Raw genomic sequence first — 121,896 nt, 5'->3', positions numbered from 1 at the left:
GCAGGAGTGGGGATACAATTGCACAGTGCTTTGTCAACAACGAAAAAAGAAAAAAAAAAGCCTGCAGGCAGGCAGCAAAATTTCCGTGAACAACTCAAATAATGGACGAGTAACAAACACTCTACCTGGCATGAACACTGTATAGCACTCCGCCTCCATCACAATGCGGATGCCGAGGCCGGGGCTGAATACCACGACCTTGGGTGCAGCAACCGAACGCCAAAGTCACTGAGCCACCGCGATGGTGAGACAAAGGATGGAATAACAGCGAAAGAGGAAATATGTTCGTCGCAAGGCATTGATCGAATGGTAACGGAAGGTCAATTGGCATGGATCGCCATTCTCCAGCAGCGGCCGCCAGTGCTCGCATCGTAATGTCCGCCTTTGAAGGCCTCATCGCTTTAACGATGACAAGGGACTCGTCGCGAGCAGTCGCATGCGCGAAGGAGGAGGCCGAGAGAGAGAGAGAGAGAGAGCGGAAATCGTCAAGTGGCGAGCCCACCGAGGGCGTCCCGTAGTCGCGTGGCTCGCATTGTGCGCCCCTTCGCCATAGATGCAACCACGCTCCGCAAGTCACGCGCCGACCGCCGCTAATCAGCTGGCGCTGGCTCCCGCACACACTGACGCGCTATCTCTTCGATTGTGAGCCGATGCGTGTGGCAGCGGATAAGGAACACTCCTTCAGATGTGCGCTATGCCTGGTGCCGGGCTCACGGCCGCCCTGTGGGCTCTCCTTACCCAGCTGTGGGCGAAGGGACTAACTCTATGGCTCGACCACGGTAGGTGCAATACCCCATCCGACCGACCCCTTCTTTCCTCGTACTTCTTTTTGTTTTTTCGGTACACCTAAACAAAAAAAAGCGACTGGAGTAAATGGATAACAGTAATTTTCTGACTATTCAGTAACGATTTACCTGGATGGATATCACCGCCCATTAACTGCCATCAAGTTAAGTGACGGTTGCCCATGGTTAGAAGGCGTTAAAACAAGACCCTTTCTTTGGCGTGTGAGTGATTATATGGAAGGTTTGTATGAAACTATTTTGAATGGAGATTGCTTCCTACGATGCAAACTGGGCGCAGTGGTCACTTAAAAAAGCATAAAATTTGTCCAGTGTATGTACAATTGAAGCGCAGGACCTGTGCGCATGTAATGAGTATGGTCATCGTCGTAACGCTTCCTGCCCATGGATGACCTCTCAGAAAGGTCGCAATAGGGGCCAGCATGATTTACTGTGCCCCGGCAAAAAAATGCGAGGCGAATTCGCATGCCTTTCAACGCGCGGTAAAACACTTATGAACACTTATTAGCACTCGTAACATGAAGTGCAGGTAGCACATTTAAGTACACATTAGAAGTTCATTTCTCGCTGTGCTTCGAAAGTATTTCCGACATTTCGCAGCACATAGACAAAAGTTCTAAAGGCGCGAAATATGTCATTTTTTTTAACCTAAATGATCGTGATGAGAACGTTGGAAGAAAAAAAAATCGCTGACGAATTATACACTCCGCATCTTATTAAGGGGCCTTTGACCAGGGCTGGAAATTTCAAATAACCAAGTCCAGTGCGTACATCAGATCGTTGTGGTGGTCGCTGTAAAATATTAGTCACGCCTGCCTTGTAAAGCGGGAGAATTCAAATCGACAAACCAGACCACCACAAACTCCGCGCTGGCATCCTCTCCGCTGCTGGGATGCCGCAGCGAAGTGAATTTCAGTGATCCAACTTTCGGTTTCACGTTTGAATGACAGGCGATGTTTGTTAGTTGCTATCAATCTATTTGTTGCACGGATGGTTTTGGCAAGAAAGAAGACATACATTTTCACTCCTTTCTTTGTTACCTTCATGCCTCTTCGTAGTAAGGGTGCTACTGTGCTCTTCATTTATTGTTCTCGTTCTTTTTTTCCCTCTTTTACCTCAAGTGAACGGGGAGAGGGGGGGGGGGGGGGGGGGATGGCGCCATCTCGTCAGGAATCTGCTCGCGCGTTACCGCGCTTTTCTCCAACTCTAATAATGGCTATCATGTTTTACGCATACCGCGACGCCGGGCAACGAAAAGCAAGAAAAAAATACATACCTAGTGAGGCGGGATCAGTCGTTAACACCTGACAGCAGAGAGAAGCGTGGCGAAATTCCCTGTTTGTGACGGCTGTAACTTTGTTGTAGACGAGCATATTTAAGAAAATTCTTGCGCTGTGTGCTCTAGGAAGGATGCCTGGAAACAACCGGAGGGGAGTAAATTTTGGGCAAGAGAGTGGTAATTGACCTTTTAAGAAATTGCGCCAGCCTTCGAGCTTAATTAAAGAACATCAAGTAAGGAAACCGGCTGGAACGGCTTCCAATCTGGCCAACTGATTAAGGCCGCGGAATTGAGAGGAGAAAAATGTAGTGGTGACAGTTACCGTGTCTGCAAATTTTGCACTATAATTTTCTAACTAATTCTCTTTTTACTGTTGCACTAAGTACTCTAATATTAGGATCTCACTTAACGAAAATGGGCGCATCAGCTTCCCGCCAACCTGCTCCGTATAATCTTGTTTTGGGGTAACAGTTTTCAAAGCTGCCAGCAGCCGCATGGGATACTGCGCGGAAACTGCAAGATTTTGTTGTTTCTGAAAAGGTGACAAAATGGTTTGCATTTGAACCGCTCTTTGCGGATGTGCTGACGGTAGCAAGCATGCCTGCGGTAATGATGACATTTTTTCCGCTACTAGGATGTCCGAATTCTTGGTTGTGGACTAACCAAATTACTTAGTGTAGTGGGCGACAGAATGTGCTAAGCGAAGTGCACGAGTCCTTCTCAATACAATGTTGTTCACTGTGGCAACCAGCTCTCCAGCTGAGCGTTTATCTTACGTGTCGACTGGACGTACATGGCGGAATTCTTGTGTCGTACTTATCCACGTTGGTGCGTTCGAAGTTTTCACAAACGAAAAACAACTTTTTTCTCGGAGTTGTACGGAGTGTACCCAAGGCGGCTTTCATTCATACTGAACAACCGTTGATTTTTAGCGCAAAATGCTGCCCAGCTGTAACTTTTTGTGGACTGCTTGAAAGTACCGCTGACAGCCTACTGTGAGAGCTTGTCCAGAACGCTCATGAACGTTCTCTGCGAGATAAAAAAAACAGTGTCTTAAACATTGTTCTGCGTGAATATTCGCTCCGCCAGCCGCCATGTTTTTTGTGTCTTGTGTCGTGCTACTGAGAGCTATAAGGCGCTAAAAGCAAAGCAACTAAATGTCAAAAATGAAAAAAAAAAAAACTAGGCATGTGCGAACAGTATTTTTTTTTTTTGGTTCGAAGCGAATTCGAAGCGAGCAGTAATTTTTTTCGAATAATTTCGAAGCGAATGTTCCAAATACTTCGGCCACACAAAAAGGTTGAATGGCACAAGGCACATTTTCAGAATCACGTTTTTTGAGCACACAATGCCTTTCAATGAAAGAAAAGCGTGCACTGAATCTTCGTGCACAGTCTGTCAAGCTGCGTCGAATTTCCGCAATAATGGCGATCAGAAATTGGGGGAGGCGACCTCTAAGCAGTGGTGACGTATGTACGAGGTGTCACCTATATATGGGGCCTCCAACTGCTACTCTTAATTGCTAATGCAAATGGAGTTCTTTTCAAGAAAGTAACTCCTCCGGCGCCACACATGTGCGCGGTAAACCTCCCCCCGCGGTCTTACCCGTGCAGAGGAGGTTGCGCTTAGGAGGATCCGGGTCGGGGTTGCCCTCACACCTGCCGTCACTCGAAGTGGCCTCAGTACCAAGATTTGTTTCCTCGGCCAGGGTGTCCGATATGTAAACACGAGGACATTGAGGCCGACATTCATCACTTACAGTGGGCCTGCCCAGCTCTCCAGCTTACAAGGATCCGGCACCTGAAGGTAGCCGGTCTTTCACCAAGCAACCCTGCTTCATACATTGTCTGGACGCAGGGACCGTACCATCGTTATCTACTGGACTTCATCAAATCAGCTAGCCTTTTTCCATTCATTTAATCACTACTACACCTTTCATCACACCTTCGCCCGTCATTGATGCCCTGGGGCAATACATTTCGCTTAAAAAAATTGCTAATGCGTCGTCGCGCAGGTGTTGCGTTTAAGTGACGATTCCATGATACGTGCTAGACGTGCGCACCACGCGCCCTGCGCATACCGCCATCCCGCGTTAGGCGTCGGAAAGGGGAACCAAGGAACATGTGTCAGTGAACATCCGCCATTCTACCAAGCCAAGGATAAGGCGTGGCGGACTCTGTCGTTTTGTTTATTCATTAGTCCTATGTTTTGTTGCAGTGAGAACAAAGACATTTCCCGTCTGAGTGAAGTGGCAGGGTCATCGTGTCGGCGTTCTACGCAGCCTTTCACTGTCCGAACACGAGCGGCAGTAACGACGCTCTTTTTCCCTGCGGCCTGCGAGAGATGCTTGAAGCGTAGTTGGTCGCGCCTACGAAGGGGGCGATTTGAAGCCCCTGCAAAGAGCAGTCCAAAGCTGAGGTATCTTAGGTGACGCTTATACCATCAGATATTTTCGATTAGGCTTGCGCTGAGTTGTCATTGGAACCACCAAAGGTAAAGCCCGGCGCAATACCATGAATCACTGTTTGTTGAAAAAAAAAACTGCTTTTCACCGCCACTCGGAGCAGCTTGAGCGAATATTACACGAAGTCTCGTTCCGCGGAAGCTTTTAATTTCGCTGGCATCGAAATGCGGCCGCCGAGGCCGTCATCGAGCTTATGAACTCAAGCTGAGCAGCAGAATGCCACGGCCGCTGAGCTATGGCGGCGGTTCATATTGTCACGGAGAAGAAGACGAAGCGGGCAGTGGCGCGGTCCGAGCGCTCGCTCTACGCCCGGAGCCTCTGAAAATCTCTCTGTGCTCCCCAATTCTTGGCCAATTCCGCCTTGTGGGCATGCGTCATTGTGTGAGGGTAAGAACAACAACAACTAATTATGCCATCGCCATCCGTAATGTCGTTCTGTCTTAATAAGCTTGCTATCACGTAAAATTTTGTGGAGGTTGCTAGCGTGCCTTATCATCCTGGTCCTGGACCTTCGCGCCCTTCGTCTGCCTTCGACGTCGGCCACGTGTTCCCGGTCCGCGCCGCTCGGCTGTGACCCTGTCTCCTAGATCAGAACCCCCCCCCCCCCCCCCAACCCCTCCCCCGACCAAAATACACGACGGACTGAAGAGGATGCAGCGACCAGACCTTATTACCCCACTGGCCCGAGAAGCCGCCCACACGTGAGCACACAGCCCCCCTGTCCATGGCATTGACTGCGTCTATGGGCTTCGGCTGTCGGTTCCTGGTGACCTATGGCCCGCAAGTTTCGTGGAACAGCGCTCATTTCACCATCCTCTCATCCACCTTGGCGGCAAGCCTATCACCTTCTTTGCTCCGTGCAACCATTTTCTCACGCCCATCGTCAAATCCTGCTTCACATCGTCAGCGCCTTTCTAGTTCACGATCAGAACGATAGCTGTGTGGCCCTGGGTCATGTCACAGATATTTTTCCGCGACTATCATGAACTGTTCCTCAAACATTTCGTCTAGACACTTACAGTCTCAAGTGTGAAGCGAGTATAAATGATGAGAAGTTGTTTCTGACTCTCACCAAAGCTTTATTGCCAATGCTAATAATTTGCAGACAAAAATTGCATCTACTACCAAGCTCCTTATTTGGTTCCATTTTCGTGTTTCTCCAATTTTATCATCATGTGATTTTTCCCACAATCACCAATGTGTGAAGTTCCTCATGTGTTTTGTCAAGGTTGCATCGATATAATCAGAGCCATCTTATGGTGCGGCTTGTGTGCTGTTCAGGAAACATGCAGAGGTGTGGTGGGAAACATGCAGAGGTGTGGTGGTGACCACCTTGAGAGCCGGTGGTTTGGTCGAATCCAGCTGTAGTGTATCCGGGACGGCTGTACTTCCCAGGCGGCGTAGCAGCACCTGTATATACGTTCGAACCAGAAGATGGCTTGCATAAAACGAGCCTGACGCTTTGCATGGGCAGAATTCCGACTGCTGTGGCGCGATACTATGCGAGAGGGTAGACATTTTGTTGCCCGAAATGACTATGTGCTTCCATGGGGAGCACTTGGCGCTGCTGGCGGTATGCCAGCGGGTCAAGGCCAAGGTGACAGTGTGTGTCCGGCGGCCAGCTTCTGTGCAAGAAGTATGCTTTCGTTCGCATGACCGAGAAACGAAAAGCGTCGCAGGTCACGACATGGAACATTTTCTGCGCAACATATCGCATGGTATATGGAGCACTAACGTGGTACTTCCGCAGGATACCCGTGTCGTGTGACAGATAGTGCATAAGCCAGAGAGAAGGCTGTTAAGGCGTTCATGTGCGTGTGTGCTAGAATTCCTTGTAGTGAGTGCTCACATGCCCTCATTTATCGGACCGCTCTCGTGAGTGCGACAGCCTACTTTTGTTCGATCTCCCGAGTGCTTCCTTCAAGCGCACATATCGGCGCATTCAAGCGGTCGAGGAAGCCTTTCATGCCGGAAAGGGTGAAAGCAAGAGTTGATTACAGCCTATATAGTCGTACTGAGCAAAAGTGAAGTCTTCTTTCAGAGCAAGACATGAGTAATCTTTCAAAGCGATAGCTCTTGTGCGCTCTTTCGTGTTGATAGCGGTGTGATGGAAAGGCAGTAACGCGACGGTATAGGTCGTGGCAGAAAAGGAATGCCAGCATCCCTGTAGAATGATGAGACCACCTTTGGACCCATTGGGCGCAGAACTGCTGGGTTTAGTTGATCGCAAAATAGAAGGCGCCAACTGTGGTTAGAAATAGAAGACGCCATGACAAGGCGAACGAAGAAAGAATAGTGGGGACGCTAAGGTCACCTCAAAAGTGAGATGCCCTAGCATTACATTTCACACTTGTCGAAGCTTCTGTTGCAACTCCTGTGTGCGTTTGCTTCAGTTTCTGTGCAAATGTCAGTCCATAAACCGCCATATTCGGACTGCTAGTACAGTAGCTGGGTTGGTTTTAGCTGGCTGTTGCCTCCAGAAGCGCTGCGTAAGTATGACGTCATCGCCATCGCTGTCGGAAGAGCTGTCCTTGCTACCGAAACAGCGGTGAGAGGACCACGGTTACGTCTCCTTCTGTGGTCGGCCGCCGAAGACAGCACGAGCTTTCAGCCGATTGTACCTTTCTTTAATGAGCAACATTACCCGCCTAGGGAGCTGTGGACTACAGATATCCTATAAAACCTGCCGCACGGCGTGTAGTTGTATGCCTTTTGGAACTGCGGTAAGTACGTAAAATGAACGCCTTTGAACAGTCGAAATGAACAGACTTCTTCGGCACAACAAGGGCACCTGGCATCTGGGTCACAACAAGAGCAGAGATGCGTGTAGGCCTCTTGGGGGCTGCAGGTCGTGGGAAGGCTTCTTTGGTTGTAAGGAGTGGAGAATTCTCACGGGTGGCGGCTTCAGGCGGGTGGAGGTGAGTGCTGGCTAGTGCTTTTTGATGGTGGGCGATATGAGATAAAGGCTTTGCTCTGTTGGATTGAGGCTTCTGGAGCGCGAAATTTGTGGTGCTTCTCTAGGGTGATGGACTCTTTTAATGGCTATTCTGGTGCGTGGAGATCTTCTGGCGGGAAGAGATCGGCAGTGATTCTGGAGGGTGCAGGAGGGGCGATTTCACTGGAAGGCACTGCTACTCCTGCGCAGTAAAACAGCACACTCACTTTACGGTGCCTCCAAACCTGGCTTTTTAAAGCCAGCTTTTTGAAGAAAGCAATGGTAGTGGCGTTGAAAACGTGTTCAGCCTGTTTCGACGCCGCATTTTTTCCTGTATAACTTGGCGAGCCTTCTCGCCAAGAAACTAAACAGTCATATGTGCCGGCAGTACTGTCTTCAATATGAGCTAATTCTTCAATTCTTCCTGCTGTTACCAGATCGCAGTGAACAGTTTGGCGACCTTCCATGTGCTGATGACGTTACCCTGCCAGGTAATTTGGAGAATGGATTACAGCGAATGGCAACGCATAAACCAGGATCTTAACAAGCGAACTATGGCTGTATATTGAAAAGATAATGAGAAACGAACATAGGTCTTATAGTCTGGCAAAGGAACGACAGTTTACTCTCAATAGGAAGAAACGAACTATTGACGGAGTAGATGTATCTACGCTAACCAGTGACCACAGGTCCCTTTGATCCGTTGGAAGGCTTAAGGCCTTTGCATTGCTAGGCTAGGCGTGCCATGCGTGAGTGCGGGTGCCTGTACGCATCCACTGTTGGCGCTCAGAGTCAAAATAGGCAGGGTATGCACAGTAGGGCAGTCCAAACCTGATGTTAAGCTGGTGATAGCGCATTAAACACTGCTACTTTTTGCGTTGTGGCTCTGCGGTGAGAGTTGGGGCGACGTCGTCGGTTGGTAAAACGCGTGTTGCCGATGGCCGCAGTGTGGGCTAGGATTTCGGCTCCCTAGTAAAGACTTAGGTGTCGAGGATCCGCTTAGAAGCGCTACAACGGCTCCACATGACGCAGCACTGACGAAGCTGCTTTGTTTGTTTGTTACTTCCTGTCGGCGCCATGTTTATAGAGTGACACCTTGATAGTTTTGACTGAAGGAGGAATCGACCTAAATTCTCTACGCTCGCAAGAGGCGTTCAAGTATTGGAACTGAATTTTGCCCATGAAATAATTCTCGTCCGCTTTGTCCTCGCGCGCACTCGAGGTTAAAGGATGGTGTAAAAGGCAATGGTGCGACTGCGCTTGCTTGCTCACAGTCATTCACCTTAAGCAGCGGTGACCTGAATGGTTGCTAAATTAACGCTGTGTGTCCTTTCATGAACATAAGAAAAGGCTGACCACAAAGACGATTCCTAAGAGCATGTCTGCATTGTCTTTTTGTTTTCCTCACTCGGTTGGGCATCCTGCACATATATTTATTGCCACTTAAAAAGAAAATGGCTCAAAATTGAGACAAACTACTAGAGTGAGGAGCTGTTTTCCTATTTTCCGCCGTAAAGTTCTGCTCAAGTGACGCCTCTGAAGCTTTTCGTGTTATGGTAGACAAATTAACAAAAATTGTAGAACACCTCGATTGTCACATTAAAGGTGGGCAGTGCCTCTCTTTTCTTTTTCCCTACAGTCGCTCCACGGTAGTCTGCATCACCGGCCTGTGTGTCGGCCAGTTTCCTCGTCTCTTTCCATTGCACGCCTACGCCAGTCGTGATTCCGTGAGGGATGACATTTTCTTTCGGAGTGGCTCCATTCCTAGCATAGAGATTGGTTTTGAGAACGACCTCCTGTATCTCAGGACGATGGATGGCCCACCATTCTTTGGTCTGTAATGATTCTCTTCCTGCCCGTTGAAAGTACTCCTGGGTCCTGGGAACCTTCGCTCGCCGTCATACCCTTGTTGGCGGTGTCGCTACGCAGGCTCCTACACTCTAAACACTAAAGGAGTAAAAAAGGGTGTAGGATATCCTCTAAGACACTCCCTTTTATAAAATGGTATGCGTCAGACGAGAGTTTTGCTCTCTTTTTACTCCAATATAGGCGTATTATTGTTTAGAGTGTACATGGGGACTTTCGTCCATGGAGTGCCATGGCGCTACTGTTGCCCGGTTTCTGCCCCGCCAAAACGCACAGGTCCTTCCCTTCCTTTGACTGGACTGCGAGCTATAATACGAATCGAAGCATCGAGATCATACGCAAGAACGAATTGTGTCGTTAGTCTTACACTAATGTTGAAAATGTCTCATAACCGCTAGTCATTGAGAGCAAAACTTTACAACGAAGGAAAAAGTTATCTTTTAATTTCTGCTTACGAAGCAATCATTAGTTGAATGTGTATAATGTGTTATTTTTCATATTGAATAAACTTGCACGAGTGCTATGCAAGCATCCGGCTTTCGAAACACTTTGTTACATTCCCTTAGTACAATTTAGCCGTCTACGAGGATCAAGTACAGGCAGCGTATTTTTTGTCGAGCTCGGTGACTGGTAGTTCTTCAGCAATAGCCAATGCCAAGAGCGTGTCACTTGTCACCCTGACCGACCCTTTGAAGAACCTCCTCCGAAAGATGGCCAGCTTCATCCCCCCATATGCTCGTTAGCGTATGACCTGTTCTGGATACGAGCAGAGGGAAGATTTCAAGTGGCGCTCGATCTTCGGCGTCATACTTTATTTATTCCCCTTTTATCTGAAAATGAGCATGGTGGAAAGTGCGCGCGCGTCTGTTATTCAAGGGGAATCCCACGTTGGCCTAGAACTTTCTTCGATGCGCATTTGCGTACTCTCGTATACTCCGACATTTTGACTCCTGTGCCAGTGAACGCGGCTGGCACCTTTCATGGAGCCCCTCTACTTTCCTGAGCATTACGCCGATTAAGTAAGCATCTCGAATGACGGTTTCGTGCTTTGGCTGTTCTACCTTGTTCTCTAATGACAGACTTTTCTTTCATCGACATCTCAAAGTAGAGGGACATTGAGGTTGCCGCCGAGAGGTTGCCGCCGAGAGGGGAAACAGGCTCGCTCCAACTGAAAGCACACTATCTCCTCGATATGTGCCAAAGAGCTCAGTGCTTAAGAGCAGGGCATAGGTCAGCTATCGATGTTTACCCCATTTCTAGGTTATTCAAAGAGCCTCGCAGAGCTTTTTCCTTTCGCATTATCATTTTTTTTTCGCCAAGTACTCTGCCATAGATATTTTGGCTTCGACAACGCCATATCCCATTTTCGTGTGTTCAAAACACTGCCGAAAGGCGGCATACTTATTGCAAGCGTGCGGCAGCAGCTACGAGCCTACTTCCGAACCAAAATGAGCATGCTAACTTGATCATACTCCCCTTGAATGCATTGGTTCGAAAAAGCGAATTTCCTGAAGTAAACTCAGTAAAGCTTACTGGTGAGTCGATCGTGAAGTGCTTGGTGTTCTCAGCTCGACATTTTGTTTTTATAGCAAACTCGGGCGAACATGATGGAACGTACGAAGCGAACACACGGGATCTAACGCCGGCGGCTGGGAAAAGAGGGCTGGGGAGGGAACACAAAGAGCGCAACTAAGGCGAAAGCGACCTCAGACCGTGTTCATGATTCTGACCTTAAGTTTTACCTTCTTATCTTTTCGTTTTTTAACTTTTACAGTTTCACTTTTGCTTTTTTTTAAAGAACCGGCGTTCTTCGCCCATGGGGCTTGTTCCGTCTTCATAGGTATTGGATTTTCAGTTCCGTTGTGATCCACTATATGTATACGCAATTGCCGACCGCCCCAACTAATCGCTACCAGTGCGCTGTTCTTTCTTACTACTCCGTGGGGCACCTTACTCCTCAGCGGAATGTGGTGCTTAACGCATCGAACCAGGGCGCGGGCTATTAGTAGCGCAGTAGTGTAGGGTTGCAGATATATTCCAACCACCTAGTGTTATTTTAATTGAACTGAGATGGCATAGCACACGGGCGGTTTTGCCCTTTGCATTCCCCAAAATACAGCGGCAGTGCCTCTGATTCGGTGCCGCCACCTTCAGGTCAGCAGCCGAACGCCATAGCCAGTGAGCTACTGCCAATTCGGCCCACGTGGTTTTCGATGACCCCCCCCCCCCCTCCCACTGCGCCAACTAAGGCGACCAGCTGAAATAAGCTAAGCTGTACGTAAGATTTCCTTTGCAGGTTCGAAAGAATCAGAATAGAGCTATGTTGATTTGTGATGTCTTCCACCATGTCCTTGCCGACTCATCCCGGTAGCGAAAGAGGCGACCGATAAGGTGCCTGCCATTGATTTTAAAGGTCACACGCTTGGAGACGCATGAAAATGTTTATGAATATTTTCAGAGATTTCTCAACTTGCTTCTTTCAATTGTACTCATGGGGTACGCTCGTGCTGTGCATCTTGCACAGGAAGATACCATGTAGTATCGGAGAATTTTGCCTTGGTCGCATTCAAGATGCTGCACGGAAAGTACTCTGTGAAAATGTTGCTTCAATTTTAGCTGCCCGCGGGAGCGCAGCACCTTCATATCTTTTCGCCGGATATCACAGTTCTAGAGTTGCTTGTGTCAACAGGCCAGTCTGGCTAAGAACCTATTCACTACCATTGTTTGCAGATAGCCCTTTCCTGGAAGTCCGAAGTTGTTCATTGATAAGCCAACAGGAGCAAAATACATGGCATATGACGGTATCATTCGAAGGAAAGCTCTCGACTCCTGTCCGGGTCGAGTGTTAATGTTATCCTGCTATCGGGCAGGGGAGACATCAAAACACTTTGCACACTTTTGTGGCGCCATTGTGGTTGTTGGTGACGTCAAAGGATACTTAATCTATTTCATCATCTTAAGATCGTCGGTGATAGAAAGGCGCAAGATCACGTGAGTCAAAACAAGCAGCAGTCTCCGCCAGACCTCTACAAATGAGTCGGACACAATGTAGCGAGAGTTCAGATCACAGCGCAAAAGCATCGGTTTTCTATCGACAGAATTCGTCAATAAACACAGAATAAGCACGCACCCTCCACAGGGTTTATTTTAACAATATTCTCACGCCGTTAATGCTCTGTAACTTTGTAAAGGTGTAAAGCAGCTTACTAGCGTGGACCACCTTACATTTTATGCAAGAGTAGAGCGGCCATAAATTCTTCCTATGAGTGCACCAGCACTACTCCAGAAGTACCAACCCCGAGCAAGAATTTGGTCATCTTGTCATGTCTGGTGCTTCCTCCAGTTGGCTGCAGCTTGCGCGACGCTCCTCTGAACTTACATTAGCTTCCTCCCATTGGCTTCCGCTTGCGCGACGCTCCTCCGAACTTACACTAGCTTCCTTCCATTGGCTGCAGCTTGCGCGAAGCTCCTCCGAACTTACCCGAGTAACTAACCCGAGCTTACTCTCGTTACTCGGGTAAGCTCGGGTGCCACTACGCTGATAGTAGCATGAGGAGTCGCCGCAAAGTATGAATGTTAAGTCGAGAATTAACAACTCTGCACATATGGTCATTAACCCACTAAAGCTATCGCGTCATACGCTTAAGGCGGAGCTTAATTGTCCCCTCCAATCGAAGAATGAACACCTGCTTTCGCACGTCTACTCGGTTTGAGTACGTTAAACATTTAAACCTCTACCATTTTTTTTCATGCTCATATAATTACTGATGTAGTGCTCGCTTCATTCGGATCGGAGTATCACCATCGGGCCGTGACGGATCCAGCTCTGATTTTCACCGGCAGTGTTTACTGGCCTCCGATGAAGTTCGTTTCTGCCTCCTCCTCCTCCTCCTCCTCCTCCTCCTCCTCCTCCTCCTCCTCCTCCTCCTCCTCCTCCTCCTCCTCCTCCTCCTCCTCCTCCTCCTCCTCCTCCTCCTCCTCCTCCTCCTCCTCCGTTTCCTAGTGTTACGTGTTTCAAGAAAGCCGGTAGGCAGCGCTACTCGGGGCTTACTTGACTGCCTGGGCCTCTTGTGCACTGCTAGACAAAGCCTCAACGAAACAAGAAGAGCTTCAATATTTTTCGCCGTCCCTAGGAGAGATGATAATTTTGGTGACATCACCTTGGGGCGGGGGAGCAAAAGCGGAAGATCTGTCTCTGCTGACGAAAGTGATCACCCCTTCAACAAACTTTGATCATGCGATAATAAGCGGCACCCTTCAGGCATGCTGAATAGAGCGTGTGAAAGTTTGAACCGAGCACTTAGGCGTACAATGTCACGGTCGTTTATGCTCTGCTCAAATTCGTAGCGTCAAGGTTCGTGAAGGAAGTTACTCCTAGCTACTTGGAACAAACAGCACCCAGTGACGTACAACACTAACTTTTTCAAAGTGTGCTCGTGTTGGTGTCACTGCAAAATAAGAAATAAAAGTGTGAGGAAAGTACCAGCAAAATGTTCGCTAACAGTTGTGGGTGGCCCTTCAAGAGGGTGACAGTAAGCTTACAGTGAAGGCTTTGGACAGACAGCGGAATTTTCCCCTAATGAGGGCTGTACTGCTAACGAAGTAACAACAATCATGTTGATACTGATTAAGAAACGTTACTGCATGGGTTCAGCGTCTTTCTGAGCATATATCTCGGCTTTCCGTGCCGGCGCGGTAGCCGCATAAAGCATACGCTTTTGCTCGGCATCACGCACATGTCCTTCGGCGGTCTTGCTATCGGTCGTGTGCACCGCGCTTCGATAACCGGCCGTTGTCTGTTTGACCGACATTCTCTCTGTAGCAGCACAGCTTGCCTGTAATAGGCTTGGCATACAGGTATGAAAAGTTGCTCCAGTTGCTTGAATATTCGACTACACCAACGGCGCATGCTACCACGCCCACTTGGTAGGAAAGCACTAGGTTCCGCTTATTGGGCGGTGGGGTCAGCATACCAGGAACGAGCTATACAACTTACTAATGAAAGCTAAAAATTGGGCGTGGTTTAGCTCTGGTTAACCCTAGCTGAATTGCGAAAGCTTCGTTTCCTCAGTACGTCGTCTTCGCAGCGTATCATTCCGACGCTCTCGAGAACTCAAACCAGTCTCTTCCGTATTTGAAGAGTCACTCCGGGACGTGGCACGACTTCTAGCCGCGTCTTCGTTACAACGCTTCTCGAGTCGTGCGGCGCGTTCTTCTGCCCTCTCTTGTTGCCTCTTCCTCGCTTCGTTCTTTCGTTGTTTCCTCTCTTTCGCGCTCTCCATAACGACGAGAATATATATATATATATATATATATATATATATATATATATATATATATATATATATATATATATATATATATATATATATATATATATATATATATATATATATATATATATATATATATATAGCGGAACACATCTGGTAGAGCGAGCGGCGACGGCAGCGGCGGCTCAAGGTCGTTCGTCGGCCACGGCATATGGCATACGGCTGAAGTGCGAGACGAGCCGAAATGGCTCGCTGGCTAGAGTAGTGTTGCTTTCGCAACAAAAATGCCAAACTCGTTCCTAGGCTAAATGATCTGGGAGCACAGCTTTAGTTTTTTATGCGCAGTGACACTGTGTGAGCTCCTCTTTGTTACAATGCCAGCAAAAGTGCTCACGCGTCTAAATGCGACTCGTTTGGACGTATCGGTTTGTTCACGTATCGTCGTATCGACGTATCGACACGATGTGGCGCTACCTGTGTGGGCTTATCGGGACTGCTATAGCGCGAATGGAAAGACCCCTCTCTTTCCATCCGCCATGCTTTCACGACGAGGGAAAATGGAGTCATTAAACTTTTTACACACGGCCTACCATATGGTACCACCTTTGTACTGTGTCCAACGGCGACTTGGACACCCGGTCGGGCGGCTTTGAGGCTAGCTCGAACCCGGGGTTCATTTTATTGCGTGTCTTAGTCTTCGGGTTGAGGAATGACTGAAGCTTTGAAATTGGAAAACTAAAGGTAGCAGGCTGAATGCGACTTTTATGAAAGTTTATTTACGTACTGAAGCGATTCCAGTGCATAAGTCGAACAGTTAAGCGTTCAAAGCAATGAGCTACTGGATGAGCATTTTTCACAAGGCCCAGAGCCCCTCCTCAGTCAGCACTGTCCTTAAAACACCTCCAGCCCCACCTGTCTCAGGACGGTAGCCAGTAAAGCAGTTGACACATCCCTCCAGGATGGCAGCCAGCCAAACACAGCACTGCAGCTGTAGAAGTGATACACGAGCTTGCAGAAAAATGTTCCATTAGGCGGAGCCGCTCGTTGCCTGTGTAGAGCGGTGTTTTGATTTCATATCAATTCATTTTGTTTTAATATGACAGATGTGGAGGACCGTGTACAAAAAGCCTCTGACTGGATTAGACGGGGTCCACGGCGCCTAAACATGGCAATGGCAACAAGCGAGCACACAAAAGCAACGAATAAGACATGGAAGGATCTAGTACAAAATCAACTAAGTTCAAGGATCTAGTAGAAAATCAAGACGAAATAAAGAAGTAAAGAAGGATATTTACAAAATAAACAAAGAGTTTAATAAAGTTTACGGTGAATGATGCTAAAATAGGCATAAAAGTGCAGGCCTTACCAGTACGATACATTTTAATAATAATAATAATAATAATAATAATAATAATAATAATAATAATAATAATAATAATAATAATAATAATTGGTTTTTGGGGAAAGGAAATGGCGCAGTATCTGTCTCGTATATCGTTGGACATCTGAACCGCGCCGTAAGGGAACGGATAAAGGAAGGAGTGAAGGAAGAAAAGAAGAAAGAGGTGCCGTAGCGGAGGGCTCCGGAATAATTTAGACCACCTGGGGATCTTTAACGTGCACTGACATCGGACAGCACACGGGCGCCTTAGCGTTTTCCTCCATAAAAACGCAGCCGCCGGGTTCGGGTTCGAACCCGGGAACTCCGGATCGGTAGCCGAGCGCAAAAACAGTATTGTGGATACGAAACATTTCCTTTGTTTAGAAACATTTCCCTTGCACGAATGCAACAAACAGGGCAGCGTACCGCATCGCATCAACTTTCTAGCGCATCGCATTCATGTAAGCACTGATAATGCGCTAGGAAACAGCGTCACATCAATGCGCCAGACGGGGGTAGGCCGAGAAGAACAAGTCGATTTTAGGCTGGTTCTCATGCAAGCGACTGAGCGATTGAGCGGCGCATCGCAGCGAGAATTTCTAACTTGGAACCTTTCCACTCACCGCCGCGACCACTCAAAACAGGTTTTTCTGCCGCAGCGGCAGGATTCGCTGGCATTCTCACTTGCATGTGAAACAGGTTTAACGCGGTGAATGCAAAGAGGTTTGGAGGTGCCCCTCCTCCTCCCTGTAGATGGCTAGTGGTACGGGCAGTGACACTTTATTTTTCATTATTTTTACTGTCCCACAATACTTTTTGTCCCTGCAGATTGTTTGCAACACTCCATCAGCCAAATAATAATGCGCTCCACATAAGAGCGGCTAGACCCCTCCGCAGCGTGTAATGGGCGGGTTGTCGTCGTACTGCCAGACGATCTCCAAGAATTGGTTGAGACAATAACCTTCACCTTAAGGGTATGACGCGATAGTGTTAGGAAGTTAATGCCTATGTTTGCGGAATTGGTCATTCTCTACTTTACATTCATAGATCCCTGGAAGTCCTCATACCACTCCTGGCGCAGTCGCGCAGCGCTTAAGCGATGTGTCACTACTTTGCGCTAGCAGGTGCGGCCACCGATGGGGTTCGTGCGACACAGGTTGCTCTTGGCGAGCAACCTCTCGCGACCAGTCATTAATTTAACTGCCACTTGCCACGCTGGGCAGTTTGCTCACAATCCGGTGGGCGGGTTGTGATGGTGCTACAAGTTGACGTATGTGCCACTAGATGGGCCGCTTAAACTGTTTATCTTGGGACTTTTTTAAAATTTTTCTCTCATGGTCTACGGTCAACGTTCATGCCCAACAATTCTGGACAAATGCATTTTTGAGCTGGAAACCGTTTATGAACGCAATTTTTCATATAAATTAAGGTTTGGCTGTAACAATCAATATATTTGCAGACCACCTGATGGCAGTGTTGTATTGTTTTTCTGTTAACGTTCTTGGTGTCGTCAAAAGCTTTCCCCATTGCTTTTATATGACAATCTTAACTGTTCCATGCGATCGATGAAAATACTCAAAAAAAGGTTTTGCTGCATATCAGAAGTATGGACCATTACCTTCAATGTTTTCATAACAGTATCTTAGAATTTTCTAATTTTCAAAATTTTTGTCTGAAAATGTTGGACATGAGTTAAAAGAACGGCGAACTGTCCTGTGTTGAACTAGGCTGCTAACAGACGCGTGCAATGGCTTTATGGCCCCGTCCCTTCCTTCATCCGAATAACCACTCGTTCTTCCCTTTTAGGGGAGTATTCTTCTCCCGCGAAGCGTAAGAATCCCTTTAAGCAACTTTCTCCTCGCGACCCGCACTGTTGTTAAATCTTCAGGCAGTGACACTGCGCGTCGCCAGCTATAAGGTCATAACAGCCTTCAGTACGAAAGGTGTCAGGCCTCCCCCGACATCAAGTACTCATATTGCTGCGTGTGTAGCAAAAGTGTCATTCCGGAAAATTCCGGGTTCGGCATGTGGCAGCAAATGAGTGAAGTTATACTCTAGTAGCACTACCCACTAATAAACACCTCCACCTCCAGAAAGCCTCGAATCGCCAGAAGCATATGAGAGGAGCCCACCTACCCTCCACGCACCCACTTTCACTCCCGACCCACTTCCATCCCCGACAAGCAGCATCCCCTTTCACCCTCCAGAAGTCGCCACCCCCCACAAATGAGGATTCAGTCCACCAACCTCCAGGAGCGCCTCCGAGCATCCATTCCCAGCTTCGAGGAGCCACAAGACACGAGAATCTCCTGAGAGGAGCTCAGCAGCCACGCACCCATCAAAACTCGCCACCCCCTCCACCCTCTTGAGGGCCTCCACCAGCTACATCTAGAAACCTCCATCCAGCAGGAGAACACGGAGAAGTGCAACGAGAATGTGACAGCAAAATTGAATTCAACGACGCTATTTGAAGATGACCAACGTAAAGCGAAAGGCAATCAATGGGGTTCCACTCGGGGATTTTTCCCTTTTCTAGAAATTTGAGGGCGAAAATGTGGTGAAATGGGAATTTTTAAGGGATGTCAGGAGATTTTGGAAACGAAATTGTCGCACTTTAACCTGGAGACGTCTCAAGCTACCGCACGAGAAACGGTCCTGAAATACGAAATTTTGGGTCTAATTGAGGGGAGTTCTCGGTTATAGCTTGGGACGTCAATCCAGTATTGGGCCTTTGTAGGTTTGGCCCGGGAGGCCGAAGAAAAAGACAGGAGGCCGCTGTGGTCCCGAAGGAACTACTTTTAACTAGAAATACACATATGACTTTATACACAGTTTCATTAGCGCCATGGTGAGGAGAAACTGAAACCACAGGCGAAGCTCAGACGATGCAACACTGACGGCGAACGCCACCTGGTGTTGGCAGCAGCGCCGCATCAGTTGTACCTCTGTCAAGCGAAAAAGTTAAGTGGACGTGTGGGGAGTGAGCTTCGGCATCCCGAGTGACACTTTAGGCTAGTGTACTCGTAGTAAAATAATAAAAAAAACAATGGCGACACGAAATGAGCGGAATTTTTGAACAGGTCGACGGAAAGAAAAAAAAAACTTAGAGATTGACTGTTTGATACGATAGCGCAGGTAAAACGAGCTTAAGCAGCTCCTAACAATGAAAAAAAAATGAAATAAGAGAAAAGTCAAGACAAGCCAAGACTATCCACAATTTTGACAACAAGATGGCGGCGTGCAGCATCTGCAGGACTTGCAGCGGACTTGCATATATATATATATATATATATATATATATATATATATATATATATATATATATATATATATATATATATATATATATATATATATATATATTAAAAACAGTGTTATAGCTAGTAAAATAAACTTGTTAGTACATTCTATGCACCATACACATTGTGCCTTTAAAGTGGCTGCTGTCGAGGTTACGCACTCGGCCCTCAAAGTGTGTTTCGTGAACACACTCCAACCGGAGTGCACTCGACCGCGAGTGGCACTCCACTTGCGACGTTCAGATTTGACAAAGTGCACTTATAGCGAGTGACATTTTCCGTAAGAGCAATTGCTTGTGCGCTTGACAGGGGTGTTAGTTTGATCGTTCGTCGTAATTTGAACCTTTGGTTTGCAGGGCATATATGACTCTCTACCTCCTCCAGGCAATTCAATTTCGTGCCGGATTATGTCCCTTTGCATTTGTCGCAGCGGCGATTTTCTTATCTTCGTTTCTTTTCTGGGACAGCTAGGGCGCTTTCCTTAGCAGCATGGAAAGACTTCCATGGCTAGTTAGTGGCACGCATCATCCGCGTCCTGCAACATGAGCCTTGGTGGCTTGACCAATAACTTCTTTAACCAAAGGCAACTAGCCGACAATAAGACCTCTGCTTGGACATGAACTTTTTTATAAACAGTTTTTCCTCACCTCGCCCTCCTTTCTCCTCTGGCTCTGTCTGAGTGGGATCTTTTTTCCCCGCGTGGACTCTTTAGTCACAGGCAGGAAGCATTCCTAAAAGGGATCAAAATCTCTGTGACCTGCCCGTCATTTTAATTCGTGAAGGCACGCCCAAATACTCCCACGGCGTAGTGCTTCCACAGCAATGATCTTATTTTTATTTTTTGCCAGACTTAAATGGGGTTGTTAATTTTTGAGTTGCGATAAAAGAAGCGAAAATTAAGAGGGAAAAATAGAATTAGAAGGGACAACACAGATAAGCCATATAAGTAACGGTCTGATAAGGTTAAAGTGGGTTCCAGCGGGAAGGAAAATGTAGCTAGGGCCGGCCGAGCGTCAGATGGGCAGTTGCGATAGACAAATTTGCTAGGATAGGGTGACCACATCTGCTACTAGACAGGGCTAATTGGAGATCATTACCTTAGGCTTTTGTCCTCCGCTGAATTAATCAACCTGATGATGAATGTGCACCCACTGGCATTTTAATAAAAACACTAAGCGAGGAGTGTCTAGACATGTCCAAAAATTTTGGTGGAAAACATTTTTGAACGGGGAAGAGTTTATGAGTGGAATTTTTTCACATATTGTAAGATTTCACTATAACAATCGATATATCTGCAGGTCTTCCGTCGACAGGTTTGCAGTTTTTTGCTATTAATATTTCTGCGACCATCAAAAGCGTTCTCCGCTGGTTTTTTATGGAAGTCTTGACTGCTTCATGCGATCGATGGAAAAACTTTAAAAGAAAAAGTTGCTGCACATCGGAAGAATGGGCCATTACCTTGAATATTTTTATAACCTGTATGGTGTGATTTCGAATGTAACAAGTTCAATAGATGTAGTGCCAGGGGAACCGTACTTGTCTAAATCTAGGAACTTTACAGGGCATCTCTGTTAAATCGAGCCAAGTTAATAACAAAAAAAGAGGATTTGTTGCAGGCGGTGGACATGTTACTCGAACTCAATTACTAGATTTCAACTGTATGAAGCTAGAGTGTTTGTAGTTCATTGTTTATTGATTTATTTAGCATTTCTATCTGAAACACTTCCCTGCGGTTTTCATATCTTCAATGTTGTTTTCTATGTGAAGCTGAATATCGGTTTGTTAAGTATTCTCTTCTTTCTCCTCATCCTTTTTCACGCTTTTGTGAATGGTAAGAAAATACCTATTAGCGTCTATGACCTCCTGCAACGAGGACCCACCCATCCATTCTATGCATGAAATGATCTTTTTCTCTCTCTTTCTTACGTTTAATGCTTTAGGATTCAGTATGAAGTCGTAGAGCATAATAATAATAAACCCTAAATGGCGGATTGTGTGAAAGCACTGTTTTACTCTGCGAACTTGTCGGAATTCTCGCGTTTTGCTGAGGGTGCAGGTGAACTGAACGCAGGAAAATTACCCGTGTGAAAAATACCGAATCTGAAAATTCTTTTAACTTTTCTGAGCCTTCTGTTTAAGTTTCCAGCACTACCTATTGATTAAACTTCAGTAGTCAATATAAACCCATAATTTTATTAGAATGGTTTAAATAATAACTATGCTTGACATAAACGTTCACAAACGATACTATAGATGTGTTGGTTCTGCAAGTCGTGTCAGTTTTGATAAAGCCCTGGCTAACGTTATGTGGAGCACCTTGTCTACGTACGCGAGCTTAGGCGGAAGTTATAAGGGGAAGTAATCTTGATTCTCTCACAGTTATTTTACTATAGGTTGCTTCGTTCTAATTTCTGCGGCAGGTCTGTCAAAAAGCTGAGATTGATCACTCCGTATTGACTGCTTCTTCGCGCAGGACTGGGCTACCTTCTACGGTATCTGTTGGCCGTGGCCCACCTCACTTACAGGGTGCGCAGAAAAGCTCTGCGGTTCGTGCACACGAACGCGGAAAAAAGCGATGACATTATCAGCAGCGGCGCTGTCTGCAGTCCTGTGGAATGGACCTGTGAATGTCCGCAGAAAAGGGAACTCCTGAACAAGGCAAGTAGTTCCCTGCCTCTCTAACGCGCGAGAAACGATAGTGGTAGTTACAGGAAGAAGCATCCATGACGCTATGCTAATGAGCCCTAAGCCACGGGTTCGATAGTTGCCGCGATGGCAAGGCTGCCCGATATAAAGATAGTTAAAAAGAGGAGGGAAAGGCAGGGATGCTAACCAGAAAGGCTTCCGATTGGCTTCCCTGCACTGGGGAAGAAAAGGAGGGGATTAAAAAGGCAAGCGAGAAGCAACGGGAAACACAGTCACAATCTGTCAATCAAGGCAGCCGTTCGTAAAAAAGGAAACAGTGCCTTGTAAGCCTTGATGGCAGTCGACTGTTGTGACCACAGACGGAGGAGCTTGTCCTCTGTGAAAGCGCGAGGATCAAGGCGGTCCGGAACACTACGCAGCCTGCGTCTTTCGTTCACAAAGAGAGGGCACTCACAGAGGAGATGACGGATTGTCTCTTCGCGGACACAGTTTACACAAGGAGGGCTGTCTGCCATCCCGATCCGGAACGCATGTAGATTTGTGAAGGCAACGCCGAGCCAAAGACAGCAGAGCAATGTAGCTTCGCGACACGCTATGTCACATGGAAGACGGAGGCGAAGTCCAGGGTCCAATGCCCTGAGGCGACGGTTGCAGAAAGCTCCCGATAGGCCATAGGCAAAACACTCGTGGTGATATTTCACTGGGATTCAAAGCGCCCAGATATTGAAGATTATTTTTGAATTTTCTACTGCAAATTCCTTACAGCCCTTATGTAGCTTTGGGATGCGAAAATACATTGTTAAAGGATGCGAAGTGTCCCGGCAGACTGAGCTCTTCAAGTAACAAATAACTAGTTTTGGCGACATTTGTTGCATGTTCAAAACAACTAGAAATAGCTGCAGTCATGCAACAGGCAACACGCGTGAGCTCAAATTGGGTTGAAATTGAAAGCTGTAAGCTATATTCAACTTTTACATAGTTTGTTTTCAGACGTAAGGTGCACATTTCTGCGTCGCGAACCGTACGTCGTATTCCGACGGTGTTCTTATGCCGTGGTCAGACGATTTGACTATAGAGTGCTGTGTTAAAAAGTTCGGTTATGAAAGGTGCGGATTTTTGCTACGTGGTTGCTTAGGCACTAATTACGAATCGCAATGTCGGAATATACCAAGAGAGAATTCCTCGAAAACGAGAGTTTGCGACCGGTTTTTTCCTGCTCAAGGGCTTCAACCCAGTATGGTACTTGAACCCAAGCAGCTGGGCTAGGGCAGTGAGCTCTCACACTCTCCGCACTCTCTCGGCACGAAGTGAAAACGGCGCGTTTACTGTGGGGGCATAGTGTAGCTATACGTAGCGGATCCGCATATTATACCACACAGATGCACTGACCTTTGATTCCTTTGTCAGGATACAGTCATCAAGTCGCGCTTATCAAGACTGTGGCTGCTAGAAGAAGAGATGCATAAACCAATATTGATATGCTTACTGCGCTAAGGTTTAGGGGAAATGTTGAACACTGCCTTATTGAAGCAGCTTTTCTTGAGTTTACAGTCTAATAAAACCTACCTGAAATGTTGCTCGAGCTCTTTTCTTTTTGACAGGAGGTAACGCTGTGGTAGCTGTCAGCCGGTGGTTTGTCGCCTCCCTAGCGTCGCGTTCTCTTTGCCAGTAGCGGCCGAAGAGTGACCAAAATGTCTTGCTTCTAAGTGTTTTCTACAAGAGTTTAGCTGCAGACAAATAGCGCGGTCAGCCGACTGGGAAATAGTGCGTTGTTTATCGCGCAGTCCGAGGACAGCGTGCTCTTCTACGGAGTGAACTCTGGCGGCGACAAACTCGTGGTCAGCGTGCGCCGCCTCCCCAACCAGCTGGCCGAGCTGTGGCTCGCCCTCTACGGCCCCGATGGGACGACGTTCACGCTGCCTGCCGCGCTCACGCTCGACCGCAGCGCAGGCAGCTGCTTCTCGGCTGCCGGCCTGCGACTGCACTGCCTGGCCCCCAACCGCAGGTGGCGCGTGGCGTACAACGGCCTGCTGAGGTGAGGGCGAGTGCAGAGGCTGTCGGTATTCCTACGTTAGAACATGAACGTGAAAAATGCATGCGGTAATCGAAGGTTGAGCTTAAGTGTCCTGTCTCAAGCTAACATGTCCCCGATGCTAAAATACTCCTTCATTGCACCAGACCGCAGACGGCGTGTATATGCATGCGCTGTTTTGCTCAGCAAATGTTTGTTCTGAACGAAAGAAGGGGTCGACCTTGCTGAGAGCCGAGGGCAGATCATCACGTGTGCGTTACGCAGTGCAAAGCATGAATTACGAGTTTGATTCTGTCGCGCTGCTCGAATGAATGCGCCTTAACAGATTGCAACGCTCATACTGCGCGGCAACTTTTTCTGGCAATGAAGTGGATGCTACGGAGCCGAAGCACGTCGTCTCATCCCGCGCAGCAAAATGTAATCCCGCCAACAGTTACTAGTGTTTTCTTAATGCGTGTATTTATTTATTTCTTTATTACATACCTCAGGCCATCAAGCCGAAGCAGGAGTAGGATACAAGGACAAAATATTTCAATGTTAAACTGCACATGAAAATGCAAGCAAAACAATATGCGAGAAGCAGGAAATGATTGGTAACACTATACAGCAGCAGGGTTCGTTGCTTAAGGCATATTTCTAGCACAAATGACGAATTTAAACTTTATGAAGTGAGGGAAAAAAACGGTTTACGCTGTTACAACGATTATGGTTGGCAAGTGTCTTTATAGCAAGCTTCGATGGAAGACGCTAGCTACACCAACACGTTGTTAATCGACCGCGGGGAGAGCAGTTCGTAAGGCGGCCAGGCGAACCATCGTGCGGCCGAAATATTCGGCGGGATGGTACAATTGCGACCGCTCCGGCCTTGTAGCCTTCCTTTTATTGCCAAGAAAGCTGCCGCCGAGTATAGTTGTCACTGTTGGCAAAAAATTCAGGATTATTCTTACGCACAAAAAAAAAATGTTTTGAAAACGCGCACTACATAAAGACTTATAATCGAAATTATAAAAGGACTCTGTCAACTACGATTGAAAGAGAGATAGTAGGTATGAAGGAAGCCAACACTCATTGAAACCAAGGAAAGCTGAAGAGACTGTTTTCTTCACTTTTTTTGTTTATCAATAGGAAATCAGTAGTGTAATCGCGTTTTACCTGAAATGATTACAAAGTTGGAGAAAAAGCAACCACAAGCCACTGGGGGCACCCGAGCCCATGGCTTTCGCACCAATTGAGCTACGCAGCGGTGGTGCTGCCACCCTCACAGTGTAATATGCTGCATGTTCCCTGACATCGTGAGTGGGGTTCATGTATGTTATTAGTTTAGTTGAGATTTGACAATGTGGATAACGGCTGATGTGGCCCCACATCGTTGGACGGATGAGGTCTAGTAATAAGAATAAGGAAGTAATTTAAGAGAACATTGTCCAGTTAAGTGTAGTTTAGCCGAGGTTCCAGGTTATGAGGATGACCATCGGCTGATTGGAAACATTCGTATATAAGAAGGTATTTACTCTAACGGGCGTATCTATGCTGCTCCCATGCAGTATGATGCAATATTCATGCAGTGTAGGACGGGATATTGTTTTAGTGGACATACCAAGTATTACTGCATGCAGTGAGTAATCACGTCAGTACTAATTTGTTGCAGTAACTGCCGCATTGACGGCATTTGATTATCTAGATATTAGCATCGAATTAGGCTCGTCCTGCGCAGTTGTGATAAATCATTCAACGTTCCAAGCATACTTAGGCTTCTAAGAAAATTTTTCTTGAGAAAAAATTATATATTTTTTGCGAAATAAGGTTGGAAACTCTCGAAGACCCCACTACTCTCATGTAAAGAAATTGATCTTTTTGGGCATAGGATATGTGTTTATGAGGACATAATTGGGAAAAGCTGGTTGGCACGCAGGCGGAAAAAAAAAATGTCTGATGAGCTTTCATGAACCATCCACACATTTCTAACAAATATCCCTGGAACTGTCATTTCCACCTAAACCATTTAAACAACAAACATAAAATCTGCGTTGCGTTTGCAGCTCCCTTTGAAGACAATGTCAATCCACATGTACCAGTAGCCCGTGGCAAGAAATCAGAAAAGGTTGCGAAATTAGCGGCTGTGTAATGAAGAAGCCAATCGCATTTCTATTTCATACTGACATCTTAGGTGCGCAATACGTTTACGTTTTACGACAAGGGATGAAAGTATTTCTTCGCGGTACGTGGCATCGACATGGCCATCTTAGTAGTTCATAACCTGCAACTTTCGATTTCATCCAGTGACCAAAGGTAGTCTTGCTCAAGTGAGTCTGATCTGTAAAAGACGATTGGGCAGCGAATCAGCCTAAGAGTGTGACACAAAATGCATATGAGTATAAGAGTTGGTGCACCGATTGAAAAGAAGGGTGGGGGTTGACTGTGTGACGTAGAGCTCTTACATAACCTTAGGAGGTGCCAAATAGTCTGGTAAATGGTCTTGTAGGAGTTGCTTCTTGGAGAAAAAAAGCAGCATGTGTCACGCAGGTGGATTTTGATTTTGCATTTTTACGCTAATATAACTAGGACTTGTGCTGTATGCAGAAAACTGCTTTAGTGTAAGTAGCAATAGCTGATTGTTCATTCAGGCGGCGCCCGCAATAAATGCCAATATTAAATTCCTGAAGTGGTGTGCTTCTTTTTTGCTGCCGTTCTCGGTCACTAGGAAGCATTCAGAGAGTGGAGCTGCAGAATCAGAAGAAAGCGAGGTTCACGTCAAGTTTGGCTTCATGTAAGTAACTGATGTTCCATATTGCACAACATTTATTTTGTACTAGACGGTACACGCCATTCAGTGGTGTTTGCTATTTTGCCCGTTTTCCATACCTGAAACTATTTTCATTAGTGATCGGCACGAAACAAAACTCACGCATTAGTAGCCTTGTCGAATACACGGAATCTACCGCGTCTTTGAGTTCACTGTTCCCTTCAAATTCCTGCCCTAGTTAGTCATGCTAAGTCCTGCTGCGTATAAACGAAACTTCTGCTTGAAGAAGTAACGCGGAGTCAAGTTTAACATAATAAGCAAGGACTACATCAAAGCTGCACTTACATAGTTTGGAAATGATAACCTATAGAAAGATAGACACTACTGACACTACTACACTGCAGGGATGCAGCAACAATATTTCCCAGATTCTAAATTTTAACTAGAAGAAAATGGAGAAGTGTTGTCTGAGTTCTTGTCTGCTATGAGAAAATTTTTGATTTCAGAAACAGTGGTGAAACTTGTTATCATCAGGGTACATCTACCGACTGTTGTTGTTTGCCTCTGTTGAAATAGCGCATACTCATGACGAGGGAATAGCGGAGATTATTCTGATGCTTTTTTTTCTTTTTTTCTTTCCGACGTCGATCAGTAGAGCAGTTCAGCCGGTGGTTCCTTCATAGATTTGATATGGTACATATAATTCTGCATTGCTCTACAAAGAGCATGAGGATTGTGCGAACGTACGTGGAACCGCGCTGAACGTTTTTACTGACCTCTGTCTTTCTGTTGTTCTGATTTCCAGTGTTACGGCAGCATTCCGCATATGCGCTATCCAAATAAAGCGATGCATCAGTGTCTCGTGCGTCAGTATTGATTTTGCGAGAGATTCTCTAAACAACAACGTTTTGAGACAAAGCGAGAAAACACCACATTGAAATAAAGAGTGCACAAAGCAGTCTTGAACAAGAAGAAAAAATAACAAATTTTATGTAGAATTCTGACCGCAACAAATAATAGCAATGAATTTCGTCTCCAGGTTTGCTTTTCTGTATCCTCCGATATTCTGTGCAATTGTATGCATGAAAGCAGTACTTCAAATGACGCGAAAATATGATGTGAATAATGCGCCTTTTTAAAATTGGAGATTGTGAAGCATGTCAGTATTAGCAAAAACAGTGAAAGTTGATGTTGTTTGATTCCTCGCGCTTTTTATGCGCATGCCTTACATTTGGTGCAAAAACTGGCTTTTATCGATTTTTCAGCGCGTGATGTAAGAGTGACTACTTACATTGCACCTAAGGTTTTTTATAACTGAATCCATCTTATTAACCGGCACTTGAGTACTTCGCTCTTTAGATGTCCTTGGTCTCGAAAAAAAATCCTCCTTTACTAAGCACGAAGCACTTAGCACGCTCTCATGGCGCTGACTCATCGAAGCTGTAGCCATCGCTACCACTGCTGATGGAGGACGTGGGCACGTAATATTATCTCAGACGTGCGCCCCATGTGACCACATTGGTGGAGCTCCTGTTTTGGAAACTAAGACATTCTATTTTTTGAGCGCAGCTGGTCGGCAGGGTCCCACACACTGGAGCAACCGGCCGAGCTGGTCCCGCAGCTGCTGGCAGAAAGCCTCGCAGAACTGCCATTCTGGGACATGGTCCGTGAAATTGACAAGTACGTCAACCTTCTTTACCTGCCGCTGGTCTCTACTTCACTTTTGCTATTTGCCTTGGCAAAAAATTTGTCAAACGAATGAGGGTTGCGTTATGCTGACATCTTATATTTTTCATTTCGTGCTTTTTCTTTCCGGTATCAGACTATTAGCAGAATTGGACACTTACGACCAGGCCGGTATCATGTCTGGTGAGCTGACGGTAGCCGGAAAAACTCGAGAGTTCAGCCTCTGGGGCTACAAAGTCAGGACGCAAGGTAGGCGTGCCTTTGCAACACCTGCATGCGATTGGTTTACCAGCCACACGCCTTATAACGTTTCCTACAAATTTGTGAAATAAGGCTAAATAAGGAGATAGCAGAAGCGGCACCTTTGCTTCTAAAACAAGACAATTTCTAGTTCCACGACTTTAAGCGGTGACCTTCGGGAACTGACGCTGTTGTAGTAAACTGCTCTAAGGTCGCTGAGCTAGTTTTCAAGCGCGTTTAAATGCCAGTTGCGAGGAAATAACACGTGGCGCTTTTCTTTCATTTTGAGAATTTTCAGCCTCCATCATCTTGCAGTGATATCGACAACACAAACACGACTACGGTAGCAACTTGCTGAACTTTATTCAACGGATAAAAGAGGAACGAAGACACGCACAAAAAGGCGATAATGTTCCCCACAGGTAGCGCTTGTGTCCCCTGTATAAAAAGAAAACTTACACCACCCATTAAAATCAGTTATCAGTTGAAGCTCTCTTGTGCTATGTCTTATTTTGTTTTTTTTTCCGTAAAAAATTTCTGTGCTTTGCTATCGCCATGAAAATATAACTAGGCCTAATTCTTGAAATTTTTACACAAATAGTTCAAGTGCCGTTGAAGATGACAGAGGAGAAGTGTTAGGGATGTACCCCGCACGTGTTAGGTATCATTGTTCTTCTCTGTATCTATGCGTTCGTGACGTTTAAAGTGGAGCCCAGTGTAATCAGGAAGTCACCAACTTACCCTTCATTTATATGGGCTTGTATTTTAATGGCGGCTTTTTTGACAATGTTTCGCGATAGTAGGAATTATTGACACCGCCGATGCGCAGTTTGCACAGATAGCGTTCGGTTTAGAGAAACTATTTCGTAGTAGCTCAGACCACTGTTTTTTGCACTGCCCAGTAGCCGCACAGTCACGTCGGCTTTCAGGCAAGGATGCCGAGATGAAGACTAAGACAGTAAAAGAATGCTAAGACTAGCTGGTTTACTTAATAGCCGGTGCGACCGTGTCACCAGTATCAACGCAGCTGCGTCATGCCCCCCCCATTGGCATTAAAATTCCGGACCCTTCATATTCTCGTATACTTCATGACCAGTACGCGTCATGCAGCGCTTGTCCAAGTCCGTGTTGTCAACTGCGCTTTTGGCTACCTTGTATACTTCCTAGCAGGACAGGTATACATCACGGTAAACACCTAATATTACGTTCACACTGCGGTATGCGGGGTCAAAAGCAATCGAAATCAGCCGCCGCGGCTCACTTTCCGGCAGAAGACCGGACTGCGATTGGTACGGAACCAAGTTCTTCCCCCTTGTTGCTAGCTTTGCCCTCATCACCCGTAAACATCTCATACAACTTCGTCGGCGCTGAATGCCGCTCCCTGTTGACGCCGTTGCCTCGGTCTGAACGTGTCGTAGTAGTGAAAGAAAAAAGTGCTAGTGGCGCCTTCTATTGGCCTTGCTGGCAACAACTATAGCAGGTCAGTTGCGCACGAGGATTACAGTACAGGACAAGCTGGTTATGCGCGCGCATACCTTAGAAGCGCAGAATATGCGACAAATTCTGGGAATCCCGTGCGCGTTTGTTTTGTGTAGTAGTGTATTATGCTAGAGCAGCTGCCACCGAATGATTTATGGGGGTTTAACGTCCCAAAGCGATTCAGGCTATGAGACGCCGTAGTGAAGGGCTCCGGAAATTTCGACCACCTGGGGCTCTTAAACGTGCACTGAAATCGCACAGTACACGGGCCTCTAGAATTTCGCCTCATGCCACCGAATGACTACCGGAACTAAAACGGCCGCTTAAGCAATACTGAGCCTTGCGTCGCCAAAATGCAAGCAGACGAGAGTTTAGCTGCTGATTACAGAATATGTCGCACAGCGTACTTCAGCACTGAAAAATTTATGAGCCTTACGCAAGTCCTCTACGTGAATTGGCGAGCTGTTTGTGCGTGGTGTGAACTAAAAAGTAACCTTTTTATTGTTTTCTAATTTTAATCTTTATATTCCCTTAAAAACGACTGATCCCTCGTTTATGGAATGTCTCGTTTTTGTGCAGTTTTTGTTATCGTTACCTTACCTATAACAGAAGCGGTCTGCTTTTACTCTTTGCATTTTTCCAGATATATGCTCTTCTGTTTAATGCTCCCCACTCAGTTGAGTAATATGTGAGCAAAATGTTCGTCACTTTTTTTGCATCTGAATCTATCGCGTTCGTTAGTACTTGCATTCACTGGGCCCTAATATGCAGTAGCCCCGCCCCCACCCGCGCAGTACAAGCGACCAGAAGAAATTGAGCACTCGTTTGTATGCGGGGGTGAAAGCCGGCCGGCACATGTATTTTTATACTAGCTCATTTCAATTGTTATTGTCCTTGTTATAGCGGCAGCTAGCGCACGAGTTCGTGGTTTTAAGCATCCGACATGTGATGTGCCATTATCAATATGTTAAATTCATTATCAATATCTCAAATTTGCAGTAACAAAACTTCCTCTCCCAGGTGCCAATCTTGATGGGACATATGAACAAGACCATCATTTCGGGTTTCTAGAGGTGACCATTTATTCTCATTGTGCCTCTGCCAATGCTGTTGATTTGCAGAGCTTTTTGGAGTAAATACATTTCAGTGCGTATAATAAGCGCAAATGTTTGGAAAGCGGCTCACAGTTTCAATATGAGCTGTCGAGTATAGAATCCACTGGAGACAAAACACTCTGAAAACAGTATTTTTCGCAGGCCGTTAGTGCAATAACTTAGTACCTGTTACATCTGTAGCTTTCACAAGAATCATTTTAAATATTTTTACCTTTATTTGTCGCCTACTCTCAAGACAGTTTCTTTTAATTGTGAGCTTCCAGGATATTTTCCTGCGATAATTAGGAACGTTACGTCGGTTTTTCGCCAATATAACCAGTCAGGAATTCATCGCTTCTGAAGAGACTAGTTAGAGATTTTATTCCAAAACACATTCTGCATGACGTCTACACTGCGTATCACAAAGCCAGGGCAGCAACAATTTTTATTCACTAAAAAGGTACAGTCTAAATTACTGTAAGCTAATCATATATCATTACTTAACGGTAGCAAGCCTGCAAAATCTGCTCAAAATTTTAAAGCTGTTACAAGCTTAAGTCAATGGTTGTTAGAAGAGAGACTAATTGTGAAATACATGCAATTTTAAAGCTGCTAAGAGCTGAAAACATTGCCCGTGTGAAGAGTGACGCTCCATCGGAGCATTAAACGTCTGTGTAATATCTTTCAGAATGGGGACATGTACCACTTGGTGCATTCAGACGAATATGGAAGGCCTAGCGGGTGAGATGCATTTAAATACTTGTAGACTTGAGTTATAGAACGCGGCACTTTATATTAACTTATTCATCACTTCTGCTTGCTGTAAATGTTGGCGTTTCTTAAAAGAGCTCCGTTTACGCCTGTCGCATGTAGTGCCCACAGCGTCGGTGACAGATGCTAATGGCGTAGCAGTCTGTGTTGAGGCTTTCTGCTCAAGTTCCTCAGATTGTTTTTGGAGCGAAAGCTTCGCTAGGCTTGGTAAAGCCGATTTCGCCGTGCGTTGACGGTTGACCTTCAAGTGAGAGAGAGGTCAAGTGTGGCTATAGGCCTTACCATATGTGGTCCACCATGGTGTCGCACCACTTCACCTTTGACCTTTCGATTCGCTGGTAGAGGGTGGTAGAATAGGCCGCAGCATTCATGGGGTGATCAACCTCTCGCGATCAACCATTAATTTAACAGCCACCTGCCAGGTCGGGCGCGCTGCCTATCCAGTGTGCGGAAACGCACTCAACGTTACAGACGCCAAGCCGCGTCTACTTGCCCGATACACCACAGCTTTCGCTATCTAAGCAGGTTCAGCAATAATTAAACCGCATTTAATTTTTTTTCTATGCGATAGATCGGAGAAAAGGAATAGCGGGAAAAATTATGCCTGGAAATAAATTCGCACACCGAAATTATTTAGAAAAAGTTCTGCATGCACAGTGACCGTGTCAAGGTGGATGGCGCTGTTCAGTGTCATTTAGAGGGTTGCGAAGAACAAGAGAACAAGTTACGTTCTCCACAAAAATGTCGAACATAAAAATAGATCGATGCATACGCTTTTAAGCAGATTTTTTCTTTGCAATTATTTAAGCATGCATATATATTGCCCACTACAAAATATTTTCTCTGATCCAAAATGCTTAGACAAGAATCTTGAGTAGTGAGTAACCGAAGAGCAATGTAGATTTTATTGATTTTTACGTTTTCTGGTAAAAATTGTGTTAACTGCCTTTTGTGTGTTTTGTAAGGAGTCACCTTTCAAGACGCATAAGTATGCGCGCACAAGAAAGGCCGCAGCCACGCTGAACCTAATGGAATTAAAATTCAGAGTGGTCCGCTCGCCACATGTTATAAAGCATGGAAAGAGGTGATTTTGACTCCAAGCATGCAAAAAGGTTTACTCGTGCCCTGCACCAACCGAGATCAGGCGAAGTGAGCCACTTAGTGTTGTCACCGAAAAAGATGTGTTATTTATATTTTGCACTCAGTATATAATCGGTAAGCTCGCATTTCGGTGCCACACAGCAAAGAAACCATACTTGAAGCAGCAAAAATACTTCAATCAAATAAGAAGAAAAAGCGATGACTGCTGCCTTATTATTCACAGGGTGTTGTACGGGTCTATTTATTTGCCTTCATCGAAAATGCTTCCCATCGACTACGGTCTGCTCAGAACGGGAGACTTGCCAGATGCTCTGTCTGGTCGACTGCATGTTGGATGCGGTGAGTTGGCTGGGCCTACGTTATTAATATCGATATAAAAACAGTTACTCTATGGTGCTGTCTTAGTGATGAACATTTATGGTAGCCTAGCTTGGGGATAGATATTTTGTGTTGCAATCTTGTAATGCCTAAGCAAGCGTGAAATAGCGCGCTGATAAATAAAGGACAAAGGTGTCATCGAAAAGTTAAAATCAAAGCAACATGCTGTGGTGCTTACATACTGTGCAGATATATGCCCAATTTCATTTAAGTGAATCAGGCGTTTCAGGTTTCTTGCACTTCGGTTTGGCCTAGAGCTTACGTTTAGCGGATCCATTCTCTTCAGCCTAAACAGTTTTTAAGACTCTTGGCTAAGTAAATGTCAGCAATTTCATTTCGTAATCTGCTTTGATTACTATCGTCAAACTCAAAGCGACTGCGAATGAATGACATTTTGTACAAAGTTTTTAGAATTAAAGCTCTAAATTACGACCAAAGCTGTAAAAGACGGGTTATCGCTGACTGCTTGATCTTCAATAAATGAATAAAATAAATATCTCCACGACTGGCATTCACTTCGCGGTGGTGTGAACCGATCAGCTTCGCTGGCCACTGCACGAGAGAACTATGCCATCGCCGCAGCCGATCAAACCTTGTGTTAAACGGCAACACATTCTGGCACTGGTTTTGCACATTGTTGCCTTCATTAACTTCTTTCTGTGGAGGGAACAGATCAGATCAGCTAAACCTCGGTCAGAGCTTAACCTGAGTACAATATCTTCGCTAGACGTACTGATGACCCATCAGAGCAAAACCATGAGCCAACCAGGCTAAACACAAGATTTCGATCGCCTAGTCGGTTTACCTAGGTTCAAATCCTTCCATTTTTTCCGCACTCAAAATTTCGATTTCTTTCCAGGTTCTGTTTGCTTACCAGTCTGCGTGAAATATGCAACCCCAACCTTAGTGTTCAAGAGCGAGGACAGTTTTTGTGAAGTTGATGTAGCAGCAGTTAACCTGAAGTGCGAAGACAACGCTGGATCTGGCTTCCGGATAACTGTGCGGAGGTGAGAAATTAAAGGGTTATGATTTTGTAAATTCCTGCAAAACTAGGAATAAATATTACTAGGAATGACAGGGAAACGTTAAGAAGGCATTATAACTGGTGCACTCGCGTATATTTGTGCATTTCTCCTGTACATGGTTGTTTCACTTAAGTTGCTCTGCAATCTTTAAGAACAGGCTTTTTCAGTTGAGTGCTTTTTTTCTGCACAGCATTGTCAGCGATGAGGAACATAAAAAATACAGCTAAACCTTGCTAACGAGTAGGCTGGTTAGCTAATGTTAAATAGCTAACTTTGTAGCTATTACTGTTAGCCTTCTTATTTATTGAAAGTAATATCTATATCAGTTTTTGGAATTCCAAAAACGTCGTTATACTCAGCGCTTTGGCCCAAGAAATTCTGCCTACATTACCAAAATACATTCGCTTTCGAAAAGCTTGCAGGCAAAGCAATTCCTCCAGTCCACGTAACTGGTCGAAATATCCGACACTTGTAGGGCCACAGCGCCGAGGGTAACTGCGTTTTCGGATTTCTAAATACTGATGTGGACATTACTTACGGTGGGCTACACCCCTTTCAGTTTGTTGATTTACCTATTGTCCATTGTCCAGTTTGATAATCCCCTCCGCGGTTCCACCGCAACCCAGCCTACCCGAGGAACAGGCTGTGCACAAAAGCAGCCGCTGGGGACGTCCACAATAAGTGACGCATATCGCACACAGTTTATCATAGATTATTAATGGCACTGTGGCATCAGAGGTTGTAACACCTCTAGAGGAAACAACTGCAGGTCATACACGCTTACCGGCTTGGGTGGTAGTTTGTGTGAGGATACGAACAATGCCTACGCTTTTGGGACATTGCCAAGTGCTGAATCTCCGCGTTAAAAAAAAAAGAAGGAACTCGCAAAGAGGATTACAGAGTTTTTATTGCTGTAAACATGCCGTGCTCGCGTACTGTGACTTGCCCCAGGGAAAAATAATTCATTTCATGGCACTGACGTAGCGATTATTATGCCTGCAGATTGTGTAGATTGTACAGGACTCAAAATGTGTAATGACTACGGAAACGATTGAATGTTGCCTTTTCCGGTTTATTATTGCTCCAGGCGAGGGCGGACCGTGTGCCATGTTGCTGACCATTTTAAGCACAAGATAATACAAGGTAAGTTTAATAAAAATGTTTCTGGGGCATGTTTGGCAATTGCAGAGTAAAGTTATTTGGTTACGTGTAAACAAAAAAGGCATATGAAGCACAACCAAAACTGGTAAGATTCCGATTAGTTATCTGGATCTTAATGAATTCCGTTTGCATGTGTCAAACAATTTAAACATTTAATATCAGGACACATGTACGGCAAGAAACAGGTAGCTGCGGAAAATTATTTGTGGTGAACAGTTGAACGTTTATGAATAAATTAAGAGGAGAACGATTAATTGCTTTCAAACAGCGTTTTAGAGAGTTTCAGCGGCCAGCAGGGAGATTTTTAGAAATAGTGTCCTCTATATTATATTGCACAGCAAGGAAGAAAAAATTGAAAGGCGATCAATTTGATTGATGCGAGGGAAATTACAGTCTTATTCCCTACCTTTTCTTTCTTTGTGCTATTGGTCTGCAAGCTGAAGCACGAACTGCACGTGCCACAAGGACCACTATCACTACTTGTAACTTCGCTAAGCCCCTGTCTTGTCATCACTAGAGCCCAATCAAGGCCACCTGTAACCGAAGTGTCCTTACCAAGTTGCTAGCGCTAGTGCTTTATTAGAGCCGGTGCTCACTATAGCCAATGTTTTATTATAGCCGGTGTTTTAATATAGCTGGTGTTTCGTTATAGTCGATGTTGTAGCGAGGGGGCACGCGGAGAGCGGGAGCTCCCCCTAAACGTCACGTGCCACATGGGGGCCACATGGGGGCAGATGGGGGCCTCACACAGACTCCGAGGCCGGACCCTCGTGGCCGTCCTAATGCTCTTGCTTTAAACGTATTATAACTGATGCGTTATCTCGCGATGAATCATGATTCTGGAGGGCAACTCTTCTCTCCGCTGCCTCTCTTAATTCGATTTCGCCGTTGCTGTTTTATTCCGCTGTGCGCAGGCTTCTAGTGGGTGGAGGCCTTATGGAGGGTGTAAGTAGGTGGGTTGGCGGGGGGAAGTTTTCTGGAGGATAGAGTTTGCAAATTAGCGGTGGGTGGCGCTTCTGAAGGGTGAGGGTAGGGCGGGAAGGTGGATCGTGGGTGTCGGTCCGTGTGTGCGCATTTCATTAGGTAGGGGCTGCAGTGAAAAGGTGGTAGTGGGGAAAGCGAGTGATTCTGGAGGGTCTAGGCTTCACTCACAGAGGTTTCACACAGATAACACTGGCATTTCCGCTAAGTGTCATTGTTACTGATATCGCAGTAAAAAAAAAAGCGGATAGAGCTCGCCATTACTGGCCTATAAGTTCAGGTATGTAACTGCTGTGCATTTTCAACCCTCACACATTAGAGTAAAAATGTAGTAAAGTCAGTTCTCATTTAGTAAGAGGAAGTGCTCTTTATTTCGTGTACTTAGGTCTGTACTGTTGTTGAATATTGTTACCATTATAAAACAAACATGATAAGAGCGATGCATGGGGCCGTATGTGCGAACCGGGAAAGGTGTAACTACCCACTGAATTAGCGCTGACCAGTGAGCATTGTACTGAATGTGCCAAATCTTGAATGGGAGCGAGAAACCCACTGACCAGTCACTAACTTCGAAAGCGTTAGAGAAGTGTCACAAATCTCACTTTCTTCTTAAACCGAACTCACTAGTTGACGTGTTTGCGTGGAAAAGACGTTCAGTGGGTAGTTGTCGTTAAAAGTGGAGTTATGTTTCTCTGTCATGTAACGATGCGAACCCATCTTTTTTTTATTCTTACTGCGTAGACCACGAGCTGCCGGCTGTAGCCCCACTCGTGTCAGACATCCAAGATGCGCACAGCAAAGTGCCCGACCTGACCGGCGGCAAGGGCTCATCCCTCGCTGTGCTGCACTCCATCGCCACACAGCTCAAGACGGTAGGCAGCAATACTTTACGGGTATTCGTTGGATCCGGTTTCTAATGGCGCCTGCACAACACTGCTTAAAACACCTGATCCGTATATAGTTATCATTGTCTAAAGGGTCTTTGAAAGGCAGATATGAAGAGCATGCCGGTTTGAAATGTTAACTTTTGCTTCTGATGCAGATGCGCACTGATTGCCTAAGCTAAGTGACCTTCTTTGAGAGAGAGACAAAAAATCTTTAAAGGAACACCGATTCTAGTGTTGATTGGCAGTAAGCCTTAACCACGCGTGCTTAACTACAGCTTTCTGGTACATATGCGCAGAGAAGCTGTGCTGTCAGAGGAAGCCAGATAATCCAGCATGAAATGCGGCTTTTTATAGTTGGAATTACCAACAGCTAGTGAATGAGAGACGACCACATGTGAGGGCAATCCCAGAATGTATGGGAGTGATCAGTGTCTACTTCGTTTTCGCAGAGGTGCAGTAGGGTTGTCCGGGATGTGGTGCATGATGTTTCTGAAGAACGCGGAGAATAAACGGTGGTTTCGTAGCGAAAATAAATGTCCGTAGTAGAACTTTAACCTAAGCTTTTGAAACCAGCATGCTATCAAAATTAAGAGAACTGTCTACAGCATAACGTTTCACTGTACCGTGGCGACCAGAGAGAAAAAATCAGTGGTAACTCTTCGTAGATTAAGCTTTCTTTGCTTTTCTTGAAATGCTGAATGTTTTGCAGGATTTTCTGGCTTATTTTGCAACCACTATTTCCTCATTCTTGTGCTTTGCCTCTGTTCAGTTTTCAGTCCCCCCGGGATTTATCGTCACAACAAGATCCTACGAACTATTCGCCTCGTGCGAAGGTTTCCGCAAACTTGTCAAGCAGATAGAGGTCTCTAGAGCGAGGTGAGCTCTTTTGGCTTTTCAGGAAGCTTTTGGTGGACTGTGATTCTTAGAGTTTTGAAAAGCCATCCTAGTTTTATAGGCTAAAAATTGTCTAATACTGTTCTTCATGAAGCTGTGGAAGGGATATAAAAGTAAAATGCTGAAATCCATTTCTTCCTGTCACAGCTAACGTAATATAATAAAAAATAACGCTATTGTGTCTGTTTCCAAATAGTAGGGGCCAGGCAGCGAAATAATTAATGTACTGGCTGCTTCGCTAGCTGCAAAACAAGTCCTGCTGATATAACGAGCGTGTCATGACTATATATTAAAAAAACAACAGTAGTTATCTTAATTTCCGAAATGTAAAACTAGAAAGCACCATTGAATGAAGCTCTTGTTTTCGCTCTTGAATCAAATAAGCCACCCAGAATTCTTGCGGTTTTTTCATTCCGATAATGGCGTTTTTTATGGTCCTTCAAAAATTTAGCTGTTCCTTTCTCGCTGTTAGCATAAAAAAGTAAAGAAACATTCAAGTCGTAAGCTTGGCTTTTGAATTTTTTTAGTTTAGAAAGTGCGCGACCTGAAAAAGCACCAAGCCTTAATTGAATAACGTAATATTTCTCGCAGGAATGACAGCCAGGCAGCACTGAAAGAAGTCTGCAACAGGTATGCAAATGTTTAATGCAGTCTCAATTAAATCGATCCCACCTAATAATAAATTAACCTTGTTTGCCGTTGGTATGAATAAACTGAGAAATGATACTACCCTCCAGAATTCTTTTTAAAAACCAAATTTTTTATTGACAGAGTTAACTTTGAGAGATGTGAGAATATCAGTGTTTCTTTCAAATTACAAGGAAGTATGAAATGTTTCACACACTTACAAACAGTGGTCTATAAAAAAAACGTCCTTCAAAGCAAGAAACATGGCGCACTGTGAAGGGCACCTGCAATCAGAAGGCGTTAGAACTGCATTTCAGTAAGCACCCCCACCTGCATGACAACATTAACCATTACTCTTTTTAAGCATGGCAAGGCGTCGCACATTATGCTGTCCGGAATTGTTCGATGGCACGAAATAATCTCGCTTTTCATTGAATCTCGCTGGAAATCGCAGTAAAGAAAAAGAAAATAGATCATTCACTGACAGTTTTAAGCACTCTTGTGCTATTATTTATGAAGACATGCGTTTCACAAATCAGAGACGTGTGGTCGTTTCGTCTGGTAGAGCGTTCAGGAGAGTCCCCTAGGACCTGAAAATCTGCACCGTGGGCAAGTGCTCTTGAGTTGTGTCTAAGCACCAGCTAGTAAGCATGCGAAGACAACTTTGTTTTTAGCCGGCGCTTGCATCTCTGCATTTTTTACATTGGCGTAGGGTGGTGGCTGAAATCGAAAACATGGATATGCCTGCAGAAGTCTGCAAAGAGATCGCTGAATGCGTGTCGAAATTCGACGCAGACACCAGGTTTGCTGTCAGATCGTCAGCTCTAGGTAAGTTGAAGACGTTTGTTCGAGGACAAGGCTACGCTCTAGACACAGAGGAGTAAAAAGATAGTAAGCCATCCTGTAAGGCACTCCCTTTGGACAGCTTACTCTCTTTTTACTCCACTATAGGCGCAGTTGTATGCTGATACTGTAGAAGCTTGGAATGCCACATTTTTGTCGCGCAGGTGAGGACTCTGAGGACATGTCCGCAGCCGGCCAAATGACCACACTACTTGGACTACAGAACAAAGAAAACGTAAAAAGAATAGATGCGCTAAGAACGCCGATTTATCAGAGTACGTGCAGCAGTGCTAATGAATGTGAACTTTGTTTTCAAGGTCGTCAGCGGCGTGGTTAAATGTTGGGCGTCGCAGTTCAGCTTCACAAATGTGAACTACAAAAGGTAAGCTAACATTGAAGTTTCTAATAAAGGTAATTTCCTCGCATAGTTATGTTTCTTGAGCAAAGTCTTATTAGCGTTCCTTGAATCCTTTTAGGTAACTTTTTGGCGGCACAAAAATAATAAATCTACCATAGAGAATTTTAAAGGAAACACTGCTCCTCTGCTTACAGTGTGACTAACGTATTATCTTAACAGCGACTACTATTTGACTGATGAAATGAGCTAAGCATATCGCTATGCATGACGGGATTACAGTCCACGTGCATGTGAAGGCTATAAGTTGTCACGGATGGCTATTAGTTTTGAAAAATTTCATGTGTGCTCATTGCTTGAACAATCAGAAAGGGCAGAAGCGTTTTGTTGGAGTAAGTGCAGTACACCTTAGCTCAAACTTAGGAAAGATGGGAAACAAATCAAATATAAAAAAAAGATGCCACTTAGCATTTTGATAAGAAAGCCGAAGTGAATTGCTTTACAGCAGGTTTTGGCTCGCTCAGAGATTATAGAACATTTTGGTGTCCTTGCATTTTCCGTGACCTTCTCTGTTTTTACCTTTTAGCCGCCGCGGTGGCTCAGTGGTTATAGCGCTCGGCTGCTGACACGAAAGACGCGGGTTCGATCCCGGCCGCGGCTGTCGAATTTCGATGGAGGTGAAATTCTAGAGGGCCGTGCACTGTGCGATGACAATGCGCGTTAAAGAACCCCAGGGGGCCGAAATTTCCGGAGTCCTTCACTACGACGTCCCTCACAGCCTGAGTCACTTTGGGACGTTAAGCCCCCTTAAACCAAACTAAACCAAACCATCTGTTTTTAGTTTTGTATATCTTTGAAATATATATAATATGTTAATACAGTAGAGTCATTGCTACCGTGTAGCCACATAGTCCTTTCGAAAACACAGGCAGTACGGACAGCCTCTGGACGTTCCAATGGCAGTGGTCGTGCAAGAACTTGTGGACGCAAGCGCTGCGGGTGTCATGTTCACGTGTGATCCACTCACCGGGAGCCCCGCTCACATCACAGTGACAGCCAACTACGGTCTCGGGGAGGCAAGTAGCAGGAGTTTTCATCTCTTTCTAGAGGAAGGGTTGCTCAAGTCTCTACCCACAAGGGCAGACCAAAGTCCGTAATGGCGCCTTCCGATTCACGTCTTCCGGGAAGCTGGGGGAATACGGGACAAAATTCGAGTCCCCATGTCTATTACAGAGGGGGTAGGCCCCCATGTCACCGCGATTCAGTTTTGATTAAAGTGGATTTCTTTCATTTCTGTGTGGCAGTCCGTGGTCTCGGCTTCGGCGGAGCCCGATACTTTCGTGCTCAAAAGGGCAGGTGTGGAGAGGCCTTTCATCGAGTCAGTGCAGCTTGGCCACAAGTCAGTGTACACGACATCATCCGGTGAGCCTGTGCATTATAATTTCGGGCTGGCGTTGTTAGTGTGATCTTCACGTGTGAAGGGGCTGTGTAGTTGTGAAAAAGAAAGTGCGTGACGAAAGCCGTGCAGTGTATAGATTTCAAAGTGCTCAAGCGTACGAGCCTTGAGGATGGCTGTGATGCCAATGCCTCGGAAGCTTGAGTTGTAGCATGTAACAGCACCATCGTCAGCATCATCATCAATGGCGCATGCGCTGGAGGAAAGTTTTTGATAGCGATGTCCTTTAGTCATGTCCTGTGCCGGTCTGTAACGGCGTTCTATTCTCTAATGAGTCGAGCTACGTTGAACTTAGTCGTTACCAGGAGCGTAGCCAAGGGGGTGGCTTATGGGGCTTCAGCCCTCCTCGAAGTTCTGTTGTACTGTTATGCACCGCCGAGCAAAACAACTGCCGGCGTTGGAAATCATGCTGGATTTCGCCTACAATGTCTTTTTCACACTCGAAAAGACATTTCGGCGCGAACATTGCGAACTCGGGCTGGATTTCGTGGCAATTAACGCCCATGCATCTGGAGTAACATAATGCAAGGAGCCCCATCCGAGAACGCAGTTTCAAGGGCGTTTCGATGACGAGCAGGCTCGTCGCGGCATCTCGCGGCGGCCGCGAAATCTGCGGAGCGTATGGTTCTCAATTCCAAAACTTTATGGATATAAATTTCTCATAAATTTTGTCCTTTACATAGCGAAGCAACAAACCAATGCAAATAAAAGGCTCTGTTCCTTAAGGCCCATAAACGCGTAATAATGAAAACGTATGACTATTCATCAGTCTTTAAAACAGCAGAAAATTTTGCCGTTTATTGTAACAGCATCATGAGCAAAGTTATGCGAATGCGAAAATTACGAGGACATAATTAACTTATTTGATCGACCTTGCTCATTGAAAGCGCGGCCCACACGGCCTTTCCAAACAAACACTCTCGGATATTGGGTAGTTCAACTTGTCGCATGATCTGTGGCTTTTGTTTGTCCTTTTCTTTCCTTTTTTAGCTACCTGCTTTTACTTCTTTTTTGAACCAGACCAATACCCTTCTTTAATTTTCTGTGCAGAATGATGGTTGCCGCTTTGAAGGCACCTAAAATACATAATTTCGTATTGATTTCTGCATTCTTCTTCTACTATTCTATCCATATGGTGCTGTCGCCAGCACAGCATGACCCAAATAAGTATCACAATTTCTGCGATCATAGTTTTATTCTTGCAGGATGGTCGGTCTTTCTATGCGTGAAGGTTACTATCTGTGATTGCACGACATTCGGCTTGTTTGACATTATATACAGCAACTTTAACTTAAGTATGCAGATTTGTTAGAGAATATACGTATATTTAAATATCTTCTTGTGATGTTTTGTGTATACATGCGTTGAACTTTGTTTTGAGCGACGCTTTTTTGCCTTTTCTCAAGCTGTATCCTCGCATTTGTGATATTTCATTGTATCTTCGCATTTCTAATGTTTATTTTGCAGAACTCCTGCTTTTTATATGTGCTCTCTGTTGCGACTATAATTTCGGTGCAATTACTTACAATACTCGACTGATCACAGCTGCGTCTGCGCAATATATTAGAACGAAGTACAGCGTCACTGAGATATTTTCCTGGCCATTGCATATGCACAAAATTGTAAACAAGGTTCTTGAATTACAAAGATTGGTTAAAATGTTTGTCCTCAAGCTTTGTTATTCATATCAGGGACATGCACTACTTTGCTGGTTTTCAACTGAGATAGTTCTAAAGTTCATGAGACATTTTCTTTAATTACTAAATAGACAAAAAGATGGAAGCATTTATATCAGTTATTTCTAACAGTTTTTGGGACATACGAATATATTCTTTTATGAAAAATACATATTTTACCTGTCTTGACAGTGCGTAGCGTTCAAGAATTCGTGTTCAGCATCTAATACGCAATAGCATTGGCAATGGCAATGCAATTATGATTAATGAATTTGATCCCTCTACAAATTCTATAAAGAGCAGACCACTTTGCAACATGAGCCGCCCTTGAACAAAGTTTCTGGCTACGCCACTGGTCGTTACTGTTGCGTGGTGTAAGTGAACACTTCATTGGTGCATCGCTATTTAGGCTCGTATGTGAGCAGCACACGTGCGCAATAAACGAAGGTTGATGTTTTGTTCGTAGTTATGACACTACTTTGATAGAACAACAGCGCTGCGGGGAAACAACGTGAACAAACGAGTACGCAGGAATGAAATTGCCGCCAGTAGCTGTTGTGACTTCCTTTGCACACTGCTCCCGCGACTCTTCATGCGGCTTTCTTGCTACGTTGTCGTACCTAATGGTCCAGTTAAATACATTTTCTGTTTACAGGGCTTTCTTTCTCTCTTCCTTGAGTGGTTAGCACATAAAACGAGGAATATTACCGACCTGCAAGCCGCGGATATTCTCCTGTATCTCGAGGATGTCTCGGCTGTGCGAGGTGCGAGAGTGACGTAGGAATCTGCTTCAACTCAAATTAACGTAGAAATTAATTTTCCTCCTTTAAGCGTCAAGAATGTTCTAAATTTTATTTTTAATTATGAAAGCAAGACCGATTCTTGACCTGACGTGAGTCTATGAGCTAACTAGTGAGTGTCATCGCTCGTATCCGAGGCATTTCATGGAATGCGTAGAATCACTTTTAAGAGTTAAATTCTTACGTCTTTGAGCTTCACCCATATCCTGAATGGAGGGGATTCATATCAGAGGTTTCTTTTGTATTAGAAATGGCCCCTGCTCTCGTAGTCTAACATGCGCTATGACATTGTTCATGACGTGAATGTGCTGGTTCATTGCGTTCCCTCTTTGACCATGTGTTCAAAGCAGGATTAATTAACAATGTTCGCTAGATAAAGGTTGTGCTGCTGTAAGATCAAATGGTAGGCATAACGACAGTAGCAGAGTGAAGGATAATGCCTTACATTATGCCTTACATTAACGCGCTTCCATTAACACTATCGCGGAAACATTGACTGTGAGACTATATTACTGTTTAGCGTGAATTACATTACTTTCCCGGATGTCCTCTTGCAGAGAGCGGCGGCGTGATGACGGTACCGGTGAGCTCTGAAAAAGCCAACAGTGCGTGCATCTCGAGCGAGGACGTTGAGACGTTGGCCTTTATAGGCACTCAGGTAAAGCTTGGAAGAGAGCTCGTAGTTCACCTTAATGTGCCTTAGCACAATCGACATTTGTTGAATGAGGAGAGAAGGACATGTAAACGAGCAAACAGTTTCCAGAGCTAGCTGTGACATAACGTGGTGTACAATATAACATGATCCATGAGACAAAGAAATGAAATGGAGGATATTGCTTGAATGAATGTGAAGTAGAAATTGTTACGTCCTTTGAGCGGAGTCAGTAGTTTTTTCTTTACCTTTCAGCAACCTTATTAACCTGTATCCAGGAGCCTAAAATAGAAAAAAAGTTTCAAATAAGTGGTTGCAAGCTACAAACGATCCGCTCGCATGTGCAGTTTCTGTAATAGTGGATTTGTATGGCTGTATTTTTCCTGTTTTAACCGACAAAAAACGGAACGACCGGGTTAGCTGTGCCATTTGACGCGTAATTTTCGAAGTACGCGCTCTTACCGGGAGCCTTTTTGCTTCCTCTTCGCACCTGCAGATGGCGCTGTTTTGTCTTTCTGGATCGGATGCGTTCTGTACTAGAAAAAAAAAAAGGTTTTACGATTTACTATGCAATTCCTATTAACGCACTGACCCTGCTCACTCTACCGTATCAAACGTTAGAGAAGCGGTTACCCTAGGTACAGCTTTATCGAAGAGCAACCAGAGCAAAGCCTCAATTGCATAAGCTATTTTTACAGTCGCACTAATAAACTTTCAAGTCACTGTGAAAGCAGATTTAAAATCTCTGCTTTTGTATGTTCTCTACCAGATTGAGAAAACGTACACGACACCACAGGACATCGAGTGGGCTATCAGGGACGGAAAGTTTTTCATGCTTCAGGTAGCATACGTGTTTCATCATTCCTCGCTTCTACTTGCCAGCACGAATCAATGCCAGTAAGCGGTACTGAAAACGCTTTCCCTTCCAGTGTCGGCCAGTCACAACGTTCCTGAGGGAGTCTGACTGCGAAATGATCCACGAATTTGACAGTGGCCTGAGATCCGAGAAAGAAGTGCTCAGCAAAGCAAACATGTCGTGAGCATACGGTATTTTTTACATCGCTTTCCTCCGCTGCGAGATGCAAAGTGGTGTCGCGTACGGTCGTCTAAGCGCGGCGTTTTAATGTGAAAGTTTGGAATTTAATTAACGCTCAGCTTGCATCAGCTTTGGATGAAAACTTCCAAATGTTTTAATCGACCAGTAAGCGTATGTTTGGAACTTTTACTCAGGAGTTGCCCTTGCGCCATGAAATATATATTATCATTATACTCAAGTGCTATCTGTGCGCGATTTATATGTAGCGCAAAGTACCTGTGAGTAGCTCACCAAACCTCAGCGAACCTTCGGTACGGGCTGTACGCCCAGGGACCAGACCCCTCTGAGGACTCCTGCCTTTATGGAAGAAAATCGGCATATGTGACGTCAACATGACCACTTCGAATGGCAGGGTTTCACTAATCTATCTAATTTCCCTTAAAAAGGCTCTTAAAGACGCTTGCAAACAGGTGCGGTATTTCTGGGATGCTAAAGGACGCCGTTTCACGAATATCCTGTAGCGAGGCTTTTTTTTAATGCGTTTTGTAGAACCTGAGTTATCTGTAGTCAAAATTTGAATTTTAGAGTCTTCGCGCCTTTCTCGAGCCTCTCTTAACTTTTTCACTCGCAAAGGTCGGCGCTCCTCGCGCGGGAATTCTCCGGAGGGGTGAGCTTCCTGACCTGCCGGAGCGACGCTGCTGGCTGGCCGCGGCCATGGTAGCAGCGTGACGCCTGAAAGAATAACCATGGTTATTCTTTCAGACCATGGTTATTCTTTCAGAGACGGCCATTGCAATAACCGTGTCTGAGCGGAATTGTGCAGGGAGGGTGCGATGGAGGAGGGCGCGGGCATGAAAAAGTCGCACGAAAGGGCTCGCGAACTTTCGTGCGTGATTGTGTGTCATCTGCGGCGTGTAGAAGTGCAGTGCAGTATTTCGCTCAGGTTTTCATAACGAGAGAAGGTAGCAATCGAGCGATTTTACGTACTCACTTCAGAAGGTGTTTTACAGGCCCTTTAAAAAGCCATTTCTTACTTTCAAAGTTCATTCTTCCTATTTCTGAGCGCAACCGTAAAACAAGACCAAGCTAGAAAGCTTATCCATGAGGTGCACTAACTAAACGATTTCAAAGCGATAGCGTTAAAGGCGCCGTTACCGAGAAAAAGCGGCATCGGCGTTGTGAGCGAAAAATAGGGTCCCGTAGGGTGGCCTAGATGGCCACCGGCCGGAGAAGCAACCCAGGTGGGCCACCTAGGTCACGTGACTTTGTGGCGCCGTCGTAACATGCCGACCGCATTGTGAGCAAACTCACCACCATGACAGCTGGCACTTAAATCAACAATTGATCGCGAGAGGTTGCTTAGGAAGAGCAACCTCGGTCGCACAGCCCCCACCGTAGGCAGCGCCTGCCATTGCAGGGAAGTGGCGCATTCTTTAACCGCTGCACCATTGCTGAAGGAGTGGCGTGAGGGCTCCCAGGGAGTCAAGTTTGGAAAGACCAATTCGACATATATGGGAATTAACTCATTATTTCTCTCGCGTGATATCCTTATGGCGGAGCCTTAAGTGTCCCCTCAAATTTTTTCCGACTAATTTTTCGTCACCTCCACATAAATTGGATTAAGGGCATGGCCTGTCGCATATTTATAATTCGCTGCCCAGTTGTTCTTACACAGCTGTACAGTTACACATTTTGCTAAGACGTGCCATCTTGTGAGCATCATCGTTTCCGTAGCACTGAACGGCTGGAAAAGAGCAACTGCTGTACTGATGGGAGAACGTTCTCAGTGTATTCAGCGAGGAAAGCCAGCGCAGAGTTTCTCTAACAATTTGGCTAAAGTTGTTCTTTCATGCTTACCTTCTGTGAGCATGAAACTTATACTAATGCAATACGCCCGCCATGAAGGTAGTAAACAGCGAGAGGAAAGCCAGGGCGGTTTGTGTGAAGGGAAATCGCTCTACTGCGGTACTTTGCGTTAGCACGGTCACTCATGGACAGTGGTTCGTCAAAAGCTAAGTAAGGACCGATGACATGGCAAGTACTTCAAGAGTTTGGTCGCGGGATTCCAATCTGGTTAGTCCGCGGCCATTTAACCAAATGGTCCTAAACAGAGAGAGAGGGGGGGGGGGGGGACCTTCACGTGCAGGCCAGTATCGGGAGCGAATACAAAGCTTACGGACCACTGAATCAAGCAGCTGGCTCAAACCAGTGTGGTGAGCATGTTACGGCGGAGGAACTGCACTCACCACCGCGGTAATGGGCCGCCGAATCTCGGCCTGTTTAAGCAACCGTCACGACGTTGTTCCTCCTCCAGCTGCAGTCGACACAATATTTCCAGATGAATATTGCAGAGACGGCTATGGCGGCAGTTTGTAGTCATGTAATGTAAAACAAGCCACTAAGAAGAAACACAGGCCGAACACGAGCATCACAGTTTGGTTTAGCCAACTTATTCTGCTCTGCGTCATGCAGTGCGCCGAAGAGCGGCTAGTCAGCTTGTGTTCTGAGAGCAGGTCTATTGACTTTAAGGAGTCAATTTTGGCTCATTAGCTGCCGCGTCGACTATATCCTTAGTACCTACTTACCCACGGATAGAGTATGGCAGCGTTTCTATGTGTAAGAAGGTGCTACGCACCCTTGCAGCGTGAATCTTGTATGCGCACATCATCCACGTTTCACTCTGGATGCGAATGAACGTGCATAATTGTAACCGTTGAGTGGCGCTGTTTGAATTTAGTTTCGAAATTGATTTTTATTACTACTTGAGTCTCTGTTATCAGTCAGCATTTTATCACTGTCTTTTTATCTCTTTCTTCACAGCGAAGTGTTTCCTGGAGCGACGTCACCTCTGAGCTTGACCTACATGCGCGTCGCCTTGGATGGCTATTCCCGTGTATGTAGCGACGCTTTTTCCGTGTTTTCGAAGCGATTGTCCAAACTTGGATGTGTATAAGTGATATAAGCATGAAACTGAGGAGTTTAGTTGTATGTTTTACTACTGACCATTAACTGAATTTCTCCATTAAACTTCAGCACATTCCTACGAAGAGATTTATATTTATAGCATAGAAATTACGATCATTAAGCGACGTTATGAAGACGTGAACACTTGAATTAGAAAAACACATTTGCTGATTCCTTTCCGAGATAAATACAGGACGAAAAGTAGAAATACACGGCTATGAAGTAATCGGAACACATATATAAGAATTTAACAGGAATTTAACTCATATTTCGGAAAAGGAAATCGGATGAACAATGCTTGGGCAGGAATCAGCCAGATATAAGCTTGAGGAATATATGCAAAACTAAGCAATCGAACAGCGTATGTTACGTCGTCATTGCTATTTTATTATGCACCGTTGTAAATTCATCCCTGACCCTCAACGCCTAGTGTTCCAGGTAAATACTTGCTGCAATAGATTAGTTCCTCAAGCTGAAACAAAATAACCGTAGTTTTCATACTGCCCCCCCCCCCCCCCCCCCCCCCACAGTCGCACAGCACGACTAGGGAGAATGAAACTTTATTAGAGATTTTTGGCAAGGTGCATATTACCAGCGCTACCTCTAACCTAGTACAACGAGCCGTCCATTCGCAAGCGCAGGTGGTCCGGAGGCGGCAGGTGTGTGCCATGTGGCCATGTGCGCATGCGCCCTAGAGACGCGGCACAAGTTAAGAGGTAGCATAAAGCGCTAAACGCTATACTAACGGTCTATAATAAGAGTCGACTGAAAACCGACGAGACTTTCTTGCGCTTATAGGAAAACAGCAAATATTAAATGAGTCTCTGAGGCCAGCCTCGAAAGCTAGTATGACGAGGTAACAATCAAGCAAACTGCTGTGTACCTCGCGATTGGCTTTGTAGCTATGTTCCAGAAAATAACGAAAAAACTCAACAACGGCAACGTGAAGACAGGACGTGAACTAGAAAAGTGGTGCACTGAAGGACTTTTTTTTTTGCTGCCGATCTGAACTGGAACACAATCTCAGGGAGCAAAGGATAACAGCAAAAAAAGAGATTGCACCGTATCATGAAGATCTAGAGGAAATTCGTAGTCTTACAGGCACTGAATAAATGATAGCAATGGCAAGTGCTGCACTGAAAGCGCTAGCTGGGCGTCCGCACATACGGTCTATGCGCAATAACTTTTTAAGTACTCGCTCCTCTATAAAACAATGCAGGCGCGCAGTATTCCCACATTTGCACTGCCGTAATGCAGACTCTTTGTTATGTTTCAGCAATAGACCAAGGCTTGTGTTCGGCGACCTGTGTCAGTTGTTATAGCCACACTGTTACGCTGAAATGTAAACAATCATATTACATCTGGTGTTAGGGTATTGCGGTTGTTTTCGGTTGTTTTTACTGTGGTAATAAACGACACATGCTTCGCGGAATTTAGAAATAAGGGAAGTGATGGTACTTAAAAGTTGAAGTATAAGAAGTTGGCAGGGAATTTTCTCCTCGAAGGAGAGAACCAGCTGCTGCTCAGAGTAGCAAAGTGGATACCAAGTGGAAGGCAAATGCATTCTAAGGCAGCAGACGCTCGAGGAGTGTTGCGAGGCGAGGAAGCTTACTGGTATGTAGGTTGCCTCAAACTGACGCAACACAGGCCACCACTGAGAGAGGCTTTTTGACCCGCTGTGCAAATGAACTCGCTTGTGAAGATAACTTCGATGCAGTACAAAAGCGTCGCCGAGAGAATAGCTAGCATAACATAGCAGCTCTTGAGCGAATCGATCTCGCATGACTCAATACGTATGCAAATGCTAATCCTGGTAATACTGATCTCTGTTTTCTGCAGCCCTTTGGGGTTCGGTTGATGGTTGCCTTCGGCCCCGACACATCGCAGTACGTGTCGCCGTGGATGCCGTTGCACCGCTACAACTACTTCATGTGGTTCTCTGACGTGAGTCCTGATATGTATCCACATTTGGAGATATATCTGATATATCCACACCGTGGTATGGAGTCACATCTTGGAGGGGGATAGTTTGGTTTGTACTATGCATTTCTTGAAATGTTGGGGTGGAATGATTGCTAGGCCAATATGTGCTCCCAGTGATAAGTTCCGCTCTCGGGGATGAAGCGCAGCCACTCCTGACGTCCAACCGTTTTTTTTTTTTGATACCCTCTTTATTCTGAGGGTACTGAACACACTCCACCACATAGACCACAATAAATAGAGAAGATGATTGCGCGAAAAATAATAATTATCCAAGTTTGTGGTCATAGCAAAAATGACAATAAAGAGAAATACAGATGAAAAGATGGATATATGCTTAACTGACACATTCGGGAACATACCACTGTTTTTTCCTGTGCGCTCGGGGCCTGTCAGTGAATATTTGGAAAGAATAGCCAAACTATGCAATAAAAGCTTCATTCTTAATCGAACGATAAGATATAGCTCCTCTGTCCCCTGGCTGAAGAGTGATATTTTGCCCCTGTCTTGCTGTGACTGAAGCGCATGATACGTCACAGTAACATGGATAATTTGGCTCGATTTCACATAACAGTAATTAAACTTTATACTTAACTACACAGTACTAAATATTTATACTGTCGCGTTCCCTTACGCGCACTGCGAAGAAATAACAATCTTAAAATACGTAACTACGTCTGACCTTTTGATATAATCTATCTCTCTTTTAATCAATGGCGAAACTGTCGCCGAACACACAGGAATTCCCATTCTGCTATTGGTTAATTCAATTGCGCTTTTACACGATATAAAAACATGGTTCCATTTTGTTCAATTTCTACTCGTGCAAACTCGATCATTGAGGTCGTAGCTACCAGCGAAGACATTTCAATCTCATTCCGTGTCTTGACAAAATGCCCTGCACCTGATGGAATTTCGAAGATATTTCCTGCACGGAATTTAGTTTCGTCTTCTGTCTACCTTAGAATAACTTTTCAAAAATCACTTTGCACAGCCTATATTTCCTCCTCACTGAAACGGGCCGCAGAACTTTAAATTTACATTACCGACGGTGAGAAACTTCTCTCCTATTATACATTTAGGGCAGTCTCATAGACCACATGTTCATGTAAAGTGCTTGAACATGAAAATTCCAAGCATGTAATGAAATTTCATTTACCACCTGGCTCCTTACTGAGTGCTCAGCATCGTTTCCTTTCACACTTCACTCTCATTGCTCGCTTTAACTCTTGTGATTCATCCTAGCCGACGAAACTTCACAAGTGCCCATCTCTCTGTCTTTGGACCATTACAACTTTTACTCCAAAATTATACCTTACCTGGTGGATTAACCTCTAAGATCCGTCTCTACAGCGATAAGACATAACTAAGGTTCAAAAACACTTGGTCACCACGTTTTTGATCAGTCTCGCCAAATTCTCCGCTTGGTGTAATACCTGTGAGAAGATCGTCAATTTTAGTAAACAGACATGACAATCACTAAGTGCTCGTCTTATGTATGTTGTCGTCATCCATTCAACAGATAGTAACTACAGAGGGCATTAACAAAAAAAAATATAGACATCATGACATCCGATTCGAGATGCTGCGACAGCAGTTGTAGTCATCATCTAGATTACTTTAATGAATCGTTTTACTCTAAGTCGAGGTTTCACACACGCGCAAGAAATTTTCTGGGGGTGGGAGGTGGGGCACCCCGCATCAAGGCTGGTGGCGTGGGATGGTGAATGGTGGGTGGTGGTTCCGGAGGGCAGCTGGCTTCCAAATCGCCATCTTTGAAATAGATTTCACTCTCTTTTTCTTCCACTGCTACGTGGCTTGTAATGGTTGGAGGCCTTGTGAAGTTTGCAGATAGGTGGACGGTGGTGGGTGGCACTTCTGAAGGGCTTTACTTGCCGAAGTGTCACACAGAAGGCGCCGGCATTTTCGACAATTGCCACAGGTACTTTCGGTATGATACCTCAGCTTCGTATTTACCTACAAGACACATCGGCCACATAAAGGATGGACCAGTAAGAAGTTGCGGCGCTCATTGCGCGGAGCTCCTAAAGACACCGAATTATCAACGTACAGGCGCCTGAAGTGTAAAATGGAGCATTCGAGCGGTCGACAAACTTAATCTTAGCACGCTGTCACTACAGAAACGCATGCACGGGGCGAGGGTCCTGTGGACCCACCCCGCTGTTTCGACGCTCGGTTTATACTCCGCGCGGGCGAAGCCGATCTGCTCCAGTCACTGTTCGCCAGGGGTGCTTTTTTAATGCTTTGTGCAAGGATTTAGCGCTGGCACGCCGTGATCCGGTGGTTGAAGATTGGCCTCGAAGCGAAGAGTGAATAACGACGGACACGCGAACACGCCATCCGGAAGTTGTCACATTCTTGAAGAAACAGAAAGCATGGACCATGGAAGACTAGCCCCCATCAAAATTATCATCAGCGACCTTTATTTAACATTCTTCCTCGTATAAGAAATAGTACCCTTTCGAGAGGAAATAGTTTTGAAAGTGGCTATAAAATGCGTGCATTATGCAGAGCAAAGGCCAATGAGCACTTCTGCCGCATACCATCGAGGGCAAAAGTAACAGACACCCCCATCCAAGTCCCGACCCGCACCACTCTGCGTGGGGGCGCCATTTTAGAAAACACTTCTGGTGTCGAGACCGGCGCTGTGGGCCCCTCAGAACACAGAAGTGCTTTGTCAGGTGGCGCCCTTGCGTAGAATGGCACGGGTCGGGACTTGGAGGTGGCGTCTATTACTTTTGGCCCGACGGTTCAGTTCCTTGAAAACAAGCCGATAATTTGTAAATATTAAAGAAAATTCCCATTTCCGCACCTGCCGGCATCGCTCGGTGCCGGTCTCTTGCGCGGGTCCTACCACACGAGGTCGTTTGGCTCGCGTGATATCAGGTCGTGAGCGGCTGCCATTGGATCGCCTAAAACGCAGCGGCGTTCGTAGAAAAAGCAGGCGAATGAGGCGGCGAGTGGTGCCGTGGCGAGAAAGCGAGCCGCCCCCCCCCCCCCCCCCCCCTTCAAGAAAAAAAAAGTAAACCCAGCTGGATGGTGCATTCACGGGCGGAGCGAGGCACCGGCCGATAATCTTATTTGTTTCCTTGTTCGCTCCGGCGTATGTATTAGGAAAGAGAACGAGGAAGGCTGCATTTATTCGCCTATATATGTGGCGCTGCATGAGCTAGACCAAACATGCTTGTTGGTGGATGATGATGGATGATTCAAGGTACAACGGTCTTTCGCTTGTCTTACCTTCGGGCAAAACCGTTTCAGGTTTGCCACGCTTCACCGTTTCCGGCTACCGGTTGCCTAAGTTGAAGCTTGCGTTCGAGTTTCGAGCCAAATGTTGCAGTGCCTTCTGGGAAAGCAAACACTCTATTAAGTCCTCTTCAAAGAGCGGCGCTTTAAAACAATTTTTATGGCGGTGTCTCTCTATACATATCACGTGTCTTGTGAGCCGCTTAAGAGCTCGAAGTGCAGAAACGTACGTCACATAACCAGTTTTCAACTGCCAAGCGGAATCTTCAACACTTAAGCTGCCTATCCTTCCTCTTGCTGTTCCCTTACTCTCCGGTGCAATGAAAAAACCTAATTACCTCTTCATCTCACAGAACATGTAATCGGCTTGCGGTTGCACCTCCATTAGTTTGTTAAATAGTGACGTGTGCTCTGATCTGTTGGCCAGTTGGGCTTGCTGCATCGCTGTGTGGCGATTATCCATGGACTAAAAAGCGCAATAGAAACTACTACGAAGTTTCTCCTTACTGGATTATGCTTTATGTCAAGTTTAGTAGGGTTGAAGAATTTCTGCAAACATTTCGACACAGAGAAAGCCGGGAGGGATGCAAGAGAAAACTTGTACAGGGTGTTTCACCTGACTCTGCACATTTTAAAAATTTAGGTTTTTGATTTAGAAGGGCGTTTTTTTTTGGTACAGCATTGTCAGCGGTGCAGTACATCAGCATACGCTAAGACGTTGTAACTAGCAGGAGGGTTAACTAATATCGAATTGTTAGCTTTGTAGCTATTACTGTTAGGCTTTTTAATTATTGACAGGCATGTATCGCACTGCCAGTAATACCTATACAGTTTTTAGAACTTCGAAAACGTGGTTAACCTCGGCACTGTGGCGCGACAAATTTTGGCTACATCGCACTAAAATACATGTGCTTTCGAGAGTCTTGCAGGCAAAAAAACCACTCCAGTGCATATAACTCGTAGAAATAGCCAAAATTTTTGGGGCACAGAGCAGAGAATAAGCGCGTTTTCAAAATTCTAAAAACTGATATGGATATTACTTACGTGGATTACATGCCTCTCGATAATTAAGGAGCTTAAAATCAATAGTTAAAAAGTTAACTATTTAGTATTATTTAACCAGCCTGCTCGTTAGCACGTCTTAGCTGTGTTCTGATGTACTGCACCGCTGACAGTGTTTTGCAGAAAAAAAAAACGCTCTTTTAACTCAAAAAGCCTATTTTCGAAAATTGGGCAGTCTTAGGTGAAAAACCCTGAATACATTGGGTCACTGGGGATTATACCCAGCACCTACCGCATGCAAGACGGGTGCTCAACCATATGCAATCATAGGCTTTATGCCAGCTGATTGGGGGTTGATTTTCTCAGTTCTGTACCTCTCAGAAAATTACTTCTTAACGTAGGTGTCTCGGTCCAGTCTGGATGATACCTTTCTGATACGCATGCATTGATGGCGCATGCGGCTGCTGGCACTTTGTAGGTTGTCTGCCATAAAATGATGGTTATTTCGGCCCTTCACGTGGTGCACTTCTCTGTTCTAATCGTAGGGGCACCAGAAGACAGGTCCGGACGCCACTGGTCTGGACAAGTCACTCATGTACAGCGTCATGGGACGGGATGTAAGCGAAGAGCTTGCAGCTGGCGTCAAGCGGAAACGGCCTCTCGACAAAAAGAAGCTACCCTTGCAATTGTACAACACCGCGAAGGTGAGTAGTTCATCCGATTAATGCATCATCTACGCAACAACAAATCAAGCAATCAGAACCAAATCTGCGATCACTTTTTCGACTTAAAACACTTCATTTGGTAGCTTAGTGCATGGTTTTTAAGAAAAATAACGAAGCTTCACTCACGTGCAACAATGACGCACTTGACCAACTTCCTTCCTTGATGCAACCGCGTTTGCTTCTGCGGTGCCCTCACAAGCTTTGACGCAGTAAAGTGCAAGCACTACATAAGCAAGCTGTTGATTCTGTAAACGATGTTCTTTGCACATCTTATTTTTACTTCACCTTGCTGCTTAAAATAGAGTTCTGACTAAAAAATATGCACCATTCACTGTAATCAGCGAAGTACAGGCCCGGTTTCTTGGGTGAATGCTACTGAGTAATGTCTCACTTACTTGAAATTCACTCTGCCTCGGGATATTACCCTAAACAAACTGGGTATGGTAATTTGAGGTTACTGAATGCACGATCAGGTCACATGTAGTGCTTACGCCGCTGGCAGCCTTGGCGATCAGGGCTTGTGTCAGGAATGGTGAAATCTTGGAAGCCTCTGATATCTTTGGCTCTGTTTTTCCCTCTTTAGATTGAGTGGTTATGGAGCACTTGGGGCAACTGTAAATATTCCCAATCGTGTTAAAGGAGCTTTTCGGGGCGAGAAATACATGAAATGTTTGCGTTTTAAACAAGGCCATTGTGAAAGAAAGCATGGGTTGCATGCATTTCCTAATTTTTCTCTTCTGCCTATTCTTTTGAACAGATGATGCTTACTGTCAAGCAAGGCTTGGAAAAGGTTGCAGCCGAAACTGAGGCGCTCGAGCTATCGGTGAATGAAGAGATGACTGCAGAGGAGATATATGAGTACATTGGCCGCAGCCTACCGCACCTTCGCGAGGTATGGCAAGCCCAAAACATGGCTTCGAAAAATCAACGTGCAAATAGCATGCAGAAACTCCAAACAAATCATTTGCCTTACTGAGAGTATGAAGCGTATTAAACACGGTTGTTTAGCCTGTTTCTTTATAAGTGACTCTTTTTATAAACATATGCTGTAAATGTATCCTGAATCGGCATGGAAGAGCAAAATTTATCTTTCAGTAATTGGTTTTATCTCGCTATGATGTTTAGAAGAAAAATGTTAACTCGTTTTATACATGTCTTTACCGTAGCATGAACCCGATGGCGCGCAAATAACCAAATGAATATTCCTGAAGCAATGTACGTCGTTCAAAGGAGAGTCACACTTTACATTCTACAGCCCCCGGGCGCTCCAGAAAGTTCGCCCGTGTAATTATGACCTCTTTTCAGTATCGAAACAAAGCTGGCAAGGCAAAATTTTCAGAATTACCAGATGTATTTAAGTTCTCTTTATTCAGCTATTTTGCCGCGAATTGAGCAAAATTAGCTTCCATAGTCTGTTTTTGTTTCGTCTCCCAGGTGATTAGTTTCATAACGGTGTGCCGTTTAACGTCCACGCGATTTCCTTTTCTATTTCATAGTAAACAGGAGGCGAAACCAGAAGGGCATATGACCATACATCTTTTTTTTACATTGAGTCAGTTTTAAATCCAGAATGTAGCCGGGGATGAATACTGCCTGAAGAAAACTTACATGGTGAATCCCAAGAAAAAGTAAAAAAATGGCTTTGGTTCAACGTCGCTTGAACCTAGATATACGAACGAAAGGTCTGTTAAGCATGGTCTGCAGTGTCTCGACACAAATGTCGTGGTCAAGGGTCAAAGTCAAAGGTCAAGGTCAGGTACCCAAGGGTCATATGATCGCGTGGTCATACTACCACAGCTTGGGCTATGCCACCACGCAGTTAAGTTCGATTTGACCTTGTGATGCATTGATGGTCATTGTCTCATCCACATCGAAATCAGAAGTTGTATCCCGAGGAGTAGAGCGCTCGATCTAAACATAAAACTGCAGCACTAATCGAGCGCTGCAGCGATCTTGCTTTCGTGACAAAGTGTGCCTTGCGTACACCAAGTCGTTTAAAGAAGCGGCTTTCCCATATACCGTAAATTTCTATTTTTCTCACTAAGTCTGAGATTCATCTGTCGGATACAAGGGAGAGGCCAATTAAGATATTTCTTGTTTACAAAATTAGTACAAAAGGCTCATTACTAAGGTGGTGCGAATGTTCAGAAATTCTGGATAAGAATCGAACATTATAATATTTTATATTCCCGTTAGATCCAATGTACAATTTCGGACTTTAAGAAGGGCTCGAGTATCGGAGGAGAATGCAATATCCGAGAGTACATTATGTGCATAGTTGCGGTTTTTTTTTGTTAGCGGGGCAAGGTTTTCTGATCTTCTCCCACGGTGAGGTATGGCGCCTCTGTGCACTATTCTCCAGGTTATGTGAAAGCGATTAGCCTGTTTTGTTGAGTTTAGGCAATGAATATGAGCGCAGTTGTGGTCTTCGCCTACTCATGTCACGCATGACGAGAATGATCGTGCTATGCTGCTCGAGAAGCGGAGATATACGGCCTCAAGTCGAAAAGGAAGCATAGGGAAATGCTCAGCTAAGACTCCGCCCTCAGCGACACAGTGCTCGAAGAGCACTTCGTATTGAGGTGTTCCTGCGAGAAAGGAGTACGTGAGAGCTCAAGGACATAATAGGGGCAATGATGGCACCGGATCGGCGATTTTCAAGCGTCGTCGAATGCAGTGGTTTCAAAGACGTTATGGGAGACCCTATTGCTATACTCGAAATGCCCACCTGTACTCGAAATGCCCACCGGCGTGGGTGCTTTTACCTTGAATGCACCAGGCTATAAAAGCATAAATCAGGGCCTCTGAAGGTTGTACGAATCTTCTATTCATTAACAACACGTTAAGATAACACGCTAGTTAGGATTATATGTGGCTCACTTGTACTCTTCTCACGCCGGTCTCAGGGAACTCTTCACGCTGAATTCTGCTTCGACACTTTTTAAACACGTAATCTATCAGATCCGAGCCATGCATTTCTGATAAATGTTTACCGATGCACCTTTCAACTAGATTCTGTCATCTAGTGTGTGGAGATAAAAGTCTAATTGTTAATACCTGAACCTGTGCTTCATTGCTTCGTACCTCGCCACGGTGGCTCAGTGGTTAGGGCGCTCGGCTACTGATCCGGAGTTCCCGGGTTCGAACCCGACCGCGGCGGCTGCGTTTTTATGGAGGAAAAACACTAAGGCGCCCGTGTGCTGTGCGATGTCAGTGCACGTTAAAGATCCCCAGCCAATACGGCACCTCTCTCTCTTCCTTTCTTCTTTCACTCCCTCCCTTATCCCTTCCCTTACGGCGCGGCGTGTCCAACGATATATGAGACAGATACCCCGCCATTTCCTTTCCCCAAAAACCAATTAAATTATTAAATACCTGATTCGATGTTCGAATCCAAGTTTTTGTATTCGTTTCTGATTCGAAAATTTGAAATTATTCCAACCCTACTTATTACGCAAGCAGTTGCTAACGCAAATGGTTGGCCGTATTGATTGTTAAAGTCACAATGCTGGCGTTGGAGGCATTGGCGTATCTTGCGAAAAAAAAAAGTCAACAGATAGCTGAATCTGAAGACTGCTTGAGAACTATTTCAGAAACGAGTAAAGAAGGCCGCATTTACAGAGAGCGAAATGAAATGTGATTAGACGCTAAGAAATATTTAAATGAGAAGACGGTCTAGAGCAAGCGTCGTTTACAATTTCTGCGTGGCTACACTTTGTAATTAGCATTGCTTATGGCGTTTTTTTCTTTTACAGCCTACAGCGCATTTACTGAAGTCATTTGCATGCTCCTCTCTCTACAACCTCATTATTCTTCAAATTCTTGGAAGAGCAAACGGAGGTTTGTTGCTTTTGCTTTTGTTTGCTTTTTTTGCTTGCTTTTGTTTTCTTTTTGCGAAAAAACCGCTGGGGATTTGTTCTTGCGTTCGAAGTTTGCCTGTTTCTTGTATGAAGCCACCAATATTCTTACTGTACTGCATATGATGATGCATCAGCCTTTGTTTTCTTAGAAATTTCTCAATACATCAGTGCTGTTACTATAACTGAATGTCTTGAAAATGCACCTACCCTTCGAGGTTGACGGAAATACCTTTTAGTTAATTTAAACGCACCATACACTCAGTAGCCCAGTGCTATCTGAGGGCGTCGGATGTGCTGTTTTCACTAAAATGCAAACACAGACCGTTGACACAAAAGATGAATTGTTGCACAGCTGAGAAAACTGTGGTAAGCTGTGAAAGCTGTAAAAGGAGCATTTGCTCGGAAAAGCTAACGGCGCCAAATTTAATAGCCCTACAGTTCACAGTTCTCGGAGTAAAAAAAAATGCTTCAACGCATAAAATAGCACCTTGCTACAATAAACTGACAGTTGTTCCTTAAAATGCGAAATTAGCAGCAAAAGAATGAAACTGTGCATTTATTTTCGCACAAAACTGACTGCATAATTTTCAGAAGCTGCGACCAGGTGGCACTGCAGTTTTGCCATTAACTTTGGAAAAATCACCCAGAGAAACGATTTGACTTACATGTTGTTCTGAAAAAGAGCATTGCGCTTTTTTTTGTAAAAATTATTTACCTATGCTGGTTGTATGGCGATGCTGGTAGTATTTTTTGTAACTGCACGTCTGCTTTTTGAAACTCTTGCGCAATTTAAGTGGCTCATGGAGGTAGGATTCCAACAGTTCGCCTTACTGGTCCCGAAGCATGTAAAAGCTTGATTAAAAGCTTTGTGAAATTTTAAATGCATCACATAGCTATCGGCATCTCGATGGCCTTGGCTTTCAACGTTTGCCATTGAACTTGGCTCTACCTTAAGGGCATATCTTCAAGCATTATGAACATTCTCAGGCGCAGTTTCTCGGTATGATAATGTTGTTGAAAAGCACCGATTATTCATTCCGCGAAACGATACATCATCTGTTCTTGCCATCCGCAAAGTTTTTCATATGTGGCCAAAGGCGTCCTCGCTTTAATTCCCCACTTTATTGCTCGCGGTACTTTGTAGCCGAGCTGTACGTAGGCCATCAGTAGGGAGTGTGCCGTAAACAACAATACAAATGTAAAAAACAAGGCAAACACGCTGTTTATTTGTGCTGGATAGGACGTAACGTCATCGCCAGCAGTCGGATCGCATCATGTAGCACACATTACTCTTAGCGTACTGGCCTCGAACAGCCTTTGTCAAAAGTTGAAAGCCCAGGGGAGTCTGCTTCCAAACCGTGTAGTAGGGCTCTGGTTGCATCCATAGGACTCCTAACTTTTGGACGAAGGAGGGCGAAAGTTGTTCTCAGCTTCCAGATCTCTGGGGATGCATAACGATGCATAACCCGCCTGGCTTGTAAACTTTTGACAAAGGCTGTGCATCAGAAACCTGTAGCATCTTTCGCTTCAAGCATGCATTTCAAGGAGTCAGCAATGTGCTCTGTGTACGTACAACCTTTGTAAAAAAAAATTCAAAAGGACACCTAAATATAAAGCATATATATTGGTAAGTGATAGCATTTGAAGCTGTTGATGCCTTCACCGAAAATGATATTACTTTTTGTCTGATGACGTTACAAACCCCAGCCAATGGGCAAATTTTATGACGGGAGACGCATTTTTTCTCGATGAAGCTTTTAATGCTCCAAAATTAAAATCTACAGGTAGTCAGGTTCGTTTCTTGGGTATGCAGTTGGCTCGATAGGCATCGCCAGCGCTCTTAATGTCTCAGGGTTAAGTGCAGCTGTCGTTGTCACTCTTTCAGTTCTTAGGGGGTTCCCGCTGTGCCAAAAGGGTGTCATTGTAAAGCCAATCCCGTTTTACAGGGCATCTTCGCAGGGGGTATTTCTTGTGAGAATGCCCCAGTTTCAGCTCAAGGGTGAAGTTCTAAGCAAGCCAACACCGCTGTTTCGTGCATTGAAGCTTGTTTGAAATTGTCACGGGCGTGTCTTGTCGCATGAATTCATGGCGCTTATGTTGAAACAACTGCCATTTTAAGCAGGCTTACTTCAGCGACGCCGCTTTTGTATTTTCGCAGAGCTGAACAGTGAAGTCTTCAATGAGTTGTCCAAGATTCTTCTCGGTGGAGACGTAGAAAGCGCCGATGTGCCTCGGATGATCCAGGTAGAGTATAAGAATGTAAAAACATTTTTTCTTTAAAGAAGCAAAGTGCTTGTCCGACCAAAGAAATTGCAACGGCCCGCGCAAGATATATGGGGCGCCTCAAATTATTCAGTAAAATTATTATATGAAAAGACCTGAAAGACACTTAGAGGAAGTGTGTGCAGTTCGACTGTGCGGGGAGGCGTACATTATTAGCGCGAGAGAGTGGAATAAAAAGACGAGTAGTAAAAATTAACAAGAACTTTCTATTTTTTTAGGGTGCAACATTATATTGCAAAATTGAAGGCCTTCAATATGGAAGGAAACACAGTTTATAAAACTTCTGAGCTGCCATTGTAGTTCTCACTATCGAACGCGAAAAATACCCTCTTGATAGCTAGCTAATTGCTTTGCTTGGTTGCATATTGCTAAAATGATGTCCCTGCGCGTGGTATCGTCACTGGCATCATGCCAACTTTTTCTACGTATTAAAAGCCGCAAACTGCGTCTGTATTTCATTCAAGCAACGCCATTTTATACATGTGGAATGTGGGAAAACCAACTTGAAGAGCTTTCACGAGCTTTCTTTTCTCGCGTTCGATGCCATGAACCGTAATGCCTAATCAGAAATTTGAAAAACTGGGCCTTTCTTTGATTTAGCTGGCCTTCAACTTCGCAGTTTACTATGTGCCCTAAACTCCAAAATTTGAAAGTTAATTAGATTTAGTCAATTAATCGTGTTTTTGTTGCCCTTTATGACTGAAATAATGTCCGCCTCTTTCGTACAATCAGTCTGTATAGAGACCACACTATTGAGAAGGAGAAACCAGTGTTGACTAATTTTAGACACGCGATATTGCGACCTTTCCATTAGTTTCACAGAATTTACGTTCCGATATTCCTTTCACGCGTTTGGCATCCTGCGGTAAGCGGTGCCAAGCGCATTCACTACCGCCTTGTGAACTGTGTCCTGGGCATCATGTGACCAGAATTCATAGCACGTTTTCTTTGCTTCAGTGTTGTTGTGTAGAACTGCTACCTTCCCAAGAATATTTGCTGTAATTGCTAACTCCGAATGATTAAAGAGATCTTAACAAATAAGTATGGCGCTAAATGTTTAGTTGAAAGGATTCCACGTAGCCCGCTATTTCAGTGAGAAAAGTCTCCGCACCTGAAAGCTCCGAATTATGTCGATCATGTTTGGTTTTTTATTATGTGTAGAAATCGCACACAGCTGGGCGTTTCTGCATGCGGGAAACGCTAACATGTACTGAGACATGTCAGCGCTCGTTAAAGATCGCGAGGTGGTCGATATTATTCAGGAGCTCTGCACAACGGAGACTTTATCGTTAACTCACGAGCGCAACTGTAGTCCATGTAACCGTCTGCTGCCTAATGCTGGAGGTTTATAAGATGGAATATTTAACGGATTTCACTGTAAGCTAAAAGAAGTGCCCCCTGCTTATAACTGATGTGGCGTTTGGAAGAATATGGCGAGGTGTTGCTGAGCACGATTTCGTAGGTTGTGGCCCCACCGCCGTAACCACACTTTTGAGAAAGGTGAAAATTAAAGCGTCTGCACAATAAAGAGCACCAGGCGCTCTAAATCATTCTAGACCCATCTTTTCCGGGACTCCTTGCCGGCCGCGAACTCCTTGGACTGGTTATTAATATTATTTATGAATGCACTAGCACTAGAAGCCCCACGGGGTCAAAATGCATCGTCAGTCATAAATTCCACCCACTGGCTCCAGTTAGGTGACGTCATCAGACCTGAAGTAACGTGATTTCCGGTAATAGAATAAATGCCTGGTAATGCCAGCGCATTGTCAACAAAAAATAAAATTAGGTGCCCCCTTAAACTTTCAAATTTTTTTTTATTATTCCTTTCTGTCTAGTCTAGTTTCCAAGAATTCGGAAAGTGCTCAAATAGCGATACTGCTTCTGGCAATACCTATCCAAAACACAGGTGGCTTGTGCACGCGTATTCGCCCTGCATTGAACTGCCTTCCATTCACGGAGTTTTTCAAATGAAGGCGAGCCTGATCTAACGTACTATGGCGAAAAGTATTCGGGCATTCGCCACAGCAAGACGCAGGTAATATAACGTTGTAGATCAGGAACAGAGCGGAAGTATTACACAGTCACCACAGTCTCCGTCTTACCAGATAGAGAATTTCAATTTATGATACCTCCTCAATCTGTAACAAATTAAAAAAAAACATGTTCACTTTCCGCTTGAAATACGCCGAACGAACTACACCACTGCCTCTCCTTGGTAGGCTACGCTTACTGCAGTCTTGCCGCCAGTGTGAGCTGCGAGGGTTGTGCACTGCCTGTGCTTACTCTCGTCATTTTTTTCGCAGGAGTTAGGGGCTGCTCTGAGAGAATCTCCAGAGAAGGAGCGCTTCCTCAACATGACCGTGGATGTAAGTTAGCTTACTGCGCATGGTATTAACACCGAGTCTCATGCCAAAATGAACCTTCTCCAAACAGGGGCGGGTTTAATAAGGGTTGGGGGTGGGGGGATGAGAGGGAGGAATGTGAAACGTTAGACAACTTTTGAAAGCCGCAATCTCCTTCGTCCAGTTAAAAATAAATTGAACAATGCTGTCAACTAGCGTCGCTTCAGTATCTGACCGTCTTTCTGTTCTATTTCTTTTTCCTTTATACAAGATAAGTTGGAGTGCTATAGTGAGTGCAGCTATAGCAGAACTGTAATAAAACTCATTGTTCGGCTAGTTGGTGTGTATATTTAAAAGGTGGAGAACAGCGCAACGAAGCATGGACGGGGGAAAAGAAACACGGACATCCGCTGACCAACAACTAATGCTTTTATTCTTAGCGCTTTGAAATATACAAGAGGAAAGATGGGGAAAAATATATATGAACGACACAAATACATGCAGCAAAATCACCAAGGCTTAGATGGAGCACAGATGTGGAAGAATGATGAGTCAAATAACTAAAAGCAGTAGTGAAAATGCGTATGGAATACCAACTAGCCCCAGTTGTCGCCTTGTTAACTAAAAGCAGACAAAACAAAACAAAGTTACTCCCACCCTCTGGATACATGATTTCTTCTTTTTCAGCTTTATCGACGGAGTGCTAACGCAAGCGCTTCTTTCTTCATTTAGAAACCTCTTTTGTGAACGTCTCCCACGTACTTGCATTAATTACGTTCCACGCGAGTTACAGCTTGGGTATATTTAAACCGGCGTATTGCTGTGATTATACGTTTTGGGCATGACTAGGAGATTCAATGAGATACTAGGACATGACTTGCTCGTTTTATTTGCATTTATTTGCGCAGGAGGCTTCTGAGTGGCTGTCAAAGACAGAAAACGAGTGTGGCGTCAAGTTCCGGGAGTTCATCAAGAAGCACGGTCATCGGGCAGTAAAGGAGGTACTACCTCTGGTGCTTGGTTGCGACGGAAGAAGCCATTGTTGTCTGCGGACAGGCTCTGCCTGCGGCCGACAAGTTCATTTCACAGTCACTGCATTCTCTCTCCATTCGTTGTGTCTCAGCATTAGGAGAGCCTTTCGCTTTCCGGCATCATATGCTCCCGTAGTGACTTTTATTCGACATCTACAGCCCACATTGAAACCTCATCTCTAGTCTTTGAGTCCTGCCACTTTTGAATACGGCACTTATGAACAACAGCAGTGTTATTGTTCTAGTGAAAATTTATGAAAAGATGGCATGCATCAGGAGCATTTCACCGGGATTACTGCGGTGTCGGTAGCGTAGCAGTGGCACGTTCAGAAAAGAAGTGAGTGATATTGCCACCCGAACTTTGCGTTTTATATTAATGGCCAGTGAAACTGAAGTAATGCAGCGTACCTCTATTCGTTGATACGAGCGTACCGAAATGTGTCACGTGATTCAAGTGGCTGCTCCGCGAACCAACCAATTGGCCTTCTCGGACAACGGGATGGTGCACGTATCAGCATCACTTCTAAATCTCTGGAAAGGGCACATGAATGTTTCTTTTCTGTTTTACTGGGTGCCTCCCGTCGGTCTGTCACAAGAGCACCTCTTATTCAGCTATTAAAGATCTGAAACGATTTCGAGCAACAGCTGTACCGCAGCAGGAACGATTGTTTATAAGGCAGAACAGCCGTTGCAGTGCCGCAGTGTCTTACTCCGCTGTTGAATACATTGCTGGTGGGTAGATTTTCGGCCGCGACATCTTTGTTAAAAATCTTCAAAAATAAAGAACAGTTCTGTGCTGAGAAATAAGTGGCCGTTGAGAAATTTCAAAGTAGCTGTAAGTTAATGCTTAGTGCTTTAAACGCCCTTGTGTTGAGAATCGAGTCGAACACAGGTGGTTATAAGCCAGCCTTACTACGTCGCCTGTTTACAGTCTTCGTTGTATCTGTTGAGCTGCATGTTCCTCACAGGAACGCTAGCGCCAACTAGCTCAGAAGCAAGCATTTCATTACGGCAAGCCTCGCAGCGTTGCTTTGGCGAGTAAATACTGATAAATAGCTAGAACATGAGATGATTTCTATTTTTTTCAATAACAAGGCCGGTGAGCCTTTTTTACATCCTGGTTAGTGAGCGTGATCTTCAATGAATTCATCCCCCATATTACCGCAAAATTTTGCTCTATAGCCGTCCAAGGCTCAATGTCCCGGGACACCCCGTTCTCTCGATATCGCGGACTTTCAGATGTTGAGCTCAAGAATCTCAGGGACTTGGAGAAAACTACTCACTGCAATAGTTATGCAAGCACAAAATGCACAATCTCCAGGATAGCATGTGCAGAATTTTCGTCGAACAAAGTGGCCCATGAGCCAGAACTTTAGGCACGAAGCTAAGGTAGCATTAGAGAGACGAAATGTAATGGCACTGCTACTTACGGTACCACGAGGCTTTAAAAGCAGCAGAAATATTGAATTTTCCCTCTATTACCTTAAAAGGTTCCAATAAGGGGCGTAACGTAAAGAGAGACAAGGTTTAGAAAACGTTGTCGCAGTAACTCGATCTTTTTTTTTACATTTTCAATGAACTCTGAGCAGCAGGAGATGAGAATGTTGTTTGGATAGCCGTTCCTGTCTGCAGCTGTGTGAGGGAAAAAGAAATTTGAAAACGTGACAGTGCGTGAAATCTGACGAGCAACTTGTAGCTAATCACTGGCACGGTGTGATATGCGTGCGGGTGGACGAATATAAGGTGGGGTGGGAGTGGGGCTGTGAAAAAAAAAAGCGAAATAAAGATAGGCTGTCAATGCGACAACGGGACGATAAAGATAATAATCCGGATGCTTTTTTTTAAGGAGGAAGCATCTATGTCCTAAAAATACAAGGAATGAATGAAACGAGCGCGCGACATCGAACTGATTCGGGCTCATTGATAAGGTTGAAAGTAGAGTGAAGCCAAGCTGTTGGACGCAAAGCTCCCGACAGTAGCACCACTGTATACGTGGTGAAATTTACAATCATCTATTGTATTTGAAAATCCTTGGCTTGGATTGGGGTGCTATTGCATGTTGTTTTGTATGCTTCATATAGTGGTCAATCTTGAACCTGTCTCCAAACAGCTATTATTTCACTTTTTTTTCTCCAGTTCGATGTGTATACCAAACCATGGTGCTTGGATCCATCGTCCCTGGTGAAGTCATTAAAGGTAATAGGTCCGATTGTCTTCTTAGAATTGAAGAACATTGAAAAAAAAACACTGACTCGCGATTTATGGGCAAAAGAAAATAGCCCAAGCACTTGTGCACCAGAATTTAACCGATGTAGAGTACTACGATAGGCTCATTAGTTTGTGTCTCATGCAAAAGTATAAAATAAAGCATATAAGATAACAGAGTTAAGCAAACTTTGTTTTTTTCGCTTAGTATCTGATTTAAAGGCATAAATATAGCTCATGGGCGATCATTATCTTTTCGCTTTCGCATTGCGTTGGCTCAGAAAGGAGACAGACCGCAAATATCTATAAAACATTGAGGCTAAATAAAAAAAATTGAATGGCTATTGCACAACAGAAAATGCGAAAAATCAGCGCTAGCTTGTATACGGTAATGATTGGACACAAAAGATCCAACCTGTCTGAGGTTCCTGCTCGCCTGTGCCCTCTTAGTTCCAGTCGCGTTTTTTGGCTGTCATTACTCCTGCCCTCGCTGCTACTCCTACGACGAGAAAGATGTTTTGCCTGGGAGCTTTCGCACTAACAGCCAGCGAGTTACTAACAGCCAGCTAGTTGAGCGAGTTTATACATGCTTGAACAAAAACAGCGCAGGAACAGGGACAAGAAAGAAGACTTGTCCCGTCTTTTTCTTTCTTGTCCCTTTTCCTGCACTGTTTTCTTTCAAGTGCGTACTGCTTTATAGGGGTCGGTTCTCGGTGACCCAGAACAGCTTACAATGTAAGAAACATGAGACATCGGGCGCCCATGTAACGTAATTTGGGTTCATCTCACCACATGTTCTAAGAATGGCTCTTGAGCGAAATGCGCAGATGACACGTAATTTGTCCTTTTCTGCAGGCAGCTGCAAGAGCACCCCAAGTTGAGAAGAAATCGACATATGCTGCCTGGGATCTTTCTAAACTTCCATACAAGCTGTCATTACTTCAAAGGTGGGTTCTTTTAACTTACCGTTTTGAAGAAACAATGCGAAAAGATAGAGGCCTCGTAACCTCATCGCTAAAAAGGAGGGCATCATTAGGCATCAATTTAGGAAATACCACAAAGGAACTCGTCGCTGTAACACATCAGAGAAAGTTGTATTGCGGAGCGTAATATTTTAGTTTTAGGGTTGTCGATATAACATCATACGCATTATCTCTATTCGCTGGTGGCTGATAGCATACAATAACTTAGCAGGCTGAATCTGCAGGAGCTATGAAGAGTGTCCTGCCACGCAGTCAACGGTATCTTTCAACGATAAAATGCTTACCCTATTAAGTCCTATTGATCAACACCGCACACACGCGCAAAAAAGAACATTTTCCTGTGCTTTCCTTTGGTTTCGATGGCTGTTGGCTTCCTTCATACGTGCAGAGTTCGATTAACTAGAGGCAAAACAGCGCAATGAACAGGGCCGACAGAAGGAAGGACAACGCATGCGCTCACCAACCAGCTGGCGCGAATTGCCACTGGAGCGCAGTGGATCGCATGCTTTCTGTTCTGTTGCAGGAATCCTTGAATACTTAAATACTACGACAGGCGGAGTACCGGGCTCCTCGAACTACACGTCAATCGCAGCCAGTAAGGGCTATTAGAGGGAGGACAAGCCACGTTTCTTCAGTTAACTATTAAGTTCATTGGGAAAAATATTGAGAAAAATGTTCGATTAGTGGCCGCACGGTTACAACGGAGTTTAGTGAAACAACTGAACAAGGCACTTGTCACGCAGGCTCATCTTGAAGTTCGTGATACCAAGGGCACGGATATCCGTGGCAGCACGTGAGACTTCTAAGGTGAGATATTTGCTATTATTACTTGAAACAAACGAAGCGTTTGTATAAATCGAAAAGCGTGATTGCCGAAAAGAAGTAATGAGTATGGGGCCTTTTTGCCTTTCGCAATTGCGCAAAAGCCTCGCTTGCTTTGGTTTCGCTTTTGGTGTTTGCTGTTTTGAACGAGCACGCTCCTTATATTTAAGCCCTAACAAGTTACTAAACTGCGCCAATGCACCGCCCTCCCTCAAGCGCCTTCCCCTGTCTACCATCGACATAGACCGCTGGAAAGGGCGGAACATCAACAGCTGCATTAGAAGAGTCAATTTAAAGCTACGGAGCAGAGTCAGGTATTGGCATTGCGCTTCATTCGCACCAAAAAATTTCTAAATCTAAGTTGACCGCCTCAGTGAATTAATCAGCGAAAACTGTTAAAGCTTAGGTTTTGCCACCACACCTCCCCACTCTCTCTCTCATCCCTCTCGCACTTGTCCTCTCCGCTGTAGCAGCGAGGTGGCCGCCCATTGAATTAAGATAATTTAGTTTCAATTTATGCAAATTAAATTTAAAAATAAATAATTTCACTAAGGCCTTACGGCCGACGCTGCAGATTTCATGGTAGAATGCAAAGCTATATGGCTAAACCAAAGCTACAAAAGGTTTCGTTGTATTAATAAAAGAGACCTATGTTCGCTTCTACGTAAAACAGGACGGTATTTGTCGTAGTGATTAGTAGTTCAATAAAAGGCGACGTAGGGAAAGTAAGAAGTATATGTCTCGCGGTAATTATGTACGCTGATCACTGGATCAAATATATTGCATGTAGCTCTAGAAGCCGTCCTGTAGAATCGGGCCGGTGTGTACAGCCTTGTTGAAAAGTGTTCCGGCCGAGGGTTTGCTTTTGATGCTCGTGGCGTGGTATTTACGGCACCCGTGAAGCTCAAAATTCCTGGAGGGTGGGAAGGACCGGTTCTCAAGACCAGTCAGTTTGGTACCTTCTTGGGCACCACAAGAGCCCCACTACATGGCTGAAAGGAGACCCTGTGGCCTGAAGACTTTTTTAAAAGGCCATACGTGACGCACGATCTTTTGCAGGCTAGAAATTAGCGCAGCTTGAAAAAGGCTGCGTACTCTCTTCGCTTTGGTCACTCGCTTCTGCGTGCACCCACTCCGCAGTCTGCCATGGTGCGCGTCCTCCACCAGCTGCGGCTGGTGAGTCGCGAGCTGGCGCGGCGCATGGTCTGCGAGGGAAGGCTGCCTTCGCCCGATCTGATCTTCTTCCTGACCTACGAGGAGATTGGCCTGCTCCTGCGCACCAGGGCCCCCGAGCTGGTTCTCAAGTGGGCAAGCCTCTTGCGCCTTCTGATAACCGAAGTCAGACAAGCATTGACAGAAATTGATAGACACCCCAAATAATAATTGAAGTTTGCCTTCATATCAGTTTATTGCAACCTTCAAAAAATGAAAATTACAGAGGACGCTTAACACTAATTACATACTGTGAAGGCGAAAACATTAATTTTTAAATTTTATTTTTACGTTCCTTTCTAATGACACGCCTACTCATTAGCTACAGTCTTAAGGCAAAGCATACACTATGCTCACCTTTATTCGCGAAGAAGCAATGCGGTTTTGTGGCCCGTGGGTCGCGTGCTCGCCTCGCGTTAGGAATGGCCTTTGTTTAACTCCCTGCACCACCGGGAGCGGTATTTTGTCTTTGCTGATGGCGTTATTGGAGTTTTTGTGGGTGACCTATACTGAAGGTAGACAACGATACCGGGTTTAGTTCCTAATGGGCCATGTAAAGTATTCGCCTTAAAAAACTACGTTCGCATGAAATGAAATACACATATCACTAGGAAACGGTGATGACGTTCGGTACTTTTTGTTTGCGGACAAATGAGGCTAGATCACACTGTCATCCACTTCCAGCCAGCCATCACGAAATCAAGAAGACTCGACGTTAGCGCCACCGTCACAAGGTTGAATCGAGGTACGGGGAAAATATTAGACTTTAAACATTCGCAGCAAACAATACGTCTTTTTCTGGGGAGTGAACGTCTGCAGAGCCAGATAAAAGCGCATAATTGAACACCTGAAGCAAGCAAAAATTGGATGGTGATATCCTCGGTATTTCTTTGAAATTTGGCAAAGCTTAAAGAGTCAGCAGAGCTCGAGACGAGTGTTCTTTTTTTCTTCTTATATGAGCGGCAGGAATCGAGCACACTCAATTTTATATGCGAGTTTTATAATTTATGGTTTATGTGGTTTTAACGTGCTGCGCCCTTTCTTTTCGTCAAAAACGTTTCCTTTCCTGAAAGAAAAAATGAGTTTATTCGTGAAGTTAAGAAAAATGAGAGAAGGAGAGGCGCGGCGGGGCAAAACCGCCGGTGTGGAGTGCTGCATCGGCAGGCAGGGCATTCCAGTCGATTGCTGTCTGGACAAAGAATGCAAGTGCACAGGAGTAGTTGCGCGACGAGGATAAACGGCTTTAACGTGCCTAGTACGAAGGAGACGAGATAAGATGGTTTCAAATCTGTAAGGAACGCGATAAAATTTGTGAAAGAGGCTCAGTTTAGATTTTGTGCCCTATCTGAAGGGTAGGTATGTTAGCCTTAGATTTCATGGCAGAGACACTAGAATTATACAAGTACACTCAGTGGGTGAATCTAACCGCGCGATTTTGTGCTGACTCAAGTGTTTTCTTCAAGTAATCAATGTGAGGGTCCCATAGGTCGCATACATGTTCCAGCTTTGGACGGACTAAAACTATGTAGGCGGGAGACTGAACAACAGAAGAATCTAATAGTGTAAATTGCTTCAAAAGTAGGACAGAGCACGCCTGGCTTGGTTAGTAACCACTGCAATATTGGTGAGCTAAGATCATGCGATAAGTAATGTTCACCTTTTCACGCACCGTTATTTTCAGTTAGTATTCAAGCCTTCTGGCATTTAATTGCGATGGCAGTGCAATCAGGTTCGAGGCCGGAAAGCTTTTTTATTGTTTGCACCTGGAAAGTATTTGATGACTACAATAAGCAAAAAAGACAACGCATTTTACGTATGGGAATTGGTAGACCTAAAATACATCGTCTTTTTGGTACTGCTCAAACCCTTACATAGCAGGATGTTCACACCTAACCTATAGTTAAACCTGTCTGCCTTGAGACCGCTCCTAGAATAACCTGCACATATCTGAACATACACAGGAAAGCGTTTCTCCCTAGTTTCCTCTGCGTTCTATCTACTTCTTTCGCCCTGTTTAGCCTTAAGAGCTGTTCACCTGATATATGCGCTTCACTATTTCATAAACTTCAATTCCCATGCAGCAGTCAGTTAACAAAAACAAGAAACCAAGAAAGAGCAAAACTTAAGCTTGCAATGCCTTATGGCGGCACAGACCTGCATTAGGGGAAAGGGTACTTTGGAACAAAGGAAATAGAACGTTCCTTCGAAGTTGCGTGACGAGTTACAAGGATATTTTTTTATGTGGTACATTGCGTTTATCTTTAGGCGAACACATATTCACTACTACAGTCCTGTATTATAGACAGAACGTGCATCCATAGTATTTTTTTTTGTGTTAGAGACTGGGTACTGCGAAATTCAATCCTGAAATAGCTCAGGTGGCAGCCGGCGTGGCGAGCTTGACGTACCCACTTAGTCTTTCTTGTTTAGCTTGCTTTGCATGATAGCGACCTTTTAAATTCTGTTTTGTGTTTCAAGATGCGCTGTAAGTCACCATAAGCAGACCTGAACATCTATCGCACATTTTCCAGGGCTCAACGACGGCAAAAAATTCATGCCGTAGTGGACAAGGACAAATACCCAGCGCTTTTCATCGGAGTTCCTAAGCCGGTAAGATTTTACTTCTGTAACGGGAATATGGTAAACCGCTGATAAATTTTATTGCCCTAAATATTATCCCAGTCAAAAAACAGCTTGAATTTAGCCAAAGCGCGGCGGTATTTTGAAATTCAGTGTTAATGCTGCGTTTTACTGCTTGCCGGAGCATTCACTTCTTATATGAACCTTCTCGGAAGGAGACAGTCGTCAGATCACGCTATCTTCACATAGGTTTGCGGTGGGAGAGACTGACTGGGAAATTTAATTCAGCTCACATGAATAAGTTTTAATTCGTGTATAACTAAAAGAACATCTACGGGTCAGTGCTTGATCTAGAATTCTGGGAAATTCTAGTGGCTCCAGAGGAACGCGTACATATGTTTTGAACTAAAAGTAAGCAGTACAAGTGCACGTTCATTAAAGTTTTTGATCGCGATGCCCACCAGCGTCCGGTCACAGGCAAGGCGATCTCTACTTGTTCATTGAGGTACGTTCACCTGAAGCCGGAGTTCTTCAGTGCTTTTCGTAAAAGAGAAGAGAGGGGGGGGGGGGAGGGGGAGGCAAGCGCCGACGCTTGCAGCGATGCAAGCTTGTTTGCAGTAGCAAAAAATCCGCGAAGGATGTGCCGCCGTCTCAAACTGGAATATTTAAACTGCAATTAAAACTTTAAATGTTTCGCCCGACCGAGTTGTGGCGCACTGCCGATTAGTTATTCACACGCGGGCAAAGCGATATTCAGAGTTGCATTCAACTGCACAGCTACACGCCACTCTCTTTTCAAGTTTTAGTTTTTAACTTTTAACCTTTTCAATGTATTTCAGGTTGAAAGGTTTAAAAAATACATTGAAGGAGATTTTGAAATCAAAGGTAAGTTCCGTTTATTCTCCTTGCAGAGACGCTAATTCAGTTTTTTCCCCCGAGCCGCACGGATATGCGCCACTTAGAAATTCATGTCTGTTACCCAATGCTATCCGCATATTTAAGATTATTTAGCACCAAATAAAAAGCAGTAAACTGTTCTAAAGATAAAAAAAGAAATCATTCAGCCAGAATGCTTACTCTTGAGGAGTTCTCGCTGCTTCTATTTAAATTTTGAGGCTGGCTTTTTATAGTCGTGAAGAAATACTGTCACACATAAATACTGGCATACATGAAGCGCGAGGCTTCTTAAGCCATGCTTTGAGCGCTGACATGTCACTAGCAAAACTACTAATACGGCTCACATTTTCTTTTCATGTTGTCATTGCTTTACATGTGTTCCTTTGCAGGCAACCCGATGTCTCAGGGCGTAGCGGAGGGGCTGGCACGTGTGGTGCCTACATTCGAGGAAGCACACCTCATACAGGTAACGTAGAGGGAATCACTGTGCTTACTTAAAAAAAAAGTGGCGACAGTGCGCCTGCATTACACTTCTTAATCTGTTCTGGTTGCTAAGCCTATCATAACGAGAGAAACGAAGTAGAATTATAAATGCAAGGTTTCGTTTTCAATTTCTTGGTTCAACTGCACAAACCACCAGTAATTTGTGCGCTTAACTGAAGTTTGTAAAAGCAAGAACTTGTGGATTCTTTCATTACGGGAACTTGTATTACGAGCGCCTGTGAAAGCATTGTTTTCTGACTCCTGCCTCACTCCGTGTTTGTTTCAGGGCCATCTGTGGCACGCATTTTCACTTGTACAGTTGCGAGATTTAGTTAGGTTACGATGTTTTCGCGTCCACTCAACTCTGGCCCTGAGCAGCAAGCAAATGAAAACGTACTGAAAGTAGTAGTAGCCCGCTTGTAATCAGTGCTTTCATTGCATTGTATTGGAAAGGGAAAGCATGAGGCCGGTAAGAGAGAGGATAAGAGCATGTATTAAAGAACAGGAGATAATGATATCGTGACGAAAATTCTGAGGCGGAGATGGTTGAACAGGACATGTAATCGGATGAGTTAGTAACCGATGGTATATATGCGTAAAAAGGAGTGTATTCCAAGCGCATACGAACGAATCTAGTGGTACCGAAGAAGAAGGGTCGGTGATGAGATCAATTTGTTGGTGTGATCCAGCCGCGCCTGGCTCCGGTTAGAGCTAAAAGCAGGTCGATCAGACCGACCATTGTAGTCCGGCAGGAGGTATCGTTACTGAGTGCTGGAGATGAAAATGCAGATGTAAGTTTTAGCGGTGACTTGAGGAGTAGTTGAAATCTGAAGGCCCATGTTTTTTTTGGGCCGCAGACTTCCATGAGATGCATAGCGGGTTGAAAGCAGAGATGGGCGTCCTCACGAGGGCGAGCCTTCATGAGGGCGTCCTCACCCTAACCTAATGATGATTTCACTCGGTGAGGTGAGGGTGGGGGAGGAAAGACATGGTGAGGTGAGGGTGAGGGAGGGGAGGCATGATGAGGTTAGGGTGAGGGAGGGCAAGATGCACTGTCTGAGGGCGAGGGTGGTGGCCCGAACCGTACTCCTGGCGTTTTTTGTCTGTGCAGCCTGTTATGAGTTCCCGTTATAAAGCGCCAGTTCTTAGGGTGAAGGTTCCCGGGGAAGACTTTGTTTCTGCAGTCTGGAGGTACACGAGGAGAACACGAAAGGCGGGAAGCTGCACACCTCCCCCGTCGCCGCGATGTACTGCACCGCTGACAATGCTATGCCAAAAAATGCGCTCTTCTAACTCAAAAAGCCTAGTTTTAAAAATTGTGCAAACTCATAGGTGAAACACCCTGTATAGCGCGCTAACGAGGGGGCGCTGGGCGGGCCATGCGGGTGGCCGCCGGTCCAACGGCACCGCAGGCAACATTTCCGTTATGAGCCCCGAGTCTGCCAGATGATCAGAGTGTAGAGTAAAACATGTAGAAATCATACCTACGAAGGATGGTGATTTCCCATGTTCTAGGCATTGTTTCCCGGAACGAAGTCCGATTTCTGCTGATTGAGATTTCAAAGAACTGGCTGCGGCACAAAAAATGCTTCTACGAAATATCGCTGTCAAATCAAAGCCTGCTGGGGGCGTTGGTTGGGAATTTTTTCATTCACACTGAGTAGTTTTGTAGTCGTATATTCCTTCTATTTTCGCTGGAACTGCAGTATAGGAAAGTGGCGTCGCAATGTGGTGGGCAAAGCCAACCACTGTAGCCTTACGACGGAAATAAAGCAGCAGCTTAACCACCTCGATCTGAATCATCGCTCGCTCTGCCTTGCTCTGCCACGTGCAGATAGCAGGAGAGTTGAAAGAAGGGATAGAGAGACAGGATAGTAAATACGCTCTAAAGACCCAGGCCGATCCCGGAGGTAGTGCAATACCGGGCCAACCGGTGGCGGGAGTGAAGCATCCTTCAAACTCTCCGCCGCATTTCCGAAAATAAGTCCAACTTGGACCCGCAACAGATATTCTACAGGGTCTCCAATATCCAATAAATAACTCCAAAATAACTACCAAAAATAAATAACTACCAAAAATAACTCGAGCTTCAAAGCGAATGTTAGTGAGGGTGAGGGAGGGCCGATGATGTGATGGCGAGGGCGAGGGATGGCTAGCAAATTTTTGGAAGTAAGGATGAGGGTGAAGAAGGGCTGGATAACTTTTCAAAATGAGGGTGAGGCAGAAGGAACGCTATGGATTCGAAACTGATGGTGAGGGAGGAAAAATAGAAGTGAGGGCATTTGCCCACCTCTGGTTGAGAGCACAGTTTCGTAGGAAAAAATGGGTACTATTGGCGGTGCGTCTGTAGAGGCGTTTTTAGAAATTTTAGATTTCTGGAATGGCGAATGAATGAGAAGAAAATTAGTCTATGTAGAATAAGGGTGTATTGGACATGCCTAGAGCAGCGCCAGTGCATGCCAATGTAATGCTTTGCCGGATGGACGCAGCGATTGGTCCGGGGCTTGGTCATCAAGGCTTTTCTTGCCCTGATGCTGCTTTGTTTGTTACTCTTTCCGACGTCATCACCCGAAATGTAATAGATTGCTTACAGTTGGCTGAAAAGAAAATGTTCATAGTGTTAGCTTTCGCTACAATACGTCCGTAGATGAGAAACAACAAAATTTTGGATAAGCTACCAATCGCAAACCTACATCCCCAGGAAATCTGAAGAAGTGGTTTTAGTTCGCGCGGCTTCTACTGCGAACCACGTAGTGGTGAGCTGCCAAGGTGGCTGACCCGAAAAACGCGGGTTCGATTCCAGCCGTGGCGTTCGCGTTTCGATGGATGCGAAATACTAGAGACCAGTGTACTATGCGGTGTCTGTGCACATTAAAGAACACCAGGTGATCTAGATTAATCCAGAGCTTACCGCTGCGGCGTCCCTCATAGACCATGTGTTGCTTCGAGACGTTAAACCCCACAATTTACAAGTGACAATTTTTACTCATTTGAACAACAGCAGCCAGGAACTTCATGCTCAAAGCAGGAATCGGGAGGAAGGACGTTGTTCACAAATGTTTTTTCGTTTCCTCGAACTGGCTCGGAATATCAGTGCTAGGGAGGTCAAATAATTGCAAGCTTTTGGGCGAGAGATAAGAACGGAGGTGAAAGGCTCGATAACATTTTTGTTTTTAGGGGGTTTTTGGGGAAGGAAATGGCACAGTATCTGTCTCACATAACGGCGGACACCTGAACCGCGCCGTAAGGAAAATGGTAAAGCAGGGAGAGAAAGAAGAAAGGAAGAAAGGGGTGCCGTAGTGGAGGGTTCCGGAATAATTTCGACCACCTGGGGATATTTAACGTGCATTGACATCGCACAGCACACGGGAACCTTAGCGTTTCGCCTCTATCGAAACGCGGCCACCGCGGTCGGGTTCGAATCCGGGAACTCCGGATCAGTAGCCGAGCGGCCGAACTACTGAGCCACCGCGGCGGAAATAAAAAAAAACAACTGACAAGAAAAAAGGCCTTTTTCATTTATTTGTTTGCAGAAGGGCGAGATACTGATTACCACAGCCACCGACACCGGCTGGACGCCGTACTTTCCTCTGCTGGCTGGAGTCGTCACTGAAATCGGTGGTCCCCTGTCTCACGGTGAGTTTATTATGCATCGAGCGATAAAAAAAAATGCAGTTCCATAAGCCTCAACAGTAGGGAGACACACTAAGCGGGAGCTCCTCACGAGAGAGACGGTTGGCCTGTATTGACATTAGAGACAGCGCCAGCATGATAGCCAGCATGCCCGTACGCAACGAGATGAACACGTTCAGCTAAAATGAAGAATAAGTCTTGCTTGGTCTATGCTGAAATTCTATTAGAAATACCCGACACAGGTTTTTATGTTCATTTCCCACTCCTCGATTCTCGATCAATTAGAGAACACGAAAGATTTTAGCCTCACCCTTAATTAACTTGCTCTTTGCATGTGACGCAACGTAATGATTTCCAAGAAATTCATTTCTAATACTGAATAAATGGTCCATATTGAATGCAGAAAAACAAAAATGCAAAACTTCTTTCGGCTGTCAATAGTAGGCTCAGAAATAACAGAAGAATGTCCTTTTCATCGGATTGCGCAGGCTGGAAAAGCGTAAATGCACCATCCGGAATAGGTTTTCTTGTGTGGGCCAAGAGTGAATGCTGTAAAAGTAATGTGAAGGCGCTCTGCAATTGTAGTTGCGAAGAATAGTCTGCCATTATAGACTTCGATTTGCTTTGAAGAGTATCTTGTCAGAAACTCGATGCAAATTATACGCGTGGGAACATAAGTTACGTAATCTGCTTCCAGCCATTCTTTTGTGTGCACGACTGAGATATGAGAAGCTTTAATTTGGTGCAAGAAACAATCCTTTTTGTAAGAACTGTTTGCGATTTCGGTTACAAAAACTTCAGTTCCCTTTCGAAAAGGAAAGACAGCAACGAGATTGATGTTTGCTTGAGGTATGCTTCGAATGTATTGCTAAAGAGACTGTGATGACTCTTATAAGTTGGCTTGTACCGATAGGTTATCGCGTTATAATTATAAATGACCACTCTAAGAGAAAATGTAGCGCTTAAAAGCTACAAAAGAAAAAGTTTGTTAAGCACACAATTTTTCAAAACGATGGTGCGATGTTTGGTTTGGCTTAAAACTAATGCCTTGAAATATATTTTGCAAATACATGACTAAGAAGTCCGAACGACAAACTCTTTTGAGGTGCTACCATAACTTGAGGTCGGACGCCCCCTGATTCTAAGCCTTGTTTTCCCAGGACGACGTATTTGAGAAAATGGAAATACAAAGCAAATATATTGTTAAATCACTCTTCCAGTTTGAGCACTTGTGTCTCGGTGAGTACAGAATAAGGAGGGATGCTTAAGTTTGCGTTAAACAGCGCATACGCAACAAATAATGCGGGTGAGCAGACAGAACCTTGACATGAAGGCTGCGCGATGAGAATTTTTCTACTCAAGAAGCTGAGAATTTCCTGAAGGTACTGCAGGAAAGATCTGATTCTCGGCACTTAAAGTATTGATGAAATCGTAAAAATTCCTCACGAGCTGACAGAGTAAGCCAACGATGACTCACAGGCTTTAAACAAAACACAGGAAGAAAAATAAACAAACCGACAGGATTTTATGAATCGTTTAATATAAGTTAATCTTGTATAACTGCATGAAACGTTGCCTAGATTTTTTGCTAGGCAGAGAGCATCTTAAGTTACGTGTACTTATACCACGGAGAAAATTACACAGTTAATCGACAACCATCCGAACTTCGCCTCATATTTTCAAAATTCTCTACGTGCTATCAAGCGCAAATGTTTGCAGTACGCATGAATGGCATCTAAAGTCAATAGCTCCGTTATTTGACGGTAGCTAGAGTCCGGCCCTGTGGGAGTTACAGCCGGGTTCACGGGTTGTAATGTTTGGTAGTCAAGTGAGGATATATTTGTTGGACGTGGTACTAATGCGTCGATGTCACATTCAGTGTGACCGGCAGACTGTCGCCCCCGACAGTACATATACTGTAAATAGTTGCAAAACTCCCCTCTGAAAACTCCTTCCTTGATTTGTTATCGCTTGATGAACGTTTTTGGCTTTGCCATTTGAGATTATTCAGTGCGCGTGGAAAACGGCAACCACTATTCTGTTGTTCTTCGCAGGTGCCGTCGTTGCTCGGGAGTACGGCCTTCCATGTGTCGTCGGGATCGACGGGATCACAACTATGCTTGCGAATGGTACGTGCACACTCTGAACACAAAACAAACAGAAAGGGAGAAAGACGTCGTATAGCGCACACTCTTTTATTAAAAGGAGTGCGCTAGAGGACGTCTTTCTCTCTTTTCATTCCCATATAGCCATATTCGTGTTTAGGGTGTATGATAAAGATAAATACTGAGTTCATTCACTGAACGTAGTTTCAACTTTCTACCTTTACTTTCTTCGCAAAGAACGGTTGTTAGATGTTATGGCTTCTTATTTTACAGTCCTAACGCAGAGCCTCGCGTAAGCCTTGGCCATGGTTATACTGCCGAAAGTAATCAGGGCTAACTTGAAGTTAAATTTAAGCTTTAAATTCATTGACAAGGAATTGTCTGTAGCACAATGAAAATAGGAATGCACGTTGAGTAGTGTCGCTCGGTGGCTTACTCGTGAGTTGCGACGACACCCTCACGACACTATTCCTGCAGAAGTTCAGGTGAGCCAACTCACACTGAGAAACTGCTGCTGCTCCACTTGCCGGTGTAAAAATTCAAGGGGCCACTTTGTTGACCTCAATGGTGGTGAGGCGAAAGCCTTTAGCGCGGTGTTGCTGCTGTGTCACTGATGGGTGGTTAGGATATTGATTAAGTACACAATCGTAAGTGAATCCTAAATGCTGGAGACAATGGAGGGCGTTTGGGAGGCATCCGTCTGATTCGACGCCCTTCCGCACTCTCCAGTGTCGTTACGCTAGACAAAACATAAGTTGGGGCAACTAAAAAGAATAAAAAATAGTAAGCCTCTGCCTGCGCCACATGATGTATAACAGGCTAGACATATATTAGTGTGGGCAGAGAAAAAGAAAGAAAAATAAATAGGAGGACTACATATGCGGTGGCAGGAAGTAGCGTTGTCGTTAGCACGCTTGGCTGCAGAAGGGAATGATTGTGGCTCGAATCTCGCCGTGCACAAGGACATTGTTTCTTATCGGGTTGACATCATTTGATTGACAGCTATAGTGTGGCAGATTTCGTGGACGGACGGACAAAGTTGAACCATTAAAGGCCCCTTCGCGTTAATATTTCAACCGCTGGTTTCAATGGAGCAGCCTTCTTTGAGAAAAACGATCGGCAAGCAGGCGTGTGAAAACATAATACAATCCTCGGCTATAAAGAACATATGCCAGTATTATAAAGCTTGGCGGACGCAATTAAGGTTGCAAGGGCGAGCTAGTAGCGCAGGGTAGAGATATAATTCATAGCAATAATTTCAGTGCACCCACGCAGCATTCTTTTCCTGCGTTATTTTTCAAAGCATTTCGTTTTCGTTGGAAAGTTCCATGCGTCTCCACAGGAATTTGTGTTGGTCGGATGAGCGTTCTCTGAACAAATCAAAGAACGCAAAGAAATCCTAGACCAGCGCCTTGGTCATTCTTCGGGGCGAAGTTGCAGCGACAGCTGTATCCCCTGCACCCCTTAACCATGGACGAGATCTCCAGCTCCAAAAATTGAAATGAACCAGTCCCACTGTAGTCACTAGATCGGTGAACGCACACTTAGCAAAGTGCTCTACCCGCTACCTCCATATCCGCATGAATAATATTTTAACTGGCGGGAAGGTTCATGAGGCAGTTGAGGAAGCTTTTACCGGAACATGTTGTTCCGAAAGAGACGCTTTTTACTCAGGAGATAATCCTGTCTCCAGTTTTCCTATGCCCGCAAAAAGAAGCGCTGACAACAGGGGTGTTGCTGTTCTGCCAGTATGTTAGAAGAGCCCTCGAACCTCACACGGATATAACGTCCGCAATGACTTCTGGTGTCGAAGTGTACAGGAGCTGTACACTGTTGAAAAAAGCTTTAACGAAAGCAGTAGATAAACTTCTGGGCGATTACTGTCTACAGGACATTTTCAAGTTCACTGCTGGAGTAAGAACTGAATTGACTGTTGTGGTGGAGCTTTCACGTTGCTTCTGTCTGTAGTATACCCTTCCTCAGTGGAAAACTGCTTCAACATACGCAAGCGAATACCTCATGCTTTCTCTTCTACTCATTGGGCATTCGTTAAATGTATGGTCGGCTCAGCTATGTTCCCCGTATCGTGGCCCGTCTATAGTGAAATTCCTGTGCTCAGGAGCCAGGAAGACGTTTGCCTGCATTGTAATACAGGGCGTTTAAAATTAGACTGAAAATTTATTAAAACGTAATAACGATTAGTAACCTAAAGGTTTTCATGCACATAGGTTATGCAGTCAGGTGGGCATAAAGTCAGACGGTAATTTTTGTGATCAATCTTCTAATTATGCCAATTAAGTGAACAGACATTTTAGTTACTGCAGTTAGGGTGCATCTTTAACGCTCAAAGTTTACATTGAAGACTTATTGGCGGTTGTGTTCCTAGACTAATTCGTTCCGTAGAAATCTCACGGCACGCTTTTCTTATTTGACATCTGCCTCTGATTTTACAACTCAGTCTGGGGGATTACGAGTGCAAAACGGAGGATACCGGCGCAAAACTTCTCCCAGGTCTTGACGGAAATGTTTCGTGAAGCGTTTCATCAACCAAATACACAGAGCAGCTGTTGAAGATTATAGGTACTCCTCTCCCCCTTTGGGTTCCCAAAAATCGAAGAAATGCCGCACACAATGATTGTGTTACACAATGGAGAAAATTTACGACAATAGTGATCGCTCTGCACGCTTAACTGCGCTGCCTGATTTCGATGTTTTAAAAAAAGTACTTCTGAACACAGGTTTGCTACGACAATTATAACAAAAGAAACAGCTCGGTATGACGAATTCCTCTGTAGTTTCTAGCATAAACGCCGAGGCTAAGTGCAGTCAGTACGAAGTTTATTAATTCCTTAGCAGACTCGTACGATCAAGGCTCGTCATAAGTCGACTGCAATTTATGGCTGATGGCAACTCTAGCTTGTCGTGTCTTTTCTGGCAGTCTGTGTCGGATCTAAGGCGAGTTGAGCTCATCCAAAGCAACTTTGGTTTGCTGGGAGGCGCAGCAGGGGTACTAAAGGACCGTTTTGGTACAACTTTCGAAAAAAAGTGACCTTTGGGGGTTGACTCATTTTGGTTACTTAGGAGGTAGATGGTGACAATTTATTTATTAATTAGTTTCCGCCTATCCTCTTACCTTAAACGCAAATACGGCTTTTGCATTCTGCTTTTCTTTTTTTTTTCAGAAAATTGTTCCCTGTACCTTTTACTTCTTTTTTGAGTTCTTTACGCAGCAGCGTTCTTAAGTTGCCTAGGAAGTCTCTGGGTGATGGGATCAGAACACTTGATTGAAAATCTATAAAAACTATTTGCTGAGAGCCCTTACGACACTGTCACACTGTTTTCTCTCCTCTCCCCTTTCTTGTTCCCAGGTGACTACATCCAGTTGGATGGGAACACCGGTGTGCTTAGAAAGATTGCAGCCCCGGTCACTGAAGAAGACTGAAGATGTCAGTGTGCTCAGGAGAAGTGCCCACCTCACCCAAGCATTTTAGCCACTGAAGCTGGCGGAGAAGCATCTTACATCATCACTAAAGAGTTGTCTATTAATATTAGAGACAGAATAAATTGATTTTTGAAGTTATTAAGTAGGAATGCAGATTAGTTCTTTTATAAAATATTTTCGAAAGCTCTTCTTATTTTGGTGTTCTGTGGTATTATACAGGCGCTTGGAATACCGGGTGCCGCGGCTAACATTTATCAAATTAGTAATAAAGACTGAGTGCCCCAGACGAGTGAGCCCAAATGAGTGCTCTTGTGATTTGTATGGTCTAAGCTGAACATTTTGCTTCCTCTTCAAAGTTAATTAGGAAACTAAACGAATGAGCCCAAATGAGTCCTCTTGTTAGCTGAAGGGTCTAGTCTGAACTCCCCCTCTTTCAACGTTAATTAGTAAAGAACTCCCTCTTCAACGTTAATTAGTAAAGTAATTACCTTCCTTTTCAAGTATTGCTTCAGGAATTGAGCGTCAATATAGGAGTTTTAGACCGTCTCCCGAAAATACGTGGATACTTTTTTTGCACCGAGGTGCCATTTGCCCAGCTGTATTTACTGGCCTTAAAAAACCACACCTGCAGTCCAAATGGTACCACGAGACAACTGCTGGCGCATATCTCTCACTCAGTGCATGCTTTAATTGCGGTAGGGGAGAGCGACGCGGTGAAAAGCGGATTTTGTTCTTGCGCCTACTGGGACACGAAGTATTTTCACTCGTGGGCTTTCTTTTAAGGACGGGGAAAAAGCCACATAAATAGTGCCTTTGTACAAACATATCAGTAATCTGTTTCTCAATGCCATCCACGGCTCCCAAATGGCCACCTTATGGTGTCAATGATAACTGCTCCTTATCAAATAACTGATTTCCTAGAATGAAAAAGAAGTACTACTGAGTAGGCCACACGACAATAAACGGCATTCAATTGATTTCTTCACCAAGAACACTACGTTTTTTTTAAATCTTGCTAACCTTTAGCTCACGCACGGTATGCTTACACATATATCTCTATTGCTTATGTAGCATCGATTCCTGCGTGAGGCCTGCATTTGTTGCACCCACCGCGGTGGCTGCGTGGCTTTGGCATTCGGGTACTGCTGGCAATGTCGCGGCTTTGATCCTGGCCGCGGCGGTCTTATTTCGGCGGAGTTTTAGACGGAGGCGAAATACGAACTATCTCGTCATCGAGAGTACGTGTAAGCATGAAATGCACTGCAGGAAAGGCGTTGCATATTCTAGTACGGCTCATAGACACTGACACGCGCACTCAAGCCTTGAGGAGCGTCCAGCATAAGCCGATTTTCTTTCTTAAGCTTTCCTTTGTGAGCGACAGCCGGAGTACACGGGTCCGAACCCGACCGCGGCGGCCGCGTTTCCATGGAGGTGAAACGCAAAGGCTCCCGTGTGCTGTGCGATGTCAGTGCACGTTAAATATCCCCAGGTGGTCGAAATTATTCCTAAGCCTTCCACTATATACGGCACCTCTTTCTTCCTTTCTTCTTTCACTCCCTCCTTTATCCCATTCCTTACGGCGCGGTTCAGGTGTCCGCCGATATGTGAGACAGATACTGAGTCATTTCCTTTCCGGAAAAAGCGATATTTTAATCAAAATTGTGACGCAACCATTCATTGTACACCGTTGGGGGTGGTGACATACGATTTCTCGATGCATACAGCATACGTCTCTTAGTCAGGTTGGAGGCTAGCTCGCGACCAGTATTCGAACCGAGTGTTTTACTCGGACCTTTCTGGATGCAACGTTGGTGCAATCAGCATTCGGAGGCGCGTCACCGTTTTATTTCTTGGTGTGCGCAACCTGCATCAAGGTCGTACGCTGATAATGAGGCACTAATGCTTTCGCCTTCGCAGCACGCAAGCAGTCTTGCGTGCACTCTGAATTTTCAGCGCGCGAGCTCTACTCTTCGAGGTACAACCTCGCATTTCAATGCGGATGAGATAATGACCTTCAATGTGTCACAAGGTCAAACTGATCTTAGCTGCTTGGTGATATGTCCCAAGCTATAGGATTATGACCACGTCATCATTTTACTATGACCATAGGGCACCTGACTATTACCTTTACCCAATGCCTCGACCCTTGACGTTGACATCTGAATTGAGACAGTGGAGACCATGCTTAACAGAGCTTCCGCTTGTATCTAGGTTCAGGCCACGTGGAACCATCGCGATTTTTTATTCCTATACCCCATGTACGCGATTATTCGCTGTAAGAGTCATCACCTTAGCTCCGTGTGCTATGGGGGGTTATTTTCGGGTTTATTTTACTGAAATGCCATTTTCGGAGGGATCTACTCTTTCACGACTGATTCTGCAGCGTAACGCGCCTCTCGTGGAACTGGAGTCGTATGAAAAGTACGTCAAAGGTGCACTAACGGCCAATAGATGCTGAGCCTGTATCACTAACGTACCGCGTTTTGTTCACAAAGAAAGCACTGTCACCAAAAACGGAGCTTTCTGAAGAAAGAAAAAAACAACCAGGAAATGTAACCAGGCCTTTCCGCTAAGTGCGCCGCTAGTTTGAACCGGTTTGCGGAAACTTGCTGAAATTCGATGTTCTTTTGATGGCGGACAAAGGTCAACACCAGCAGATAGAGCCAGGGGAGAAATTTTACGGAAGGCAGTAATTGAATGCACGTTGCTCAGCGGCCCATTAACAAATACGTAATAAGGGCATTGTCAATTGCCGCTGCAGTCAAAATATGCATTAGAGCAATTGCACTGTATATCAGATAAAATGAACGACCTTGATAGCACAACTCGGTTACAGCAAACTAGCAAGCGCTGTAAATTCCCCGAAGCAGCCGTAAAACTTGTGGTTCCCGTCAGCTTGAGAATTAAGGGTTTTCTGGCTGCCGTGGCACGCCCGTCCCCGCTACAAAACAACGTGCTGACCACTAAAAGGCAATACAAAATTCGCATCGAAACCGCCGGCCAAGCGCGCCGCGATGGACTGTACTGGGAATGAGTGCATGGGCGTGTGCCAGTTGTTGTAAAGCGTGGTGCGCGCCAAACAAGGGGCAGGGTTGTGAGCGAGAGTAGTCCCTGAGGTCAGTGAGAAACTAATGGCAGCTAAATGAGAAGTTTGATTCTCAGTCACACGGTATGCATTGTTGGAACAAGTGATTACGTGGTGTGCGCTCTCCAATTTCTGCTCTGCTGCCGGGCGGCAAAAGCCCGCATAAAACAAAGAGTACAGCTGGTTCGTACCACTAGGTTCTTTACTAAATCCGCACAACTTTGTCGAAGGTAGAATACGCGTAGGCCCACATATCACGCGATAGTAATGGGTGATATGGCATCCTTAATGCAGCCAGCTGGGAGAAATGATTTTGGCGAAAAGCACGCGCCTATTCAGGATAGCTTGGAAAGCGCTTTTAATGGGCTTGCTTAAAGAAGCAGGCTTGTACAATGAAACGTTTCGAGAAATAAACGCTACATTTGCCTGACTTCGCATATTTAGCGTAATTAGGCGAAGTCCACTTACTACGAACCTCGGATACAACAAACGCGATCGCCATCACAATCAGGTTCGTTATCAGTGGGCTCGACTGTATAATGCTTTATTGAGCATATTCTGCTTGTTACCACATTGTTATCAACCGAATTGTTGTCCCGAAGCAGCAGAATGCCTTTCACACCATGCATAGTTTTCAGGATCACATCGACCATCCCTCGACCATTTGTACCAAAGTGTAGCCTTTCTTGCACATTTTAAATGGTTTCCGAATGTTATACAAGTTATTATCAAAATTAAAGAGAAATTTCAACAATATCTGAGAACGGTTCTTCAAGCGAGAAGGTACAGTTGGTGAATAGTAGTCAAGAATTCTCGCTCCCGTACTCTAAGTGTCGAAGCCGGCATTGCGCACTCCCTCATCCAATATTGGCGTAAGGTCGATGTTGCTAGAAGATAAAAATAAAAACCGATAAGTCATGCGTGAATGCAGAGGCCTCCTCAAGGAAGGGAAAATTAAACAGGAAGTTCCTTTACAAGTTTCGCAGATAATAAATCTAATGTAATCCTTTCCGTACAGATCACGCTTGGGCACAAAACTTCCAGAAGTGCAGTTGTAGTTGCAGGCGCAACCCACACTGCCAAAAACTACTTTCAGTACTAAAATTGTTTTGTGCGTGTGAGAGGGAACTTGAAAAGCCCAAATTCAAATCCAAATTCCTTAGCATGAAAGTGGGCTAGGGCATCAAATCATAAATGACTTCAAGAGACATAGGACAGTGGACAAATACAAACCAATTCCTATTCGCTTTCCCGTGGATTCGGCTGCAGAGTTGTCTGTCGATAATATAAGTAAGAAAACCCGCTGCGGTTACGTATTTCCTCGTAAAAGCCAGTAGCCTTTTGAAAGCGCTCGGCGAATGCAGGCATCTCGAGGCGTCGTTGTTCTTCACTGATTTTAAAGTTGCGCGCGCTGAATTCTAGCGCCTCGTGGTGGCAGGGAAAGCGGATGTTTCCAGCTGTCGGCCTGAGATGGCGCGAGTGCCACAGAGCTTCCCGGGAAAATGAAACATTGGGTTTTAAGGGGGTATAACAATTATGAAGTACTGAAAGATATTTGGAAAGTAATAACGGCGCCACGGCTTACTGCCGGGAATGCGGTTCTGTTCTTAAGGGCAGATTTTCAGTCGAGATTAGAAGTAAATCGGAGAGCTGTTGCGAGATTAGCAATGGGTGCCCACGGGAAACCACAAACGGTGCAGTACAGGCTGGACAACGTTCGAAGCCCGGGAAGCTCAGAATAAAATACTGTACGAAGAACGCCTGAGGAAATTGGACGATAACAGGTGGGCAGCTCAGGTATTTGAATACCTATACAGAAAGAGCGTTTACTCACAATGGCGGGACAGAACTAGGAAACTAACCAGTAAGTAGGCCGGACACCAGGACGCAGAAAGAAAGAGCATTAAACGACAGGTTAAAAACGCGGAAGGTAAAAATTGGATTAATTCAATGGAGAAGAAGCATAGTGTAGAACTATATCGATACTGGAAAAAGCAGATCAGGAAGAAAGCGTTCTATGATAACTCAAGAGGCAGTGCCCTACTTTTTGAAGCTGGATCAGGGTGTCTTAGAACGCGCAGCTACAAAAAGAAATATAACCAAGAAGACACATGTGCAGCGTGCGGTAAATCTGTAGAAACAATTCAACGCCTCATACTCGGATCAGTCGCCGCGGTGGCTCAGTGGTTATGGCGCTCGGTTGCTGACCCGAAAGACGCGGGCACGATCACGGCCATGGTGGTCGAATTGCGATGGAGGCGAAATTCTAGAGGCTCGTGTACTGTGCGATGTCAGTGCACGTTAAAGAACCGCAGGTAGTCGAAGTTTCCGGAGCCCTTCACTACGGTGTCCCTCATAGGCTGAGTCTCTTTTGGACGTTAAACCCAATAAACCAACCATCACACTCGAATGTGATGGTATCCACTCGGTCATCGATGCAGGCACAGTCGCTCTCCCCGAGACCCTAGACCTTAAGGAGAACAATGGTGACGTGAGTGAACCTGTGGCGGAAGTTAGCAAATGAACGAGTAAAACTGCGCACAGAGAACGGGACGAAAGCCACACAGAAGTACAGACAAAGGGCATATTTTATTTATGAAAACATATTTTGTTTATGAAAACAGATCTCTAATAAGGCCTGTGAATGTAGCAAGAATTACACTAGCACCGAAAAGGATCAACCTAATGACAACAGCGCCTCAAAGGACGCAGGTGTATCAGTGCCGGCGTGAAACCCAAACATGCCTTTCTAAAAATTTGATTTCTTGTCTCGATAGCGATACTGAGAGTGAGCTAATGCATTTGTCGCCCCTTTTGGCAATAAGTAAAGCTTCGACGACCCCACGTTCAGTTTTGCTGCTTGTCTTAAAGAGGAACGCGGTCTTGTCCAGATAAGAACATGGTCTCGCCGAGCAGCGGCTGTCGTAATTTTTGCAATGCAGTGGCAGATTGCTACTCGTAGTGGTGCGTCTCGACGTTCTATGTTCCAAGGCCAGTCCACTGACACACCGGCCGATTTGGCCAATGTAGATCCACCCGCAAGACAGAGGTGTCTGACAGATTACCTCGGATCCACATTTAGTGAAATTGGTCTGATGGCGATTCAGTGAGCGGGCCCTGGAACATAAAATATTGATCTTATTTCCTTTCAGATTTCAGTAGAAAATGATGATGAAATTTTACAGCTCAATTAGTGAATCTGTGGCCAACGAGTGCCATGACCCAAAGAAGTTTCGTCTACTCAATAGAGAGAGAGAGAGAGGGGGGGGGGCAAAGACCCATCTCCCAAGCATTTCACCCCATAGAAGCCAAGCACCAATTCGGGAGCTCGTACCAGGTGGTTCAAGGAAGACTAAGTTATTTTTAAAAATAGGATTTTTGAGGTGACATATGGCTTTTGCGGCATACTATTATTATTGATCGCATACACCACGAAACCGGTGGATAGTTTTAAGTAGTAAGCTGGTTATCTAGTTTCTAATAATTAACTCTCTAACTATTAGAGTTAGGCGCCTGGTTGCATTTAGAGAATTGTAGCCGGTTGTTCGCTATAGTCATATCAATTTGTAGAATTTCGGAAACGAGATTACCCTCAGCGTAGTGGTACAATAACGTTTGGCTACATCCTTGCCAAACTACATGCGCCTTCGAGAAGCATGTTGGCCAGGCAACCTCTCCAGTAAACATACGTATAGTCGAAATAGCCAAATTTCACCGAGCCACTGCGCCGAGGGTGACTGCGCTTTCGAAACTATAAAGGCTGACATGGCTATTACTAGCGACAGGCTACAAATGTCGAATTAGAATCATGCACCTAAACGAAATAGTTAAATATTAATTATTAGAAATTAGCCAAGTCAAGGCGATTCATGGTTTTCTGGTATCCGCCAGCATCGCTGATACTATGGCGAAGAAGCTATATTTTTACCTCGAAAAGCTCAATTTTCCAAATTCCTTAGTCTTTCCTGAGACATCTGCTATAGTAATCGATGGGTACTCTGCGGCACTGGGGATCGAACCCCGCAGCTCCAGCATTCGAAGGAGATGCTCGCATCCCTAGGCCACAAGTGTGGTAACAATGGAAATTGTGATTTCTCACATATGGTAAATGTCTACGTCACTGTTCTTGTATATTCCAGCTTCCGCACGCCGAGGGCCTTAGCCTTTTTCTGTAGGTGATGCATTCAGAACCCTTCATTGGTATGAGTTTTTCGTTCCAGATTTAAGACACACCGAGTAAGCCACTCTTCTTAACGACTCGATCTGCCTCTGTGTCTGGTATATGCGTATTGAGTGAATGGATGTTGAAGCATGCGATGAGAACCTACTTCGTTTCTGTTGATGACGCTAGGTGATGTCGGCGAGTGGTGGTATATGTGGTGACATTTCCGGCTAAACCAGGTCGTTACTTCGAGAGAGTCTAGGAGTGTTCGCTTTCCCCGACTTCCCTTGCACGTTGAGCAGAGTACGAGTGTACAACCTTTGTAAAAAGTTTAAAGCTCAGCGGGTTGACTTTTGTGATACACTGTGTGGCTCGTAATGCTCCTCAGTGTTCTAAATCTCCTGACGGTAAGAATATATCGGGTCTTGCCCCCTCGAATTGGTAGATTTTCCACAAATGCTACAGGAGCCACACAATATGGCTTAGAAGCAAACCCCATGGGCTCTAAACTTGTGACAAAGGCTGTACTTGCATTTCATGTTGGGGACGCAGTTGATAGTATCTTCCGGTGTCGGTCTTGTACACGCATGATGCCTGGCGTGTCTATTGCACATGCTTCACGATACTGCGAGCTCGTCTTGCATAAAGTACTTCGCAGAGTAGGCATCGGGCTCTGCAATATGCGGTTGTTCTTGCACCGACGTCGCCTAACAACACGATTGTTATCAACCCTCTCTTTGTGTTCCTTGTATTCTGCTCAGGAGTACCGTTGTCGGAAGGCCTCACGCCTCTGCTGAATGCGCATCGTCCGGTTCACAGCGTATCATGCCCAACAATTCTCGACACAAGCATTTTTCAACGGGAAAGAGTTTATGAACGATTTTTTTCACATATTGTAAGATTTAACTATAACAATCAATTTCTTTGCAATGTCCCGTGGGCATGTTCGCACTTTTTTCCTATTAACATTTTTGCTGACGTCAAAAGTAGTCCCCATTGGTTATCTATGGCAGTCTTAACTGCTCGATGTGAGTGAAGGAAGCATTATAAAAGAGATTTCGCTATATATCGGCACAATGAACCATTACCTTCAATGTTTCTATAGTAGTACTTTACAATTTTTCAATATTAATAATATGTTGTCCAAGAATACGGAAAATGGCTGTCAGCGGCTGCATGTCGACGCTTTCTTTCTTTGAACTCTTCTCCTGTGGAAGGCTCTGACCCTGTTGTAGTATTTGTAGGGGGAGCGCAAATTCAACAGGTACCACATGCGAAAAACTTAGGTCAGTTAATAAACGCCAAGGGCAACAACGCGGAAGGGATTAGCCGAATGCAGGCAACTCAGCAAGTGGCGAGAATGATCGGTACGGTATCAAATCACAACCATGAACTTAAAGAAAAGAAACCATAAAGTTAATACAGGTTTTTGTTGTGAGCAGGATCACTTACAGAACCTCATCTGTAATGGAAGAAACGTGAGAACAATTTGGACGTCGTCATACGCCAACTATATAAAAGAGCACTTGGTATCCCGGTCAACTCAGGAACAGAAATATTACTACACCTGGGCATATACAAAACTGTAGATGATATTATTGAAGGCCATCCGATATCTCAGAGGATACGTCTACCACGAAGCAGGACAGGAAATGACGTACTCGATAGATTAGGTCTCCCATGCATTTGGTCTACAGAGGAGAGAGAGGAGTAGGGAGACAAGCCCAGAAGCAAGATCGAGGTGCAGCCCATTCCGAGAAAGACGCAGCCTGAATTTCATAATAAAAGAGCAAAGGCTAGGGCGAACGCCATCACGAGAACATGGGGCGCGATGGAAGAGGCAGTTTACGGAGACTCGGCAGGACTGGTAAAAGGGATATCAACGATAGCATGCACGCATGCGCAAAGAAAATTAGGTAATGGGACATCAATTCGATGCACGGGAATCACCCAGGTTGAGGAAGCAGCGATTGCTCTGGCAATGGTTTACAGGAAGGTCTCAGGTGCAATTACGAACTCCCAGACTGCATGTCCAAACTATACCAGATGAAGGACTGGTAAACAGGCAGAGAATACTTAGAACGAAAGAAGACAGATTTTAAAGGCATGGTCATACGGGCTCCAGGACCCTCTGCAGATGTTGGAAGCGAAGGCGCTCACGCCACAGCCCGTGGGCATTACCCCTGTTCGAAACTAGCCCTCTACATTCGTCGAACATAAAATTCATTACCATCCCCAAGAACATGAAGCGTCGAATTCAGTAGAGAAACGGAACCCCCCCCCCCCGCACACACACACACACACGCACGCGCGCACACACACACACACACACACACACACACACACACACACACACACACACACACACACACACACACACACACACACACACACACACACACACACACACACACACACACACACACACACACACACACACACACACACACACACACACGCACACGCACACGCACACGCACACGCACACGCACACACACACACACACACACACACACACACACACACACACACACACACACACACACACACACACACACACACACACACACACACGCGCGCGCGCGCGCGCGCACACCACTTTCCAGCTGAAGGCCATATGCGCGCCGCCGCGGTGGCTCAGTGGCTATGGCGCTTGGCTGCTGACCCGTAAGACGTGGGTTCGACCCTGGCCGCGGCGGTCTAATTTCGATGGAGGCGAAATTCTAGAGGCCCGTGTACTGTGCGATGTCAGGGTACGTTAAAGAACCGCAGGTGGTCGAAATTTCCGAAGTCCTTCACTACGGCGTCCCTCATAGCCTGAGTTGGTTTGGGACGTTAAACCCCGATAAACAATAAACCAAACCGAAGGCCATATGCATTTGCGATACACAAACCGAACACCGATATTCCCAGAACCTACACAGCAGGTTCATCGATCCGCCAAACTGCACCACGCTGAGAACACAGATCATTGTAAGCCATAAGGAAGCCTGCCTCAGGAGCTGCAGAACACTTGAACCTATTATCTATATCCTGATTTAGCGCTCAGAATAAGGACAATTAAAAAACGCTGGGTAGACCCAGAATCGTACAGCGCATTGAAGAAATCACTGAACATCATTCTGTGAAATGAACCATACTCTTCGCTTGGTTCCTCCAAGGGGATTGAGTGCAATGAGCGTATTTGTCAGTTTGGCCCCACAACAAATGAATCTCACTGAGCCCAGCGCAGGGAAAGGCGGAACAGCAATAGGAGTTGCTTGGAGGATGCCTTGTAGCAGCAACAGCAACATGCATTGCTGTTTCCGCTACAAGGAACAGGCAAGCGAACAGTATAATAATATGCGATAGCAACGTACCATGCTCCGTCCACCACATCCACATCTCACCACGCAACGATCATTAATCCTTAGCAGAATATAAACTAACGTACTCATTTCTCCGCACAGAGGCTATATTGATTTCACTTCCGCAAGGGCCGAAACATGCTAGTACTAAGCATGAGCTTATAACACGTAACAACGATTAAACTTATTTACCCCTTGGCTCAACTCAGCTCGGTGGATCTGGATAACGAGCATGCTCTAGCGGAGCAAGAAATCCACTTTCTGGGGGCTTAATCTTATACATGATTACGGTTGTTGTCATTGAGGGAGCCACAATGTGTTCTCTGCCTTCGCATTGCACATCTCAGACGGTGAGGTATACATATAGAACGCAGTCAAGCTTGCGAATAGTCTATTAGCGTTAACTCAGCAATGAAACTTCATCTGCTAAATCGGAGCACGTATTCAAGCGTGCCACCGTCTTTCTGCGCTTGGCGGATGCCGTCGAGCATGCATTTGGTTAGCTAACGCGGTGAAGCGCCTATGTGTTTAGGACAACCATAATCATCTTGTTCCTCAGTTTCTTAGTCACAACGCATTGTCAAGATAACTCACAATGGATGCCTCCGCGTTCAATATGCCCCTACTAATAACAACATATTTATGCTGTCCTAATTTCTTCCGAAATTCGAGGACTGTCATTTTCGTTTTGGCTTGCAAGCATAAAGGGTTGCGCTGGGGAAATCGCCAGCTGACGCGCATTCGCCCAGTGGCCGCATACGCTGTCGCTTTCTTCTCGCAATATTAGCGCGACCAAATTTCACGCACGAAGGAGTTCTTTCTCTTTTACTCAACCCCAACTTCTGCGATCGTGCGCCCATTTCTCATTGGAAAAGCTACGTTGAAGGCAGCTGCTTCTGAACAAGGCTAATCGTGCACAATATTATAAAGAAAAGAGAGCGCGTTTGTATGTAGGCTTATCAAATTTCAAACAGAAGTTTAGCTTTCTGATGATATAATTGTAAAACACACAGACGCCTTGAAGCCCAGTTGTGCCTTTCTTTTTCCCGAACGGCTCAAGCTCATTTCTATAAGAGTCAAATTTTTCGGACGAATCACTAGAAAGGCGTTTCAAGGGTACAGCTGCTACGACAACTGAAAGCTTGCACGCGTTGTCGGGGTTGTTACTTATTCCATCGAAATGAAAACCGCCATGAGCACCAATAAGGCGTTTATTAAAAAGCAGGAGACGAGAAATACAATGAAAAAGAAAAGCACCCAGTGGGACTGAAATATGAAAAACTGTAATAGCAAAAAAAAAGAAAAGAAAAACTGACTGAAGCAATGCTTCGATTCTGGCGGAATAGAAGTGTGGCGCCTATTTCCAGATGACGCACGATAACTTTCCAGCACAAGTAACTGTAACGGAAGCACTGCTCAGTGGTGTGTCAGCTATTGAAGGGATGGAAGGAATAGTGAGAAATTATGCGTTGGAGTTCTATAACGCGCATCATGCAGTGAACGCTGGAATTGTCATTTGACTTTGCAAATTTAGGGGCTCGCTCTCAACCGCACAATTTTCATCTGCCTTTGGTGAAACAAGGGTCTGTTTTACGGAGAACATTTCAAGTGACTTTCCGCTCATAGTTCAGGGCGCAGTTAATGGAAGAAACAAGAAGTTGAGAGGTTTTCTACTTTAAGAATGAGGCAGTTTGTTGGCAGTTAGCGATTTCGATAACCAGACTGCAGCGCCAAGATGCCCTGGTTGATGCACGGAGCAACTGTAGCTGATTCCCGGCAACAAGAAAATTTGTGGCTTGTCTTGTTAACGCTCTTTCATACTTCGTGAAGCGCACAGCAGGAAAATGAAGGTGACATTTATACAGACGAAACCTGCACCAGTCTTTTCTGCATATGTGCCTTCTGTTTCTTTCACAATTTAGAGGTGCTCTGATAGGAGTATAGCTAGCGACTGGCTAGAATTTATCGCCTCTATATAGCGTCGCTTGCGGTTACAAAAACACATCTGTCGCTGTCTCTGCGTGGCTATGGAGCGTGGCTTGTGAGCAAGAGTTCACAGGTTCGACCGCAGCCGCGGCAGACGCATTTTAATGAGAGCCGAAAGAAAAAATAAGAGAAAGAAAACGGCCCTGTACCGATATTTCTGTGGACGTTAAGGAATCTGTTATGGCAGAAGTCAACGCGGAACCCTTCACTACGGCATGCCTTTCAGTCGAAACCGTTGCTTTGCAGGCAGAAACCCGCTAACCCTTTACTAACCGACAGAAACGCATAAAAGCTTACGTCAAGACATCAAGGGCAACAAGTGAGTTCAGACGACGACGACGCGCGCGAATAACATTCGCCCGTATAGATACTGTGTACAGAGGTTGCAAACCCTTGGGTTTTTTTCATTCGAGTGCTTCCTGTAGCGTAGCAGCATTGAGAACCGATTCGTGAGTGCAGGTTAGATTTCAGGGCGAAAGCCGCGAGCGAAAAAAAGCTTGAACAAGAGGTTGCTGCACACGCCACTGCGAACGTACCGCACTGAATTTGAACGCACTATACATAGTGACATGCTTGCAAGGTGGCTTCAGTCCACTCTCAGCGAAGTAGCAGCCCGCACTGTAAAAAACCTCAACCTGAACAATGGGTCGTAACAAAAAAGGAATGTTCCGCAATCCTCGCGTTCTATCAGCGTTGGTCTGGCCAAGAGGAGGAAGGCAATCTAGATCAAAATACTTTGGAAGAGAAAAATTTTTTAAGAAAGCTTCTCGAAGGGATTGGTGTGTAATACTCAGTCCGGGATGAGAGATACGGCGTAGCGTTGGAAAATCCGATACAGGGGACGACAGGAGCGCGACAGATTTTGGACTACACTTAGAAGAGAGGATTTCATTTAGATTCTCCCTTTCGTATCGAGTGTGCAACCACCCTCAGACTAGTACCCACGATACAAGAGATTCAGGGCTTCTCTAGACTCGCTGACGGCAAATAAAAAAGGAAGAAAATTAAAGTTTGGCCAGAAATACTGCAGATAAAAGAAGGTTCTGGTGCAGCGGCCGAGCAATCGATGGCAACCATGTTTTGGTTTCGATTTGTTCCCTGAGGCAGACGAGCGTGAAGCTAGAGACAGCCGCGAGCTTGTTGTCGACGAAAGCCGCCATCGCACTCAAGAGGGGTCACGGTCGAGATGGAGGCATTTTTTTCGAAAATTTTTTCGACTGATAGACGCCTGAAGGAAATTTTGGAGTTCAGAATCCAGAGGATTAGTATACCTCGTAGCGAGCGCTTAATTACGACAGTAACATAAAAAGACTCTCCTCTAAGCCTATGAAGGCAAGAGAAAATGTTAGGGTAGAAAAAATATTAGTTGATTCCAAGAGAAGGCAAGCGTAGCACTTCGCGATAGAAAGTTAGGTAGGCGGATGAGATTAAGAAGTTTGCGGGGATCTCGTGGCCGCAGCTGGTAAAGGACAGGGTCAATTAGACAGACATGAGAGAGGCCTTTGCCCTGCAGTCGGCATAGTGAGGCTAATGATGATGAACATGAGTGCCTTTCTCAGTTTTTTTGTTAATTGTTGTCTGAATTGTGCCTCAAGAGATATTTTTGGTGTACATAAACCCCCAACTCAACCCTCCAATACTTGCACCTTTCAGGTGCAGTTAGGTACTAGAAATATTTTTTGCTTTGTATTCAGTTTCGCCGCCATGACGACAACGTCCACCATGTTTTTGTGGGTGCATTGCCTTTTACTATTGTTAATGGTTGTTGCACTGGGCGAAGGGGGGAGGGGGGATTGCGGTGTTTTTATGTAGTGCAGGTGTAATCCGCTACTAAATTCTACGACAAAAGCACCGATGCGTGTGGTCTGAATAGAGTCAACTAAAGGTGAGAAGTTGGCAGAACTTTTGGCTGGCAATTTTTGAAAATTTATCTCGACATCAGCACTGACTCTTCAGGAATAAGCGTTGTCAGAGGTGCGCTACATTTAACGACGCTTTAATGGCAGAGCAGCGGTCACAAAAAAGAGCCCACGCTCCGTTATTTTCTATGCCCTTTATTCTGGTATAATATAAAGTTTGCTGTGGGCAACACCAATCGACATCTTTTTTCTTGCTTTTGAAATAACGCGTAATATTTACGTCACTTTTCCTGCAGATAAATTTTGCCACCTTCTATTTTTAGGTCAGTAGCGAGAACCACTACTTCAAGCATCTTTTGGAGGAAACTCCAAACGATGACGTCGTTTGTTATTTCACGGTGTCATTTCAAGTTCATCTTAACAAGAAGTAAATGTGTCGGCACTTGCTCCGTCCCTGCCTGATAGTGTGAACAGAACAGCATCACTTACGCGGTCCCAGAACACCGGTGTCCTCTAATGACAGAAGTAGCAACTGCACGTGCCTCCCTGTTCGTGATGCATCGGGGAACGCAGCCTACACTACGCTATACAATGACGAAATATACTGCGACAGGTCGTGCTTCAATATTTTACGCTCGTCACGAAAACTTGAGCGTAATTGAAGAATATGGCGCGCACCACCCACAGCAGCACACTTTGTGTACAGGGACGACGTGGATGTGTTGAGTTCCGTGCCGCCATGCGGAGGTATAACAGCGTAAGTTCGCGGGTGGTACAGAACACAGAAAAAAAATCACACCCTTAAAGATGTAACACTAATGGCGCCACCATTTCTAGGCCCTTATTTTTCTTGTTTCTTTTTTTAAAGGACGCGGTGAGCAGGTTAACATAGTTAGTGTAGCCATGCACCCTTCAAAGGTGCACGGGGGCAAGGTATGGGGTCAGTCTGCGTCTAGCCAGCCGGATGGATGGATGGAAGGTAGGAGCGTCCCCTTTGAAACGGGGCAGTGGTAGTTGACACCATGCTCAGTTTTTTCCTTTATTTTTGTTTAACTCTGCTGCAAGTTGTTAATAAAATTCGCCATTTTCTTTAAAATACGTCTTCCTACACTTTAAAACTTATGTCACCTCTCTGCTTTTGGGCCACCAATCCTCCAATCGCTTTTTGCTAACTTCCACCGCAGATTTATTTACATGACTATTGTTATCTCTAATCCCTAAGGCCTCGGGAAGAGTGACTGTGCCTGCATCGACATCGGTATGGATACCATCACATTTTAGAATGAGGTGTTCTATTTTTTCTACAGACTTACCACACACATCACATGTGTCATCTTCTTCGTTAAATTTCTTTTTGTAGCTGCGCGTTCTAAGACACCCTGACCTAGCTTCAAAGAGGAGGACACTGCCTCTTGAGCTATCATAAGACGTTTTCTTCCTGATCTGCCTTTTCCAGCATTGATATAGTTCTACACTATCCTTCTTTTTCATTGAATCTATCCAATTTTTACCGTCGACGTTTTTAACCCGTCGTTTAATGCTCTTTCTTTCTCCTTCCTCGTCTCTGGCAAACTTACTGGCCAGCTTTCTAGTTCGTTTCCGCCACTGTGTGTCAACGCTCTTTCTGTGCAGGTATTTAAATGCCTTAGCTGCCCACCTGTTATCGTCCAATTTCCTCAGGCGTTCTTCGTATAGTACTTTACTCTGAGCTTCCCGTGCTTCGAACGTTGCCCAGCCCATATCCCCCTGTACTGCCTCGTTTGTGGTTTTCCCGTGGGAACGTAGTGCTAATCTTCCAACAGTCCTTTGATTTACCTCTAATCGCGACTGAACTTCAGCCCTTAAGCATAGAACCGCATTCCCGAAAGTAAGCCCCAGTACCATTATTCCTTTCCAAATACCTCTTAGGACTTCATACCTGTTGTACCCCCACAATGCCCTATGTTTCCCTCCAGCGCCCCCTAGTGTGCTCAATTTAATTTGGAATATTATTGGAATAGACAGCCTCTGGAAAACGCTCATGATGGTCCGACATTGTGAATCTGTTTCTACAAAAGACCACTTCAGCAGAATGAATTTTTGAATAAAGCAATTGTATACCCAGGCTGAACTTGAACAAGAGTGGCAACCACTGCTTGTTCTGTGCACTTCATTGCCTTCTTTCTAGTGCATCGTTGCTTAGGTGTGTCATATTATGATGTCATAGTGATGTGCCCTGTGTCGCGTCTTTTCTCGTGCTTGGTTGCTTAGGAGTGTCGTATTATGAATTGTTTTGAATTGCCATTGTTTTTTTCATGGTTCCTACATAGTTCATGTACATAGAACATTGCTTCACTGGTGTTAAGAGTTTGAACGACCTACTGGAGATGGTACAACACAAATCAGCGCGGTTTATTTTCTCTGACTTTCAGCGTACATCAAGCGTAACCGCTATGAAAACTACCCTAGGCCTACCTTCACTTGCATCATGACGCAAAATTGCACGCCTGTACCCTTTTCACAAAATATTTCATCGTGAGTCTATTCGCTACGCGTTACTTCTTCCCCCTTCATATATTTCACGCCGCACAGATCACATACATAAGGTAGGCATTTCTATATGCAAAGCTAAAACATTCTCGGATTCTTTTATTCCTCGCACGTCATATGACTGGAACCACCTTTCATCCTCAGTTGCCGCAATTCCTGACCCTGTATTGTTTAGGTCTGCTGTTACCGCTTCTATTGAATGATATATTGTGTTGATCACTTGTTCTAACTTATCTATGTTGTGATAATTTATTGTTCTCTGCTGTTGTTTGTATTTTCTGTGTTATTATGTATTACCCGCTCCCCCCTGTAATGCTTTGCCCTTAGGGTAAAATAAATAAATAAATAAATAAATAAATAAATAACTAAATAAATACCCTACAAAAGAAACGTTTGTGGCGGATGCGTTGTGTGCCCGCTTTGCACGCAGGGGGCCTGGGATTTCCGTGACGTTTCTGAGGCCTTCATGTCAGTCCTAGGTCACGGCAACGGCTTTTCGACGGAAATAGCTGTATACAATATCACGTAAAATTAGTTTTGAGGACAGGAAGGGGAGCAGTAACTTCCTCATTTCAGGATGGAGAGCTCAACCAGGCTGTAGGGGAAGGAACACAGGAGGTAGTTTAAAAGAGAAAAAGAGGTGCCGCAGTTAAGAGCTCATGAATAATTTCGACCACCTGAAGATCTTTAACATCCATTGACCTTTGATCACACAGCGCAAGGGAGCCTTTTGTGTTTCGCCGCCACCAAATCAGGGATACACACTGTTCAGAGGCGTCACTAAGGAGGTGAGGACAGCACCGGAAGAGCAGTTGGTTTTGAGAAATGAAGGGCGCAGTAACTCTCACTTCTCGGTGGACACCTCAACCGCACCCTTAGGGCAAAGGCAAAAAGAAAGGTGGGAATGAAAGAAGTAAGAGAGAATAAGGTGCCGTTGTGGAGCGCTCCGGAATAATTTCGACTAGGTGGAGGCAAAATAGATGAAGCCCTGTGGAGGGTTACGACTAAGCGCGGAGGAAAGGGGGAGACCATAGCTTCAGAGCGATGGGGCTGGCCGTGACTCTCCACCCTTCGTGCTATGGGAGAGGGCAAGTGTGGCGCAGGAAAGGCAGAAAAAGGGGTAAAGTCACGGCGCTCTTAGTACGTCCTGCGCGCGGCGCCGTGCGCAGAGCGGCGTCTCTTTCGTCGCCTCTGCGGCGGGAGTGGCCCTTGGACATATGGGCCATGAGCGTGGAGAAGGCGTGACTCCTCTCCCTCATATCGCGTGGCTCGTGAGCACGCCATTATGTAGCCGCTCGCTATACTTGAAAATGATTAGTTGTCGTTGAGAACGCGGAGGAAAGAGACGACGAAGATCTGGAGTTCGACATCCTATGAAGCCTTGTGATATCGTCATCGGCGAGAGCCCCCTGACGTGCGAATTTGCGATGCAGACATGATGGGACAGCGGCGCCCGATTCAGGAAATGCTTGCCTGTGAAGCCGAAACGACGGAAGTAAGACTCCGGCGCATGTCAATGATGCACTTGGACATTTGGGCTTCAATTCACAGCAACACATTAGGCTTAGCTTGTTCAGTCTGCGGTCCACTTTTAAAGGTGCCACCAATTTAGTGGTAGCTATGCGATTAGCTGTTTCATTCATCAGTAACACGAGAGTGAAGATGGTGCAAGCGACCAGTGCGAGCCGAAATTCGCAGCATTTTGGTGGTCGCTTGATGTTATCGGCGTGCTCAGACAGAATGTGCATTTTCTCACCGTTTACTTGCCCTGCTAATTTTTACAGGGGCAGTGCAGACATTAATTTATGTCATCAATACTCGTTGCGTTTATCTATTTCCTTGGAAAGAAAAAAAATGTAGTGGGCTTGTTTATGCACTTTGTCCCGATGAAATAACCATGTGAATATATATCGACTCAGCAGGTTGCTCGCATAATATGTAACTGAATTATCTGTCGCATGAGAAAGAAAAAGCTGCACATTCAAGCACGGCTTGAAACGAACATGACTCATGATGAGCAGGTGGGTAGAAGTACCCCATGCTCTTGACCATTTCACCAAGTACCGCTGACCTTAGTGACGATTCTTAACTTAATGTACTCAACTTTAAGCCGAAAATGAGTTAGAGTGTCATTTAAGTGTTGTCAGCTCTTACACCTGTTTCAGGAAACCGCGTCTATGCGCCTTTTACAGAGTGCAGGTGGCGTTGTTTCAACAGGTCGCACCATTAGCCCAGCCGCTATTTCTGAGCTTTCGATTAATCGTTCGCAGCAGCGATGTACAATGCGAACCATTGCTGCATGACTCTTGTTCAAAGTGATTTTAGCTTCTGCTTATGTGCGGATCATGTATCTTAAGCAATGTTCAAAGCTAAAAAGCGAAGTGTATGAAAATACGAATCACTTCCGCGACGAGGGCGTTTATGCATGGGGAACTTCTAACGTCATATAGCGGCTGCCTCTCTCTGAGGAAAACTATATCTGAGTAAAAACATCGCTAAGTTATTGCGGCGAGGAAAATGACAGGAGTGATAGCGGCGACATGATTGAGCGTCTGCCGTAAATGCGGGATAGGGCTGGTAACATTCCGAGGAGAAATACTGTAATATTGCTACTTGCGCCACAGAACTGCCACAATGTTTCATATCAGAAAGGACTTTTTGGTCGCCTTTAGTGCGAACATTTTTTATAAAGCCGAGATGTGAGACGACATGTCACTATGCGCATGCGTTTAACCTTGGTTGCTTTCGACTATGTTGATTCAATGAAGGGAATTATTGGTACATACATGGAACGACGCATACGCGTCAGAGTGGCGAAATGTCGCGTAATAAGATTTTTTATAGCCTAATCCACTCCAGGTGAGTACGAAATTTGCAACATCTTAGCTCTTCCGCAGACATTTAGTTCGACTTCTGCCAGAGGTTAAATGTACGTTGCTAGCCGAACGTTGAAAGTCGCCATTTGAGAAATATGCATAATCTTCTTCGTGAAGTCGGAATGTTAACTGACGACGCATAAATATGTGGGCAACGAGAAAACTATGAAGCGCACGTGCAGTACTAAACAAAGAAAGCCCCTTAAGATTTGTAAGAGTGCTCTCATTGTAAGAATGCTCTCGCCCTGCATGTGGCCGAAGTTCGCAGGCGTAGAAAGGAAGCTCTCATAATATAAATGAACCATATTTAAAGCACCCTCACCACAAAATCTTTGGCTCACGAGCGTTAAATGGTGAATAGAAGGGAAGGGAGACAAAGGAACTCAGCAGACTGACTGGCTTATCGAAGCATCATGTCCGATTAGTGGAGGGACAAAATGGCTCTCAAATGAGACGGTTATGTCAAACCTTCTGCAGCAGTGAGGCATCCTATGTGCAGTTCGCTTTACTGTAACCCATCTGCTCGTGTTATTCTCTGCGAAAGCCAGAAGAGGCTGGAGGTGCGAAATAGTATAGCGCTTATCATGTGGTTAAATATGGCTACCCCACGCTCTCGCCCTGTAGGTTGTCTCAAGACTGCAATAACCCCGAGCGCCTTTAATATGTGCCTATTGCGCGCTGCCGTTTTCTGTAATAAACTAACCACAACTCGCCCAGTAACTATGCTGCTAAGCTAATGCATCAGTGGGGGCAATAGAATACGAGGCTTCGAAGGAAATGGTTTAAACTAGTGGACGAATGGTTCCGCGGTCATTATGCTATAGTGAGGCTCGATGTCGGTAACGTGGCAAGCAATGTTGCCTGCATATGGTTTAGTAAAACGCCGCGCAGCGCTTTGCATGATTGAGCAATTATGTGGTTTGTTACGGCAAGTACCCATCCTCCTGCGTGCCTTGCAGAATGAACTCAGGCCTTTTTATCCCCCCCCCCCCTTCTGCCTTCTCCCCCAAGAGGAGTTCTTAGTCCCAAATAAACAACAATGCGCTGTGTATGGTCTATTTTTGGCTGCCTTGTTTTGTATCCTCTTTTTCATGCCACTTAAGCATACAAAAACAACAGCCAAGTGCGGGTTTAAGAGCAAAAGTATTGTTAGGTACGAATGGTTGACGCTGTGGATAAGGCACATTGCCTAAGCGACGCTTTTTTTTTTTGCAAATCAACAACACTCTCATTATGAATGCACACCGAACAGGGTGGTTTTGTTGCTTGAGTATATTTAGTGCTTGAAAGAAGAGCTTTACCCGAATAAAAAGTTAAGGCTGCATTAAATCGCTATTACTAAGTGTACACTGCACGCTAACATAACGACCAATTAGAGCTCTCTAGAGCACGCAGACTATGCCAACCTTCTGCGGGCTGGATTACGAATATATTTAGCGTAAATGACGCGTATTTAATTACCACTGGCATAACATGCGGTATAACGACATGAAGCTTTTTGCCTAGCCGTATACATGAAAAGATTGCCCGAGAACACTGTCTCTATGCGTGCGCAGTAAATACCAAAGACTAACGACGCGACATTTGCACTTCTTGCACAAACTGATATTAGCAGGGACCCCGTGGATGAGGCGCATAAATACAGCAGAAATTTTTAGCGTGTGGCGTGGACTAATTAACATGACCAGTTGGGTATTACCGTTGGAACAAAGTCTTTCCTTAAAAAAAAAGGCTTACAGGATTACCAATTATGTGTCTGAACGCGCAGCGAAGAAGCGCCACCTTCGGAGAATGCGCGCACCAAGCCGGTGGCCATGCATCTACTTGACAGCGCAAAACACACCACACAGCGCATAAAAGTAAACGGGGCAAGCTCTGTATAACAAGTGTTTAGTTAACTGTTTATTTTAGTTAGCGCTTGCACCATCTGACTGAGTGTGCTGTTTGATACATTTTTTGCTATCAAGTAATGCGCCTTTAAACGTGATCCATCTAGCCCCAATGCAAACGCTGCTAAAAATCGCACCTACAGGATGTTTGCTGCTTCTGAATACAAATGCGGAAACGATAACTGTTCCGTCATGCCAACAGCTGACGCGTTTTCGCAATATCCTAGCATTCCGTGCACTCGTTGGTGGAAGAAGCTTGTTTAGAGGGGTAAAAAAGAACAACTCTTGACGACATCATAAATCAAGGACAGAAAGAAATGAGCCTTGCAGCCTGCTACATAATCCTAATGCTTCCAGAGAAGAAAGACATCCCCGTGCGTCTTCTATACATTTTCTCTGCTTATCTGCCAAACGCCAGGCTTATTGGTTGCTTCAAGCCCCGGCACTCGTGTAACATTTTGGGGTGATTGGAACTGTACGCACATAAGAAAGCACAGGTAATGCTTTCAAAACCACACGGTATGGAGAAGTAAAAATATAATGCTGCTTTCACGGAAGTGTCTGAGGTAAAAGCGGGTTGTTGCTTTTCGTCCTGCCGTTAGGGGTTGGCGTCGAGCCCATTGTGTGGCACTCATGTGCACAATAGGAGGAGTAAAAGCACTAACTGCAATTCGAGGCACGACACAATGGGGTAGCGTGGCAAATGTAGCTGGTAGCACGCTGACGAGAGGTTGCGTATCTGTGGAGCACGATCCCTGCTTTCAGCAAGGACAGCTGAATAGCCGATGCTGCTCATATTTCCCTTGTGGGACGCCCATACAGCAGCGTTTGCTCCCCATCGAAATGCGGCCACGTCTTTGATTACCGTAGTGAGCCTACCGATCTGAATAAAAACTGAGCTCTCTCAATATACAAAAGCCTTGTCAAGAGGATGTATTTGTTATTTCTAATAATCCACTTAGATAATATTCCGCTCGTTCACTAGCTGCCATGTCCAGAGACCGAAGAAGCAGCTCTGTTTTTAAGGGTGAAACATACTTTTGCATGAAAGCATCCTGTGGTATATTCTCTTCTCTTATAAGTTTTAACCTGCAGTGCAGCAATAGCATGTGGTTCTTGCAAGCATCCAGTAACTGAGAAGTGCTATTGGATGCGTGGGCGGGTTATGAGCTCGTTATGATATCAATTTTTTTCTTTAACGCTTTCGCATAATGAATATTTTTGGGGATATAGCACGTTCTAGAATACGCAGCTATTACTCGCATAGTCTAAAGTTTCTAAAATGAGAAAAGGAAGCCTACTTTTTCAAGTTCTTTTGTTTACCGCGAGCGGGATTTCTCAATTTCTGGACGCAAGCACTTCAGCACAAAGTATGCGAATGTTTTTCAGCTCAGCAATGACAGTTCAAACGCGATCAATGTGGAAGAAACACTGTTTTTCAGATGATCAATGCGGCTTTTGCATACGTTGGCACGTCTGTAGATATATAATATTTCGGCTCTAGTTAAGAGGTATTTTGTTGACGTCCGCATAAACAACGCTTATGCTCGCTTCAATACTGGCAAAAAAAAACGAGCCCTAAGAAATCTGAGACATTCATGCGCCTTAGAAGCTCAAAACTGTGTGCTTAGTTTAATTCGGATGGTAGGAGATTTTTGATTGAACATTTAGTGGACCAGGCTTTTTTTTTCTTTTACGTACTCGAGAACGCTTCTTATGTCGAAGTCACCAGTTAGTGCTTTTTGCATTACCACGGAACATAACCATACGACGCGTTTTCGCTAGCGTGCTCCTAGTGTAGAAACTCGCAGTGGCTAAATACAGAACATAACCACAAGAGCGGTTTTCAATTGCACATTCCTAGTTAAGAAAAGCGGGGTAGCTATCTCATAATTTTCTTCAAATGCCAGATGATTTCTCGTTTTGGCGACCACATGCACACTCAGCAAGGAGATCTTGGCGCCTCTAATTCAAGAACAAACAATAACTGCGCTTTAAAAATTGGGAACTGGTTATAAAAAGAGTGCTTCTTAAAAACACCCCCTTCTTTCTCTCAGGCACAAAATTTGAATGCACAAGCAGCATAGCACAGCAGAGCACAAGCATTAAAGTAGATTTAGACACCCAAACGGGGATACTAAGCACTGTTCGGACCGTTCCGGCACACTTCTCAGGAAAACACAGAAAGGTAATTTCTGCGTGCAAGGAAAAAATCATTCCTCAGGTCTCAACGTAAGGTAAGGTCGGCTCATTACACAAACGGGTACAGTGTTGAGCGACCCAGGTGAGAACCTGAAACCGCTTTAGAAGCAAACACAGACCAAACGCAAGCGCTCGGGAAGACCATAGCCGCCATAACGACGAAGTCAAAACATCAATCATCATCAGTCACAAATAATCAGAATATCATTCACATAGTGCAGTAGGAGGTCCATGAGACAAAGAGGCCATGTTTGGAAATATTGGAATGCCGCAGCTTTAGAGCCTTATGCGAATCTTCAGGAGGGAAACTCGAGTGCTGCCTACTTGGCTCCGTTCTTGTCGCAGAAGACATTCAAGAGCCTTAGAGACCACGAAGACTGAGCAGGAACAAATGTCAGCATGTCAACAAAGAAAGCATTTGCTGAATCAGCGGACAGAACACTTACACGTTGTGAGTTTTCCGTCACAGTGATACAGAAGAAGGCGTTGAGCAGGCTTATCAGCACAAATACACGAGCTATCTGCATGCATTGAATGCTTTTGGCGCTTTAAAGGCGCAGACAGCTACTAGAAAGCGCCATCCATATCGCCGAAGCCAACCAAGGCTGGTGGACAGCAGCCGCTGTTTACCTTAACCAGCTTCCTAGATCGTGGGAGGCCAGCCATAACTCACGGCGGCCGCCTAATTTCGAGGGCGTTCACCGTTCACACACTCACACGCAACCGCACCCCCCCCCCCCTCCCACACACACACGCGCACGCAGGCACGCACGCACACGCGCACGCTTGCACGCAATACGCTCCGTTCAGTTAAGGCCACTTGCATTCCCTGCATGGAGTAGTGGAATCCCCACGCGACCCAGCTGATGAACGCTGTTCCCACCGAAGTCGCGGCATTAAAGCTGGACCACGGGCGCAGAGCTGGTGGTAGTGTGGGCAATCAGTTGCCAGCTTAATATTTGCGCTGGCTCAGTAATTGTTTGGTGGTATGACAACTACCAAAATCCCTTCGCGAAAGCACAGGGCGTATTCAGCGAGTATGAAGCGGTTTAGGTCAGTTGGGGGAGTTATTAGCTGCTTTCCTGGTCGGTCGATTTTTTACTTACCGTGCGGTTTGGTTGCGCTCGGAGAGAGAGAGAATAAACATTTAATTGCAAAAAAAAAAAGACCGGAGCGGATTGTGGGTGGTGTCCTCAGTCCAAGACTCCAGTGGCTTCCGTCGACGCTTTGGCGATGGCGACTAGCGCCTCCTGGTCTTCCAGGGTGCCGCTGGCCAGCGTCACCTACCACTGCTCCATGCCCATGTAATGTACGAGAATGCTGGAGTTTTGCCACACCACGGACATGTATCTGCGTATAATTTTGGGTGAATGCGGTGTAGGTGGCGGAGATTGGGGAAAGTAAGTGCTTGGATGCGTCTTAGGTGGTAGGAGTCCTCTGGGGAAAGTTTATTTATTTATTTATTGCAGACATCTGCAGCTCCCGAAGGCATTATTCGAGGGGGGGGGGACACAATAACTTCTGCTTGTTTGGCCGAAAGTACAGAAGATAACAAAAATACAATACAAATACAACTACAAAAATGCAAAATACAACTAATAATAGATGAGGAAAAGCATGCACTGAGGGAGAACAACCGCGCTCCGTAAAAACAATGACACTAATGAAATGAAAAGACACGCGCAAGAGAACTGTGCGCCACGTCACACATCAGATAAGAATGCGTGGAATTGACGTTCCGTGCTGCACTCTGTGACGCCGGCCGGCAGCCTGTTCCACTCATTGATTGTCCGTGGAAAGTACTAGGTTTTGTAAATATCTGTCCTACATTTAATCTCTCGAATCTTCCACTAGTGATCAAGTCGCATAGAAAAAAAGTGAGGTTGAAGCAGGTGCCGGTCTTTGCAAATGCTCAGTTTTCTGAAATAGACGCGACGCAAGATTTGCAACCTCAAATGTTTCCTACGGTTAGCTAAAGATCTCCAACCAAGGTGGTTTTTAGGAGACGTGACACTAGTTGAGAACCTGTAATTATTGGACACAATTCTCGCAGGATTATTCTGGACGCGCTCGAGCATGTCGCATAAGCAAACTAGGGGTCCCATACAGGGCAGGCATATTCAAGAATTGCTCGTATGTAAGTAAAATACAGGAGTTGCTTGACATTAGACTGCTTTATTGAAATTTTGTTTTAAGAAATTAAGCATTCTGCAGGCTTTGGATGTAATATACTCAACTTGCCTCGTCCAGGTTAGGCTAGATCTAAAATAAACACCCAGGTACTTATATTCAAAGTACATTTTGCAAGGAAACATTAAGTAACGAGTAACTTGTTTGTAAAAGGGAACACTTTCGAGTGATTGAGGTACATTGGCATTTTGTAGCGTTCAAAGACATTTGACATTTTTAGCATCAGCACTGGCTGGGATCCAAGTTTCGCTGAAGTTTTAACGCATCAGAGGAACTTTCCACAACATGGTAAACGACACAGTCGTCAGCATATAGCCGAGCTTCGCAAGTAAGATTCAAAACAATATCATTGATATAAATCAGAAAAAGAAAGGGCCCAAGAGCAGACCCCTGCCATACACCTGAGGAAACATTTACATAATCTGAGTGCGAACCATTAATCAAAACACGTAGCAGGGGGTTGAGACGCCTGTTTAGGGGGAGGGTCTCTAGGCGGGGTGAAAAATGGGTTGAAAGGGGGTAGAGAATAGAGCCAGTGTGCCGCGCTCGGTTGGTGTTATGTCGAATGAGGGCATCTGCCCTAATATTGTCATCGAGATCGGCATGTCCTGGGACCCATGTGATGACGTAATCATACTGGAGATGGCCGCCCAGTACGCGGAGAGCCACGCGTGAGACACGTCCACTCGTATAGGTTCTACAGGCGGCTTGGGAGTCTGTAAAAATGTGGGTGCCGTGGTGTTGGGTGTCGGTAATTTTGATGGTGATGGCTATTGCAATAGTTTCTGCGGCCGCCGGATCCTGTGCCGTGAAGGACGCTCCAAGAAAAGGGGTGTCGGCGTGATTGGCAGCAGCGCAAGCATATCTGTGGGGCTGTGCATAGGTAGCCATATCCACATACATAGCCGAGGTGTCTTGGCCGTAATGCCTGCGGAGGCTGCGAAGACGGGCCATACTGCGCGGAGCCTGTGACTCGTAGTTCATGTGGCGAGGGATGGGGTCCATGTAAAGGCGTGAGCGGACAGCATTTGGAAGAACGCTGGTCAGGGCTTTGGTCCTTGTGGCTTGAGGGTCAGCTATCCTTGAAAGGATGGCCCTACCCGCCGAGGTGGTGAGGAGACGAGTCTGTTGAGGTTCCGAACAGCCTCCTGGATTTCCGCAAACGTGTTGCGAATCCCAAGTGCAAGCAGTCTAGTGGTGGATGTACACATGGGAAGGCCCAGGGCTGTTTTAAAGAGGGTACGGATAAGGAAATCGATCCTACTCTCGACGGTGCGATCAATATTGTGGTATGGGTGACCATACTGGATTCGACTCATGGCCAGCGCCGTGACGAGACGGATGGTGTCATCCTTGCTCATGCCCTTGCAATGTCCAGCGAAGCGTCGTACCATACGTGCGATATTGAGCACATACGTGCGTGGAGTGGCAATGGTGTGGATGGGCTTGCCGTCATGCTGGACTCAGAGGCCAAGCACTCGGATGAGTGATTTTCATCTATAGGGTGGTTGTGAATTTTGAGCATGATTCGGCCGGAGGAACGATTGCGGGGACCGAGAATACGGATGATTTCCGATTTGTCCGGTGCACAATGCATACCGCTTGTCTGAACAAAATGCTCGACCACACGAGCGGCTGTTTGTAAGGCTTGCTCTTTGACGGCGAGGGAACCTCAGGTTGACCAAATGGTGATGTCACCCGCATAGATGGTATATCCGATGTGGGAGAGTAGAGAGATTGTGGGCGAGAGGAGCCGTGGCTATATTGAATAGTAGTGGTGATAGGACTGCACGTTGTGGAGTGCCCTTGCCAGGTGTTTGGAAGGGAGACGATCTAGTAGATCCGACACCTATCGTGGCTGTGCGGGCAGTGAGGAAGGTGGAGGAATATTGGAAGATTCGAGATCCACACAGTGTCTGATTTAGACCTTCTAGGATAGCAGAATGAGAAATGTTGTCGAAGCCGCCCATAATGTCAAGTGCTAGAAGAAGGTGCTTTCCGCCAGGAGGTATCCCCGGGAGGACTTCGAGTTTGACAAGAAGAAAGGCGTCTTTCGTAGAAGGACCTGGTCGAAAGCCGAGCATGGAAAAGGGAGATTATGATCTTCAATATAGTTTCTCAGGCGTGTCTAGATGACTCGCTCCTATAGCTTGCCCAAACAGGAGGTGAGTGATATGGCCCTGAGAGCAGAGAGGAAGGGCGGCTTGTTGGGCTTTGGGATGAGTATAAATTCTGCGTGTTTCCACTGAGGGGGTATTTTGCCTTGGGTCCACAGTTCATCACTGCTTTTTGGGTAAGTGCTTGAAGGGAATCATTGGAGAAGTTGCGTAGCATTGCGTTAGTGATTTTGACGGCACCTGGGGCAGCTGCGCGTGCAGCTGCGAAGACCTCTTCATAAGTGATTGGTGCTTCGAGTTACGGGTTGGTGTTGCCGGTGTAAGTGGTAGATGAGGTAAGTGGCTGTTGAGCGCCGAAATATTTGGAGCGGAGGGTGTGCAGAAGCTCTTGCTAAGTGCCGGTGAATTGATTGGCTGTTGCTTGCAAGCTTAGGTTGGCAGACGCCTTTCTTGTTTCAGGATGTAGAAGGCTGCGCAGTATGGCCCATGTTTTTGAAGTACTCAGGGTACCACGGAGAGAGCCGCAAAATTGAGGCCAGTTTTGGGTGGAGAGTTGCGTTGCGTAGACCTAAGTTTGTAAAGTAAGCTGCGCTATGCGCTTTTTGAGGGTGCGGTTGTGTCGTTGCCGGCGCCATCTCTTCAGCAGGCCCTCGCAGAGGCGGAGGAGATGGGGGTCGACTGCGGGATTGTCAACGGTCTGTTGGAGGGCTTACGTGTGCTATTGATGGGTGTCACAGAGGGCCTGGGTCCATGCCGCGATATCAGTAATATAGCTAGAATGTGAAGGCGCGGCTCTGCAGGATTCCAAATTGGTGATCTTGATGATACCGAGGAGCATGCGGTGCTGTGGGGACAGTATGCTGGTTGAGAGTATGTAATGCTCGCTTCCTAGGGTTTGCCCTAGGTTAGTCCAGGTAGGGCGGGTGACATTCTTGGTGAAAGTGAGATCCGGAGAGGTGTCACTCGAGACACTACTACTTAGCCTTGTGGGGACTGAGAGATCGGTTATCAAGGCAAGGTGTGCGGCGTCCACGGCATCCAGGAGAGTGGTCCCCTTGGCTGTATCGAATGGGTAAGCCCAGGCGGTGTTGGGAGCATTAAAGTCTCCATGTACCGCGAGAAGATTACGTTGGGCTATGCGGTGGCATTCCAAAAGCAGGGGGCCAAACGGAGCGTGTTTTTGTTGAGGGGGACTGTGCACATTGAGGATGAACGTACTTTGCTTGCGTGCCTTTCGGGGAATAACTTCGATGAATTGATGATCGATGTCGGACGAGTTGAGGGCATGTGCTGTACCAGCTATCGTTTTCTAAACCAGGATGGCTGCCCGGGATGCGAGGTGAGTCCGAAGCGCGTAATACCCTCGTATGCAGATGGACCCTTCGCCCACTCCTGAAGAAAAATGACGTCGGAGGGGGGGGGGGGGACTGGGGCTGAATGTATATATAGGAGAAGAGATGCTGATTTAGGACGAGAAGAATGGCAGTTCCACAGCCATATTTCAAGGTGGTGGAGCGATGGTGTCGATTTGTTATTGGTCGCCATGATGGCTGTCTAGTGCCGGGATGCTATCCCGATTCTCCGATTCATTGACCTCCGACGGCAGACACATGTGGAGTTGATGAGGCCCACTAGGGGGGTCGCCAGATGGGATTCGTTTGCGCAGTAGGCGGTCCATGCAAGTTGTGAGGGAGGTGTACATCTTCTGCATCTGCTGCTAGAATTGTTGTTGCATAGTAACCAGCTGTTGCTGGATCTGTTGCTGGAAGGTGGCCATCTGCTGCTGCATTTGGAGTTGGTATTGTGCGAGTTGCTGTGGCGGAGAAATGCTGAATTCCTGAAGTAAAATAGCACGAAGCGTACATGCTAAATTAAGCAGTGAAGAAACGCATAAACTATGTGTCCTGTAGAGAAGAAGCAACTTAAATATACATTTCTCTACAGCGCGGGTTAAGGGACATGAAGCGTTCTTTAGTGAACTCGAAAAGATTTAAGGATGAGAATCTTGCTGATTGCGGCTGTAATTGCTGATTACAGCCGCGCCTTTGCTGAAGTTTCTCCTCACAGCACTACAGAAGTGCGGAGAAACTCGATGACGATGTCACGGATGTCCATATTTCAAAATTCTCGTGCACTCGCCCACACCTTGCCGGATGTCGCTGAGCAATGCGCTACGGGCTGTGCCTTCGGTACCTTTGCTGTTCTTTCTAGAAGCAATATTTACAGCATTCGAAATGTGCAGTCGCTAATGATGTCATCATGCCACCCCTTGCCCGTCAATGTGGGATGCAGAGAAACCTGAACGCTGTCACTACTTGTTTCGGCGATTACGCCACAATTGAAAATGCTAGCTCCAAGAGATGTCACATGGTTGGCCTGATTATTTCACACATTCCATTTATGCAAGATCATCGAGTTCTAATACCTCTTCAGTTTGCATTTAGGGGCCCACTATGGGTCATGTTTCATGTAGGCGTTTCTGAAGAATTTTGTATCGTAAGAAACGTTACTGTTAAAATGAAATAGATTGGACAAATTTGTTATGCTACGAGATTAAAAATTATAAAAGGAGAAATGGTTGATGCGAGAGCTTTAATTATTCGATGCTGATAACTGGTAAATAAACGCTAAAGAATCAGTTCGGAGTACGACGGTAACGCTTCCTGTAATTGGAGTTACAATTAGGCTTTTGGCTGCCTTCGAAAGTGCTGAACTAATCAAAAGTTCATGGAGGAAAAGTTATGCGGAGCCAGAAGACCACCTATCTCCACTAGACGTATCGCCAGACAATCTGCCTCAGCAGGCATAATAACCATAGTGAGATTATTAAAGAATGTTAAAAAGTAATTCGAAATAAATATTGATCCGCGATTAAGGATTGCTAAGTAATGTTATGGTCAGCTAAAAGAATGAGGACACTCTTGCCGCAGCCCCATCACAGTGCCGAATGCTATGTAATGAGAATTATGAAGTGGCATTACGTAGTGATCTGCAGACTTCTCGTCTGTAGACAACCAGTCTGCAGGCAGCTCAATACAGATTTGACAATACACCTGCCCCTTTGCGACTCAGTATTTCCATTGTCGATACCACCTTCCCCCAAAGTGCGGGCGTGGCCATAATCTTCTATTATAGCAGGCATACCATTTGGCTTTGGTGACGCTAGTTGCCCGATATCTTCGACGCATAATGTTGCGTCGCAGTAAAGTTATTATTCTCTCACTCTCTCCAAATTATGATTGATGAGCCTCCTTTGTATGCGCACAAAAACTTTGTATGTCTTGGGCATTCGCGTCATGCAGTAGTACGGAAGGCAAATAGATATGCAACATAGTTTCAAGCTATGAGTGCAGCATTAATGCTGTTAGAATAGGAACGAAAAGATGTCATGGACGCGACGGGAAGTCATCCATCAGGAGACTGGAGATGTCGCGAACGGCCCCACCATAGTACAACTTCCTCCTATACCGAAGTACACATTTCGACAACAAACCGCAACAAATATGGCAGCTAAGGGGGTGCGGCGAGCAGCAAGACTAAAGGAAATTGGCGCCAGGCCAAAAAGACGGCTGTGGATAGAAGGAAAACTATACGACTTTGCAACAAATGGTAACAGACACTGGGACCGGAATCAAGCGAGCACTCTTCGCATAAAGCAGGATGTCCTAGGAAAACTAACGCTGCGTAATAAAGACAACTTAAAGCGGTGCCGAAATATGAAGCAGGAATAGGAAATGCAGCGAAGGAGCAGAAAAGGTTGCAAGAAAGAAATTCTGAAACCTTCTGCCGAAAAGCAGCAATAAAGCGATCGAATGAAGGCAAGAATGTTTGAAAATGCATCAGAGGGAGAGAGTAGCTAACGCATAATTTTCTTTGACGATGACATGAATTTAGGCTGCTTACCTCACGGAAGAGCTCAAGTAAGCACAGAAATAAACAAGTATACGGAACAGAATTTAGAAACTTTACACTGTTCTACGCCCAGTCATTATGATCCCATTGAGCAACAGGAAACGGCGTGCTGATTTCTGGTACCTCGCGGAGAACCAAAAATTGGTTTGTATGTGACGAGGTGCGCAGAAAACATAAAAAGAGAGTTACGACGGAAATCTCGTGGCGCAAGCAGCCTCATGGAGTCGCGATAAAAATTTATCCATTATGGATGAACTGTGTTGCACGAAAAGCGCAAAACCAGCGAATTTCTAGAACCGCGATGCGCACCGGGACTTGGAATTCCGCAGCCAATGAGATAGTAGAATTATTCAGTTTCCTTCGGTCGAAGAAAGCACTCGATAATTAATGTAAATATATCCCTATTCCTAAAGTACATTCGCGATGGCAGTGCAGTAATGAATTACTTAGCCCGCTGCCGGGCTCCAGCAGCTGGAATGCAGTGAAAGTGGTCTTGAGTGCTAGAATAAAACACGCTTTCCGAACTCGTGGTGTGAGCTCACTGTCTCATTTGAGGTTGTTTCCTCGAAAGGAGAGGTTACGCGCAGTGTTATATTCATAAATAGAACAGAGTTGGTTGGGGGTGAATAAATTTAATTCTAGCCGTCTTTAGAGCGTACCCAACCCTTCATGAAAGTGAATGCGTCTGAAAAAGCCTGACACGCGCTTTCTTGCTGGCTGCGGCCAGTGAAAGGCGTTAAAAAACATTGTTGGAAAAAGAGCACAGAGGAGATTAGCCTTTGTAGCGCACCATCTCGAGACCGAGTCACGACGGGTGATCTTTGTTGCTTAGCGAAGGCGTGAATAATTCAGAGAGGCGCTCGCCCGAAAACCGCAAATTGGATTCAATTTGGCGGGAAAAGAGAGAACACTCCTCCCGACTGAGTCGCTGTTTAATGGCCAGCGGCGGCGCAAAGTCGAGGGGCATTCGGAAATTCTCACGTGTATATGGCGCCGAGGTCGGTAAAATATTGAATTTGAGAAAGTCTCATCGTTTTACACTCCACCAATGTTGGCGACTCGAGTCTTGCTCCCACAAACTTCATGAGGATATTGGAGCGTGCCGAAGAGGAGTCTGGAGTAGTGGCATCCCTGGTATCTTATCGATAAGTGACTCGGCATTTTTGGTCGGCCAATTTTTTTCGAAGCCGAGAGGCAGGGAACCACGTGAGGAGTCGAAAAATAAAAACAAATGATTCAGTTTCAGATAGAGTCCACTTTGCTCTGCGATACTTTTCCAGGAAGTCGATACATGAATGATTGTATTGCGGATTTATTGCTTTCAGCGAGCAACATTTATGTAAGTGGACCGCGAAAGAAATCGATGAATAAAATATATGTTTGGAGCGAGGGAACTGCGCTGCTCTTTGTATATTTATATAAATAAAGTTCCGATGTTAGCGACATCTATAAACTAGCTTCCACATGTCTGCTGCAACGCATGAATTTAGAAGTCCTTCATTCTTGCGCCTTTCCGGTGAGCGTTATTTCCTTCGCTTTTTTCCCTTTCAAGTTTTTGCCAGTAGTTCAGGCTGGCACGGAAATAGGGCTGCATATGCTGGACACTCTAGGAATTCACATGGCCGCACACGCTGCAGACTTAATCTACTGCCCTCGAGCCATGCACGCCTCGCTTATCCTCAAACCCTTGCCTAAGAAAGAACAACCAGAACACCATCAATCCCCCTGAGTTTCCACTGCCAAAGCTCTCCGTAGAGAATATGATACCTTAGGGGATGTGCGCTAGGTGGACGCCGCGTGTGGTCTAGACCATTCGGTCGCTGTCGTTTATTATCCAGCAGCAACCTCAATCACTCACTTCTTAGACCTGCCACCCATGTCCCGGAAGAACCAGAGGAAGCTGCTATAGCCATAGCAATTGCGTAAACCAATGCGGCTTACATAGTAAGCGACTTCAAAACAGACTTTCTTAATTTTGGCCTAGACGCTTCCATCCTCCCGCGTGGCAAATAACGAGAATTAGCACCGTAAATTCTTATAGGCGTAAGGAGCTTGTGTGGGTGCCGGCTCACTCTGGCAATCCAGGAAATGGTGCCGCCGGTAACGTAGACCGAGAACTTATTTGCCGGGTAAGTGGCGACCCCAGTCGAGATTTCTCGAGGGATAGGGCATATACGCTCCCTGAACTCTCCCGAAAAGCACACCTTGTACGTCGATTCTCCCCTTCTCCCCACTCCCGCTTATCCCACGACCAACAAATCCTCTGGAGGCGACTCCAGACAAGAACTCTTCCAACCCCTCGGCTTCTATCCCACTTCCGCCGTGCTTTGCCAGAGTGCACTCTCTGCGGAGAATCGCACGCCACCTTAGACCCCATCTTCTTCGGCAGCCCTGCCGATTCTCTCCCGCAGGGACAGCCCGCCACTGGAACATGTGAGGAATGCGAGGCCTTCCTTGCGTAGCAGGATCTGGACACCCAACTTCGTTGCGGGAACCGAGGTGCCAGTGCCATGTCCCTACGTGGCCTGGACACATGCGCTTAATATGAGGGCTGTTTGGTGGCCCTGAGACCTTAAATGGTCCAAACTGGCTCGCTCAATAAAGCTTTATCCGTCCATCCATCTAGCGTCATTCAAGAGATTGAGGCGTGTTCTTGCGTTTTTGGTTTGATGCACATTTCTGATCTTTCTTACGTCAATGTGCTTTCTTTCTTGCTCTTGGATTTTTTTTAAGATGCCACTATGCGAGCCTTGCGACTATGAGCAAACGCTTCTAGTTCTCACGGCTGCTATTACGTACGACGTGGAGCGACGGTAAAAACCGCCGCAGGAATTACGAATGTTCGGTACATGGTCTCTATTTCCCATTGGCCGTCAGCAATAGTTTGTGTGAGCACAGGAAGCATCCTTTAGGCCAAATATTAGAGTGGGGAGGATGAAGCGGCCGCGTTAAATACTATGGGCACGGAGATTCTCTCGGGAATGTCTAGTTTTTCTCAAAACTACCGCAGCGGCGCCCTATCGGTTTGAGCATTGACGTCGCAAGAGGTGGTATGGGGTTCGATGCGTACTACTACCAGGTACGAACCGGGGACACGTTGGGTAGAAGCTTTTTCTTGGCCTGGTGCTCGGCTTCTTCATGGCGAAATACATTTGGGAAATGGGCCATTGACCACGCCGCGAGTAGATGAAAACACCTTTTGGCATGTCGGTATTTGGCTGGAGATGTCCTTGGGTCACAAAAATTGATCATCTAATCAGTTTTCTCAATATTACAACTTTAAAATATCCCCATTATGTTAAACGGTGTTCACTACTGACTGCAAACAGATAAAACTAGTTGCTGATGTCCAGGAAAGCTGGGCATGGTTCCCGTACCTTTTTCAGGAACCGACGTTTTTATGCTCTAGCATTAAGTGTCCCGTTCAGCGGAGCCGGCGTCCGAGTTGTGGCGAAAAAGTCCGCATTTGTGGATAGTGTCGTTACTCCACAATCACATGAACTCGAGTAGGTAATTCGAACACCCAACAACGATAACATGTTACAACAGTGATGACGTCACTTCACAATTCCCCCATTGCCCTACTGCAGGTTCGTAATGTCACTGCACCCCCATTACGTAGTGCCCCTGAAAGAGAGTTAAGCAAATGGGCTTAAAAAGAAAAAGAAGTCGAGGGTGATGTGGCACCGCTGCCCCTTGGGTCGTGAACTGGGCGTGCTACCCCTATACCAGTGAGGGACGTTCGTTCCATTTGGTTATATGGAGGATGTATGTGCCTTGTGGTGAATAAAAAAAATATAAAGAACAGTGCCCGTTTCTGCGAAGTATATGCAAAGGGGACCGACTTCAGACCTCTGAAAGGATCCATTAACGCTATCGCGTCGTACCCTTCGGGCGAAGCTTAAGCGTTCCCCGAGTTTTCAGTTGCATACTGATTTAGACACGCTAATTTTAGTTGTTAATATAATTAAAAAATTGGCGGAAACACTTAAGCTCCGTATTAAGGGTATGGTGCAATAGCGTTAATGGGTTAATGCCCATATATGCGGAAGTGGTCATTCTCATATTAACATTTATTCATTTATTCATCCCATACCACATCTGGTGCAGTGGTGCAACGGTTAAGAGAGGAACCACTGCTCTGCGATGGCAGGTGCTGCCACCGCTGCGGCTTGGGCCACATAGGTTGCTCTTCCCAAGCGCCCCCTGCCGCTGTGGTGAGTTTTGGTAGCAATCAAGTGGCCACGATGTGATGACGCCAAAAGGTCACGTGACCTAGGTGACCCACTGAGGCAGCTTCTCCAGAAATTTTTCGCTCACAACGCCGCCGACGACGCCGGATTTTCACTGAACGGAAGCCTTAACGCTGTAGCGTAAAAATTTCAGACAGAATTTACGCTTGAAATGAATTACGCTAAAACGCGAGCATAAATACGAGTACAGTAAGCTGTCTGCTTTGATATACTACGATAGCGCTTCAACGAGTGCCGCCTGTGATGCCTTCAGGTGTTATTGGTGCATTGCAGAGCATAGCTAGGGTGTATCGTTCTCGTGATATCCGCCCTCCCACCGTCCTCGATTCCTTTTCTACTGTTATGGTGGAGTAAAGCATGAATAACTACAATACGCTGTCGTGTGTTGCCGACAGTGTTTATTTATCGCAGTGAATCTATGAATAATATTGCGTATATACTGGTATGAAATATCGTTTTGGTTCATTTAACCTTCAGCGGAACATTTCCCCGCACAAAACTCAGGGCTCCTGAACTAATCGACTGGAACAAGTTCAAAATAATGCCAGCCTCTGCAAAACACCGAGGTGAATACTAGGCTATCGCAGCCACACAGACGACACAAGGCGCATCAAACGTATCTACTCTATGGGCCAGATTGCGCTGCTGGGTGCTTCGTGTGCACCAAGAAAACTATGGGAGTCTTCATTGGGGAAGGTGCCAGAGCCAGGGCTAGGCGCTACTCGCTCCTACATGTCGCAGTCCCATCTTTAATGAGCTTTTTATGTTAACAGCTACACACATTTATCTTTCAAATTAAATTCTCTTAGTTGAACACTATATTTCGTGAAGTGTTGCACGAAATAGCCTAACGTAACAGGAAGGAGTTAGATGTGATAGTCGAAAAGACGCGCATTAGGATTGCTGTGCGTGGGCCCATCCGCTTGGATGCATCCATGCATTCAAGAGTTGGAAGGAAAGTGGGTGCAAATGGGCTCAAGCAAGCATGCAGCAGCCTTGCTACGGGCACAAAACTGTCGTAAATTTAACGCGGATCCGTACCTTTCACCTGATGAATCTAAAAGAAGTTCAACTTCAAAAGATGCAACGAAAGATCTCCTCACCATTCCCTGAGGTGTCCAAAGGAAAGCAATACGCGGAAGTGACCTTTTAAACCATCCTCTCTCGCATTTTCTACAAAGTCGCTTCCTGCAGGCTATTAACCGAGCGGCTATTGTAGAACGCCGCCTCAGCATCAACTTGTGAAGAGAAAACAAAAGCCCTTTATTGGTCAGCAAAGGGTACTGCGCACGTAGTAGGAAGGACTAGAAGGGTGCACAAAGAGCGCAGGTTTCGTGCCCTTTATCGGTGCTGCATACAGTGCTTTCAAAGCTCGATAAGTTTTAGGACGCGCACATTAAGTTTACCATAGTTCAATTTCCAGGTACACTTTTCGTAGAGAATGCCACTTTTCCATTGCACGCGCCACTAAAACATTTTTATTAACTAATACCCTCAAGATCAATTAAGGCAGACGATCTTAATGTCCATACAATTAATGATAATCTGACAGCTATCATTACGTAGTGCGCCGTACAAGTAGGCGGTAGGACGGCTCGACAGGATACCGGCAAGCTGTCTCAGGAGACGAAAGATTTCATTAAGAAACGCCAAAACATGAGGGCGCCTAACCCTACAGACAGGATAGAACTAGCAGAGCTATTGAAGTTAATAAATAAGCGCAAGGTAGCCGACATAAGGGAGCTCAGTATGGAGAGGATCGAGCATACTCTAAAGAACGGAGGTAGCCTGAAAGCGGTCAAGAGGA

The 121,896-nt window shown here is 45.4% G+C and overlaps 1 protein-coding gene across 1 annotated transcript; it reads left to right on the top strand.

Moving 5' to 3' along the window:
- The first annotated feature begins 534 nt into the window (after positions 1-534).
- Positions 535-83,824, top strand: LOC144124834 (rifampicin phosphotransferase-like). The gene is made up of 40 exons (XM_077657736.1): positions 535-779; positions 21,774-21,958; positions 23,731-23,981; positions 26,680-26,745; positions 28,291-28,401; positions 28,544-28,656; positions 31,147-31,199; positions 31,909-31,961; positions 33,316-33,431; positions 34,330-34,477; positions 35,583-35,638; positions 37,379-37,509; positions 38,294-38,400; positions 39,010-39,048; positions 39,758-39,873; positions 40,053-40,123; positions 40,206-40,270; positions 41,172-41,319; positions 41,548-41,665; positions 44,733-44,833; positions 45,597-45,668; positions 45,757-45,863; positions 48,684-48,756; positions 50,667-50,771; positions 55,622-55,780; positions 56,559-56,693; positions 59,557-59,641; positions 61,820-61,905; positions 64,251-64,313; positions 65,198-65,290; positions 67,457-67,516; positions 68,381-68,472; positions 69,252-69,315; positions 70,471-70,634; positions 73,074-73,152; positions 73,962-74,007; positions 74,409-74,485; positions 78,036-78,138; positions 80,190-80,264; positions 83,609-83,824. The coding sequence occupies exons 1-40, from the start codon at positions 686-688 to the stop codon at positions 83,680-83,682; spliced, it is 3,954 nt and encodes a 1,317-aa protein (XP_077513862.1). The 5' UTR covers positions 535-685; the 3' UTR covers positions 83,683-83,824.
- Positions 83,825-121,896: the final 38,072 nt, after the last annotated feature.

This window comes from Amblyomma americanum, chromosome 3, assembly GCF_052857255.1.
Source record: "Amblyomma americanum isolate KBUSLIRL-KWMA chromosome 3, ASM5285725v1, whole genome shotgun sequence".
NCBI lineage: Eukaryota > Metazoa > Arthropoda > Arachnida > Ixodida > Ixodidae > Amblyomma > Amblyomma americanum.
Note: the sequence above shows the minus strand (reverse complement) of the source record. Positions and strands in the feature narration are given on the sequence as shown.

What these genes read in the sequence shown, in the direction of transcription:
- LOC144124834 (XM_077657736.1), top strand. Translation starts at nt 686, where the DNA reads ATGTGCGCTATGCCTGGTGCCGGGCTCACGGCCGCCCTGTGGGCTCTC. An exon ending in GAAAGTTTTTCATGCTTCAG is followed by an intron (nt 45,669 to 45,756) that starts GTAGCATACGTG and finishes TTTCCCTTCCAG; the next exon opens with TGTCGGCCAGTCACAACGTT. An exon ending in CTCAGCAAAGCAAACATGTC is followed by an intron (nt 45,864 to 48,683) that starts GTGAGCATACGG and finishes CTTTCTTCACAG; the next exon opens with CGAAGTGTTTCCTGGAGCGA.